This window comes from Aotus nancymaae, unplaced genomic scaffold (genome assembly GCF_030222135.1).
Source record: "Aotus nancymaae isolate 86718 unplaced genomic scaffold, 86718_ANA_hifiasm-v0.15.2.pri h1tg000046l, whole genome shotgun sequence".
In the NCBI taxonomy this organism is placed as follows: domain Eukaryota; kingdom Metazoa; phylum Chordata; class Mammalia; order Primates; family Aotidae; genus Aotus; species Aotus nancymaae.
Window position 1 is genome coordinate 6,336,859 of NW_026988460.1, and position 144,179 is coordinate 6,481,037.

The 144,179-nt window shown below is 41.7% G+C and overlaps 1 protein-coding gene across 2 annotated transcripts; it reads right to left on the reverse strand.

Moving 5' to 3' along the window:
• Positions 1 to 9,374: 9,374 nt before the first annotated feature.
• On the reverse strand, positions 9,375 to 86,657 carry RYBP (RING1 and YY1 binding protein). 2 transcript variants are annotated; one of them, XM_021666763.2, is made up of 5 exons: positions 86,436 to 86,657; positions 85,559 to 85,684; positions 14,002 to 14,178; positions 13,801 to 13,899; positions 9,375 to 13,400 (listed from the first exon to the last, which is right to left on the reverse strand). In XM_021666763.2, exons 1-5 carry the CDS (start codon positions 86,465 to 86,467, stop codon positions 13,148 to 13,150), a joined length of 687 nt encoding a protein of 228 aa, XP_021522438.1. In that variant the 5' UTR covers positions 86,468 to 86,657; the 3' UTR covers positions 9,375 to 13,147. The 2 variants fall into 2 exon arrangements, with proteins under 2 accessions (XP_021522438.1, XP_064217982.1); XM_064361912.1 differs by lacking the exons at positions 85,559 to 85,684; positions 86,436 to 86,657 and adding an exon at positions 16,817 to 16,915.
• Positions 86,658 to 144,179: the final 57,522 nt, after the last annotated feature.

Here is a 144,179-nt window from a genome sequence, read left to right on the forward strand (position 1 = left end):
CTGATGCATGTCACCTCTAAACAGAGGCTGAAGAGCCAGTGCATCGTTTGCTATCTCTGCTTCCTCAAGGTTGACAATAATATCCCAAAGAGAGGCTGCTCCATCAACTTGGGTTCCAGAGTAATACACAGAGACACTGATATGGGTGAGAAACAAGCCTTTGTTGCTGTTAGACTTGAAGAATTGAGGTCATTTGTTACAGTAGCAAAACAGTCTCAGATGATGGATTCAGGTGGGCATATCTTCCATTTGAAGCAGCCCAACAGTGCCCCATTAACTTATGTGGCCATCACATTCTCTGCATTATACCGATTCTTTTTCAAGGAGGAAGTCATTTAGAGGAAGAGAAGTGAGAGCCATACCAAGATTATCTGGATTCTTTTAGCTTGCAGTAGCACTTCCATTTAAGAGCACGGAACCATTCTGAACTCTAATAAAAATTCAAAACCTAACCAGGTGCGGTGGCTTACGTCTGTAATCTCAGCACTTTGGGAGACCAAGGTAGGCAGATCACTTGAAGTCAGGAGTTTGAGACAGCCTAGCCAACATGGTGAAACCCAGCCTCTACTAAAAATACAAAAATTAGCCAGGCGTGGTGGCAGGCGCCTGTAGTCCCAGCTATGTGGGAGGCTGAGGCAGGAGAATCTCTTGAACCCAGGAGGCAGAGGTTGCAGTAAGCCAAGATCATGTCATTGCACTCCAGCCTGGGCAATGGAGAGACTCCGTCTCAAAAAAAAAAAAATATGAACCCTGCCTCCAGTAAAAATGCAGATTTGCTAACACACACACACACACACACACACACAATTTTTGTAAAAATTTTCAAGAAGGAACTCATGTTACAGACCCTCTGAAGCCATCCAAGAATCCCTCATTTAAGATCTAACTTCAGTCTCATCTTCAAAACCTCCCAGCAGCAGAGACCAAGTCGGCTAGCTGAAACCTAACATAGCACTTAAGGCAATTTCCGCTAGAAAACAGGGACTGTATTATTCATCTCTGGATCAATATGGTAATTAGTACAAAGCAGGCAGTCAAGAAATATATATTGGATTAATTAAACACAGCAGCCCTATGACAAAACGTATTACTATGACCTGGTTGTATAGAAAAAAATCCTCAAGGTCATCTAGTTATTAAGTGATAGGTGGATTTGGACCCCAAATCCACTGACCTTAAACCCTTGCATTGTCCATAGTTCCAAGCGACTCAAACCCAGGGCTACAGGAGGCTTTAGAAGGAATATGGCCCATTTTTTTGGTGGGAGGGGAGCATCGGGTTTACTAGAAATGTTTTAAATCAGTTAATATTAACTTCATCTTCATATAACAAAAATAAAACTCAAAAGTAATAGTGGCTTAGATAAAAGAGAAGTTTACTTACGTCATCTCTAAGAGGTCAAACATTAGACAGGGCCGACCTGAACAGCAACTCCATGGGTTCATCTTGGACACGGGCTTCTGTCGTTCAGCTCTTGCCATACTTAAAATGTGGCTTCCGTCCTTAATGTTCCCCTCCTGGTCTAAGATGACTGGTAGAGTTCCAGGCATCACATTCAAGTTCCACACCGGAAAGCTAGAGGATGCTTTTCTCTCCACTTCCACCTCCGTTACTCAAGAACACTTCCTAGAAGAGACACGTGGCACTTCAGCTGGCTTCCCATTGGCTAGAATATGGCCACATGGCCGTGCTTAGCTACAAGAGAGGCTGGGAAATGTTGTCTTCAGCCCAGAAGGCAATCAGCCCAGCTAAATCATTGGGATTCTATTATGAGAAAGAAAGGGAAGAATGAAGATTGAGAAGCAATTCAGATTTTCTACCATGTAGTAATTGAGGGATGTCATTGTTTTTATATTCAAATATAGCCCTTCTCGTCAGACGAATCTGGTTTTCTGCCTGGCTGTGCACTAAGAGAAAAGCAGCCAAGCGGAGGCATACAAAACTCAGGGAATAAAATGTTGTACCTTTCAAAGCGACAGTAGAAGGCTGACCACCATCTCGGCTCCTCCAGAAGGGCCTGCTGTTGCTTGGGATGCGAACTTCCAGCAGGTGGCCCTGGAATGGGAGCACCTATTCTCCAAGAGGACTGTGAGGTAGGGCAGGGAGGAGCTGGAGAAGGGGTTGAGGGTATTGACCAGGTGACCAGGTCACTATCTTGCAACTATGTCCTTTGATGCAAACAGCAGCAGAGGCCAGGCATGATGGCTCACGCCTATAATCCCAGCACTTTGGGAGGCCAAGGCGGGTGGATCACCTGAGGTCACGGGTTCGAGACCAGCCTGGCCGACATGGTGAAACCCTGTCTCTACTAAAAATAAAAAAAATTAGCGGGGCACAGCGGCTCACGCCTGTAATCCCAGCTACTCAGGAGCCTGAGGCAGGAGAATCCTTTGAAGCCGGGAGGTGGAGGTTGCGGTGAGCCGAGATCGTGCCGTTGCACTCCAGTCTGGGCAACAAGAGTGCCTAAAAAACAAACAAAAAACAGCAGCAGAGTCGATGCTGGTCTTCCATTGGCTTCTTGGGGTGCTGGGGTGATTGATTCTCATACTTTTTAGAGGCCTTCAGGAGTATGTGTGAGAGACAGCCGCTGGCTCCATCTGCCAACTGCCAGAGACTGCAAATGCACATGGAATCTGAAACAAACAAACAAACAAAAACCCTGCACATGGGAACTCATACTTTGTCAAATACGTACCTCTCGCTCCTCCCGACCCTCCCCAAACTGGGCACCTGTAGGGGTGGGAGGTAGGAAGGTAGCGGGCTTTTTCAAACTTTCCTGCCAAAGCACCATCGGGGCAGAAGAGTATGCTAAGAACAGGAAATTTCTAAGGTCTTCCCTTTTGTTCTTACAATACACGTTGAATTTGCATTTCACCAAACTCCATACTTTGGCTAGTGATATCGTCTACTGAGCTCCTGCTGTGTGCCAGGTGGTGTGGTACCTTTCCTTTCTTCCCCCTGGGAGGGCCAGCCTTTTCCAGGAAGGCAAGGGTAGGCACTGATGAGGGAATTACCCTGGCTCAGGCAGAGCAAGTCCCAAGGCTGGATTCGCCAAGTCCCAGCACTCCACAAATCTGCGGAGTCTATTAAGCAAAATCTTCAGATGTCTGGGTCGCGGGGCAGCCGGGGATTTTCGAAAGCACTGAAGTGAATGGTCACGTCAAGAGGCTGCCAGCCTCTCACCTGCTGTCAGGAAGAAAGGCTGCTGGTGTCCAGGGAGTCAAGAACGACTCACTTAAGCAGGAGTGTGACTAAGATGAGAGCAGATTCAAGAGTGCTACTGACAGCCAGAGTACACTGTTAGATCTCTCCCAGAAAACGATGGACGAGAAACCCACAAGGCGGGGAGTGCGGCTCCCTGCCACGGTGTGCTGGGCCAGGCCATGCTGTTGGCATGCAGATGCTCTGGGAGCATTTTCTGGTCTGCAATTAGGATGCCAGAACCCTCCCTCTTCTGCAGTTGGGATTGTATTTGATGGCTCTGAGTGGTCCTATCTGTAACCATTAGGCATGTGAACGTGAATGAGCTGTCACATTGTAAAGCTACAGTGCTTCCCAATGTGGCCCCTACGGTGGGAAATAGCAGGTTGCAGGACACCTGAGTTAGTACCCAGGTGGAGCAGGGAACTGTCATTTTCTCGGCATCTACCAGGAGCCAGGACCTCATCAGCTCACTCAATCCTTACAGCTGCCTTACTATTCTACAGAAAAAGAAACAGAGGTTCAGAGAGGGTTAATGATGCACTCAAGGTCACAGATGCAATCTGTACCTAATATGTCTTACCTGTAAGTCCCCTGCTCTATTCACTTAAGCTTTCACCCAAGCTATGTAAGTTGATGGAAGATAGGCCAAATTTTTTTAAGTTTTTGAAACACCATAGTAGAGAAAGTTAAATGGGTCTCTTTCCTACAGCACTTCTCAGAGCCTTTGATATGCTAATGATCGCTGTGAAACTTCAAGAAGGCGTCTATGTTAAACAGTCATTGCCAACCACATTTGGCCAAAGCTAGGCATCTGGCCAGCTTGATGTTTCAAGGAACATGCTTTGGGGCAAGCTACGCATTCAAGTCTCTCGAAAACTAAAAGGCAGGGCTCTGCCTTAGACAGCTTTTATCCAAACCTTGACCCCCACACTTACACGAGCTAAGTAACCTTCCTGTGCCCAAGCTTCCTCATTTGTAAAGCAGGGAGTCAGGATTCCTGCATTCCACAACTATTTATTGAGTTCTTACTGAGTCCCCAGACACGGAGGGCTATATCAGTGCTTGCCTCACAGAACGTGACTAAGATGGGAGTATATTGCATGGGTTAGCAAACTTTTTCTAGAAAGGGCCAGAGGGTAAATAGTATAGGCTCTGGGCCATACAGTCCCCGTTGTGATGACTCCACTCTGCTATTGTAGTGGGGAAAACAGCCAGCCGTAGACAATACATAAATGAATACGTGTGCTGTGTTCCAATAAAACTTTATTTACAGCCACTAAAATTTGAATTTCATGTAATTTTCACATCACAATTATTCTTCAAAAATCATTTAATAATCATTAAGATTATTATATATATGTGTTTTTTTTTGAAATGGAGTCTTGCTCTGTTGCCCAGGCTGGATTGCAGTGGTGTGATCTCAGCTCACTGCAACTTCTGCCTCTCAGGTTCAAGTGATTCTCCTGCCCCAGCCTCCCAAGTAGTTGAGATTACAGGCGTGTGCCACCACACCCAGCTAATTTTTTGTATTTTTAGTAGAGATGGGGATTCACTATGTTGGCCAGGCTGGTCTTGAACTTCTGACCTGAAGACATCTGCCCGCCTCGGCCTCCCAAAGTGTTGGTATTACAGGTGTGAGCCACTGCGCCCGGCCTAAATTATTATTATTTAAATTTTTTTCAACCATTAAAAAAAGTCAAAGTAATTCTTAGCTTGAGGGCTGTGCAAAGATAGGCATTGAGATGGATTAGGCCCATGGGCTGTAGTTACCGACACCTGCTATATGCAATAGAGTCACTGTGAAGATTAAATGAGTTAACATACATATGGCATTAAAACAATACCAATAAAATGTGCCATTCTTTCTACTTCAATACATTTTGCTATTATGATACCAATCCATGTTGCAAAGAACTAATGAATAACTACCCAGTCACGGTGGCGCACGCCTGTAATCCCAGCACTTTGGGAAGCTGAGGTGGGAGGATCACTTGAGGTCAGGAGTTCAATACCAGCCTGGCCAACATGGTAAAACCCCATCTCTACTAAATCCAAAAAATTAGCTGGGCGTGGTGGCACATGCCCATAATCCCAGCTACTTGAGAGGCTGAGGCAGAAGAATCACTTGTACCCAGGAGGTGGAGGTTGCAGTGAGCTGAGATCGCACCACTGGATTCCAGCTTGGGCAACAAGAGCAAAACTCTGTCTTAAAAAAAAAAAAGTGGCTTACACCTGTAATCCCAGCACTTTGGGAGGCCCAGCACTTTGGGAGGCCAAGGCAGGTGGATCACTTGATGTCAGGAGTCCGAGACCAGCCTGTCCAACATGGAGAAATCCTGTCTCTACTAAAAATACAAAATTAGCCAGGCGTGGTGGTCCATGCCTGTAGTCCCAGCTACTAGGGAGGCTGAGGCAGTAGAATTACTTGAACCCAGGAGGTGGAGGTTGCAGTGAGCTGAGATTGCGCCATCGTACTTTAGCCTGGCAACAGGAGCAAAGCTCCGTCTCAAAAAAAAAAAAAAAAAGAACTAATGAGTGAGTAACTGTCAGTGGGCTGGGAACATAAACAAAGGTTGTAGAGTGGACTGTCATTCCCATCACTTCCACGCACATGTGTCTCCATTTCCAGTTCACTCAGTCTCATCTGGGCCTAAGCTCCCACTTGGGATTTATCAACCTCTGCAGAAGAGGGGCGAGCCCTGCCTCTGCTCGGCAGCCCACCAAAGTGGTCCCCAACTTGCTGGCCAGCACAGGCCACAGGCGACACCACGACACAGTTAACGCATTAACAGCACTGGAGGCTGCTGACTGTTCCAAGATGAATGGAAGACGCCTGCAATTCTCTCTCTTATTCCCTATTTGATTGCTGTCTTCCCATGCATTGTCAGGATGATTTCTACAAGCAGGAGTTCCTTGTAACTTCACAGTATAATTTATTAGAGATCCTTGCCTCTTGGGAATGCCTTGAATTCACACATTTTCTAGATTGCTATAATTCCAACCAATAAGATAACTGGAGACTTCTCCAAACGGGTACAAATCCCTTTTAATGCGAAGAGGCAATGAATACAATTTATAAATCTGCCTGGCTCCCAGACACGGAGCTCTCCTCATTCTGGAGCTGCTGTGATGGCTGAATTACTCAGCTGAAAAAATGATTCTCATCTAGAATTCACTCCATGAGTGTGTTTGTGTGAGATCTAGGGGTTTGTAGCTCAAACTTCTCTGTGCAAGAAGGCTGTTGCATTTATGTACAAATAAAAAAAAAGCCATTCTCAAGAAGATATACGTGTGTGTACGCATATGTATATTTATGCGCAACCCAGCAACTAACGCTTAGTAAGCTTCTACTGTGTGATTACGGCAGGTACAGTGCATATCCCTACTTCTCCCACCAACTTTCACCCTTTACCTTTTCAATAATAACAGGACAGTAAACTCATTTTTAAAAAATCAAATGTTTAATGATGAAAAGCCATATTCATTATAACACTGTAGATAGAGAAACATCAAGCAGGTGTCAAAAATCCCACTGGACTTTATTTACATGCAGGCTTTAACCAACTTCACTCTTTGCTTTAGGACAGGAAAATTCATTAATTAAAACTTGAAAACACAATAAAACAATCACAAAACAAACTCTCTTCGTTTCTGGTGTTATCAGTGAAGCATCAGAATGAAAGTTCAGAAAAAAGCTTTGGCTCCCCATTACTAAAAACATGGTAACACACAACCCACCTCTGGGGGCACTGCGCCATGACTCCTTGGAGCAGAGAACACAGCAGGAGCACATACATTTCTAATCCCTATTTGAGAATTGAAGGCAATAGCCTGGTCAGTTGACTTGCCCAAGGTTACCCAGGTAGTCAGAGGTAAGAGTCTGGCCTAGTTCTGCTGTTTCTAGGAATCATATCCGTGTGGTGTTCTACTCTGTTGTTTGAGAGTCAGGGGTTGACGGAACCAGTGGCACAGCTTGGGCAGGTATGTTCCGGTCTGGTCTGTAGGATAAGATACCAGCTGGCCTTCAGGTCTGGGGTTCAGGGCTGCATTTAAAGTTACAGTGCTCAACACTGATCTCCCTAAGAATCCTCTGGTCTGGCCCTATTTTGAACAGGAAGTTGAACTCTTTGAAGAGTTCGATGTTGGATATTTAATTTTCTTCCTTCCGGACTCCTCCAAGCCTCTCAGCTGACATTCTTGGATTCACATGATTCCACAATTGAAGCGTTGATTCAAAACTGCCTGTAGGGTTTCCTAGTTGTTTGAGGTGCGTTTTCGTTCGGGAAGGAATGGCACATGGGTTGCACCTCAGGAAGACATGCTAATGATGAGCTCTGATGAGAATTCTGAGTCTAGATTCAGCTGGAAAGAAGCGCTGTGACTGATTAGTGATGTCTGGCACAAGCTGGAGGTGGGTAGGGGAACAGCTGGGATCAGTGTCACTTACTCTAGGTCTAGGTCAAGAGCACCTGCAGGAATGGGCCAATTTCAGCCTGTGCCCTTCCCTCCACAAATTCTTCCCTGTTATTATAACCAGCACTGCACTGATGCACATTTGGGACTGTATCAATGCTTAAGGACTGGAGGACTTATAGGGAGCCCCCACCCGGCCTTGTGGTTAATCGCTGGAGGGAGGCAGTCAGGCAGAACGTAACACCTGCATATCTCCCTTCATTCCCCAGGCTTCCAGCCATGTCCTAGGATCCCGTCTTGGAAAATCAGAGCCCTCCCTGCAGTATCTAGTTTTCTATTTCCATTGTACGTTCCTGACAGAAGCTCTAAAGACAGGCCGTGGGCTTCTTTCGGTGGTTAGCAAACAGAACCTTCTCAGGAGTTTTGAACCTAACACAAAGATGGCTCTAACCTTCCTTGTTACGGTTTGAAGGGTTAGGAGTGGCCTTCCAGAATCGCTGGGAGGTCAGGGGCATGATAGACCAAGGGCCTCCGGGACATCTCTCCCATTCTTTCACTCCTCCAAGTGGAGTCTGGCTGGTTTCCATTTCCATGCTGCATGGCTATGAAATCAGAGAGCAAAAGCCTGGGCACTTGCTGGCTGAAGTCACCACTTTACCCTTGATCAAGAATAATTCAGCAAGAGCTGCTTCCAGGATCCTGTCACACTCTAGCCATGGGATTCTGGACAGTCAGTGTAATGTAACACTAGAATTTGGCTGAGGACTAGAGAAAAGCCTTTTGCCTCCCTTTCCTCGCAACTGGAAAAGACACGACTCTTCCTTGTGCTTCCCCTGTAAAGGCCAGGCACTTGCTTTGGCCCACACCTCATATGGGAGGCAGCTCCCATCCTCCTGCAAAGGATGGTACCAGTGCCACCAGCAGTGGTGGCCCCTCACGGCGAACTCCTCAGGCAGAAAAGCAGGGGCATGAGGTTAACAGATTGCATGTCTGTATTCAAAATGGCCTGTGGAAAACGTCAGAGGCCTCATCCAATCCCTGTCCTTCAACCCTTCCGGATAGTTTCCAAGCCTTCTGAGGGGCCAAACTTGGGTCACGTTCAGTAGTAAAAAAGGACAAAGCAGAATGGAACTTGCTGTTTTCTTTTACCAGAACAGACCCATGTTCAAGTCAACATCCTGTACTATTTACACTCTTCCTTCCAGCGCTAGTTCAGGTGCAGACCCAGGAAAAAATAATCGGGGATAGATCTTGTGTTTTAAGTGGTTTCTTAATTCTTTGGAATAGATTGTTACACCTCAGCAGCAGGCAGGAATCTCCCTAGCATGGGGCAGTAAGTGAGCTTCGCTTGTGTGGCTTTTAGGTTTAATAACATTTTGTTTACATCTCTGAGACAGGGCTGACCTAACTGCAGCTGGCCAGAAGCATGGGTTGTCTTCTTTTTTGTCCTCAATTAGCATTTGTAGCATCATCTCCATTTTCTTTCTTTAATCCTATTTCCTTCCTTGAGGTCACTGCAACCTATCTCAAAGGTTACACTTAGGAGACAGTTCATTTTTTTCCAAATTTTGGTGATTCTTTTGCTCAATTATGTCTCCTTTTGCATCTTTGAGGCATGTACTTAGAGCTACTTCAGCTTCTCATAAACAAGTTCTAAAATACAAAGTAAGCTTCCTACTCACATTGGAAATATTCCACAGGTTAAACATTATTCTAAAGGCTAAAACCTACACACACAAAAATAAAGATTTCCAATGTAAATTTTACTATTTTATTTGTGAAAAAACTACAAGCAGAATTCATAAATAGACATTTCTATTTAAAGCAGGAAAATGATAAAGTGGCTTCTAATAACATAGTCGTGCACATGCCAGTAACAGGAATATATTAACATCTTTTATTTGCTAGACAAAGAGCAGTGTCCAATATAAATTTCCCCCAAAACATTTAAGACCTGTGAATTTTTGACCAGTTCACAAAACCACCAACTGACACTTTAGCATGAAGAAAAAAACAAACCTAACAGACTGTCAGCTCTAAAGACATTACAGAGCAGAAACTTCCAAAAGCGTTATACAAGCTGTCTTTCTGGGCAAATGAAAAATATAGCTCGTATAATACATTAACAAAAATTCACAAGATTGTTTTGACATACTTAACAAGCATTCTCTATTTGTCTCCAACAAACAAAGCTAAGGAAATAATGTAACCATCTTTACACAGTAAATTAAGGTTACAAGTCATACACAAGAACAGAACTGCTTGCGCATTAAAAACTGTTCAGCTCCATTGTCATACTCTAAATGTTGGCTCTTAAAACCATTTTCGGTTACATACAAGCAAAGGTTATTATATATTCAGCAATTAATAAATTTTCAATAATTTAAGATACGGCAGCTTAAAAAAGACTGAGAATGGTCTTGATAAGGCAGGTGAAACATCTTAGTGGAACTAAACTCACAGAAGCTTCTGCCAATGTTTTTAAATATCCAGATTGAAACTGAAAGGTTTTGATTAGAATATTTTGTGGGTGTCAAGATGTCTTTAACTGCATGACTCAAGCAGAGCAAGTCAGGTAAGCTCTGTGCGCGCACACACGCACGAGTGTGAGATTGCATGGTATTAAAACAAATGGAAACTTGCAAGCATAACACTGTGCTTTTTGTTTGTTTAACCTGCTTTCTGTGCCACTGAATACCAAGTATTTCTGGTCCTCTTTTAGTATATATCTTTATAATCTACACTAGTGTTTTTACACGCTGCCTACTAATTGTAGGGCAAACTGCAGATGCGTAAGTTACAGGAATTCCATTTCCAGAATACATGCCTGAGGGATGTCATCCATTTCCAAAATTAAAAGTCTAAAGTACCTACTACCTCACTACCCCAACAGAATACCCCACAGCAGCTAAAGGGCTGGCCCTGTAATATGTGATTGCTTAGATAACTCCCACTGTTAGCTGCGGTTTCTACAAAGATGGCAATTTCATACCACTCATTCTAAAGCAATCTTCCCCTTCCTTCACCCCTCCCTATTCTTTATCACGGAGGCAAAACTGAAAAACCAAAACATTGGCATGAATGAATTAGCAGCCTATGAGTAGCTGGTTAATCAGCTTTTTCCACTAATCTATGGGGTCCAATCACTTTACATGAAACTAGTTTTTGAAAAAGTACACAGTGTGTCTGAAGAAAGTGCATACCAACACTTATTGGTTCAAAAAGCAGTGCAACCTACATGAGTTTGGTGGCATTTAAGTGTTTTCTAAAAAGTTAATTTAAAAACAGCAATTCCTTAAACCTCTGGAAAATAAATATGGCTGACTAATTTACCCTCCCTGAGACCCTTAATAAAAGGAATATTAAAACTTTAGAAGGAATGTCTTTGCAATATCCCACTAATATTAAAATGTGGATTTAAAATTCATAGTCAAATCACTATGTATTATATATTCTGATGCTTACAGAAAGCATCTGATTTCCTTTGGTTCATTAATAAATACTTTAAAAATGTATTTAAAAAGATAAGCGTAGCTTGCATCTCAGACACAAGCATTATTTTAAAAAGGGGGGAACATTGTCCATGCACTTGAGAATAGGACCACAGCAACAAATGGCACTGCTTTATCATCTAGACCTTTGAGAAAACAATTTAAATTATGGTACATTAGTGGCTACAGAATAGTTTTAATGTAAATGTGAAAGGAACCTTTCCTGTTGGCTACTCAATTCAAGCTGTTAATTTTTTTATTTGTTGCCTCCACAGACAGAAATTACTTCTATTATTAAGCAAACCAGGTTTTTAACACCAAAATGTGGTGCTTCATTACAAATTGGGCTGCCCTCCTGTGAGTCCCTAAAGGAAGGTCAAATAAAGAGAGGTAACCTCAAATTCTCATGCTTGAAATGTCTCTGAAGTACTACAAACTCTGTATCTAAAATGTAAAAGTCAAATAGAAGAGAGACCCCACATCCAAACAAAAGCAAAACAAATTTTTTAAAAAATTATTTTAATAAGGACAAGAAGGTGGAATCGTATTAGTGGTCTTTTTTTTTTTTTTTTTTTTTTTTTGCAAGACAGTAAAAAGAGTGAAGAGAATGAAATAGAACAGTTTGTTCAAGTTATCATTATGTCCAGGAAGAAAAAAAGATTACATGCTGCTGGCAGCAAGTACGAGCTTTCCCTGCAATTCTGGCTGCAGGCGCGCAAGGCCTTCACCACTGGAGTTCCTACCACAGCAGGGGAATCGAGAAATGTCTCCCAACACTGAAAAGCTCCATGTCAGGACTGGACGTGTGGTTGGTAACCTTTGTTCAGTAAAACAAATCATAGAAGGTTTTGAGAAGGAAAAACAAAGAATGCTCACGACTCAATCGGTAGAGTGAAGGTTTATGAGATGAGGGGAGATGAGGCAAACAAATTTTAATGACAAACACCACCACTGCAACATCATGTGGAAAGCAGAAACAAGGGATTGCTTCCTGTATAGACCAAAAATACAGTTTATAGACTGTTTCAATCCTAAAACTAAGACAATTTCTAGATTTACCTCAGACATGAGTAGAGGTCTGGAAAATGGATGGAATTCGAGTTACAGAATACCATATTTTCATGAGTGCTTATGTAAGAAGAGCAAATGATAGATAACATGTAACCGTAATTTACACGAATACTTGGCATTCTGGAGCTAGTTTAGTTAGTTACTTTTGAATGATCAAAGCCCTCCCCAACTAACCACTTGTGATTTGTCAGTTATTCCATTGCAAATGCAGGCTATCTGGAGCAGTCTTTAAATTTGAGATCACATTGTTTAAAAAATATATATTTTTATATCATCCAGTACTCTTTAGACAGATGAGAGAGTCAAGTTCCCACATGGATTGGAACATACTTTATGTAAGACTGATTTTAATTAAATTTCAGCACTTTCATAGAAGGGACTGTCCCAGATCTGTAACTGTTCAATGTTGTATTCACTTCACAGTGTATCAAGCACCAGCGTTGCCATGGATTGGTTTCAAATAACCCTTTATATATAATTTTATATTTATATATATATAGTTATATCAAAACTGATAGTACATAGTATAACTGGAAGAAAGAACTAAACTTAAAAGGATATGCTGAAAGGATGGAGTCTGTGAACACAATAAATAAAAGTTCCCTCCCCCTCCCAACCCTCCCCCCCAACAAAACAAAAACAAAAAACCAGTTGTAATGTACATGGAAAATTGTGCACAGCAGATTTTTTTTTTTTTTTATAAAAAGTAGATTCAGGAGCACATCCAATTATAAATGATTGTTAGGAAAATCATATAAAACAATGGAATACATAAAAGTGTCAAGAGTAATCGTCAGGGTGCGAAATTCCTTGGTGGCCAGATGCCCATGGCAAGCAGAAATTATCCTGGCAGCATCACTAAGAGTCGATGTCCACAGAAGATTCTCCAGGGATGCAAGCAGCATGGGCAGGTGGAGGATTTGAATTTCATACCCTGATTCATAGTTTTCACAATTCCATGTGCAATTTCAGAAAGATTCATCATTGACTGCTGACATGTCGCCCTTTGGCGTGGAGGAACGGGAGGAGCCCTTGTCTGTGCTCTCTGACCCCGAGCTGCTCTGGTTCTGCTGTTCTGACCCTGCACTGGAGGTCACTGTGGATGAGGATGTCGATGAGGAGCGAGTCTTTTCCTTAAAGTCTGTGATAATGACGGTGACGTTGCCCACAGTTACTGCCAACTGCTGTGCAGTGCTCCTGTCCACGTTTTTCAGCCGGGGCCTAGAAGCAACACCACAGAGGAAGAGCCAATTAAATAAGTTATGGATCAAAAACAGCTTCTGGCAGAATGTCATTACGCAAAAGACTTCATGACACTGTGGCAACGAATCTGAACTGCCTACTGCACATGCCAAAGCCGACTACAAAGTGTGCTGCTCAGCTTTAGCAATAATCAAACAAGCACAGGTAGCAAAGCCTGGGACCACTGTAAAATTACTATTAATTTATCTGTCTCCTGTTCTGGCCACAGTATTTAAAAAGGAGAAAAAGCCACCAACCCCACACCTAGCTCTTCACCTTCTTAGCCTACAAATCCAAGGCACAAAACCATCCTGGGTTCACGATTATGATTAAATAAATCAGAGCAGTAATTCAGTATGTCATTCTAGTTTCCGAGTACCTTGAGGTGTGATTCGTTTCGCTGGTCTTTGTTGTAGCATTTGCAGACTGTATGCTGTTTGCTTCACTAGGAGGATCTTTAAGAATGTCAGACTTTGGTCTACATGATGAGATACAAAACAAACAAACAAATAGGCAGTTAGAAGATATCTGGAATTCACTTGCAAAGTAATATCCTGTACTTAGTTAACCAGAAACTTACTTTGTTTTCTTGTTGGTATTTTTCTTGGTAACACTAGGACTAATTTCCTTGTCTTTCTCAGGTTTCTCTTTGTCCTGCTTTTCAACTTTCTCCTTCTTCTCCTTTTTAGGAGGTGGTGGGGTGGCATACTGTTGTGCCACTTGTTGTGCCACCAGCTGAGAATTGATCCGAGGTTTTCTAAAATGTTCAAAAATATATAAATATCACTATTTGCTTTATACATTTTTTTAAAACATTTTTATCTGGTCTCAGTTCCTTAGGTATTTTATTACTGATATCTGCCAACTCAAAACGCAATTATATGGTACATGTTATGTCTACATTATTTTGTATGGATTATTTAGTATGGATACTAAACTTTTCCTTTTTCAAAGGAAATGATACATTCCCATGTGAGAACACTAACATGCACATCCCTGTGGTGTAAAATAGTCTTTGAGCCAATAAAACATGACAAGTGTTTCTAAGAGTGCTGAGAACACTACTTCTTTCAAGCCATCAAGATTATACTGACTGACAGCTTTCAAATACTCCTGCTGCAGAGGGTTAATCTCATTTTATTAAATGGACACTGGTAATCCCTTGAAAAGAGAATGAAATTAGAAGTGTGACATTCACTCCTCAATCTAATTATTCCAACTTGTTCTGCTCCCCTGCAGCTCTGTGATTGGCACAGACAACACATATAGAGCAATAAACGTAACTGTGGTTCGTATTAGCTCCCAAGGGAGTGAAGACTGAAAGTCACCGTAAAAAAAATCTTATACAAGTGATACATTCATTGTGCCATAAACCATTATGTCTGTGCCAATCTCCAACTGACACTGGCTCTTAGCACTATTGTTCACAAATTCTAAGTGGTGCCAAACACTTTCACAATGTATGACCATTCACAGCCCTAACAGAGAAAGGGAGAAAGGAATGCCTATGCTCTATTTCTATATAATATTAATTCTCCAAGACATTTCTCCTCTAGATAGACATTTACAATATAATAAACTCTCCAAGTTTAAGATGGAAAACAAATATACAAATGGTTCATTAACGAAGTAAAACAACTGGCTGCCACAATGTAAGAGACCCCTCTTTAGATCCGACAGCTCCCTCTCCAATTCCCCAGGATGGAGAAACAGACTGGAGAAAAATAACTGGACAGACCAAGTATGACTCATCAATGGGAGTGTCAGTGGTGGAGAATTAGAAAACAAAAATTGAAAAACAAAAACCAAAACAAAGCTGCTGCATTCTTACCTAATGCTATTTTTTTTTTTTTTTTGAGATGGAGTCTCACTGTGTTGCCCAGGCTGGAGTGCAGTGGCACAATCTCGGCTCACTACAACCTCCACACCTTCCAGGTTTGAGCAATTCTTCTGACTCAGTCTCCCCAGCAGCTTGGCTGGATTACAGGCGCCCGTCACCATGCCTGGCTAATTTTTCTATTTTTAGTAAAGACGGAGTTTCACCATGTTGGCCAGGCAGGTCTCGAACGCCCGATCCACCTGCCTAGGCCTCCCAAAGTGCTAATACAGGCGTGAGCCACCACACCCGGCAAATGTTGCTATTCTTTACCAGGAAACAAAATGAGAGCCACTAGGTGCATGACATGCTGGCTCCCTAAGCTAAGTGTGGTTACTGGAGCACCTCTTGGGCAGTGGATGTGATATAGCTGACAGGGGATGCAGGAGAGGTGGGGACAGATCCTTATGCCATGACAGTATCACAGTTAACCTGGGCATTGAAGGAACTGGGTATATTCTGAGTGTTTCAGTACTGGTCCTGGCTTTGCAAGAAAACCTTGCAAAAAACATGCGAGCTCAGAGCAAGTCAGCCATTGGCCTCTAGTAATACAAGCTTTGTCATGGGATGATATATCACAAAACTTTATATTACCTGAGTCTGGATCACAAGTAACAAGGGATTCAAACACATGTGAAAGCACCCTGGAGCAGGGGCAATAAGCCCCTCTCCCCTAAGAAACACACAGGACCCCTTAGGTGAAAGGTGACTTTCCCTTTTACACAGATTCTAATAGCAGCAGCAGCTATTCTAACACATTTTACTCCTTTTAAAGAGGAAGTATGACTGTGTTAATACTTGAAAAGATAAGGACCGCTACGAAACACTGCACATGCACTCACTGAGGACACAGATCAGCTTTCTACAGGGATTACCAAACAGTTTCAATTAGAGCTAAAATAAACCACCATACATTAACAAATATTCAGATGTTAAAAAAAAAAAGCCAGAGTTAATAATATGAATAAACTATTCAAAATTTTATGAGAACCTACACCCTAATGAAAAATTTCAATTCAGCCAATATGGTACTTTACGCCAAAGAAATTTGAAAAAACAAGAGAGGATACCTGAATGCCAATTAAGAGTATCCTAAACACAGAGAGAATCAAAGGTAAACCAGGTGCTTGGCCCCAGAGAAATCTCAGCCTAATCACCAGGTCCACCCAATCTGAGATGGAGGAGTCTGTCTTACTCCAGGACAACCTATAAAGTTGTCACTTTCCATGTTACACCATAACTGCCAATCAACTGTGTACTACTCCATGGCAAAGACCACATCTTAATCATCGTTGTCAGTATGGCATTAAGCAGTTAGGTACTCAATAAAATTATCTACTAGATGAATAAATGAACACTGCAGAGAAACACAAAGTAGGTTTCAAACTGAAAAGAGGGCCCAAGCTTTGGAGATGGAGGTCGCTGGTGACTTTTAGGAAAGCAAGCTATATGCCATCAGGGTGGCAAGAATTAAGAGCCTGAAGGTTGTCAGAGGAAGAACACAGGAACTCTTCCTTACCTCAGAACTGTGGTGCTGAGGGAAGGGATTGCTCCGCTCATTACTCGAAGGGGTTAGCAAACTGAGGAGGATTTCTAGAGGAAACAGGGTCTTGGATGATGCTGTACAATCAAAGAGAGAGAAAGACAGAGGGCAGGCAAGAGAGAGGGGTTAAAAATCACTGGTCAAGGAGAGAGAGAGAAAACAACCAATCAAAAGCCCTGGGGAAAGGAATGGGGATACTTTCTACTGAGACATGAGAGGGATGCTAGGTAACGATAAAGTGATATTTTTACTAGAAAGATGACAATCTGAGGAAGTTCTCTCAGTTGGCCTCTGCATTACTGAGGAAGTAGGCAATATGGCAGAGGTAGTGTAGGTAGGGGTTGTGAGCAGAATTTGGAAATGAGAAATCAAAAAAGTTTAAATGAACCATGGAGATCGAAAGCAGTGCCTGGTTTGGTGAGTAGCAGGCACTAACAGTATAGGAGAACAGAGAGAAAAGGAAATTTACTTGCATCTGACAAATTACTCTTGATTTGGCATGAATACAGTATGCCTAAAAGAAGCAGGTCTCCAGTACCCAGAGATCATGCTTATCCAAAATGGCTTTTTCACTAAAACACGGCCCACCTGCCACAACTATTTATTGGCATAGTGTAGACAACAGGTAAGGTGCCCTCCGGATGGTTCTGCCAGTGGCATCATTCAACAGTTCAGCAAATGCACCATCAGAATTCTTCAGTGCATCCAACACAATACAGAATCTACAGGATAAAGTCTGTATGTATAAAAGGTAAAATTTCAGCCATAAGTCCTCCTAAAATACAACATATAAGCACAACTGGGTGAATGTGTCACTTGCTCCTAAGAAAATGTTTGATTAGTATGGGGAAGTGTTTCTCCCTCTGTTGGTCAACAAACCAAAATTTTACAAATGAAAAGGACACAAGACGATTTGGAATCTGATTATTACCAAGAAAAATGGGGCATCTGCTAAAACCACTTGTGTTGTTTGAAAAGTACTGCTGTGTTCTGAATATCCTGTATGTGTCCTTAAATGACAACCCACTCTTAAACCATCACTTGCCCCTCTTCCCCACCCAAACCCCTCTACAACAGGTGAGCATTTACCACCTTAATTAGTATAATTGCTTTTTCAAACTAGTTCTCCCAACAAATGCCACGGTACTCCTAGAGTTGGGGAGCAGGGGATGAGGTAGGGAAATTCACCTTTTGGAAGGCCTAAGGAAAAGAAAAACCTGAGGGCCAGCAGGCTGAGCCCTCCCACATAAAGATTCTGCCCTGTCAGAACTGTTCTGGCAACTCTGGTAATCTGTTCCCTCTCCACTTCTAGGCTAATACTCTCTTTGCTGCATGGCAAGTGGAAAAATGAGAAAGTCCAATTACCACTGAGAGTTACGCACACTCCCACACTCCACTCCTGGGGTGCTGTGCCAGACTCTCCAGGTTAGATATTACAAATGTACCTAAAGCAGGAGATAGGCAGAACCCTTTCATAGCTGGACAGGCACATCATGAAATCAGATTCAGGACAACATCCCCTCAAGGAGGAACTGTGATCTCCATTTAACCCATTAGGAAGACTGAGGAGCAGAAAGAGTAAGAAGAAATTCATCCAAGGTTCAGCTCCATCTGGACTCTTCATGGACTCCTTTTATCTCGAGGTATCCTTAAATTAGTCTCCCAGCCTTTGAAGAGTGCAGCCTGGCGTGTATGTGTGTGTCAGGGGTGGCAATGTGAGATGAAAAGGGTGATGAGGGTACTAGGGATTGAAAAACTCAGGTCCCCTAGTTACAGTTTAGTTAGACACCTCCTTGAGAACACCACTGCTGCCTCTGTTAGCCTCACTATGCCTTACTCTGGCAAGAAGGGAACTCTTGGTTTTCTTTAAGAACAGAGAAAGGGGCTGGGGGAACAGGGTTTTCCTTGCTTTCCACTGCCTTTAGAACATTCTCTGTAAGGAATGAATTCATATTATGGTATTTAACACTGCTGATCAGTAAGAAAGTGACTTCCCACAAATTTACATTGCTTAATGAAGTCTTCTAAGTGTCATACAACACACTACAAATAGCACTCAATAGGCAAAACTTTCAACATGTTGTGGCAGGTCATTTCTTCAGTACGAGCTGACAGTCTGAGTCCCTGAGATTATTCAAGTTTCTCCAACTGACAAACCTTAAATAAGCAGTTAAATGCCTCCACAATAAAGTGGTAAATATTAGATCAGAACCCATGGCCTACAACTTTTGGTGTCTAAGTCTCAAATTAAAACCAATCAACCACCATCATCACCACCACCACCAATCTCCAAAAAATGACCAGAGACACAAGATAGTAAACACAGAGCCCAGTTCCCCTCATAAATTTAGCAAACAAGCTTTCTGTATCTTCTTTAAGACTACATTTTCTTATGAAAGAGGTGTCTCCTTGAAATATTATTTTACAGATTTATTGTTGCCATTTTAGTAGCATATAAATTAAAATGTGCTATGAAACTTCAATAATAGACATCATCAGGAAAACATTTACTTGTATTTAAGCAGCTAACATTTAAGAAAAGAGTCCATTCTATAAAAAGTGAAGCAGACTTCTATCTGGGGCATCCTGAGTGTCCAGAAAGGAAAAACCTCAGAGAATTCAAATGTACACGAGCACAAATGAGAAAACATGACACCTTTTGCTGGATTGATGGCTTTGGTATGTGTACTCATACCATTTTCAGGGAGCAGGCAAAACAGTATTTTTTAAAGAGGCATGTCCCTCCATCTACTCTTTCTTCTCTTCCTTTTCCTCTTGTGCAACCTGAGATCTTACTGCTCATTTCTCACATACTTCTCGGGATCTCAGCTACCACAACAAGCAACGAGATGACAAGCCTATCTTCTTCTGATTCAGGCAATAAAGGGCAAGAAGAGTCTCTAAAAAATTGTATCTTTTCCTTGATTCAGCTTTTCATAAACTATCAATCATGTGTCCATTTTGCTCACTTTTGGAATTCCACCTGGTGTTTTGCCTTTCAATTAAAATACCCAGAGGTTGTGGAATTAAGACAATAAACCCATCCATCTCAAGCAAAAGGTACTTTACAATTAACATAGTTCCTTACAACTTAAAAAATGTCTTCATCGAATCAGCTTATATTGAGCCCTTGAGTTCTTCGTATGCTGCTTTTATGATCCTCCTAACCCTTCCTTGCCTTGGCAATTTATTAGTCTAAGAATTAACAACTTCAAGAATTTAACAACTCTGAGTAGGTCTCTCCATTGAGTGCACTCTTTTATCAGGATTCTTTATGACAGGTCACATTATGATACTGTAATTAAAAGGAGCCGTCTCATACGATCTGTTTTCATGTCTCTACATCCAGAAGGTTACATACATGTACGCTGTACAGACATAGAGATGTGCACTGGGTTGGCTAGGATAGATTTTACCCCATCCAATAATGACTGAAGTTTTATACTACTGATGTCCCAAAATGCATATATCCCATCTTGGAACCTACCAAAGTATACAACTCAGCTGTTATTCTGTAACACATGCTGACTAAAACATTCAAAAAACAAAATAGGAATGGTAGTAAAATCCAACTGCAGGAAACTAGGTGGGCCAAATGTGAAAACACTTTATAAACTGCACAAAACTTTTTTTCTTTGCAAGAGTACCCTGTTAAAGCCACACTGCGGTTAAATCTTTGTTTGTAAACAACAAAGTTGTAAATTACCAAATGCAAATATGTTTGTGGAATACAATCCATTTGTAAGTTGGGCAACATATATATTGAGCATCACAGTTGTTTTATCCCAATAACACTGTCCAGTAAACACTACTGATCTCTGGCTTTGATGATTAATAAAATTTGTTTTCTGTTCACTTAACCCATACACTCTATTCCACTGTATTTTTTATATACCAAGGAACCTATATGACCTCATGACTTGACTGAAACCAATCATCATTATAATATGGATAATTAAAAACTCAATTGTCACTTTACCAGGATCATACACTGCAGGACATTTTTAATTTCCCTCTGCTTCCCAAACAGTATCGCTTTTTGTAATTATTTTGTCTCTTAAATAGTACTTTCCTCTTTCGTGTAAATATTTGTCTTCAATTTCTCAAATCCTCTGGCCCATCTACAAGGAGCTACTAAATGACTTGAAGGGGGTCTTGGTCCCATTCTAGGTTACTCATTAGAAAACTAAAAATGTCCCTCAAATTTGATCCTACCAAAATTTCAAAACTCAAGTCATCCCTTTCTCCCTCATCTTTCCTTCGTCATCTTCACAGGTAATAGGGAAACAGTGTAGTATAAAGGAAGAGTAGAGACTTTGGAGTTAAGACAGAGTTTGGATTTTATCCAGACCTGTTCCTGAGCTTAGATAAATTACATGAAATGAGAATGAGGCCACACCTAATTTCACAGGGCTGAGGTCAGGATGAAATGAGGATGAAATTAGGTATCATTCACTTAACTCTTGCAACAGGACATGTAGATAGATATTCCACAAAAGTAATTCCCTGTAAAAATAATACATTCCAAAGCACTACTTTTCCAGCCGTAGATGTGTCTGCCACCCGTCTTCAGATACTGGAAGGCAAGTGGAAAGATTTACAAGTAAAAGAAGCTGGTAAGTCTGCCCTGGGAAATGGTTCTAGAGACATAAATCCTTCGCATATGTTAGCATCCTAAAGTTAATTATGCTGTCTAACAGCAACAGCAGCACGAAGGAGCCTCACCAACATGCTGCCAGTTTTTCTGCGTATTTCAGAGAGAATTTTGGTTTTGCAGAAATCCCTTTTAAGAGGACGCTTTTAGGGAAGGCCGCTGAACTTCAATTGTACAGTATCTACACATGGGTGTGACACAATCTCTCACCAGATACAGCTTGGTTAGGAACAACTGGCTCAGACACAACTAACAAGTATCTTTACCTTCATAAAACAGCAGATTCTAAAATGTTCCACTTCACCTTAAATTCTCACTTTGGATATTCAAATGTCTCTCATGCCCTGAAAACAGACTTAACTACTTGATCACCAGTAAGTGAAAGCACTATTAACTTTTCTGCAACTCAGGAACATAGATTCAATAAGTAAGAAGAGCTACAAGTGGTTCTGATTCTGAAAACAAAAGACCCATTTTATAAACCAATCTGGCAGTAACAGTTAAGTTATCTCAGCCCAGTGGGTCTCAAAGTGTTGATCCAGAGACTCTTGGGTGTCCCCAGGACCTTTTCAGGAGGTTCTGCAAGTCAAAACTATTCCCATAGTAATTTTAAAACATTACTTGCCTTTTCACTCTCTTTCTTCAAGAGTTTACAATGGAGCTTTCCAAACTAATGACATCTGACATCATTGGTCTGAGAGCTTGTGAATTTTCACATTTTAAACATTTCTAAGTTTTAATTTCTGATATGGAAGGTATCTATACATATCTAAGATGAACAAAAGCTCCTTGGGGTCATTAATACTCTTACGAAATCTAAGAGATCCTCTGACCAAAACGCTTGCGAACAGCCACCACAGCATCATGACAAATATTGGCCTATGCAAGTCTGCTGCATCATGGGCAAAGAAAGAGACAATCTTGAGAAGGCAACTTCTCAAGCTTAAATTTTTCCTAAACAAAACAAAAAGGGAGAAAGAGAGAGAAAAGCAACACTGCCACCAATTGCAGGTCAAGAAAACATTTTGAGAATAAAGAAAAATCTTAAACTTATTTAACACTAGAACAACTTTCCAAAAGTGGGCTTCAAGTATTTATGCCATAGACTATAAAGCTGGTTTCCTTACATTTTCTCTCTCCTGTGGTGCCCATAACAGAATTTTATTTGTGGTTACTCAAATATTTTAAGTAAACATCCCATAATAAATAGGCCCTTTAGCTCTCCCTCAGCCCTTCTCCAAAGAACACGCCCACTGACAATGTGTTAAGTTTAATGTATCACGTAAAGAAAAACATTTCCTAAATTGTTTTGAAAATGGACTTTTGTTTGACGATGGCTACATTTTCTTTTTGATATCTTCATTCCATATTTGCAACATAAACTTTCTCCTATGGTAAAAGACTTTTTTTTGCTGGTTGATGATCTGGTCTGAGTAGTGCTACAGGATCACTGTCCCATTGGAGGCAGTGTAAGCACCATGGCAGCTGCTGGTACTGTAACTCCAGGCAAGGCAGGTAGAGGCAAACCTCTTCTCACCTGCCTCCCTGGAAGGAGCAAAGCCTACGTAGACATCCAACCCTACTCTCTGGGTCAGAGATGTAACATTTCTTGTGCTATTTCCTCTCTCATCTCAACTCTATCTGGCGTTTTAGCTTATGCCATCCCCTCTACCATTCCTTGTACCATCTCCTCTCCATCTCAGTTTCACCTTTAGCATTCTGTTTTCAAACTCAGGCAACAGACTTCTCCCAGTGCCTACTACACGTAGAGGCACGGTGCTGTGCATTCTGGATGTGTGTTGATACACGCTCATTTTCCAAGGGGCCAATTAGATATAAAACAAGAGATTCCAATGGCCTAGACCTCTGGTGAGGTCTTACATTGTCTTACATGGGGTCTTGCCCTGTCACACAAGCTAGGACATAGGCTTTTAGTGGAAGAGATGTCTAATCCGCGCCCCCACCTTTTTGCTTTTATATTATCTTGGAACCCTAAGTCTGTGATTTTGGATGAGTTAGATAATCTCTCCAAACTTCAATTTCTTTGTTGATAAAAAGATTAGAGTAAGTGATCTCTAAGGCTCCTTTAGCTCAGACACTTATATTGAATATTTAATAAAGACAACTAAATAAAGTATTTGTTCTTGAGGTGCAGGCAAGTTTGCAGTTTATGTTCTCAGTAAATCAAGTCAGAAATAAACATCATACTTTTACAAACATTCTATAAACTATATACTGTTGGTTTAGTGACTCAGACATGACTGCTCCTTCTCCCCACCAAAAAAGATGCAAAAGTCCTTCTAAACCATGTCAATGATTAAGATGAATCCCAGAAACTAAGAATCTCTAACCAAATGCTACTTTCAGATGCAAACACATTTGACAAATCAAGTCTTTCTCCAAGAAACATTACACTAAAGCAATCCAATCTGCTCTGCAAATTACTTTAAAGCTGTCAAAGATCCTATTTAAAATGCATTTAACAATTTTGAAATTACAGTTCATGTCACAAATGTCGGTACTTGCAAAACACAAAATAATTAGTAATTCATGAAAGAAAAGCTATTAGATAAGTCACAGTCTAACAAATATTTAACTAGTTGCCCTCCTCAGGTGTTAGTTTCCTCACCTATCAAATTAAGATTCTGACTAAACTAAGGTAAACTTTACAGTCTCCCTCAAACCTAACCTTTAAAACAAAAACTTAAGTAGTATAAAATAACGGCTCTGACAAATTCATTCATGGTCAAGTGATCTAATTACTGGTTATTAAAACGTCATTGGTTTCAATACTTTAAAACTTTATTACTGGTTATTAAAAATTACATTACTCATTGTTAAAAACGTTCTTGAAGCCCATTATCACTTCAGAAGATTCTCAACACTTCACTGTCTTAATTGCAGTGTTCACAATCTCAGCATTATTGATTATTTTGGGCCCCATAATTCTTTGTTGTGGGGGTGTGTGCTATGCATTGTCAAATGTTTAGTGGCCCACTAGATGCCAGCAGTACCACACTCTCTCAAGTTGTGATACCCAAATTTGCTTCTAGACATTGCCAAATGTTCCCTGGAAGAAAAAAAAATCACTCCCAGGTGAAAATCACTGGTCTACTGTCTAGCCTTAACTATAGGAATACAATTATAAGGGAGCAGAAATATTTGCAAATATGGTAGGGCAATCTAGAACAAAGAGAACTTCTCTCATAAGTTTTATCAGAAGATGTCTGCCCAAGACATCTGCAGTGTATTCACTGTTCTGATCAGCAGGGGCTATAAGAGGGTAATGGGGAGAGGAATCTCAAGAATGCTGAGTACACCGATACTATGTTATCTCTGTACTGAGATGTGCGATCACTCTTCTCCTATCAAATGGAAAGACAATTTGAAGGTCTCTACAATTACAACTCTGACGATACCATCTATAACCTCAAACATTTCTGGTAATCATGGTCTTTTATTTCCAGGAAGGGTAGAAAATGGCTTTTGAGTAAGGCAAGAAAAGTTTAAGGGTATCTTTATTTACTTGGTCAAAAAATCAGATGTGAATGAAGTTGAAGACAACTCTGCAATTACCAGTATCTATCACTTAGAGACACCAGCACAGAGTCTGATAATTCCTTCAACTCCATAAATACGGTTTTGTTTTTCTAGGGGTTAGCAGGGACAGAGTGGCACAGGTAGATGATGAGAATTCATACGCCAATTTAAGTAATGATCTTTGAATTTTAAATGCTGGCCACATTTTTTACATATGGATGAAATATTTCTCAGAATAACCAGAAAACAATTATTTGTATAAGAACAGAAACCTGAATAAAGAAGAGAATCTTTGACTATTTATAATAATAGTCATGTATTACATCCTAACACGCCCAAGCACGCACATCTTAGTGCCTAAGGAACTAATCAGGCAAGTATCAAAATCTAACTAAAAAAAACCATTTCTCAGAAAATCTTAACCAATTCTTTCATTCTGAACTCTGTTCATTTTGAAGGACCAGAGTGGTGTCTACGACATTACTAAGTATTTCTACATAAAAATTTAATTCTGCACAGCTCCCAATGATGGTAAGTTTTCTTACCTAAGCAAAATTCTCCAAAGAACTTTCCAAGCAAGTGCAGTGAAATTATGTTTTAAAAACGGATCATAATGGGTGTTATCTAATGTCTTCAACATCAATTAGTTAAGATGATTATGTTCAGAACACACTGCTGAGGAGACTCTGGTATGTCAACTCTCCCCAAACCCTCATTCTTCACATGCCAAAGAAACCTCAGACAGGACTTAGTAATCTGCTATCCTCACTTTTCATCTTCATTGTCTTCCTCCATGCTAGTTCAGGACCTAAATACCTTCCTCCATAAGGTCCTATCTGGTCTTTTTTGTCTTCCCTTTACCTAACTTACATGATATGCTAAGGGACCAAAGAGCCTAAAGAGAAAGGTTAATTGCTTGTTCCTCTGCTTAAAACTCTGCCACAGCCTGCTGTGAATAAAATGAAATCCTAACTTTCTAGCATGACATACAGGCTCTTCACAAGTTTCTTCAGACATTTCTCGCAGCTTGCTTTTTCTCCACATTCACTGTCCCAGGCTTCTCATGCAAAGGAGCTCAAGCCACACTAAACTTTATATTATCTTTTTCAAAAGATATCTTTTACCACTTGTTTTATTTGCTTATCTGCTGTTCCTTGGCTTTTGCAATGCCCTTTTGCTCCATACTATGTCTGTAAAACCCGTAACTGCTGTAAGACCCAGCTCAAATGCTGCTTCTTTCCCAACTTCTCCTTCCTAGTAAGTTTGTGGCCAGCTTTTCAGTGTTCCCAAACCACCCTGACTACCTCCGCCACCTAAGGTTCTACGTTATAATTTATCACCGTTTGTCTATGTCTCCCTACTAGATGATGAACATCTCCGAGACAGTACTGACCTGTTCCATGTTATGTATACTCCCCAAACTTGCTTCAAAATAATCATTTCCTGCCAGTAGCTCAGTTAATGCTGGCTGCAAGAATGTATGTCCTCTGTATAATGCGGTGCAGATAGCATATGCTGTATCAGCATGTAGCATAACATTGTATTATGATGCTGTAGTTAACTGTCTCTCTCTGGGCCTCAGAAATGAGCTCTTTAGGGATATTACATATAGAATGCGAGGGGGGAGGGGTGGGGTATCTCAATGTATATGATACATGTGAGAGAGAGAGAGAGATTTCAATGAATACAAAGATCTAACCAGAGACAACAGTTGAAAGAGAAGTAAGAAAATTAGCAGGTAATGAGTGTTTCCTATAAGTAAGCACTGTGTTGAGCATTCTTTTTTTTTTTTTTTTTTTTTTTTTTGAGACGGAGTTTCGCTCTTGATACCCAGGCTGGAGCGCAATGGCACGATCTCGGCTCACCGCAATCTCCGCCTCCTGGGTTCAGGCAATTCTCCTGCCTCAGCCTCCTGAGTAGCTGGGATTACAGGCACGCGCCACCGTGCCCAGCTAATTTTTTTGTATTAGTAGAGACGGGGTTTCACCATGTTGACCAAGATGGTCTCGATCTCTTGACCTCGTGATCCACCCGCCTCGGCCTCCCAAAGTGCTGGGATTACAGGCTTGAGCCACCGCGCCCGGCCTTGTGTTGAGCATTCTATATACACTACCTCTCACTAACCTCACTACTGCTTGAAGTTATTAAATAAACCAAACACCCAACAGTAAAAACAAAACTACCCAAGTAGAGTTTAATCCAAGTTTCTGCTCTTTCCACTAAACCTTGAGAAGGGAGATGGACAGAAACCAGTAAAAGAGGGGAAAACGAAGAGAATGAGATGCCATTTTAAAAGGGAAAGAAGGATTCCAGGAAAGAATGGTCCGTAGTATTAAAAATAATCTTAAAAGCTATAGCAAATATGGCCTGAGGACAAGCCGCTGAGCCTGGCAATCAGGAAGGTATCCTTCCAAAAAAAGCACTTCTTTTCCAATTCCTTCACCAGATTACATACATGCCCTTTAACCCTCCACCTTTCCTCCTACCTCAAATAGTCCAACTACCAAAACATATCCCACCTATACTGGTATGAAAAAAGCTACTTTTGCAATCTGTTCTACAATGTCTATGATTTTTAAAACTCTCAGAACAAGGAACTAGGACAAACTTCTTAGTTTGAATCTACTCCTTTAGGAACGCTCTTTGTCTTTTTCTGTTTCTCTATCAAAACAGAAAAGTCTATTGGTAATAAAAACTGAGTCCCCAAAGCATGGCATAATATGCCTGCTTATTTATGCCATGCTTTGGGGACTTATTAATGCTCAAAGAAACTATATTATCACAAGCTCAAGTATTGCAGCATCAAATGAGATTCTCACACTACTAGCAAGATCTCCAATTACAGACTTATGTAAAATCTTAGCTTTAAAAAAGGGGTATTTTGCTGGGTACAGTGGCTCACGCCTGTAATCCCTGTAACTTTGGGAGGCTGAGACAGGCAGATCACAAGGTCAAGAGATTGAGAGCATCCTGGCCAACATGGTGAAACCCCATCTCTACCAAAAATACAAAAATTAGCTGGGTGTGGTGGTGCACGCCTGTAGTCCTAGCTACTCAGAAGGCTGAGGCAGAAGAATCATTTGAACCCGGGAGGCAGAGATTGCAGTGAGCCAAGATGGTGCTACTGCACTCTGGCATGGTGACAGAGTAAGACTTCGTCTCAAAAAAAAAAAAAAAAAAAAAGATATTTTATATTTTGAAAACTGGGATGATTGTATGCTGCATACATGAAAGTACCTGCTTGGGTGTAATCAGTCTGACACAAGAACTTTTCAATTTAGTATTCCACTTCAAATTAAATATCTGCCTTTGGCGTCAGCATAATCCAATTTTTATCCCTTGTAAAAAGTTTCCAAAAAGGTGAGGATTCTGTATATTCCACAAATGACTCTGAAATGTCTTTATTTGAGGGGGGTGGAAGAGAAGCCAGATGTGGCTAACACCTGTTAATACCAGTGCTTTGAGAGGCCAAGGTGGGTCAACTGCTTGGGCCCAGAAGTTCAAGACCAGTCTGAGCAACATGGGAAGACCCTATCTCTACCAAAATACAAAAAAATTAGCTGGGTGGGGTGACACGCACTTGCAATCCCAGTTACTCAGGAGGTTGAGGTGGGCAAATTGCTTGAGCCCAGAAGGTCAAGGATGTAATGAGCTGTGATGATGCACCACTGCACTCTAGCCTGTGTGACAGAGGAAGACCCTGTTGAAATAAACGGGAGGGGTCACCTCCCTCCCCACCAAACTAAACTGCTACAAGTATACTTTCTGCAAAGACTTGCTCAAAATAATTTACTAATTTGCAAAGACAAAACAGATTTTTCAAATGCCTTTTTAGAAGTAGAAATTTTAGATGCTTTATTATTTTTAACTAATTTTTGACTTACAGAGAAGCTGCAAAAGTAGTAGAGTTCTCTCATATACCCTCACCCAGTTCCCGCTAATGTTACCATCTTATATAAACACAGTAGAATGATCAAAACTGAAACACTAACATCTGTACAATTCCATTAAGTAAACCACAGACCTTTCCTGAATCTCACCAGTTTCCCATTAATGTTCTTTTTCTGTTTCAGGATCCTATCTAGGTCTCACATCACATTCTGTTATTTCTCATTTGGTCAGTTATTTCAAAGAAATGCTCTTTAATTTGGGTCTGTCTGATGTTTTCTCATCATCAGAATGAAGGATATGCCTTTTTACAATACCATGGTAATGACATGCCCTCCTCAGTGTATCACATTAAAGGGTTCATGATGTTGCTGTTTCTCCACCCTGAAGTTACTGTCTTTCAAATAAATATCTTGGCAGAGATACTGAGACTATGTAAATAACCTGTTTCTCCTGAAACTAATTTTAGCATTCAAACATGAATTCGGCATAAATGTCTACGTTTTTGTTGGTAGTGGGGGTATTTTTGTCCTAACGGTGATTTTCCAGTTCTTTCTCTACTTTTATAATTATTAAGTGGAATTTTTCTTAAAGAGCTGTCTCTACTCTCCCATATATTTATTCAATTATTTATATCAATATGAATTCATGGATACTTATTTTATCCTATGGGTTAAAACAGAAAACTGTCATTATGGGTTTTTTTGTTTTTGTTTTTGGTTTTTTGTTGTTGTTGTTGTTGTTGTTTGGTCAAATTGTTCCAGCTTTGGCCACCAGGAGCTTCTCCTTCGAGCTGTCTTCTGTTTTCTTTATTAAAAAAAAGAAGGGGGTCTCACTCTATTGAGTAGGCTGAAATGCAGCAGTGCGATCATAGCTCACTGCAGCCTCAAATATCTGGGCTCAAGTGATCCTCCTGCCTCAGCCTTCTAAGTAGCGGGGACTACATATAGGCACATGACACCATCCCCTGCTTATTAATTAATTAATTAATTAATTGTAGGCATGAAGTCTTACTGTGTTGCCCAGGCTGGTTTTGAACTATTGGGTTCAAGTGATCTGCCCACCTCAGTCTCCCAAAGTGCTGGGATAACAGGTGTGAGCCACTGTACCGAGTCCCTATTAAAAATCCTTTTGACAAGCCTCCATCCTTTTGTGAACCCTTAAAAGTCTAGAAGATATTTAGGAACAGTTCCTTGGACTACTTCACATTCCTAAGCACTGCACTCAAAACCATTACAGGTCACCTAGAGAAGCATTACAATATTCTAACTAGAAAGCTATGCAAAGTGGTAGATCATAACATCCTGTCCCAATCAGCCTTATATTCCAGACAGCATAACCAACACCAAAAGTAAGGTGGCGGGGGGGTCTCTGAATATCATTATGAATATATTTTCTCTGAGTTTTAAACTAATTTATATCAATAATCTAATACCTCTGCTAATGAGAAACTGCTGTGTTCTAAATACATACTTGAGCATCAAACAACTTGTGGCCAAAAATAGAAAATATCAGGAGAAATAACAATAGATTCATTAGTTGGACAAAGTGTTCTCTAAAGCATTACATGTTTTTCTGGAATTGTGGGGAGGGAAGGGGAAAGTACTTCAGTGTCTGAAAGAAACTGGAGCTATCTTCCCAGGGAATAACGGTATAAGAGACAAAGCTTCATCTTCCAAAGAAGACCAAACAGCCTGCAGTAGAGGAAAGCAGCAAAGAATTCCACTACTTCTGACCCTACCCAGCCCTCCCCATAGCTGGAACAGAACTAAAGACTAGTGGTACCTCCAAAATTACACCCTGTTTGCTTACAGATGAATGATTACCTGCCATCCAAACAAAAATAAAAAAGAGGTGAAGAAGAACAGGTGCTGCAGTTTTACTAACATGGCCAATGTTTGCCTGGGGTAAATTTTAATGAGGTACAATCTACATACAATTTAAGACCTTTTGACAAAAGCGTATAGCCATGTAATCATCACTCCTAGTCCTCTTCAGGGATCCTTCTCGAGGATCCTCACTCCCAGCTCCAGGAGGCCACTGATCTGTTTTTCTGTCACTATAGATTAGATTTGTCTTTCCTGGAATTTCATATAAATGGAATTATACAGTATATACTCTTCTTTATGTGTAAGGCTACTTTCACTGCATAGTATTTGAGGATCATCCATGTTGTTATGTGCTTTGTTTATTCAGGCTCCTGTTGATGGATATTTGGGCTTTTTCCAGCTTGCCACTATTATGAATAAAGCTGAGACAAACATTCATTAACAAGTCTTTGTGTAGAACATATGTTTTCATTTCTCTTGGCTAAAATGCCTATGGCAAGTGTATGTTTAACTTTATGGCAAGTATATATTCAACTTTATAATAAACTGCCTTTCTCAAAAGGACTGTATGTACTATTTTACATTCCCTCCAGCAAAGTATGAGCATTCCAATTGCTCCACATCCTCAACAACACTTGGTTCTGTCAGTCTTTTTAATCTGAGCCATTAAAGTGGGTGTATACTAGCATCCCAATGTGATTTCAATTTGTAATTCCTCAATGACTAATGGTGTTGAGCCAATTTTTTTGCCTAGAATGCACTTTTATACAAAAGCAGCTAATGGCTTAACAGAAACAATAAGCCTGTACAATATTTTTAACGATCAAGAGGCCTGCCAATATAAAAACTGTTGATGCTGGGTGATGAGCAGGGAGATATTTCTATTCTTGTGTTTCAGTTATCCATTTTTAAAAGTTAAAAATAAACTAGAAGTCCGCTGAGTTTCCTGCCCAAAGAATGTCTTAAGGTACAAGGACTCAGAAGAGAATGAAAGATAGCTACTTGCCTAATTTTGGCTCAGAGAAACAGAATAAAGCATTTTTTACTCTAAGCTAAAGAGCTTTATAAGAAGCTACTATCAACCATCTCTTAAAAATTAACCACTGACCTAGATAAGAGTGTATATACTGCCTAAAGGTTTGTAGAATGGGTGAATTGGAAGTAGGCGCAGTAGACAAGCGACAGGACTGGAAGGAGAGCTGGGTGGATATACAGCACTTTGGATGAGACAACCAAAATCTGAAGGGTGAGGTCAGCGAACTGGAATAATAGATTTGAGATCAGACAACAAGATTTCACAGCACTGTAATATTTACAGAGCTCATCTACTTGCTGTCTTTTTCTTTTTAAAGACAGGCTCTTAATCTGTCACCCAGATTGAAATGCAGTGCCGTGATCATGGCTCACTGCATGAGCCTTGAATTCCTGGGCTCAAGCAATCCTCCTCCCTCAGTCTCCCGAGTAGCTGAGAGTTCAGGTGTGCATCACTGTGTCCAGCCTTTTTTTTTTTTTTTTTTTTTGAGAGTCAGAGTCTTGCTTTGTTGTCCCGGCTGTTCTCAAACTCCTGGCTTTAAGCAATCCTCCAGCCTTGGCCTGCCAATGTGCTGGGACCCCAGGATAACCCACATGATCAGCCCTTGCATTTCTTAATCTGAGTGTAACTCTAGTGAAAAGAGTAACAGATGTTAAGAAAATGAAATTTCAGCCCTGGTTCTTCCATCAATTTGCAGATGACTTCTAAGAATGAACCACAGCCGTCAGCCTGTATTCCCAACTGCTAAAACCTGTCCTACATTCCCATCGATATGGTTGAGAAAAAAAGGTTGGAATCGGTAAAATAAACACTTGAGAAAAAAAGTATACCAGTGCTATATTTTGTTTCTCTCACACACTTGTATATGTGTATTACTAAAGCAAATTCAAGTTTTAAAAACTTTGGTCTTAGTGAAATCAGAAGAGTATTTTCCCCCAAATTTCAGACACATACATGCCTCAGAATGTGGACGCCATATAAAAAATATTCCAAAAGAAAAAAGAAAGTCTTAATTGCCATACATTTATTGAGCACCACCACTGATTCTAGTTTTCAAAAACTGTATTCTATAGACTCTGTATCATTTAATACTACATGGAAAATAATTTTTTCTTTTGATTACTTTAGGTTGCTATTATGATGAGATTCCCTGGCTACGTATTCAGAGCTGCCCTACCCAATACAGCTCCTGCCACTGTTCTCATGGTTTACAGCAATGACAGTGTCCCACCTGTTACCCTAGCAGCTGTCCATGGTTCCTGCTGCTATTTTGTCTTCCACACCAGCACCCAGCCCTCATTATGGGTATGGGAGGCAAACGCATTCAAAGCAACATACTAGAATTGAGAATACAATTGTTTCAGAAGCAGACCACAATTCTGAGTTCCATCCATGACCAATAATAAAGCATCTTCTCCAAGTGTCCTTTAAAGAGACTTAATCCTCTTAAATAAGGTATTCCTGCATTAAATTTATCAGTCAAAAAAATTCCTTTAAAACTTTCTCCTATGGCTGGGCTCAGTGGCTCACGCCTGTAATCCCAGCACTTTGGGAGGCTGAGGCAGGTGAATCACCTGAGGTCAGGGGTTTGAGACCAGCCCGCCCAACATAGTGAAATCCCATCTCTACTAAAAATACAAAACTCAGCTGGGCATGGTGGTGCGTACCTGCAATCCCAGCTACTCCAGAGGCTGAGGCAAGAGAATCGCTTTAACCCGGTAGGCGGAGGCTGCAGTCTAGCCTGGGCAACAGAGCAAGACTGTCTCAAAAAACAAAACAAACCAAACCAAACAAAAAAATCTTCCTTTTATGCTTAACTATGTTTAATAAACAACCCACAACACCATGTTATTTCTGTATGTTTCCACACCCCAAACATAACATTTAGTAAGAAAAACTTCAAGATTCACATCAATAGTCTCTCATATGAAGTATTATCTCATGGGAACAACAAATACAGTCAACAGGGGCTAAAACTGTTCCCTTTAAACAAGAGCTAGGAACTATATTTGTGACTGGTAGGGATATGTGTGAGGACATATCAGGACTAACCACTGAAATCTTAATCATAAAAGAGGTGATGCCATCCAACAAATGACCAATCTTCAGTGAAAGAATTAGCGAATTCAACTAAGAATATTTCCAAAAGCACAAAATTCAAAATAAGCCTTTGCACAGAAAAAAATACTCATTAATTATCAAGTTAACTGATCTGTTTGCATAACAGAATTAACTTTATTCAGTCTTCTCAATTATTTAAGAACATGATACCCCCTGCTGACAAAGTTTTGGCAGAACTGAACAAACTGTCCCACAGATTAACTATGAACACGTTTAAAACAGAAGTGTTAAGTGTTTGACTGTGGGGGAAGGTACAGCATATGGTGATTTCCCCCTCTAAATTTTTGAGTTCTGAGTAGCTATCCACACTCACACCAACAGCTGCAATGACTAGACTGGACAGTGGTGCTGACAACTAAAATCTTCCTTGTGCGGACTGGTTCCAGGACCCCCACGGATACCAAAATCTGTGGGTGCTCAAGTCCTTTATGTAAAATGGCATATTTGCATTGAACCTATGCACATCCTCCTATATACTTTAAATAATGCTCAATACAGTGAAAATGCTATGGAAATAGTTGTCCAGCTGTATTACTGTCAAGTAATACAATTGCTATATTGCTATTTTTATCGGTTTTATTCCCTTGAATATATTTTCACCAAGTGGTTGGTTGAATCCTAGGAGTGAAACCTAGGATACAAAGGATTGTATGTTGAAATTTAACCTACTCAGAAGTAAGTACACACACAAATGTCCGCATGCAATTTCCTGTGGATCTCAAATAATGAAATTCTGGTCCAGCCGACCCCAGTTTACAAAAACAAACAACAGGGATGACTGGCTAAGATTCCATCTGGGACCTGTAGAATCTTAGGTGGTACATTTAATCTGTCTGATTTTTTATTTTTCTCAAGTTATCAACTATGAGAACTAAAAAACACAGCATTTACATTGGATTATACCTTGAAGAGTATTCAAAAACGTAGCTAAAGTGACTGAAAATGACCACACACAAATGCCATCTACCTCTTTTCTACAGATATTTTCATCTATACAGTGCCACAATTATAGAGCAATTTAATATCTACATCCAAGAACTTTCCCTCTCCACCCCGGTCTCATCACTGCTTCTTATTGCAGAGGAATTAACAGACTCTAATTTTTAACTTGCTTGTATATTCTTAAATTGAGTTTTTGCTTACGTATTTAATTCCCTAACTAAACCTTAAGTACTTCATGATCAAGAACTACAGTTTTTACTCTTTCTTTTAAAACCCAAGCCTCTGGAAAATAATATTTTGAAGAGTAAGGAAGAGTGTCAACAGCTGGTACTGTAGGATCAATTGCCACTGTGTTTCTTTCCTTCCCCTGGTGACACCTGACCAACAGCCTGATTTTAAAATCCACTCTTTAAAGTCTTCTCAGAATAGAGATGGTCTGGTTATGTTCCAAAAGGAGGGAATAAGTCTTTGTATATTAATCAATCTCCTTCATAAATTCACTGGGCCAATTTGGAAACATGAAAATTGAGTCCAGAGATACCTCAAGCAAATCCTTGAGTTAATGGGGTGGCTTGGATGACATGCAATCCACAGGCTTGTGCAGCGAAGTCATTCATATAAAATTCACATGGGTATGATGCATGTACATACATATGTGTGTTTGTATTGAAATAATCCCGGTTCAGGACAAAAGCAGCCCCCAAAAGAAGAGATATGGCCTCTCCCATGGGCCTCCAAATGAAATCCTAACCCACCTGAATGACAGTGGGGAGTCTATTATTTCCCATCAATCAACTTTCCTTCCAGATAACACAGCATCCCAGCGTTACCCTACCCAACCTCATCTCAGACACACCAGCACACACTCACCCTTGAGACAGGTACGTATATACACACAAACTCACATACCTCTGCCCATGCCCCTCAAGCAATCTATCCCCACACAAGTGCACACACCCCTCAAATGCACATGCCTTTTAAACACATACACACACCAAGATACCAACAAAAAATACACACACCATCCAAATAAACACTTCTAATTTCACCCAAAATATACATGGTCATGTGCCTACCTTCTGCTGCTTGCCTAGAAAAGTCACCAAGACTTACTATATGTAATGCGACCATATCCCTAAAAAAATACAGTCCGTTAATACCTTTTAATGCATATACTACATCCCACTGCCACTGCCACTACCACTACCACCACTACCATTGAAATAGATTGCGGTGGTTCTAAAAATTGTCCATAAATTTTTTTATACTCCTCCCTTAAAAAAAGAAAATAGGGAGCCTAATTCTTTTCTCCTTCACTGTAGGGCTAGACTTAGAGAACCACGGCTAACAAACAGTATGAGGTAAGTAACTTCTCAGATCAGAATATAAAAGAAATCCTGGCTTCCACCTTGCTCTCCCTCAGGTCATTGGTGGAGGCTAGCAGTCCCATCATAAGAACACTCATAAAACCTTATGGAGAGGTTCATACAGTAAACAATTAAGACCTGCCTGCTAATAGCCAACAAGGAACTGAGGTATTCAACAAAGTCATGTAAGTGACTCATCTTAAAGAGCAAATCCACCAGTCCCAGTCAAGCCTTCAGGTGACTGCAGCCCCAGCCAACATTTTGTTATAGCTTCATTAGGAAATCTGAGCCAGAACCATCCAGCTAAGCCACTCTTAGATTCCTGACTCTCAACGATTTGTGTGAGATGGGACTAAAGTGGCTAATTTAAGGGTAATTTGTTACACAGCAATAGACAATACACAGACATGCACTTTCTACACCCCAAAACATTCAATAATTTTTTTAAATAAAGTAAATCCCAAGCAAAGAGGATGCATGTTCTAGATTACGATGTATCTACTATTTTCTCCAAGACCTTTATTTAAAGCTATAAATTCTGATCAGATACACACTAGAGGGAATAATGGTTAATTTGAGGAAGCCAGAAGTGAATCTTAATAAACGTAAGTAACCCAAATTTGACCTTAGTAGTCAAATTTTGTCAATAGGCTCACACCTGTAATCCCAGCACTTTGGGAGGCTGAGGCCAGCAGATCTCCTGAGCCCAGGAGCTTGAGACCAGCCTGGACAACATGGCGAAACACTCTATTGGTTATTTTGGTCTCTACCAAAAATAACCAAGCAGTCAGGTGTGATGGTGGCATGCCTGCAGTCCCAGCTACTCAGGAGGCTGAGGTGGGAAGACTGCTTGCCCAGGAGGTGGAGACTGCAGTGAGCCAAGATCACACCACCACACTCCAGCCTGGTTGACAGAGACTCTGTCTCAAAAAACAAAAACAAAACAAAAAAACTTTAACTTTTTAAAAACAATTATGTATTGTATTCCTTTGTGTGTGTGTGTGTGCGCGTGCGCACACCTGCACTCATGTGTGTGTGTTTTTTTTTTTTTTGAGACGGAGTTTCGCTCTTGTTAGCCAGGCTGGAGTGCAATGGCACGATCTCGGCTCACCGCAATCTCCGCCTCCTGGGTTCAGGCAATTCTCCTGCCTCGGCCTCCTGAGTAGCTGGGATTACAAGCACACGCCACCATGCCCAGCTAATTTTTTGTATTTCGGGTTTCACCATGTTGACCAGGATGGTCTCAATCTCTTGACCTTGTGATCCACCCGCCTCGGCCTCCCAAAGTGCTGTGATTACAGGTATGAGCCACCGCGCCCGGCCGTGTGTGTTTTTGAGATTGAGTTTCACACTTGTTGCCTAGGCTGGCATGACCCTAGCTTACTGCAACCTCTGCCTCCCAGGTTCTAGCAATTCTCCTGCCTCAGCCTCCAGAGTAGCTGCAATTACAGGTGCCTGCCACCACATCTGGATAATTTTTTGTATTTTTTAGTAGAGACAGGGTTTTACCATGTTGGCCAGGCTAGTCTCGAATTCCTGCCCTCAAGTGATCCATCCACCCTGGCCTCCCAAAGTGCTGGGATTACAAGCATGAGGCCCTGTGCCTGACCATGTATTGTACTTAGACCAGGGATCATCCGTTTTTTTCTGTAAAGGGTCTGATAATAACTATTTTAGGCCTTGTAGGCAAAGAAACAAAATCAAGACTATTACGGAGACATACATACACAACAACCATTTAAAACTATAAAAACCATCCTGAGCTCCCAGGCCCTAAAAATATAGAGGGTAAGGCAACCAGAGTCTAAATGACGGGAGGCTACGTGGAATGGCAAACTTTGCTTTTTCATGAGAACAAGGTTCGCTCTTCCCAAGTTAGCAGTATTTGGTATCCACTCAACTACGTAGCCCTAAAGAATGATAACATGCAATCCTGTCAAACTGGAAAAAATGCACATCTGTTTCAGTTAGGATATTGGGGAAAAGGGACTTACTGAGATCTGAACATTTGTGTCTTCCCCGTGCCCACAACTTATACGCTGAAATCCTAATCCCCAAGGTGATGATATTAGGTGGTGGGGCCTTTGGAAGGTAGTTAAGCCACAGGTCTCATGAATAGGATTAGTGCTCTTATAGAAAGGCCCCTTTCTCCTTACAGCACGTTAAGAACTGCCAAAAAGCTGCGATGAACCAGGTACTGAATCAATCTGCCAGCACCTTGATCTTGGACTTCCCAGCCTTCAGAACTGTGAAAAATAAATTTCTATTGCGTATAAACTAACTATCCAGTCCATGATATTTTGTTATAGCAGCCTGAATGGCCTAAGACAGGGGTGGTGGTGGTAGTGTTCCTAGCAAATCTATCATCAAGCAAGTAAGGGGTTTGAGTAGCAAAGCTGACATATTGGTTACCCATGTAAGCAAACAAGTATACAATTTACCTTTGACTACTGCCATTATCACATCCTTTGGTTTTAAAATTCCTCAAGTTACAGGCTTTATAACTTTTTTTTTTTTTAATGGAGCACGTAGCTCTATAAACTCAATTATTTGAACCAATGGATGCTTGGAATGAAGTTAATCTGATTAAATTAACCCTCATAGCAATACAGTGGTGAAGTGACAAACGTCTAGCCCTCACGCACTGTAACTTAGCTGTGTGATCCTGGCCCCATCATTTGTTTTCTCTGGCATTCAGACTCTTCATGATGGGGTTATAATTTATTATATCTGAAACCTTTGAACGACAAGAAGAAATTTTGGTCTGGAAAATGTTCCACTGCTTAGGTTCTCATATTAGGAAAATTTTTCTTTCCAAGAACCCAGTGAAATGTTTTCTGAAGTGAATGCCAGTCCCCCTGTTTAATTTGCCTTAAAACAGTGTTTTGTCTCTGTCTCTAAAATTATAGACCCATTAATCTTGCCGGTAAAATTCTTTTTCCACCAATAAAAGCTTCCCATTAAATGTCCTTTCTCAAGTGAAAATATCACTGAAAGCACTTGAAATCAGTCTAGTGGGCCAATCTATGACCCTGAATACTCCCACAGGAAAAATAACAGGATTAAGCTGTATCTGCCTCAAATGGAGAGCTGGGTGCTCATTGTGAAATTATACATAGTCTTGAATTTGCCTGGCTATACTTGGTAGCTGAAAACATTATCCTATATTTGGCACCTGATAACAGATCCAGCTTGAGTCTAACTACAATATGCATTGATAAATTGTTTAAAGTCTTCAAAATTTCAGACATACTTAGCCTAAAGATGTGCATGTACTTTACATAGGATCCATACTAAAGTAAGATTCTTCAAAAACTGAAAAATATTAAGTACCTTAGGAAAACTCATTGTTTTAAGAAATCTTACTTTTTAAAAAGTTTAGTTTTTAGTAAACTTAGCACTGTACCATGGCTAATCAACTCCCTTCCAATAAACCTATTCTATATATTACTTTAATGTGGGTTGAAGACAGGGATAGGAAACACCTAAATGTTTTAGGATAGGAAACACAGTAAAGAGTGGAAACGAAACAAATTTTTAAATGTGCTTATTAGTAGAAAATTAGGACTAGGAAAAAGAACAAATATACAACATGTTTGCTATGGCTGCCTGAACTCCAGGTAGCTCTGATGAAAAAGGACAGGAGGGGGATGAACTAAGGATGGGGGCACAGGATAAGCCAGCAAAGCAAATGAGTTTCTTAAAGTAAGAAAAGACAGGGTCCCTGACACTCTCCTCGTTTTAACAGCCTAGCTCCATTTGATCCCTTAGGAAAGAGAGCCTTGGGGAAAGGGGACTAAATTACCTCTAATCTTCCTTACATGCAAATTTTTTTGCCACTTTTGGGAAGAAGCTGAATAGAAAGGAGTAGAGGACGCATTTCCTAAGGGGTCTAGATATTAGAAACCAGGTATAGAGACAGGTGCTGAAGGATGGCAAAAATTAAGGAACTTGAATCAGGTCAGGCCATCCTGCCCCACTGTGGGGTAAATAGTAGAGACAGCTGTAGGCAAAGTCATTAGATATTTGGAGGGTTTACCTCCGCAAATGTACCAATGCTAAACTGACTCACCAAAGTTGTACATCACAGGTCATTTAAGGTAACCTTTGCATGGAAAATTTTCAGACCAGGTGCCCATCAGATCACAGCCTTCAAGATACTGCCACAGATATTCTGGCTTTGACATTGCTCTCGGATAAGCTTAGCCACCAAATAGGCTTAGGCTTCCTACAAGGTTAGTCATTAGCAAAGAACACTGATAAATCCTCATGCATCTTACTCCCAGCACAATTAAAAACAGGAACAATTAACAAAAAAAATTTAAAAACACCTATCATGCTTACCATTTTTCCTTTATTAGGATATGCTTTCTTTTAAGCTGTGGGGTAAGTCCAGATAATAGTGGGCAAGCATGTTGTTGCCTCTTCCCACTTAGAATATGTTTAGTCCAATTTCATTTACAAGTAAGTTCACCTTATCTGTGAAGGGTATGTTACAAGTCCCCCAGAGGATGCCTGAAACTTCAGATAGTACTGAACCCTACACACTATGCTTTTTCCTACACCTACATACTTATGATAAAGTTTAACTTACAAATCAGACACAGCAAAACTAACAATATTAAAACAGAACAACTGTAACAATACACTGTAATAAAAATTACGTTAACATGGTATATGTCGCCCTCTCTTCTTAACCTCAAAATATCTTATTGTACTCACCTATTTTTGGTTAGAAGTTGACAGTGGGTAACAAACTGTGGTAAGTGAAATTGCAGATATGGGGGACTACTGTATTTTACAAATGAAATGTAAATAGTAAGTGATTTGCCAAAAGTTTTACTGCTATTATAGTGTCTGCTAACTTCTGGGTACAGTAGTCTTGCTTTCTTTTAAAATCTTGTAACACTGCATTCCTTATAAAATTCATATAAATATCCTGGAATTAATGTTCATAAATACATGAAAATACATTTCTAAAATACTAAAAATTTGTCCTGGGATTCATCTGCTATTAATGAACAATCAAAAGAATGAAAAAGTAGTCTGTCTGCCAATTTAGAACTTTAAAAAGGTTTGGATTATCCTTTTAATGGTTTTGTTTTGTTTTTTGTTTTTTTTTTAAAAGATTAACCCAAAGATATCCAAACTACTCTGTCAATAAATTTTGCTACAATAAGCATTAATTATCATTTGATAACAATTCCTCTAAAAAACCACTACCCTTTATAAACACTGGCTATTTCTTCTCCACAAGGTTTCCCACATCGACCTTACCATTCATCCTCAGTCATTTCTCAAAAGCCCAGAGATGACAAATACCCAAGCACAAATGCTCTCCCTCCTAAACCCATAGGAAGCATGGCAGAGTCCAAATGGGGCTCCAGGTTCCTCAAAACTACACTCCAGGAAGCCAAGATAAAACCCACATTCTACTCATTTCTCACACATGGTACTTCCAGTTCCTTCCTTACCGTTCCCACTTTAGCTTCTACCCTAAATGTTAAATTCATCTTTTAACAATACTGCTTTGATCCTTCCTCTAAGACCCTCAATCTCTTTCAACTAATGCCTAAACCCCTAAATTTGATACCAATTTAATGTTTGCCTTTCCCCAGCAAGATCCCTATACTCTAAACAAATAGATCTGGTTACTTTATCCATTTTCCCACTATTTCTCACCCCCAAACTGACAGCCATTACCCTCTTCCCTACACTTCTACCTCCAATTTACAGCCTTCCCTGACTATTCCTGTCCATTACAATTTCTCCAGCCCCAGAAGCTTTTACATTATTATTGCATTGCTCTCCTATTTGGTTCTACAGACATATACAACTAACTGAATTTCTGTCTAGTTTTATCTTGCACTTTCATTTATTCATCCATTCAACATCTGCTGTACTTCAGGCACTGAGAAGATGCTAGAAATACAATGGTGGATAAGAATAGGCAGATCTAAAAAGCTTGGTCTAATAAGGGACCCAAACAAGCAAATAATCACACACATGGATAGAAAATTGCAAGTAAGGGAAGCCTTCCAAAGGAACATCAAGAGCTTTTTCAAAAAATGTGGCCACGTCTGAGCCAGAGGTGGGGTAGGGGACAGCCAAGGATGGGTGGTCTCAGTCAGGAAAAACATGGAAAATGGCTCTGTGGAAGAAAAGTCATACACTGTTAGTTAACACTAAAAGATGACTAGGGTGGCTAAGGTGAAGAGACTGGGTCCTACAAGATGAGACAGGAACTGAAGACAAGGAGCCAGATCAGCACTGTTACTTAGGGATCATGTATGTAACTCAGCTACTACAAACCCCTATACTGCACTATTGTACACTCTAATTAGAATTTAAAATTTACTTGAAGATTGAACAAAATATGCACACACTGCTCAAGAAATAAGCAACTTGGGAGACAAAGCCACCAGGTCACATCAGTGATTCTCAACCATGCTTGTCCTAGAGATCAGTGGACCAAAATTCTGACTGCACATTAGATCAGCTGGGGAGCTTTTAAAAGAACAATGATACTCTGGTCCAGCCTAAACCACGTCACAAACGGAGATCTGTCACCCTGATACAAGTGTCATATGGAGTCTTTGAATGAATTAATTAAAAGCAAATCAACGACTGCTTAGTAAATGCCTTCAGCCTCTAAAACTCCTAAGTTCAAACGGGAGAAATGTTGTTTCCTTAACAGGGACACAAACTTAATGGGTGAGAGATAGGGCCCACCTAAACAAAGGTATTTTAAATAGCTACCCGCAAGGAGATTCTAGAAATGTAAAATCCCAGTAGACAACTACTTGGCTTAGGGACAGCTCTCCTAACAAGCTTCTCAGAAAATAGCATTTTGTTTCGCACAGCCTCTCCTCAAAACACTAGACATTTCCCCAAGGTCATTTTGCCTAGATTTAACCCAGCTCCTGTTGTCTCCAAACACATCTGAGTAGCTAAATCTCAGGAACCACACATTCATTCTTTTGACACCCTTTCAAACAAGCAAGTTTGTATCATAAATGCAGGAGAGAGTGCAGTATTAGGCTGGAATAATAAAGGTACCCTCAAAGTAAACAATTTGGTCTTGAATAGTCAAAACTCTATTCTGTAGGAGGGGGGTAAAATCCATAAAATGGCAGAAAAAAATGAGATAAGTGACTTCTGTCTAACAAAGTAGCTTCTCCGCACCCTCAAGAAAGGAAAAAGGGAAAGGGAAACTACTGAACTCAGGCTTGCTTGTATCCTAGGTAAAGTTTTTGAGAATCTGACAAACAAGGACAGATGCAGGGTCCCAAGAGGCTCGAAGAGAGGAGCTGCATCCAAAACTACTCCCAAAGTTACTGGCATACTTCAGTTATAAGAATTCAAATGCAAGTCAAATAAATAGGTCAACTTTTAAGCTATTAAAATTGCCTAAATATGAGTAGAGGTACCATGGCTAAAAAGCCTGTACTTTGTTATATAAGAAAATTGGTAGCCAATGTTATCTGTACCAATAGGACTCTGCCCCTAATACTGGTTATATACACAGGTTAATGTACACAATAATTCAAAACTAAATGCACCTTATGAATAGTTTCAGATCTCACTGGTATCTTGGGATTATCTGTGCATCTGTTTTTACTATCAGGCTGTTGCACAAATTTGATAACAAATGTTTACATTAAAGCATAAGGAGACTTTAACCATTAAGCAGGCAGTTTTACACATGAAAAGAACAAAGACTTGTTTACCAAAACGTATCTCAAAAGTAAAAAAATGCAATCCAATGTTCACTTCTCTGTTTTAAAAACAGATCCATTCTGAAGGCCAATTACAATTGCCAGTGAGAAAAATTAGTACTCCCAAAGAACTAAGGTGAACCTGGGCCAAATGTAAATCACACCATTCTGGCACTACTGTTTAAAGTTACTTTCGACTTAAACAGTCTCCCATCAATGCCAGAAGTGTCTTTCAATACCTATCCCACTTACTGTCCACAAACTTTCCACACCTACACTTGAACAGTCTCCACTGACCACACAATACAGAAACAGATGTGAGAACAGATTATTGCACTTCTTAATGCTTACACCTCCTGTTAGCTAACGGTTGTACACCTGGCCTCATGACTGAACTCTGTAACACATGTGAATTTGTCAGCCTGACACAGATGTCATACGGATCCTTAAATGAACGAAAAGAAAAACAATGTCTGCCTAGCAAATGCCTTCAGCCTCCAAAACTTCTAAGTTCAAATACACACAAAATGTTTCTTTAAATCTGTGAACAAGAACATTACATCCCACCTTTTGATGACATAATCTAAAACACATTTTATTCATATTTTTATTTCCTTTCCAAACACAATTACACTTTGAAAAGAAAATGACTTAAATATGTCTTCCAATAGAAATCTTTGTTTTAACAATAGGTAAATTCCTAGAAATGTCTTCTGCTTCACCATCACTATTAAAGCAGTGGTATGCCTTTAAAGTATTAACCTATAAATCAATCTCAGGGCTGACTGAAATAATGCTAAATTGCTTTATCGTACATCAGGCATCTTTTTCAAATATATTCCTTTTCATGCAGTACATAAGTTATTTCTATAAACTCAGCAATTTAATACTTCTAAACCATTTCCTCCACTTTATTTCATTCAATTGATACAGCTTAAAATACTAAACTACCAATTCTTACTAAAACTTTTTTTTAAAAGTAATAAGCCTGTTTATACTTGGTTTGAGTTCAATTACAAGTTATAAGTTATTACAATTTCCCTTTTGGAGATTATGCGATAAACCTATGAACACCACAAACTATTCAGAGCATACAAAGTAAAAATATTTGATGCATGCTCCTATAGTTTGGATGTGGTCTGTTTCCACCAAAACTCATGTTGAAATCTGATTTCCAATGTGGTGGTGTTAGTGGGTGGGGCCTAGTCAGAGGTGTTTGGGTCATGGGAGGGATACTCAATAAATAAACTATGCCATCTTAGCCGGACGCGGTGGCTCACACTTGTAATCCCAGTACTTTGGGAGGCCAATGCGGGTGGATCACAAGGTCAAGTGATCAAGACCATACTGGCCAACATAGAGAAACCCCATCTCTACTAAAATACAAAAATTAGCTGGGTGTGGTGGTGCATGTCTGTAGTCCCAGCTACTCGGGAGGCTGAGACAGGAGAAATACTTGAACCCGGGAGGCGAAGGCTGCAGTGAGCCAAGATTGCGCCACTGCACTTCAGCCCAGTGCCTGGTAACAGAGACTCTGTCTCCAAACAAACAAACAAACAAACAAACAAACAAACAAACAAGCAAACAAACTATGCCATCTTGCAGGAGTGAGTTCTTGCTCTCAAGGGATTGGATTCATTACTCAAAGAGTGGGTTGTTCCTTGTCTTTGCACATGCTGGCTTCCTTCCATTTTCTGCCTTGAGTTAATGGAGCACGAGACCCTCAACCAATGGGGGCTACATGATGTTGGACTCTGCAACCTCAGAATCACGAGCCAAGTAAAATTATTTTCTTTATATTACCCACTCTCAGGTATTCTGTTATATCAACACAAAATGTAGATAGATGCACACTAGAGAGTACAGTCAGTGGACTCACAGTGAACTGGCAAAGCAGTTATAGCAATATGTTGTAATAAATCTCACTTTCTATAGAAGAAGCTGAACACTTCTTGATATAAGCATCTACCTGATTTAAATCTCTGGGATTGAGCGGAGGAAGATGACAAGATGCTATAAGGCATTTCAGAAGCAAATGTAATTATGAAGAAGGTTAGCAGGTAGTAATTAAAAACTTAAGTGAAGTGACTCGCTCTATCTGTTCTATATAGAAGGTAAAGAAGTATGAGAGAAAAAAAATGTCTATTCAAGAAAGGTAGCTTTGAAATGTAAAACAACAGATATAATGTGTACAGCCAATATTTGAATGATGAAAGTTTATTTTCATTATTTCTTTGGGTGGTTAATATGGTTAAATTACTCATCGACATGGGAAGTTAAATTACTGCAGCACTCTCAGTTTTATTTCAAGAGAATGTAATTGTTATTTTTCTCCACAAATTCAGAACTTTCACAATACATTGCCACCACTCATTCATCAGTTGATCTTTTAAAAATAGGTAACATGCATTATCAAGTGTGATCCTTCCTCACAGTATGACCAATGTTCAATGTAACAGAACAAAACTTAAAAGTCTAACTAAAACCTTCAGTAAATAGTTAAAACAAAAACAAGTAACTGTTTCCAAAAGAAAGAAAACCAGCTTCACCTTTGTTTCCCACCAAATCTGTAAAGGCAAAGTCTGAGAGATCCAGTGTGAAGGGCAACACTGACAACAACACAACTAGCATCCCTCCCTCTTTCCTCCCTCCACCCCCACCCGCCACCTGCCACTTCCATGTAACTCCTTCCTCTGCAACGTAAGTTACTGCACATACTACTTTCTATGTATTTTCTGGATGGCTTTTTTCTATCCTCATCTTTTAAATGGGGGTAAAAATAGGTGTCTTCAGCTGCTGTAAAGATAAACATTATCTATAAGGTACTTTGTAGTTGGTCTGGCATATAATGGTCATTCAGTAAATGGTAGGTATCCCCCCTTCTGCAACAGATCAAAGTACAGCATCCTTGCAAGTATCAGCTTGGGTTCCCACAATGCACTACAGGTCATATCTAAGGTTTTAATTAGCTTCACAATCCATTCCTATAGTACTGGCACTTCTAGGCAGTCTCCTGAGGCACCTTTTGCCTAGACTACTCTTTTTGAGCCCCAATTCAACCTAGCCCCAATTCAACCCAATCAATAATCTTGTTAATTGTATCTTGGAATTTCACTTCTTTCATTGGTTCAACAAACATTTACTGAATATCCACTATATGGCAGACTTTATGTATTAGTCTCTCTGACTGACAAGAGAAATGATAGAATACCTCTCAACAATCCAAACTGAGAATTTGTTAGGTTTCACTACAGTTCACACGTCTACTTTGTTGCCTTCTCACTTTCAATACACTTGCTCATATATTCAAGAAATTATCTCGAAACAACAATTTCACAAATAAGAAAACGATATGAGAAGCCTAGAGATGGTGGTGACCTTTCAAGATATTAGGTAGTCACAACGCAGGCAATCTCATCTAGGTCTTCTGGGTACATTCCTCCTTTGAAGCCCTGTCTGTCTGTCTAATCTATCAAATACCATGCTGCCTCATTCTCTGCAATTAATTACATACCTGTATTTGAAGTATTATGGTTTTACATCACTCAGAATGTGCTTTAATGTTCTTATGCCCCAGTCAGGCTATGGTTATGGGTTCAGCTGGGCTGAGTGTGGTATTTTAATAAAGTCATGATTGTATTTGTCTCCACATAGGCCAATGTGTTCCGTCTGGTGTCCAGATATATACTGCCATTGAATGTTTTGTTCTGAATTTTTTTATTTTTGAGATGAAGTGTTGCTCTGTCACCCAGGCTGGAGAGCAGTGGTGTGATCTTGGCTTACTGCAACCACTGCCTCCCAGGTTCAAGTGATTCTCCTGCCTCAGGCTCTCAAGTAGCTGGAACTACAGGCGCCGGCCACGACATGTTGGCCAGGCTTCAACTCCTGATCTCAGGTGATCTGCCTGCTTTGTTCTCCCAAAGTGCTAGGCGTGAGCCACTGTGCCCGGCCAGTACCATTGTTAATACTGCAAAACTTTACTGTAAAATGCCTATCTTCTATAGCAAAAGGGTATTAACAACTCATTCAACATTCAACCAACACACATTAGGTGTTGACAAACCTAACAGTCCCTGCCTATAGGGATGCGTAGAGATAGGAACAGTGAGACAATTCTGTAAAATATTATTTTTAAATGTGAAAGATAATGATATTAAGTATAGGTACTGCAGCACAAAAGAGGGAATACCAACCTTGTGCTGGCAGATGACTAAGGGCTTCACTAAGGAAGTGACTCAAGTTCAGTGAATTAGATGAACAAAAGGAACATCCCTAACAGAGAAGAAAATCTATGTAAGATGAGAGAAAAATTAAAAAATACAGGAATTCCAAATAATTTGGGCAGCCAAAGCATATTACCATCTGTGAAAGAAAGGATTACAGGTGGTTCACTAAGTATTTGGGTTACTGAAAGCCAAAAATATATACCAGGTGATGTCTCAAAGTACTAAGAACAACTCTGCGCCAGTTTTGTTTGGCATTTGTAAATTTGAATGAGAATTAATTTTATCAGAGTGTACTCTCTAGGTCCATACCTTTCTCAGTCTGAACCACAAAACACCCCAAAAAATGATCTGAGTGATTATTTCCTCAATTCTCCCAAGTATCTATTATAACTAGTACTATTCTGAATGCACAGGGGAAAAGGTAACTGTCTACAACAGAAGTCTTGGAGCAAGAGGGCTTAATTCTCTCAGAGCTGGTTAAGAAAGGCTGAGGGGTATAAGAACTCTTTGCAGTTACCTAAATACTGAACACATAGAACACACAGAACTCTACCTGAGGTCTGTGCTCTTACCTGAAAGCTAGTCAACAGTAAGGAACTTTCACTGTGGTTACATTTTCCTCTCAGAGGTAAGAGGGGAAAAGCAATAAGGTACATTATTTTCCACAATCTATACAAATATGCAAATAATTGAACTGTTATGCCTTATCAGATAATTACTTATCTTTTACTGTAAGCTATTTAGAAATTTTAAAGTATATTATAAACCATATAGACATTTCAAAACACAAAGGACATTTTACATACAAGGAGAATGAGAAATCAGCTTTAGCCCAGAGGACAAATTCTAAACCAACAAATAGCAAAGATTAAGGAAGATTCAGCCAATTTATAAATCTGTTATAAGAAGCCATCTCAATGTTTAACTAATGTTTAAAAAAACAAGGATCCACCATATCCCACGAAGCCATTTCATGGGTGACAAATAACTACTGATGCAACTTAGATGTGCTAACAGCTAAATTGGTTTATTCTTATCAGTCCCGAAAGATTCAGAAGGGTTCCAAACAATTCTCTTTTGCAGCTAGACTAATGATGAAAATAAGAGACAAGAGATACTACATTTATACTGCACCAAAGGAGAGTCCATTATTTGTTAGCAGGTTTACCTTTTTACGCACATTATGCCCACGTGAAGTAGAGCAGCCTAGAGCTGAGGTAGTAGCACATGTCTCCCAGTCATATCAGCATTCCTTCCCCAAATGCCCTCCCTCCCCAGTCCCAAAGACACTAATGTGTCAGAGAATGCTCTTCAAAAACAGAAAAGTAAAATGCATCATTAGTGCTGAATCTTGTAAGGAAAACCTAATTAAACCATACAGTGAAAGTGTAGCTAATGGGGGCAAGACCTGTTGTGCCTGGGAAAAAAAAACTAAAGAATGAAGTCAAATCCAGTCACCTGTTATCCACGTCTTCAACAGCCTGCAAAACATGCTTCCTGGTTTGTAACTGAGGGAAAACATCCCATTCAGCTTAAACAATCCATTTAGTTTATTAGACTACGCTTGGTAAGAAGACAAAATCAGACTACCTATATAGTAGTCTGCTCACTAACTGGAGACTAACCAAAAGCCTGTGGTTAACTCAGTAGGACCCATTATCACCAGAGAAGACTTGAAAACACGCGAAATCCATTTCAGGCAAGCTCCAAGATAATGTATGTTTAAAAGATTATGACATGCTTATTAAAACACTGTCCTTATTTTCCAGATTAGCACTTCTGTGCATCAACTATGCTGGAAAAAATACCGTGTTAAGTTTAATGTCTGCATGATGCAGGTGCTTCATCTGTTAGATGAATCTCTACATAACTGTGTGAAATACAAAATAAGAGATACCTTCCAAAAAGGCACAGCTAATTTTCTGATGGGAATAATCTTGCACTAGGGCTTACATGTTACTCCACCAACATTCCAAGTCACTCACTCACTCCCTCACAGAGTTCTCATTTAAGAAGCTTCTCAATAAAGCACCAATGAAATCCCTATTAACTTTTTCCCATCTTACCACTGGTTCAGGGAGGTCAATTTTACTTTTTCATCAAGAAAAATCTATCTTTTGCAGGAAAAAATACGTATGAATTGGAAAATGTATACTCCTACTGTGGTGTGAATGTTTGTGTCCCCTCCATAATTCACATTGAAAATCCCAACGCAACACCATCTTGAGGTGATAGCATTAAGCGGTAGGACCTTTAAGAGGCTATTTGGCCATTCTGGCTGTGCCCTATGGATGGGATCAGCGCCTTACAAAAAGACTAGGGGGCTGGACACACTGTAATCCCAGCACTCTGGAAAAGGCCAGAGGTGGGAGGATCACCTGAGGCCATGAATTCAAGAGTAGCCTGGGTAACATAGGGAGATGATAACTCCACAAAAAATAAAATAAAAAGAGGGGCTAGAGGGAACTAGCAAGGCCTTTCTGCCCTTCTGCCATGTGAGGATACAGCAACAAGGCTGACAGCAGAGAGCAGCCTTCACCAGACACAATATGCTGGCACTGGACTTCTCAGTCTTCACAACTGTGAGAAATAAATTTCTATGTTTTGTAAACTAATTACTTAGTATCTGGCTTAATTACTTGTTCTTTGAGAAAACGACCTGAGTAGGCCTAGGCTGAGAATATTTATTGCTTTTTACTACAAAGTAATACAATGAAAACTTTTCACTGATTTATAGTACAGTAATCTCCTTTTATCTGAGACTTTCCTTTAACTGTGGTCCTAAAATATTAAAATGGAAAATACCAGAAATAAACAATTCTTAAGTTTTGAGTTGCATGCTGTTCTCAACAGCATGATAAAATCCTTCACTGTTCCACTCTGTCCCACAAGGGACATGAATCACCCCTTTAAGGTAGCCATGTTGTAGACACCATCTGCCTTTCAACAGCCACCTCAGTTCGACTGAGGTAGTATCAGTCTTGTGTTCAAGTCACCTCGTTCGACTTAATCATGACCCAAAATGCAAGAGTAACGACCTTATTTTTGTTAATCTCTTAGCTCTACTTAATGTATAATTAAACTTTATCATAGGAATGTACGCATAGGAAAAAACATGGTTTATCTAGGATTGGGTTCTATCCAGTTTCAGGCATCCACTGGGAGGTCTTGAAATGTATCTCCCACTAATGGGGCAGGGGCAGGGGTGGGGAGAGACTAGTAAACTAACAGATCCAGAAGGTTCAGAATAGAAATACAGATATAGTAAATCGTTTTTTCGTTTTGAGATAAGAAAACTACAAACCAAGAATCAAGGCAGTATCCCAACACGGTTTTAGAAACCAGCTAAAAACAGCCTCGTGAAGTATACCTTATTGTTTCACTGATAAAATTACCTTATTGAAAAATACACGTCTATAAAAATAAACTATAAACTGAACTCTTAGTCCATTCAGGATGCTGTAACAAAATGCCTGATACTGGGTAATTTATAAATAATAGAAATTTACTGCTCACAGTTTGGAGCCTTGGAAGTCCAAATCAAGGCACCAGCATATTTGGTATCTGGTGAAGCTCATTCCTCAACTGTTTACAACTCAGTAAATAAGACAGACAACCCAATGTTTAAAATTGGTAAAACATGAATAGATGACACTTGGCCAATGACAAGAAATGGTGCTAAAATCATTAGTCATTTGAAAGATGCAAATTAAAAAAAAAATCACAATGAGGTTTCACAATACACCAACTCAAAAGGCTATAATTAAAAAAATACAAAGTGTTGGTGAGAACATGGAGACAGTGGAACCCTCATATGTTGGTGGTAATATAAAATTACCACTTTGGAAAACAGCATGGCAGTTTCTTTAAAAGTTAAAACATCTCATTACTATACGACTCTGCAATCTACTCCTACATATCCACTCAAGAAAAAAAATATGTATGTGCACACAAAGACTGCTACAGAGATGCTTATAGCACCATTATTCACAACAGCACCAAATGGCAAGCACATTTAATGTTCTACCAACTAGCTTATAGAGTTCACTAGTTACGTTTCCAGCTACATGTGGTTTATCCATGCAATGGAATACTACACAGCAATAAAAAGGATTTAAGTACTGATGATGCAACAAACAAGGCAAATCTCAAATCATTATACTAAACGAAAGAAGCCAGACATAAACAAAAGACTATATATTGTATAATTCCGCTAACATAACATTTCTATGAAGTTTTTATAAAAAGTAGATAAATGGTTGCCTAAGGAGAGAGGACTAACTGCAAACAGGCATGAGGTTAACTTTTTGGGAATGACATATATGTCTTAAAATGCAACTGTGGTAATGGTTGGACAACTATAAATTCACTGAAAGTCACTCAACTGTTTGATGGACAATGTATATGGTATGTAAATTATACGGCAATAAAACCTATAATCCATTCTTCTAATCTTTTCAATATAGAGGCTAATACAACTTTCAAAATATTCTTACATCTTATTATTTGCCAGCAGATAATGGGTTGTTTTTAAATATAAACTGCATGTAGGACAAAAAGAAGATAGCAGTGTCCCATTTAAGACATGTTTAGAATCAAATTTCTAACATAGTACACACACATTGTATGTCAACATGCTTGTATCTCTAACAATGCTGAGTGAAACAAACAAGATCCAAAAGGATATGTACATCATTTAAGTGAATAGTCCAAATGAAAAAGGTATAGATTGATGATGGACTGATACAAATATAAACTAAAAACAGGAAAATATGCATAGGAATGCTTTATACCTACCTCAGTGACAGTGGTTAGAAAAGGCACTAAGGGAGATGAAGAGAAGAGGCATTTGCTCTTTTAAAGCAATGCTAAATGTTCGTTGTTTTTAAAATTCTAGTTAAAACTAAAGCAATTATTAGGTGGTGAGCATATATGGGTATATCATTCTGAACGCTTTTCTATTCATTTGAAGTATTATGGTTTTTTCTTAGGTTTTAAAAGGGGTAGCATATCAAACCAAAAAAAAAAAAATAGATACTCTGTATTGGGAATAAAAGAGGAAACACCATGTGAAGTCTAACAGAAATTAAAAGGATAATAAAGGAGAAATACAAACAATTCTATTCATATTAAGGTTGACAGCTTAAATGCAATGTGATCTCTAATTTTTCCAAATTGCCAAAGTTCACTGAAGAATAAGTATTTGAGAGGCTGCAGCAGGAGGATTGCCTGAACCCAGGAGTCTGAGACCAGAGTGGGCAATAGTGAGATCTCATCTACACTAAAAAATAAAACAAAATAAAAATTAGGCTGGGTGTGGTGGCTCATGCCTGTAATCCTAGCACTTTGGGAGGCCAAAGCAGGTGGACTGCTTGAGCCCAGGAGTTCAAGACCAGTCTGGGAAACATGCATGGCAAAACCCCATCTCTACAAAAAATACAAAAATTAACTAGATGTGACAGACTGTGTCTTTGGTCCTAGCTACTCAGGAGGCCAAGATGGGAGGAGCGCTTGAGCCTGGTAGTTGGAGGTCACACTGGAGGTATGATCACACCACTGCTCTCCAGCCTGGGCGACAGAGCAAGACTCTGTCTCAAGAAGGAATAACCAGATAACATAAAGGAATAAAGAGATAGATTTATATCTATTAAACTAGGCTGGGCACAGTGGCTCACAATTGTAATCCCAGCTCTTTGGAAGGCCTATGAGGGAGGATCTTTTAAGCCCAAACCAGCCTAGACAGCACAGGGAGACTCCGCCTCTAGAAGAAATTTTTCTTAAAAATATGCTGGGCACAGTAGCACATACCTATGGTCCCAGCTACTTGGGAGGCTAAGGTGAGAGGATCACCTGAGCCTTGGAGGTCAGGCTGCAGTGAGCCATGATCACACCACTGTACTCCAGCCTAGGAGACAGAGTGAGATTCTGTCTCAAAAAATAAAAATAAAAATAAAAAAGTAACTAGTATGTGCTTCAAAACTTTCAACAATTAAACCAAACAAAACACCTCTCCCTCTTCCCACCAACGTAAACTTTCCTTTTAAGAAAGAATTCTACACAATGTGTGTATGTGTTTGGGGCTGAGCAGGTGGAAAAGACCCATTTCTCACCTCAATGTTACAAGCATTACCAGAACATCAGAACTAGACAAAGATAATACAGGTAACACAGATCATAACGATCAATCTCTCTCAAAATGTGGATCCAATTTACTAGTAAATTGAACCCAGCAATATATAAAAAAAAAATATGAGGACCAAGTGGGTCTTACATCATGAATGCAAAGATGGTTCAATACTTGAAAAATTAGTAATTGGCCATGTCAACAAATTAAAGAAAACCCATATGATCATCTCAATAGATGCAATCAAGGCATTAAAATTCAGTATCATTCATAGTAATTTTGAAAACTCAACGAACTAAGACTTGGTCAAAACTAGCTGGTGATCCTAACCTATGCACTAAAAGAAATAAATACATAAAACACATATACACTGAAAAGAAAAAATAAAAACTGTCTTTACTGACAGTTTACATGACTGTCTATGCAGAAAATCCCAAAGAACTTACAAAAAAATTACTAGAATAAAATAAGTGAAGCTAAGCAAGGCAGAGGATGCAAAGTCAATATAAAAAAATCATTTTTATTTCTGCATACTAGCAATTAACAATGAAACGATTAAAGAAGAAAAAATATCACTTACAGTAACATTCAAAAAACATGAAATACTCCAGGATAAATTTAACAAATATGTACTATAAGATGTTACATATGCTGCAATCTCAAATTTCTGGACTCAATAGGGAGATATACCACATTTGTGGGCTTTAAGACTTGATATTGACTTTAAGAAGTCAAAATAATCTATAATTGTGCCCAAAATAATCTATGTTATGCTATCTGTTATACAGTAGCCACTAGTGACCTGTGACTATATTTGAATTTAAATAAATTAAAATGAAAAAAACCTTAAATTCAATTCTCCAATTTTATAAGCAACATTTTATGTAGTCAACAGTCATATATGGCTAATGACTACCACACACTGGACAGTGTAAATACAGAACATTTCCATCATTACAGATAATTCTATTGAACAGTATTGATCTACACATTCAATACAATCTTGTCAAAATTCCACCAAGTTTCGAAGAAACTGACAAGCTGACTCTAAAATTTACATGGAAAAAGAAAACACCTAGAACAGTCCAAACAATTTCAGAAAAACGTACCAAACTGAAGGGCTGATGCTACCTGATTTCATGATTTACCTACTTAGAATTTTTAAGACAGCATAATATTGGTAAAAGGTCAGACAGAGTCAGTGGAACAAAACATAGAGTCCAGAAATAAACTCACACATATATATTAATAGTAATCAGGTTTTTTACAAATATGCCAATCTAATTCAACGGCTAAGAGAGTCTTTCAACAAATGATGCAGAAAAAAATGGGATACCATTCATCAAAATTAAGAACCTCAGTCCATATCTGTCTCCATATAGAAGAACTCAAACGAAAAGCACAAGCCATAAAGGAGAAAAATTGATATACCGGATTTCATAAAAATTAAACATTTCTGCTCTTCAAAAGACACCATTAAGAAAATGGAAAGTCAAAATCAAAAGAAAATGGAACAGAAAGTCACAGACTGCGTAAAAATATTTACAAAACAAATACCTAAATAAAAACTATTATTCAAAATATACAGAAAACTCTAGAAACTCAGTAATAAGAAAGCAACACAATCTAGACATTGTGGCAAGAAATCTGAATTCACATCATCAAAGAAATATATAGATGACTCACATAAGCACATGAAAAGATGGTTATTACTAGTCATCAGGGAAATGAAAATTACAACTACAATGAGTTACCACTACATACCTACAATAATAGCTGTTTTAAAAACAAAAACAACAATCTGGAAATACCAAAGTACTGAGGAGGATGCATAGTAATTAGAATTCAGACAATGCTAAATGGTGCTTTCTGAGATTAGAGAAATATATTCTTTTTTCTTGATTGTCATCATACGACTTAAATTCCTCAAAATTCACAGAACCTATACACCAAAAAGGGTTACTCTTACTATATTATCATATCTCAACACATTTGACTTTAAAAAAGATTTCTCACAATTATAACATTTTAGTTTTCCATTAGCAAATTCCTCCCGAACTCTGGAAGATACTTGAGGAACACAGACGTACTTCCTGAATCCTGCGAGACAAGGTGGCTAGATGTTCCATATTACTAGACAATCTGTTTCTAATGCATGGGAATGTACAGCCAATCAGATAAGCTTCAAAAAGGATAAAGACATGTAAAGCATTCCACTTCAGCCAAAATCCTCCAGGTACTCCACAATTATCTACAAAGAACATCGAATAACCAATATGAGAGGATTCTAAAAACAAAGGAAATCTTACAAAAGGAAAGGAAGTGCTATGGATGTGATACAGATGGTAACTTAAAATCACCAACCCACACTCACATATACTTCCTGCTAGGAGGAAATTAGGTGGGCAGAAGAACAGAAACATATGTCAAGAGAAAGCAAGTTCCCCCAAAGCCCATCGTACCAAATAAATAAGTTGGTCAAGCTAACTGCTGTTTGAGAATAGTGAGCCAACCCAAATCATAGACTTCCTAAAGTAACATAACTGGAAGTCTAAGATAGTTATCATTGTTTATGAACTATAACAAAAAATAGTTTCACAGAAGTGTTTGTATGGAGAAATCAAAGAGCTGGAAATTGAGATAGTTTTATTTCATTATGAAATACACATGTGTCTGCCATAGTTTTGAAAGACAGGGAAGATGGATAGGGAGAGAAAGTAAGAGGAATAAGGCATATCATTTCTTTCTCTTTCTTAGAGGTATAAAGGAATCTAAAATACAGAGCACAGCAACAGTCACACTCACAGGGTCCAGAGTTGTATCCCTGGTCATATTCCTAGTACTTGGTTTGTCAGAGAGGTGGTACAATTTGATGGGAAGACCCAAGGCTTGGCCAGGAGTCAGTGCAGGCTGTATTACTATTAACCTGCTCCATAATCTTGTGCCAATCACTGGATTTTAGTTAATGGTTGGACAATATCTCTAAGGCCTTTCTTAAAGAAATTTTTCCAAAGAGAAAGGTATAGTAGCAACCAAGGGCAATCTAAAGGATTCTAGCTCTTCTTGGCCAGACAGGCAATGGCATATTTCTTAGTATGAATGAGGATTTAACAATCTCATTTTATAAAATTCTATGTATTTACCAACAGGATATAAGCTTTAAACAAGAAGGCAAAATGCTGCTCAGCAAACCTCAAGCCCAAGAAACATGAAGAAAACTATACCAAGGCCCATTATAATCAAAATCCTTAAAAAAAAAAAAAAAAAAAACAGTGATTAAGTGAAATCTTAAGTCAGAGAAATCAAGACACATTTTAAAGAACAAAGATTAGAGTGATAATCAAACATTGGCCAGGGACTGTGGCTCACGCCTGTAATCCCAGCACTTTAGGAGGCAGGCAGATCACTTGAGGTCAGGGGTTCAAGACCAGCCTGGCCAACATGGTGAAACATCGTTTCTACTAAAAATACAAAAATCAGCCGGATGTGGTGGTGCATGCCTGTAGTCCCAGCTACTCACTGAGGCACAAGAATCACTTGATCCCAGGAAGTGGAGGTTGCAGTAAGCCAAGATTGCCCCTCTGAACTCCAGCCTAGGTGACAGAGTGAGACTCTGTCTTAAAAAAAAAAAAAAAAAAAGATAAACTGAACCTAGAAATTTTATACACATTGAAAATATGTTTTGAAACAAGGGCAAGAAATGGGAAACCACTTTTGGTGGGAATGTAAAATGCTATAGCCACTTTGGAATATAGCAGCAGTTCCTCAAAAGGTTAAAGGTAGTTCTTATTTGACTTAGCAATTTCACTGCTAGGTATATATCCAAGAGGACATATAACCACACAAATATGCATACAAATGTTCACAATAACATTATTAATAACAATCAAAAGGTAGAACACAAATGTCCATCAACTGATGAGTGGATAAGAAAATGTGGCATGTCTATACAATGGAATATTATTCAACCATAAACAAGAATGAAGTACTGAACATAAATAAACCTTGAAAACTATGCTACTGAAAGAAGAGTCATGAAAGACCAAATACTGTATGATTCCATTTATATAAAATTCTATGATAAAGGAAACCTTTAGAGACAGGAACTATTTTAAAGGCTAACCTAGGGCTGGGAGTTGGGGAAGGCTAGAGTGTGATGGCTTAAAAGGTACAGGATTCCTTGATTGGGGCGGCAGGGTAACAAAATATGTCAAAGGTTCATACTTTGTGAATGTACTAACCGCCAATGAACTGCACACTTTAAATGGATGAACTGTATAATTATACCTTAATAAAGCTGTAACCAGAAAAGTGGCAAAATAAAAACTTTGTAATATTTTTTAAAAAGTAATCAGCACAGACTTACACTATAAGAAATATTAAACAAAGTCCCTTAGGTAGAAAAAAAAATTACCAAATGAAAATGTGGATCTATTCAAAGAATGAAGAGCACCAGAAAGAGTAAATAGGTGGGAAATTTTCCTTTGTTGTATTTTTTAAATGTCTAAACACTAAGTAAAAATTACAACAACACTGTGGGGAGGGTTACAACATATGCACAAGTAAATGTATTACAATAGCAGCAAGAAGGCCAGAAGGAAAAAAGGAGCTCTGACAATGTGTTAGACTATATGTGAAGATGTGTATCACTTAAAGGCAAACTGATTGAGTTAAAGAAGTATGCTAAAGCAACTAAAATAACTGACCAGGAGCAGTGGCACATCCCTGTAATCCCAGTACTTTGGGAGGCTGAGGTGGATGGATCACGAGGTCAAGAGATCGAGACCATCCTGGTCAACAAGGTGAAACCCCATCTCTACTAAAAACACAAAAATTAGCTGGGCATAGTGGTGTACGCCTGTAGTCCCAGCTACTCAGGAGGCTGAGGCAGGAGAATTGCCTGAACCCAGGAAGCAGAGGTTGCAGTGAGCCGTGATCATGCCATTGCACTCCTGCCTGGGTAACAAGAGCAAAACTCCGTCTCCAAAAAAAAAAAAAAAAAAAAAAAAAAAAAAAAAAACTAGCCTGAAACATGGCAAAATCCCTTCTCTACAAAAAAAATTAAAAATAAAAACATTTGGCCGGGCGCGGTGGCTCAAGCCTGTAATCCCAGCACTTTGGGAGGCCGAGGCGGGTGGATCACGAGGTCAAGAGATCAAGACCATCCTGGTCAACATGGTGAAACCCCGTCTCTACTAAAAATACAAAAATTAGCTGGGCACGGTGGCGCGTGCCTGTAATCCCAGCTACTCAGGAGGCTGAGGCAGGAGAATTGCCTGAACCCAGGAGGCGGAGGTTGCGGTGAGCCGAGATCGCGCCATTGCACTCCAGCCTGGGTAACAAGAGCGAAACTCCGTCTCAAAAAAAAAAAAATAAAAAAAAAAAAAAAAAATAAAAACATTTACCAGGCATAGTGGCAGGTGCCTGTAGTCCCTGCTACTCAGGAAGCTGAGGTGGGCTGCAGTGAACCGAGATTGTCCTATTTCACTTCAGCCTGGGAAACACAGCAAAAGCTTGTCTCAAAATAAATAAACAAATAAATAAAATAACTAGAATTAAAGCTATTAAGTTAATAAAAGACATAAATTATATTTTTAAAGATAACTAAATCCAACAACAAAACTAAACAAAAATAAAAAGTAAAGTGGAAAGTAAAAGTAAAAGTGGAAAACAAAAGTAAAGTGGAAACAAAGAATGGGTGGGAAAACAGAAAAAGTGCAAGATGGTGGATTTAAAACTGATCATGTCGATAATCACATTAAATATAAATGGTCTACTAATCACAATTAAAAGGCAGAGATTCTGATATCTGATTAGAAAAACAAAACCCAACTACATACTGCCTGTAAGGAACTCATTTCAAATACAGAAACACAAATACAGTAAAAGGATGCCATGCTAACACAGTCAAAACAAAGCTGGAGTGGTTATATCAATAATGGGCAAATCCATTTCAGAGCCAATACTATTATCAAGGACAAAGTGGGTTTATTTCATAATGAAAAAGGGGTCAATTCAAAACAAAATTTTAAATATGTATGCACCAAAGTAACAAAGCTGAACATCACTTAATTAGAAAGCAAAAACAGAAGGGTATTTGGAAAATCCTCACAGATCTAGTAACTGACAGTTCTAAATAACTCGTGAGATAAAAAAAAATTAAAAGAAAAATTAAAGAGCATCTGAAACTGAATGCAAATGAAAATAAAAAGGTATCAGAATTTGTGGGTTACAACTAAAGTAGAACTTGACAGAAAAAATTTTAGCGCCAAACATCCATTGTTGAAAAAATGACAAGTTTCAAATCAAGGAGTAAAGTGTGCACCTTAAGAAATTACAAACAGAAGAGCAAATGAAACTCAACATAAACAGAAGAAAGAAAATAATAAAGATCAGATGAGAAATCAATGAAATACAAAACCAAAACAAAAAGAAAGGCAGTGAAATCATAGCTTGTTGAGATCAATAAAATCTTGATAACTCAAGACTCATCAAAAAACAAAGACAAATTACCAATGAAAACTGAGAAGTGGCATCTCTACAGATTCTACGATAAGGAAATCTCAGGAACGTTATTTCAATAAAACGAACAAATTCCTAAGTTCCTTGGAAGGTACAAACTGCCAAAGGTCACTCAACAATAAATAATCTCAACACTCTTATGCATTTTAAATAAATTGAATCTGTCATTAAAACCTCCCCATAAAGAAAATCCTAGCCCAGATGGCTTCACCAGTAAATTCTACCAAGCATTTAAGAAAAAAGTAATTTCAATTCTACACACTCTTCCAAAAAAGTAGAGGGCAGAACATTTTCCAACTTATTCTATGAGAACCACATTAGTGGGAATCTAAAACCAAATATCCTAGAAGGCAAAAATAAGTACAGAACAATGTCCTTCATAACCACAGATGCAAATTTTCTTAATAAAATAATCCAACATGGATTACTCATCATAAGAATACATCATGACAAAGAGATTTAATCCAGGAATGCCAAATTGCTCTAGGATTCCTAAAATTAAAAATCAACCAATGTAATCCAGCATTATGAAAACTGTGTGACTGTCTTACTAAATGCAGGAGGAAAAGATATTTGACAAAATCCAACTTCTATTCCTTAATAAAAAAGCTCAGTGGGCTGGGCACGATGGCTCCCACCTGTAATCCCAACATGTTGGAAGGCCAAGGCAAGGTGGGACGATGGCCTAAGGCCAGTCCCAGGCCAGCCTGGTCAATAGTGAGATCCCATCTCTACTCACCACCCACCGCCCCCCGCCCCAACAAAAAAAATTAGCCAGGCATAGTAGTGCATTGGTCCCAGCCCTCAAGAGGCTGAGGTAGGAGGACAGGCTGAACCCAGAGTTTGAGGCCACAGTGACCTGTGATTGCACCACTATACTCCAGCCTGGGCCACAGAGCAAGATGCAGACTAAGAAAAACCTCTCAACAAATTAAAACAGAAAAAAATTCCCTAAACCTATTTAAATGTTTACTACAGCTGACATCACACTTACTAATATAAGAACATCCATGCTCAAAACTTCTATTCAACACTGTATTGGAGGTTGTAGCCAGCACAACAGGCAAGTGAAAGAAATAAAAGGCTTCCACATTGGAAGGAAAGTAAAAACTGTCTCAATTGACAGACAAAATTGTCTATGTAGAAAACTCTACAGAATCTACAAAAAAGTTCCTAGAACCTATTAAGTTTAGCAAAGTTACAGGAAACAAGATATACAAATGTAATATGTATATAAACTACCTGCAAACAACCAGAAATTGGTATTCTAATAGTAACATTTACACAGCATCGAAAATATGAAATACTCAGTGATAAATCTAACAAATGAGACTGAAAACCAGAAAACACTGCTGAAGGAAGACCTAAATAAATGCAGAGATACTTGTGTTCACGGACTGGAATACTGAGTCCAACGTTTTGGATTGGTAATTTTTCCCAAATGTAACTATATATGCAATGCATCCTAATAAAAATTCCAGGATCCCTTTTATGTCAAAATTGACAAGGTGATTCTAACATTTTAAAGGAGATGCAAATGATGTAGAACATCCAAAAGAACTCTAAAAAGAACTGAAGGTCTTATACTTCCTAATTTTCAAGACTTATAAAGCTACGTTATTTAACTAACAATATTGGTGTAAAGAAAGATCAATGAAACAAAATAAAGAGACACACACATCTACAGCCCATTGATTTTCAAAGATACCAAGGCAATTAAGTAATGAAAGGATAATCTTTTCAATAAATAGTGCCAGGACAATCAGTCATATTTTTTAAAAAAAATGAACTGACCTTACCGTTACAAATATATATTCAAATATTACCTCAAAATGGATCCAAGTACTTAATATTAGAGTTAACATTATATACCTTCTAAAGGTAAAGCTATGAGAAAATCTTAGTGTTCTTGAGTTTGGTAATGACTATGACACAAAACACAAAAGTTAAGTCTGCTCTTCAAAAGACACCCTTAAAATATATACATGAATCTCGGATAAAGGACAACTCAGTAATGTCAAACAACCAAATGAAAAAATGAGTCAACAATATGAAGATATTTAAAAAAATATACAGAAGGCACCAGGCGCAGTGGCTCACACCTACAATCCCAGCACTTTGGGAGGCAAAGGCAGACGGATCACTTGAGGCCAGGAGTTCAAGAGCAGCCTGGCCAACATGGTGAAACTCCATCTCTACTAAAAATACAAAAATTAGCCAGGCATGGTGGCACATGCCTGTAGTCCCAGCTACACAGGAGGTTGAGGTGGAAAAATAGCTTAAACCCAGGAGGCAAGGGTTGCAGTAAGCCAAGGCTGGGCCACAGCACTCCAGCCTGGGCAACAGAGCGAGACTTCATCTCAAAATAAGTCAGTATATAAATATAAAAATCCAGGTGGCAAATAAGCACACGAGAACAGGCTCAACATCATTAGTTATTAGGGAAACACAAGTTAAAACCACAATGAGCTATCTTACCACTAAACACCTGCCACCAGCCTAAAATTAAACAGACTGACCATATCAAGGCTGGCAAGGATATGAAGAAACTGGAGTTCATACAGTGCTGGTGGGATTTCAAGTGATACACACTTTGAAAATCAGCTTGTTAGTTTCTTAAAAAGTTAAAAATATCCAGTAATTCCACTCCTAGGTATTTATTCAAGAGAAGTGAAAGCGTTGTCCACACGAAGACTTGTTCAGGGATGTACACAACATCTTTATCTATAAGAGCTAGAAACTGAAAACAACTCAAATGTCCCTCAAACAGGTGAAGGGACAAATTGCAGACTGTTCACCCAATGGAATATTATTCAGCAATAACAAAATAAACATGGATTAATCTCAAATAACCATGACTGAAAGAAGTCAAATCAAAAAAAAATTTAAAATGCATACAGTATTTTTACATTTATATAAAATTCAAGAAAATGCAAATTAATCTATAGTGACAGAAAGCAGATTTGTGGCTGCCTGTGACAAAGGAGCAGGAAGGAGGAATTACCAAAAGGCAGGAGAAATCTTTTAGGGGTGACAGATGTGATCATTATCTTCACGGTGGTGGTTTCCCAGATATTTTAAAAGTGAAGTTTCTTACATGCCAATTATACTTTAGTAAAGCTGAAAATATTTTAATGAGGATGGCAAATGCTGTTTTTATACTGGTTGCAGTATAATACTTGTTGGATTTTCTTAAATACAGAGACTAAATAATTCAAAATTGCACATTAGTCTATAGCATTTACTTCAGAGAAGTTTTATCAGGAGATAAAATCTAATTATTTCATATTATTTGATGATGTGGTATAGAAATGCGACAAATAAATTCTGTTTTTGTGCAGCAAAGTATTTTCTCACTAACTTGTATTTTCAAAATGCTCTATCTTCATTCCTGGGTAATTTTAACTGGCAATAGATTATAACATTTTAGCAGTAAATTCAGTATGAATACCATCATTACCATTACACACACACAATCACACACACACACACACACACACACAGAGCACACCCCATAAATTATAACATGCATCTCTTCAGAAACAACCCACATTGTCAGTTTCACCAAGGCATAAAGTGGTTTTCATGACTGGAAGAGATCATCAACCTAGCATATTTACAGTGGAATACAGCTTCATATATTTTGAATATATTTCCCATATTCCCAACAATAATCCTACTCTTACCTTCACGCCAGTATCTAGTCCAACGTTATTCTTATCTACCACAAGCTGGGAAAGAAACAAAGCCTGAGTTTACTCAAAAGTCAACTCTCTAGTTAGTTCTTTCTTGCTTCATGTCATCTCAAAGTTTTTGTGGGCAGGATACAGGGAAAAGTGTGACTTGTTTCACTACTTTTCAGTCTCTGAATCTTGAAAGGCCAGAGGTAAAGAAAGAAAAGTAAATCAACTTTATTTGCCAGAAGCCCTTTTTTGGTTTAATTATAGGGCTTGGGCGGGTTTTGTTTTTGTTTTATAGGGGTGGTGCACGTCTTTGAGGGAGAAAATAAGGAAAAGGTTAATGATTTAAATAAATTATTGTGCTTAAATGAGGAACTTTCCAATCATATAAGACAACTGAAAACTGGCTGCTACACTAACTGCTCTGCATTCATCACTCTCAAACTGCTTTAGCAGTAAAGCAGCAGAGACCCAACAAGCCTTGCTTCCTCTGATTCCAAAAAGCCTGTGACAAGAATAAAAAATGTGTTCATTCATATACAATAAAGTAGTATTGCACAACTTAATGCAAATATTCGCTAACCTGAAGGTCAAATTAGGTCCTCCATCACAGAACTAGAGAAGAATTTTGGTTTATCTACACACTAAAGATATTCTGACTCTAAAGAACAAGCCGTCAGTCAAAAAGCCTACTTTCTTAGAGGAAAAAATATATAAACACAAGAACAACACAAATATCACTCTCTTAAAAATGAAATCTACAGACGGACACAGTGGCTCATGCCTGCAATCCCAGCACTTTGGGAGGCTGAGGCAGGCAGATCACTTAAGATCAGGAGTTCGAAACCAGCCTGACCAACACGGAGAAACCCTGTCTCTATCAGACATACAAAAATTAGCCAGGCATGGTGGCACATGCCTGTAATCCCAGCGATTTGGAGGCTGAGGCAGAAGAATTGCTTGAACCATGGAGGAGGAGGTTGCGGTGAGCCGAGATTGTGCCACTGCACTCCAGCCTGAACAACAAGAGTAAAACTGTCTCAAAAAACAAGGAAAAAAAAATGAAATCTACAATCCAGACAGATTTACTCAGTTATATGGAGGAAGTCAGAAGGTCAGCTCTTACCTCTTTCCTCTAAAGTCTGATTCATCAACAGATTACAAAAGCTAAAATGGCAAGAGAACGACACAAAAAAATCCAAGGTGTATTTGTCATTGTGTTAGTTTGCAGGGTTTTTCCAACTCACCATACTGCCTATTAACTGAGAAGCTGGAGAATAAAAACTACTCTAAGTATGAATTTTGCTTTATAGACAAGATAGCTGAACAGAAATTACAAATAAATCTTTCATTCCTAAAACACTATTTAACATAAAACTCTAGGCCAGGTGCAGTGGTTCACACCTGTAATCCCAGCACTTTGGGAGGCCAAGGTGGGAAGATCACAAGGTCAACAGATCGAGAGCATCCTCACCAACATTGTGAAACTCCGTCTCTACTAAAAATACAAAAATTAGCTAGGTGTGGTGGCATGCGCCAGTAGTCCCAGCTACTTGGGAGGCTGAAGCAGGAGAATTGCTTGAACCCGGGAGACGGAGGTTGCAGTGAGCTGAGATTGTGCTACTGCACTCCAGCCTGGCAACAGAGAGAGACTCTGTCTCCAAAAAAGAAAGAAAGAAAGAAAGAAAACCTCTACTGCCTGGATAAATGACAGGGGAATAGGAATAGATAATTAGGTGGTACTTACTTGACAAGATCATTAAACTGAGAACAAAAACTTCCAGGGACACCTAAACTAAAAAGTACCTTTAAAAGATTATACTGGCCACCAAGAAAAATAACAAATTATCTTTACACCAATGTTCTCTGAGCATGTTATGAGGGTAATAAAGTTAATTCTGAAAATACATCTTTCAAAACCACAAAAGGATCAAATTTATTCATGGCATTACCATCAGTTGATTTAACTATTAGAAGTAAATCTAATACTACATTAGCAAAAATCCCCCCATCTAGGGATCAATCTGGTCACTCTGTACTTAATTTATTCACTTCTGTATAGATCATTTTCTAATTCTAAATTTTTTTAAACTAGGTACTGAGATTACAGAAGTTTCTATGTAACATCTATTAAGAAACCAACTTTGTAGTTCAAAATTAGTCTCCACACTTACTGTGCCTCAAAAATTAAGTGCTTACAAATGTCTAATAAATTAACTTAAAACATAAAAAATCATTTTAATCAAAACACTCCAATTCATCAGGAAAAATGTCTTCTCTCATAAAACGTATTAGATCAAAGAGTTCTGAAAATACTAATGAACAATTCAGAGGCTTCATTTATAAAACAGTACTAGCTGAAGAGGAAGATTATCTAGGAAGTGGCTCCTGAAAAAGAAGAGAGAAAATTCTGGTATGTGAATTATTTAACAGTTCAAAAAATTCTCTAGCCCAAGAGAACTATAACTATTCTGAGTCCCGTTCAGCTGCAAAATCTCTTGAAGAATAGACTTCACAATTTTCTCAATTTTTAACCTCTGTGCTTTCTTACACTGTATTCTGAATCTAGACCACTCTAGTCACTCTGTTTCTAAAACTTTCAGCCAGTGAGCACAGAGCAGAAGAGAACTTCAGAAGGCATTCTATGGGAGCCCTCCTAAGAGGGATCACCGTTTTAAAAGAGACACTGCTTCAGAAGAATCCTATTTAGCAATCAACTGTTTTATCAGCTATAAGCAGAAAAGCAGGCATGAACTTGAAAGAGAGACAGATAATCAAGGGAATCATCTTAAGAGCAACAAGAGATGATGCAAAGAGTAAAACTAGAAACTGAAGTGGAAAAAGAAAGTAGTCTAGCAGCATTTCCAAGGCATTTCCCAAAGGTTTTAAGTGAATAAACCCATTTGCAGAGGGGGTTAACCAATATACCACACAATTATTTTAAAAAGAAAACATTTTAAATAAGAGATCAGAAGAATAGACTGAACTCTAAAAACATTTGAAGTATACGAAAGACCTTGCCTCTGAAGATTCAACAACAGGTTAGTCTCTACCCCTGAGGGCCTCACACGGGCAGATACGGGGCAGTAAATATAAACAAGAAATTCTAGTTCAAAATGATTGTGTGGTATATACATAGCACAAAGTGCTTCAATGATCACAAAAGACAAAAATCAAGGCCCAGCAATGGCTCATGCCTGTAATCGCAGCACTTTGGGAAGTCAAGGTGGGAGGATCATTTGAGCCTAGGAGTTCAAGACCAACCTGGACAACATGTGGAGACCCCATCTCTCAAGAAGAGAAAAAATTAGCTGGGTATGATGCCACATGCCTGTAGTCCCACCTCCTTGAGAGGCTGAGGTGGGAGGATTGCCTAAGCCCAGGAGTTCTGAGGCTGCAGTGGGCTTTGATCATGCCACTGCACTCCAGTCTGGGCAAAGGAACAAGACCCTGTCACAAAAACAAAAGAATCAAGGGAGGTTTCTCCAAAGAGTTAACATGAGCTGGGTCTTGAAGCAGAAGCTGGCATTTACCAGGTAGCAAAGAGGTAAGTCTTGAAGAGGGCAGGACAGTGGCATAAAAGAACATGTTCAGGGAACACTGAACAGTTTGATAAGAAAGTGCATGCTAAGAAGGGCAAGACCTCAAAAAAAAAAAAATCTAAATAAGCGCAATATCTCTTTGAACAATGAGGCAGTACCCAAGGTTTTTAAGCACACTACATGATCTATGTGCTTTCTAGAGATATTTCTAGAAAGCACAAAAGACTATACTTGACAGAACAGTTTCAAGGCTACTGCAATGGTACAGGTCTGAGCAATACAGGCTTGTAATTAAAAATTGAAATAACAAATGAAACATAAGAACCTAAATTAAGGTAGTAACAGCAGGGATACTGGACAAATAAAGTCAGCAGAATTTGGTATCAGACTGAATGCTAGGGATGGGTATCAATAAATGTTAAGCAGGAAAAACACCCAATGTACGCCTGATCTATTAGAACCAAGCTTTGCCTTGGGGCTTGATTTAGTATTCACTATTTCAGTAATAAAAACACTTCTCAAGAAAAAGATCTATCAGTGTCATTCTTTTAATTAATATAACCAAGGTCTAAGTAAGAACAGCCCTAGGCTGCAGCACACCTGTTTATACTTAAAAACACTCGCCTTCCACACCAGGTGTTCTGTCCTGAAGCCCTAATCTCAGAGATCCTGAAAAGGAGATTGACTGAATCTGGTCTTTAGTCAGTGTGCTCTGAGTTTCTTAGAATGTGGCAAGGATTTGTTAAGCCCTACATGAAGATTTCAAAATTAAAACATTAATTATAACAAATAAGAAAATGGTTCAGCTACACATAAATAACACTACCAAAAAACTTTTACGATAACACTTTCCTCTTCAGAAGTCACAAAATGTGCCCGGGCACAGTGGCTCATGCCTATAATCCCAGCACTTTGGGAAGTCGAGGCAGTTGGATTACCTGAGGTCAGGAATTTGAGACCAGCCTGGCCAACATGGCGAAACCCCCTCTCTATCAAAAATACAAAAATTAGCCAGGTGTGGTGGCGGGCACCTGTAGTCCCAGCTACTCAGGAGGCTGAGGCAGGAGAATGGCTTAAACCTAGGAGGTGGAGGTTGCAATGAGCCGATATTGCACCATTGCACTCCAGCCTGGGCAACAAAGTGAAACTCTGTCCAAAAAAAAAAAAAAAAAGTCACAAAATGCATGAATATTTATACAACACACTGGGGAAGAGTATATGACAAATTATTTTCTCTGTATATTTTTAGACAAGTAATTTGGCATTGTAAAATTTAAGACTCCTCTTACTGTATTATAAATTGCCCAAACTGACATAGCATAGTATTTCAGAACTGGAAAAGACACAAACATAATCTAGTTCTGGCCGGGGTTGGTGGCTCATTCCTGTAATCTTAATACTTTTGGAGGCCAAGATGGAAGGACCTATTGAGGCTAGGAGTTCAAGATCAGCCGGTGGAACATAGCAAGACTTCATGTTTACCAAAAAAAAATTTTTTTTAATTAACCAAACTAAATTATGCTTGGTGGCACAAGCCTGTAGTCCTAGCTATTTGGGATGCTGACGTGGAAAGATTAGCTAAGCCCAGAAATTCAAGGCTGTCATAGCCTATGAGCATGCCCCTGCACTCCAACCTGGGCAACAGAGCAAGACCCTGTCTTTAAAAAACATAAAGAAGGAAAGAAAAGACATTGTCTAGTTCCATGAATTTCAGGGAATCTTTTATTTTAATTGCAACCCATGGTTTTAAATCTCAACCTAGCAAATACTTCTTTACATATATAAAGTTTTATCTTATAATTAAAGCACTCATTCATAATGTAATTGCAGTAGCAGAAACTGTGTACAGTGAAATTTTTCAGAAATCCTAGGCACTGAGATCCCTCTTCCAAAATAGAAATCTTTGAAACTATCATCACTCCCATCTTGAGCACCAAAATATAATTCCCTTCTTACAAACGCGCTTCAGTGGTCCACACCAAAAGTATTTGCCAAGATGAACTGATAGTTTACTGTCATAGATTTTTGTCCCATAGTACCTAAAAACAACTGGATATCCTGTGACTTCCTCCATATTTTAACTGGAGAAGAAACTGGAAATAAAGCCAGAAATGCATACTGTAAAAACAAAATCTACATATTACAACACAGAGCATGACTGCCTAATGAAATATGCTCCATCTAACTCTGCCCAGGTAACACGTGCCTTCCACTGCACCACTGCCTTGGGAAAGTCAATTATTCACAAACTCTGCCTTTCACTAGTGACTTTAATGGTAGCACACTGTTCCTTAAAAGAATTGTGTAATTTTCTGAATAAGCAACAAACTACACTTTAAACAATCCGATTTTAAGGCAGTCAGCCACAGAATGCATATTCGTGGCCTGTTTTTATAGGTATATTTATCCAAAAGACAGGATGAAGAACACTCAACTTTATAAAGAGAAACCCTGCAACAAGCAAAATAAATCATGTAATCTATATAGGCTTATGCTAACTTTTTACATTATAGGTGATCTGAATATGCTAATAACCTCAGGATAATTGTGAGCAAAGTAACTCCTCAAGTGACATCATATTGTCCTCCTCTAATTTAAATGATCCTGGAAAAGATGGCAAAGGTGAAAGGGAAAGAAACAAAGGAGTGTAGCTGAAACACTTTAGTATCACATTAAATTGTCCATTTAATTAAATCACCTGTCTTCTAACTGGGTATGACATCAAGTAAGTTATTTTTCTGAAACTCAACTTCTTCAACTGTGAAAGTTGGAATAACAACTATCTCTCAGGATTGCATTATTACATTGAAAAAAAAAAAAGATACAAAAGTGGCATGCAAATGTAAAATACTATGTAAATATACGACATTTGAGGATATCATCTTAAGACCTATCTTCTAAATGTTCAAGTGTCTGGTGCAATATTTTGCACATGAGTTGTCAAATATTTGTCTATTCAATCAGTCATAACTTAAAAGTACCCAAAACTTTAATTGTAAAAAGTAAAAATTATTTCATGTACTGCTTTTATATTTACTCACTACTATTATTAAGAAATCAGTCACGCTTTTAGAATAATTAGTCATTCAACTCAGTAAACAATATATTGGAATAAAAAATTACCACTGTATAACACACACTATTTATAGTACGTATTCCGTGCCCAGTCCTGTGCCATGCATACTACCTACATTGTCTCATTTAATCCTTACAATACCACCGTGGAGTATTATCATATCTTATAAATGGAAAACTAATGCATAGGTTCATATAACATACCCAAGGTCACAAAAGGTTAGCAAATGGCTGAGCTGCTGTTACTCAAACTTTGGTCTGACATCAAAGGCCTCACTCCCAGCTACTCCTCCTCTTGTTCAAGATGGTACTCACTAGCCACAGGTGGCTACGGAGCACTTGAAACGTAGCTAGTCCGAACTAAACTTTTCTGTAACCCTAAAATGTATACCAGATTTTAAGACTTCGCTTGAAAAAAAGAATGTAAAATATCTATAATTTTACACTGGTTATATGTTAAAATGCTAATATTCTGGATATAATCAGTTAGATAAAAACATTCTTAAAATTACTTTCACCTGCTTAATTTACTTCCTGTGACTACTAGAAAGTTTTAAATTACATGTGCCTTATGATATATTTTTGGACAGCACTGATTAAAACATCATACAAAATATCTTACAATACATAAGAGTACAAAATAATTTTAAATTTACAAATACAATAGCTTTTAAAGAATACATTCAGATACTTTCCAATCTTAATACAAAGTTAGTGTTTTAATACAAAGTTAGTGTGTATTAAAAATTTAATAAAAATTTTAATCCCTTAGTGTAAAAACCTAGTGTCACTTAAATTTTTCATATTCCAAACCAGATTAATTCTAAAAATTTCCTATTAGGAAAATTGCTTTCTTCCAACTATAAAAGTGATACAGACTCATCCACACATACACTACAGAAATACAAAAAAGAATTCATCATCTCAGATTTAAAGTTTTAATTAGTCATTCCTTTCAGGTATATGTACTAGGTTGAATGGTATGAAATATTAAAGTAGTTTCATACATTTTTATCATTTTGTAACTTGTTTTTCTGATTATGAACCTTTTCCTTTATCATCACATATTCTCAACATTTTTAAACTATTTTGAATTATACATTCACAGGAAGTTGCAAAAATAGTACAGAGGTCGCATGTGATCTCCACCCAGTTTCCCGACATGGGCATCTTTCTTGATTATAGCAATGTCAAAACCAGGAAACTGACACCGTTATGTATGAATATAGTTCTATGCCATTTTATCACACATTTAGATTCATGTAGCTACCACCACAATCAAGATACAGACCTACTTCATCACCACAAAGATCTTCCTCTTGCTACCCCTTTACAGTCATACCCATCTCCCTCTCTCCCTCCCTCTACCAGTCCTAACTCCTGGCAACTACTAACATGTTCTCTTATCTCTGTACTTTTGTCATCTCAAGAATGTTAACGGCATCCTACAGTATGAGATCTTTTAAGATTGGCTTTTTTCACTCAGCATAAATCCCCAGGAGTCCACTCAAGTTATTGTTATGTATCTGTAGTTTGTTCCTTTTTGTTGCTGGAAAGTATTCCATGGTATGAAGGTACCATTCATCTGCTGAAGAACATGTGGAGTTTTTTTTTAGTTTTGGACTATTACAAACAAAGCTGTAGGCAGGTTTTTGTGTGAACATGCATTTTCATTTCTCTGGGATAAATGCCCAGGAGGCAACTGTTAGGTCATATGGTAAGTATATGTTTCATTTTGTAAGAAACTGCCAAACTATTTTCCATAGTGGAATGTACCATTTTATATTCTCACCAGCAACATGTGGCAGATCTGCAAACTTTTTTTTTTAATGACAGGCATGAAAACCTACAACGTTTTTAATAGCTGCAAAACATTCCATCATGGCTGTTCTATAATTTTGGCAATTCCCTAATGATCCCTATTTAGGTCATTTTCCATTTTTTGTTGTAAAAATGGTATAATTCGTAACAGAAATTTTCATGTGCAGGTCAAGCAAATTCCTAGAAGTTATATTATTGGATCAGAGGATACAAATATTTTAAAGGCATTTGATACCAACTGCTGTACTGGCATCTAGAAAATGTAAATCAACTCCCATGCTCACAAAGAGTCTATGAGAATGTCTCTCTCTCTGTCTCACTAAAATTATTTCTTTTAATCTTTAAAACTTGATTCGCCAAAAAAATGTTATTTTGTATTTCTTTGAGTAATGGGAAGGCTATAAATTTCTCATATTTACTGACTTAATTTGTAGTTCTTTTATTACTTATTTGCATTCTTTGCAGGCTTTTTACTGGAATTTTGGTGTACTGATTATGAGACCTGGTTCTCTCTCTCTACCATGCAGTGCAAAAAAAGTAGGATTTTTTTTTTTTGCGACCAGGTCTCACTCTGTCGCCCAGGCTGGAGTGTAGTAGTGCAATCACAGATCATTGTAGCCTCAAACTCCTGAGATCAAGGGATCCTCCTGACTCAGCCTCCCAAGTAGCTGGGGTTACAGGTGTAATCTACCACCATGACTGGCTAATTTAATTTTATTTTTGTAAAGACGGGTTCTCACCTTGTTGCCCAGGCTGGTCTCAAACTCCTGAATGCAAGCAAGCCTCCTGCCTTACGTTTCCAAAGTGCTGGGATAACAGGCATGAGCCACCACACCTCAACCAGAAATGAGATTTAAAAGTATATATATATGTATCTGAAATCCAATCCTAAGTTTTTTGTTTTTTGGTTTTTTTTGAGAGAGAGTCTCGCTCTGTCGCCAGGCTGGAGTGTAGTGGTGCGATCTCAGCTCACTGCAACCTCCGCCTCCCAGGTTCAAGTGATTCTCCTGCCTCAGCCTCCCCAGTAGCTGGGATTACAGGCACTCACCACCACGCTCAGCTAATTTTTGTATTTTTAGTAGAGATGGAGTTTCACCATGTTGGCCATGGTCTCAATCTCTTGACCTTGTGATCCACCCACCTCAACTTCTCAAAGTGCTGGGATTACGGGCGTGAGCTACCACATCCAGATTTTTACTTGTTTTGAGACGGAGTCTCGCTGCAGTGCCCAGGCTGGAGTACAATGGCGTGATCTTGGCTCACTGCAACCTCCACCTCCCAGGTTCAAGCGATTCTCCTGCCTCAGCCTCCCGAGTAGCTGGGATTACAGGCACACACCACCACATCCAGTTGATTTTAGTATTTTTAGTAGAGACAGGGTTTCACCATGTTGGCCAGGCTAGTCTCAAACTCCTGACCTCAAGTGATCCACCTGCCTTGGCCTCTCGAAGTACTGGGATTACAGGTGTGAGCCACAGAGCCTGGCCAATCCTAAATATTAATAATGCAAGATAGATAATTTTAGAATGCAAAAAGATGAATTTAGCATAAACTAACCTATGCTTTGCACAGTTTTCGTCAATTAAGGAATAACCTCAAATGCCAAAAACATGGTTCATGTAAATGCTGACTGCTTACTTAAGTTCACTTTGAAAATGCCAACATCTGATTTTTTGAACCTCTGGGAATGGGACCCAGTAATGTGTTGAAGAAGTCTTCCAGGTGATTCTGATAACATGCTAAAGTTTGAGAACCAGTATTCTAAACAAATTTAGAACAAAAACACTGAATCTTGGTTCCCTTGTATACTTAATTATTCTTTAATGGAAGAACAGGACAAAGTTAATTATGCTATAGATATTAAGAATCCAGTGTTTTGGTTCTTCCCAAAATGAAAATAATCCTGCAAGAAATCTGGATTTTATCTTTATTTTCTACAAACAGAACTCTAAAACCATTAAGTGTTCATCAAACTTCTCCCTAAGAAAAAATCAAAATGAACTCTATCAACCAAGAGGCCAGAATACATGCCTTTAAAATCAAACTCAATTTGTTTCATGTAACACACAGCATAACTCTCCCACTCCCACAAGGAACTACCATCATTTTGAAAATTCAATGAAATATCATTCTTGAAGCAAAGCAACTGGAAAACTGTACTCAAATATGTGAGGTCCAATAAACAAACTGCTCGATAAATAATTCTGAATGGCAGGATGATGGGTGATCTTTGTTTTTCTGTTTTCATCTAGAGACTAGTCAAGTGACAGGAGTCCTGATTCTTGCTGTTCTTCCCATTTCCATGAGTTCAAACAGCATCCTTCTCTCATTGGCTACATGGGTCAGTAATTTTTTTTTTTTTCCACTTAAGGTAGTTTGAGCTGGGTTCCTAATTATTCCAATCTAGACTATGTTTGTAGCACTTATGATATTAAACATGTTTAGTTTTGTAAAAGGAGGACAAGAACAGTTAAACCACATAAGCTACATAAGAAATCTGATTTGTTCTTAGAAAGCAGTCACCAGGTTTGTTTTCTCCCTATAACTATTATTCATTGTATGTATTATAAGATTCAGTACACCGATGATACTGGCATCATGTATCACCCTTAATCTCATTTCTTGTCCCTCTCAAAGGCTATTAAAGTTTCATCCTAAATTCTATTTGCTAATGCTCTTACACTGTAGCGAAAAATATTCTGAATACATTTTAAGAAAGATGCTTTTTTAACATATTTCTTCCACTAGTTTCTTTTCCCAACCACGGGATAATTTAAGCAGATTTTCTAAATTGACAGAGGGAAGAAAGGAGGGGAAAAAGTCATAACTAATCCTATTTAAAAACAAAATCTTCACCATTTACCTTGTGATTTCAACTATTCATGATTTCTGAGTAACAGTAGTACTGATTTCAGCTATTCATAATTTCTGAGTAACAGTAGTTTACGTGCATTGCCCTTACTGAGAATTCCTTTTTGGCAACATAGTCTGTCACTCACTGCATGGAACTGAAAATACACCTAAATAAATGAGTGAAGTGAATGAGTCAAGACTTCAATCTAACCAAAGTAATTAATCCAAATTACTCAATAGAATAGTGGTACACACAAAGTATGTAAGACGATTATCAAGGATACAAGATACAACTATCAACTTACAGGTATATTAACATGGCAGAACAACAGACAGCATAACGTTTCCAACAATGCTCAAAATGGTTTTGCCACCATTTTTAAACTACCATAGATGCCAGTTTACAAACAGGAATATAGTTGCTTATCACATCTTATTTTTCACTCCCTACAACTGGTTTGGTACCACATGACTGATTCACTGCTTTACTATCAGACTTTCCAATATGACTACTGGCCACTGAAATCACCAATGGGCAACAACAAATACAAAGAACTGCCACAATTAGTTATTTAGGCAAGTGTGTCAATGCTCTGAAGTGCAAAACCATTCCCAAAGTACTTTAAATGCATTGCCTACAGCCTCCAAGACTATAGTTCTGTGTTTAACTTCCAGTACTTGTTTACCGGAGGGGGGAAAAAAACAAAACAGAAAAACATAAATACTAGTTTTAAGGGCACACTTCATAAACAACTTAACCCTAATCCAGTAACATTCAACACACGAGATGAAAGCCCCAATATTTTGAAAGAACAGTTATTTATTACAACTTCTTTTTTTTTTTTTTTTCTTTTTTTTTCTTTTTTCACAGAGTCTCGCTCTGTCCCCCAGGCTGGAGTACAGTGTCGTCATCTCGGCTCACTGCAACCTCTGCCTCCCTGGGTTCAAGCAATTCTCCTGCCTCAGCCTCCTGAGTAGTTGGGACTACAGAAGCATGCCACCACACCTGGATAATTTTTTGTATTTTTAGTAGAGATGGAGTTTCACTGTGTTAGCCAGGATGGTCTCGATCTCCTGACCTCGTGATCTGCCCGCCTCGGCCTCCCAAAGTGCTGGGATTACAAGCGTGAGCCGCTGCGCCTGGCCATTTATTACAACTCTTAACTGGAACTCTTTCTCCCAGTCTTCATTTATTCTGTATACATTTACTCAACCCCTACCAAATGCCAGGCACTGTAATAGACACAGGAAAATAAATCTATGAAACAAAAAGTCTTGCCCTCAAAAAAGGTGACAACCTAACAGAGGCAGATTGGAAATCAAATTAAAAATACAGTCTATGTGTTATGACAGAGGTATGAACTACTGGAGGGGAACAGAAAGGCTTCATGAGACACATGGAAGGGCAAACAGGAGTCAGCCTGGACACAAAAGGAAGGAGAAACATTTCAGAAGAAAACACAGAGGAAAAACATGTGAAGGTAAAGTGAGACATCACGGTCCATGGTTGGAAAACACCAAGCAATTTGGCATAACACACACAAACACTGTGTATGGAGGGGAGATGGAGCGATGGCAGGCTGCTTCCAGAAATTCTACAGAAAGACACACAAAAGGACCAAATCACAAGCCCCTTATGATACTCAGGATTGGATTTTATCCAAAAGGCAATGAGAATCAGGAGATCATTTTAAGCAGGAATGGGACACAATCTACTTGTGATTTTAGAAAACACTCTGATAGATGAATTCAGTTTTTCCACCTGTGAGATCTGAATTGCCTTTAAGTTGTTCAAGCAGAGATGTCAGGAAGCAGCTGGGTTTGTCTGTCCTGTGTTCGCATGCATGGGAGTGGTAATGCTGGTTAACGAATACTATCTGAGAATCACCAGCTCCGGGGGAGTCGTGGAAAGGTGTGGACATCATCACCTGAAAATAGTGAATAGGGAAGGGGGCAAACAACTAACTATTAATAAATAACTTGTACCAACCTATACAACAAACCCTACATGCAAGAATCATAAGGCCCAGTTTAGATCTCAGATTCAGTGAGAATTTTCCTGATGAAGCCCCAGAGCATGACCATCTCTAACTTCCAAAAAGCACTTAACAGTCTCTATTACCCACTAGCTCATTCTATGCCTACCATGGCATTCACATCACTGAGTGCTTCACTGACTTTCTTCTTATGCTCTTATCTGTCAACAAATCTGCTAAGTTCCTTGAAAGCAACAATTTTCCCATTTAACCAACCAATGCCTAGAAAGAGAAATGACCGATAAACAATATAATTGATGAGAGGCAAAAGCTGACTCCTTTTATGTCCTCTAGAAAGTTTCACGCCCCAAGTTTCATTCCTTTTGCCTAACGATGCCTGGAGGAGACAGCTGTTCAAGTATGTGGTTAATAAATACAGAGTGAAGACAGGTCCTCTCTCTAGAATGTGTAAGGAAGGTCTGCATGCAGAGTTGAATGCCTAAATATTCTTAGGATAAAACAGCCTGGTAAAATAAGCAAGAACTGCAAACAACATCATAGATGAATCCTGAAAACCTAACCATGAGTGAAACAAGCCAGATTCAGAAGTATACATACCGTATGTACCACAGTTATACACAGTGGCTACTGAGCAAATTGGTACATACAGTATGTACACTTTTGAGTCTGGCTTGTTGCACTCACTGTGGAGTATGCTGTATATACACAGCAGTACTGTGTACTGTATACATAGTATACTCCACACACATAAAGTTCAAAAACAAGCACAACTAATCTCTAGTATTAAAAGACAGGATGGGGTGGGGAGGTGGCCCACAGGGGACAGTGTACAAGGGGTTTTCAGTAATGTTCTATTTAAGAATCTGATTAAGAATCTAGGTGCAAGGCAACACAGTGGCTCATGCCTCTAATACCAGCACTTAGGGAGGCTGAGACAGAAAGATCACTTGAGCCCAGAAGTCCAAGACTAGCCTAGGCAACATAGGCAGACTCTGCCTCACTCACACACAAAAATGTTCTTAAAAATGTGCCAGGCGTGGTGGCACATGTCTATGGTCCCAACTACTCAGGAGGCTCAGATGAGAGGATCACTTGGGCCCTAAAGTAAGGGCTACAGTGAGCTGTGATCACACCACCACACTCTAGCCCGGGTCAAAAAAAAAAAAAAAAATCAATCTAGGTGCTAGTTGCAAAGGTGTCCTCATTTTGCAAAAGTTTACCAAATCTTTACACTTATGATTTGTGCACTTCTATGTAGGCTACAGTTCAAAAAGCTTATATCTATAGGTAAAAAGGGGAATGGGAGTACTAGTTATGAAAAATAACACGGAAGATACCACAAAGAGAAAAAGCATGGGTGAGGAGGCAAAAGAGAAAACAAGAGCTAGAAAGACTGTAGAATGTATTAGTTCAAGTCATTTATGACATAGGAGAGACCTACTATTCCTGAACTACTAATGAACTGAATTAGTTCTGATAACTATTTTGGTAAACTACAACTACTTGAGAAAGTTTTTCCTAATCGTGGAATTTTCTTCAGCACCAACTTAAATACACAAATATATGTCACATGAATAAACAATATGTAAGTGAATTCATTCATAATCTACCATCCTAATGATTAATAGAAATACTAGTAAATTAGCTGGCCTGGGTTTAAGTGTACAACATGCAACTATGTCTAGTAACCTATGCACAAAGGCTCCAAATTTAAAAGCTGTCCGTCCGTCCCCCAACTGAGCTAAATGGCACAGGTAAACCTACATAAGAATTATTCCTGGTTCCAAAAGAAAGTAGCATTACTTTTTCCTAAAAAAGTAAATGCATTAATCTCAACATTGTCTATAAAGCAGTCACTCCGCCCAGTTCTCATCACTCTCTAGTTCCTCATCTGGCTCTAATTTCTTCATAGCACTTGTCGCTAGCTGAAATTTTTATTTTTCTGTTCACTTGTTTATTTTCTCTTCCTGTCCATAATACTTTAAGCTCCATAAGAACAGGAACCTGGTCTGTCTTTAAACCACTGTACACCCAGAGTGCAAATGGCGGCATGCTCAATAAAAACTTGTCAAATGACCGCAACTACCCAGGTAATTTACTTTAAGGTCACCAAGTACACATAAGATCAAGTCACTACCAATAAATCAGTAAGTCCAATGCAACAGCAAACACAAAATAAATTATTACTCTGTTCCTGGGCAAGAATGATCTTGAAATTGTACCAGCTTTCAGGTTGAAAGGTTTGATAAAGTTTGATTTGGAAGACAGGTAATTTTTATGTATTTTTATGGAGAATTTTTATGAAAGACAAACACTACAACAAAAGCAAAGTGACCAAAGGAGCAAAACCACTGCTGTGGATTAATAGAAAACATGGGTAAGAGGTACGGCTCTGCCCAGTGTAGGTACCGTATCTTATTTCTGGGAGTTTTTCTACTTAAAAAGCATCACAGGATGATGCCTTTTTGAAGCTTCCAGCAAAGATCTTAACGACATAAAATCCTTCATGACTACTCAAGAGATTTTGGGTTGTCAGGGTATCTAAATTTAAGAGGGGATAGTCCAAAGTTACAAATGCAAAAAATTGCCAAGTTCTCAAACAAGGGAAACATATTACAAACAAAAACAGCTGCTTCTGCAACACTTCCAACATCCTCAATTCCAACTGCCTTCAAAAATAATTATTTCTACACAATTTTATTCTACATCTAAAGTAACTTCCTCACTCATACTTGTTTATAAAAGGTCAACTTTTCAGAGGGGCAGTACTCAAATAAACAACATGATCTCAACTCAACCCAGTGATCAATTTCTGGAGTTGAAGACTAGAAAGTTCTAAACATATGGTAATTAGCCAAAGTAAAAATTTTCCAATTTTGCAAGTGTGATTATGGAGTAGTTCAAGGTAAAAATGCAGGACTACTACCAAGGGAACACTAAGCAACAACGATATTCGGCAACGTCTTGGTCATTTTTATTTTTCAATTAAGGTAACACTGAATGCAGAGAAATAACAAGACCACAAAAGTAAAATTAAATCACCAAGTCTAAGAAGTTACTCTGCCCAAGCCTGAGAAATGCAACTTAACAAAACAACAGTTAGGAGCTGGGCAAATCCCAGCACTTTGAGAGGCCAAGGCAGGAGGATCACTTGAGATCAGGAATTCAAGACCAACCTGAGAAACACAGCAAGACCCCGTCTCTACAAAAAGAGTAAAAAACATCAGCTGGAAGTGTAGGAAGGTGGAAAATAGAAAAACACGAAACAAAAACATAGTTGGGTACATTTATGCATTTGTAGTTTCTTTCTTCTACTTTTAAAAGCTGGTATCCTCTTTCTTGAGACTGACAAAGCAGGATGGGAAATACTACTTTAGCTACCACTTAGGGATAATAGTGTTTCTCCCAGAGCCACCTGCCACCTTACACACACATTCTACCATACACTCTTTTACTTTCTACCCTGAAAGGTTCAGAGGACATCAGCATGGTAGGGAGGCAACACCTGTTGCCCATGACGTCTCCATTCTGTTGTGTATGAGGAAACCATTTGAGACGATGGTGATGGCTGTACAAATCTTTAAAATGACCAGAAATCATTGATTCGCACACTTACAATGTGTGTTATATGTAAATTATCACTCACACCTGCAAGGCAGGAGGATGACTTGAGCCCAGGAGTTCAAGACCCCACCTGGGCAACAGGATGAAACCCTCTCTCTACAAGAAATACAAAACTTTGCCAGATGTGGTGGTGCACACCTGTAGACCCAGCTACTCAGGAGGCTGAAGCAGAAGAACTGCTTGAGCCAGGGAGGCTGAGGCTGTAGTGAGCCATGATCATGCCACTGCACTCTAGCTTGGATGACAGTAAGACCCTGTCTCCAAAAAAAAATATATATATATATAACCAGAAAGGCATAAAGAAGTAGATAGTCTAGTTAGAAAAACAAGTGTATCTCAAAACTACATTGAGATACCATCTCACGCCAGTTAGAACGGCAATCATTAAAAAATCTGGAGACAACAAATGCTGGAGAGGATGTGGAGAAATAGGAACACTTTTACACTGTTGGTGGGAGTGTAAATTAGTTCAACCATTGTGGAAGACAGTGTGGCAATTCCTCAAGGACCTAGATATAGAAATTCCATTTAACCCAGCAATCCCATTACTGGGTATATATCCAAAGGATTATAAATCGTTCTATTATAAGGACACATGCACACGAATGTTCACTGCAGCACTGTTTACAATAGCAAAGACCTGGAACCAACCCAAATGCCCATCGATGATAGACTGGACAGGGAAAATGTGGCCCATATACACCATGGAATATTATGCAGCCATCAAAAACAATGAGTTCGTGTCCTTTGCAGGGACATAGATGAACCTGGAAACCATCATTCTCAGCAAACTGACACAAGAACAGAAAATCAAACACCACATGTTCTCACTCATAGGCGGGTGTTGAACAATGAGAACACATGGACACAGGGAGGGTAGCACTACACACTGGGGTTTGTCAGGAGGAAACAGGGGAGGGACAGCAGGGAGTGGGGAGGTGGGGAGAGATAGCATGGGGAGAAATGACAGTAGGTGAAGGGGAGGAAGGCAGCAAATCACACTGCCACGTGTGTACCTATGCAACAATTTTGCATGTTCTCCACATATACCCCAAAATCTAAAATACAATTAAAAAAAAAAAAAGAAAAAGAAAAACAAGTCTATCAAAGAACTAGAGAAACCCTACACACATTGATAATACATCTAAAATACAGCTCTCTCCTGCTGCCCCTGCCTAGGCCACCGTATTCCTTTAACAGATTCCTTAAGACCATCTCATCCTCCATTCTGCTCTATTGCTGCTCCAAAAAGGAAAAAAGACCTCATTCCCAATCACCTTCACAATTCCACCTGCGGAATTAAAAATATCTGACACATACGGTAATAGTTAAAAGAGGACAGGTGATTTTGTAAAAATTAATTCTCCTTGTCCAAAAGAAATGAGGAAGAAGGAATCCTTCTAACGGATTCCCTAAGCCAGACAGCTCTGGCCTCCTAAAATACTTTACACCTTCCATAGCGCCTTATGTTTCATTCCCATACATGGCTTATCAACCTTTTAACACTTCCCTCTCCTCTCTCCAATCACTTCTGCAGCATCTTTCACATCCTACGAATTGAGTAAGTGTTCTTTGGAGGAATGGCAGTATTTTCCCAATCAAATTAGATACATATTTGATCTGATTGGGAATACATATTCTACCCTCCAAGGGCAAATATAGTTCTCTATCACACTAGCCTACCACTAAGTCATAGGTGGTTTCTATGGTTGACTGGTAGATGATAATGACCGTGACAAGAATGATCAAAAACTGCAAAATAACCACCGGCTAGCCAACTAGCTGGAATTGTTAAAATAACGTGATACCAGCTTATAGTAATAAAACACAATTTCTGGGCCAGGAAACAAATTATTCTAAAAATCACGAATATTTGCCTATTACCCAGCACCCAAAACCCAGGTTTTCTACTGCCATCAACACCAAGTCTGATTAAAACTACGCAAGACAGAAAATGTCAAGTTCATATCAAACCTCTAAGGTACCAAAAAATATGTATCTACAAGAGGCCCAAGAAAAAAAATGACAGTAACCAGTATCACAAAGAGATTAACCAACAATTTAATACACAAGATAGGACAGGATGAAAACCTGTCAAACTCATTTCTCCACATAAAACCTGTTCATAATGTAGGAAAACCAAAACGTCATTTACATTCCAACCAATGATGACTTCTGAATAGATCAAAAACACCAAAATATTGACAATAACCAAAATGAAACAAACTGTGGCCTAGCTAAGACGGTCATGAATGGACACAGTTTTCAGTCCTCAGACCTGTTAAATCTGTATTCAAATCCTATTCAATGACATCAGAAAATTACTCAAACACCCTTAAAGTAAACGTGTTTCTTGTTCCTGAACAGACTCTAAAATATTTTCATTGTTAATAATTCAATATTTTTAAACTAAGTTTCAACTGTCATCTGCGGCTGTCAAAAAAACTTTAAACATATATGTTGTCTTTAAAAGTCAAAACCTTCCATGTGCTTCCAAAAAACTGAAATGCATTTCATTATGAGATAATGATTCCCAGCAATAAATCAGACATAAACTTTTGAATTTGGTTTATGTTTCTCTTCACCAGTAAGATTCTCAAGTTCTTAGGAGCTTCCTAGTCGTTTACTTGAACACCATCTACGGTAACACTCAAAGCAAAACCACAATAAAGAGGTTTGGCCTCTGAGGGATTCTACATGTAAAAAAACATTACTCATAAATAATATACAATCGCTATTGCTTTAAATAACAAATACGTTTCTGAAAACTTTCACGAGATTTTATGGAATTCCCTATTTTAGACAGCAAAACAAAATCTATGAAACTACTGATGTTTTTTACTTTAAATACCTTCCATGATAATACACAGACAAAAATGTACTTAAAACAACCTATGGGGTAGTATTTTTAGTTCTTGAGTATTTTTATTCAAAGGTCTCTATGCAAACAGGTAGTGGAATTCACGGAACCAGTAAGTAGGCCAATTAATCCCAAAGTTGCTCTTTTAGGTTGCCCAATAATCCTATTTAATCCCAGGTATAAATAAACCAATGAAACCTTAACCTGACACATTCATCTAATCAAAGAACAATATCCAGTTGGAACTGTGAAGTACTACTACACAGTCATACTGGAACGTCACCAATTCAAAAACAAGTACCTGATGAAATGAGACTTTTGGCAACCAACTGTAATGTTCTAAAGGATCCACCGAAAACTCAACCGTCTCTCACACACACCCCCAATGTGTGTTCATTAAATGACACCAAGAACAGTTTAACTTCAAACTCTAACACCACTGAAACAAATTCCAGACACAAGTTAAAAGATGACCGGAAGACTACAAAATCACTCTTGACATTTTATCCAAGTATATATGAATGTTAAATCTAAAGTAGCTCAACTTGGTTTAGTATCACATGCAGTTTACTACCTTAGTAAAAATGAAAGGTAATTCTTCCAACATTTCTTTCAACATAATAAAGCTTTAAACACAAACTTCCATACAGTCACTGCTCATTTCACCCTTTTACAAAATCGTCCCCCATCACCACCCTACATAAACCAGTCAAAGAAAAAAAAACTGACAGCTCAGCCTCCCACAAAATGCACTTACTTTATCAAATACCGACATTTATTTTCAAGTGCAAGAAAATAACAGACATTTGCAGCTCAAGACAGGAAAAGCACAGCCAGTCTTACTTACTACCCCCCCCACTCAAATTTCTCAGACAAGAGAAAAATAACTCGGGACAGGCAAATTAAAACCATTCTGCACATGGCAAAAATAAAAAGGTTTATGTCCTACAATCCATAGCGATAGCACTACCGCTTCCTCTCTTCCCTAGCCAATGCCAATAAGCCAATAGACACAAGTGTCAAATAAATCCAGTGTCTGTTTGAAATAAGATGAAAACCTGGAAAAATTCCCTCCCATAAATCATTTACTGAACACAAGGCTTTTCACCCAACACTTAATACACTCAACTCAAAAACACACACAACCCACCCCCAAACGCAAAAAACAAAAGCAAAAAAAAGCCGTAATCAACAAGTTGGAAAGAGGGCAGAAAGTAAGGCTCACTACCCTCTCCCTTACTTAAAAAAAAAAAAAAAAAAAAAAAAGTCCTTTAACAAAAGGTAACATAGATCTTCAAGTACCTGGTGGAGGTGCCTTTCCTCACATCGCAGATGCTGCATTTAAAGGCTTCGGCACTGTTTCTGAAGGTGCAGACACTACAATCCCAAAAGCCTTCGTCTGCGGCAGGTTTCGCTTGTCTTTTTGGCCTTGGGAGGAGTGGGGAGTGGGGGAAAGGGGAGGAAAGAGGCAGGGAGCAGGAAAACGGGGAAAAGACAGCAAAACACAGGCGCGGGTGAGCCGTCTAATTTCGCAGGAATCCAGCGCTGGAAACTTCGCTCGGGCGACCACCCACCCATCCTTTCCGGGAACTGGATGAGGAAGCAAGGAAGGGAACGGGGCGCCCCCACCGGCACCCTGCAAGCCCCAGGCCCGGGCCGGATAGCCTCGCACACCAGGCGGTGGCGGCGGCGCCCCGGGAAGGGCCGCGGCGGGCGCAGGAAGCGGGCGGACTTGTGGACTTGAGCGTGGGGCTGGGGGGGCCGGGAGGGGAGCCGCGGGCCGGATCTGGAGGGGGCGCGCAGGGGCAGCCCGAGGCCGGCGGCGGGGAGTGGGCCGGCTCCTTCCCTATCCCCTCCCAAGCTCGCGCCCTCCCTCCCTCCCCACCTGGTTAAATCTCCCTTTGTCTGGGAGGAGTGGCGGCGGCGGCGGCGGCGGAGGGCGGCTGAGGAGGAGCCGCCATGGCTGCGGCGCGCACGGCCGCCGGCCCCGAGCGGGAGCGACACCGCCTCCCGCCGCCGCCGCCGCCGCCGCCACCGCCCGCCGCCTCCCCCCGCCCCCGGATCTCCATCTTAGCAGCGCCTCCCCCCGCCCCGGGTGGCTCCGGGGCCTAGTCGTCGCCGGCCCCCGCCCGCCCCCAGCCCTCCCTCCCCTTCCGCCCCCTCTGCTCGGAGCAGGTACCTGGTCGGGCTCTTCTTGTCGCCCATGGTCATGGATGGGCTGTACCCCCGCCCCCCCCAAGCCGAAACCGGCGCCGCTCGGAGGAAAAACGTCGTCCGGGGAGTCGTCGCGGACCGGCCCCCCTCCCTCCCCCGCGCCCGCCCGCCCGCCCTCAGCCGCTGGGGCTCGAGCTCCGGCCGCCGCCGCCGCCGCCGCCGCCGCTGCCAGTCTCCGGACGAGACTAGTCCCCGCCAGCGCCGCCTCCGCCGAGTGACTGACGAGGGGCGGGGCCGGGCGCCGCGCGTCACGCTCCGTGCGACCAATGGGAGGGCGGCGGCCGGCGCCGAGAGGGCGGAGGCGGGGCGCGGGGGAAGGCGGGGCGTGGCGGACGTGGGCCGGGCCGTCGGTGTGCGTGCCCGGGAGTGTGTGTGCGCGCTGGGGGCGCGCGTGCCTGCTGGTGGCCCCGCGGCCCGGCGCGGCGGAGCGTGCAAGCCCGGCGGGGCGCACGTGGCCGCGCCCGGGAGCTGGCAACTGGCTCCGGGCCCCGCACGGCAGCCCCATGGGGCTGTTGCCGGGACCCCGACTCCGAAGCCGCCCGGGGGAAGTAGTTCCACGCAGTTTGCGCGCGCCGCGGGAGCTTGCAACAGCCTCGCCGTTCGCAGTGCCTCGAGGCTTGCAGTGCCCTGGGGGCCGACAAGGGCCTCCTTTGGACCGCGTTTCCCCACACCGTTCTGTTCCTCTGCCACGCGGAGCTTTGTATCTGCCTCTTCTGAAGTCCCTGCCTTCAGCCGAGACGCTGGCCCGAAGCCCCCTCCCTGTCAGGCCCCTGACGCGGGAGAGAACTGTGCAGAAAGGGTGTGGCATAACTAAATGCCCCAGGCCAGACTCTGAGCTTCTGCTAGCGGACTCCTCTTGGGATCCTCCTCGTCCCCAAAGTCTAAATACGGGGTTTCCTTAGGGAAGTTGCTATTCAAATTCTGGCGACCACTTGCCGGCATTAAAACCTCGTGCCTCAGTTCCTTCATCTCCAAAATGGGGCTAATCCGCCTCCCGGGGTTGTTTTGAAAATTCAGAGAAATCATGCATGGAAAGCTCGCTAATGGATGCTTGGCATTTACGAAGGAGCAAGACAAGATATTGGGTATCAAGAGCTTTTATAACTGGGCCTGAATTGTGCACCATTTCCCCTGCGTTAGATTTTTGAAAGCGAGGAACAAGTAATGCCCTTCACTTTCTGCCCTGTTCTAAAAACGCTTGCCAAATTGACTTGAAAGTGTCAGGACCCTCTGTCCTCAGGAGGGGAGGTCTGGTAGGAGGAGAACCCCAGATGATAAGATAAAAGACACATAACTGGGCTGAAGCCCCAGGTTGGGGGAGGGACGGAGTCTTATAATGATGGTTAGAGTTGGGGCCAGGGGTGGGAGGGGTAGGAGATAAGACAGAGCCTCAACCTGGTTTATATGCAAATTCAAAATAGGTTGTTATCAGGACTGTTCCAGGGAAGGGAAGCACACCAGGGCTAGCGACTGGGAAGCTCCCTGAGACTGAACACCCAGGGAGCAAGAAGTCCTAGGATCAGTCCAGGGATCAGAAGGGAGAGAATAAAAGAGGGAAGGAATGTGTCAACAATAAACTTGATCAGCACGCAGTGTCCTCTCCAGGCTGGCACACCCTGGAGGGCCAGGAGGAGCAACACTGTTTAGCTAGGATCAGCAACCTCTCAGGCCTCAATTCCACAGCTGCCTCCTTAGGGGAGGGATGAGAGAAGGAAGAGAGAGGGATGGGGTTCTAGGGGTAAAAGGGCCATAGAAAGCCAAAGGGCATGTACACAAGCCGTGGCCCAGTGCAGCAGGCCATGGAGCAGCCTTGGCCTCTGGTGTCTCCCTGGCATGCTCCCAGGACTCTGCCCCTGGCAAGAAGGTCGTGAAAGAAATGGGGCACTAAGAAACCCCCACTAGAAGAGTGGCCTCCGGGGAGGTAGCTGGAAGCCATACGTAGTGGAAAGGAGACTTTGTTATTATTCTATACATAAAATATACACAAATCTTCACACTGCAGCTTAGTGCATACATCTACACCCTTGTTTCCACCATTAGAACAATATATAAAACATTTTATCCTTTCAGTGAGTCATCCCTCACTTAGGTAACCACAATTCCAACTTCTGTCACCAAAGATTTGTTTTGCCTATTTTTTTTTTTTTTTTTTTTTTGAGACAGACTCTTGTTCCATCGCCCAGGCTAGAGTGCAGTGGCGAAATCTCAGCTCACTGCAACCTCTGCCTCCCGGGTTCAAGCGATTCTCCTGCCTCAGCCTCCCAAGTAGCTGGGATTACAGGCGCCCACTACCACCACGCCTGGCTAATTTTTGTATTTTTAGTAAAGACAGCATTTTACCAGCCGGGTGCGGTAGCTCACGCCTGTAATCCCAGCACTTTGGGAGGCCGAGGCGGGTGGATCACGAGGTCAAGAGATCAAGACCATCCTGGTCAACATGGTGAAACCCCGTCTCTACTAAAAATACAAAAAATTAGCTGGGCATGGTGGCGCATGCCTGTAATCCCAGGTACTCAGGAGGCTGAGGCAGGAGAATTGCTTCAACCCAGGAGGCGGAGGTTGCAGTGAGCCGAGATAACGCCATTGCACTCCAGACTGGGTAACAAGAGCAAAACTCCGTCTCAAAAGAAAAAAAAAGACAGCATTTTACCATCTTGGCCAGGCTGATCTCGAGCTCCTGCCCTCATGATCCAGCCCCTTTCACGGCCTCCCAAAGTACTGGGATTACAGGTATGAGCCACCACACCCGGCCAGTTTTACCTATTCTTTAAGGTCATATGCAGAGGTCATATGGTCTGTACTCTTGTGTCAGACTGTTGCCTTTAGCTCAACATATTTGTGATATCCATCCACTTTGTTGCCTACATCACTAGTTCATTTTTGTTTGTTTGCTTAAGTGTGTTGAATTCCATTGCAAATAAACTGTAATTTATCCATAGGAGAGTGACTGTTTTAGTATATCTTTGTGTATCTTTGTCTTGTGTTATATTTTCAAAAAAGAAAGTTTTTAAAAATATGTTTAAGAAAAAATAATTTCAGAGTAGAGAACTAATCTCTAGGAACTTATCAGACCCAAGGGTCACCATGTGGATGTAACTTTAGAGGCTCTAATTTCATTCAGATGTTGGAGGCAAATTTCTATTGAAAGTCTCCTCGTAGTTATAAGAGCCAAATGGGACTACTTCTGGTACAGTGTGCTCCAGAGTGCTGTGGCGGTAGGCAGAGCGTACTGTCATTCTGGAGTGGGGGTTTGCAGGCTGAGCTGGGTGGGGAACTAATCTTCCTCTAAGGTGTTGTCTTGGACCAGTGTGGAGTGAGAGTACCAGTGAGAGTTCACAGCCCACCCCTGCTCCTCTGTTTCCTCCCTTGAACCTCCATTTCATATTTCATTTGATGAAAGGATTCTACTGCTTTAAAAATTATTTGATTGGGAGGCCGAGGCGAGTGTATCACTTGAGCCCAGGAGTTCAAAACCAGCCTGGCCAACATGGCAAAACCCTGTCTCTACTAAAAATACAAAAGTTAGCCAAACGTAGTGGTGCATGCCCATAGTCCCAGCTAATTGGAAGGCTGAGGTGGGAGGATCACTTGAGCACGGGAGGCAGAGGTTATAGTGAGCCAAGATCATGCCACTGCACTCCCGCCTGGGCAACAGAGTGAGATTCTGTTTCAAAGAGGAAAAAAATTATTTGAAACCTATGGTTTTAGTGTAGATGCTGGTTAGAAGCACTGGCCAAGAAATGTTCGGTATAAATGTTTCTACGGATGCGTAAGACAGATTCAAAGTCTATTTTGACTTCCTTCCCCTCATTGGCTTCACTTACACCGGCTTCTTGGCTGTTCCTAAAACAGTTCCCTACCTTCAGGGCCTCGGGGCCTTCGCACTCACTGCTTCCTTGGCTTGGAATGCTCTTTGCGCAGGTACCCACATTCAGTGTCAGCTGCCTCAATTCCTTCAGGTCTTAACTCAAAAGTCACATCCTTAGTAAGGTTTTCCCTGCTCACCCAGTCTACATGTTTTGTGTGTGTTGGGTTTTTGTTTTTGTTTGGAGACAGTCTTGCTCTGTCATCTAGGCTGGAGTGCAGTGGCATGATCACAGCTCACTATAGCCTCAACCTCCTGAACTCAGGCAGTTCTCCCACCTCAGCCTCCCCGGTAGCTGAGACTACAGGCATGTAACACCACACCCAGCTAATTATTGTATTTTTTTTTTTAAGTAGAGAGATGGTTTTGCTGTGTTGCCTGGGCTGGTCTCAAGCTCCTGGGCTCAAGCCATCCTCCAGCCTCAGCCTCCCAATTTGTTGAGATTATAGGCATGAGCCACCGCACCTGGCCCAATCTAAAGATTTCATATACCAACCCACAACTTGATGTCTCATGTCCCTCTGTCGTGCTCTACTTTCCTCGCCTTACCATACTCTACTTTTGGCTCTTATGATGAGGAGACTTTCTAACATACCCCACAGTTCAGTTACCTTGTTTAAGCGGATCCTTGCCCCAGTAGAATATATGCTTCATGATGGCAGGGATTTTGTTTTTCTGTTGTGTTTCCCCCCACCACTAGTATATATCAAGTGCCTAGAACAGTGACTAGTGTACATTCGTTGAAAAGAATCTCTTTCATTTAATGATATATTGAGCAGGAACTAGCGATCACGCTAGTGCCAGGGAAAGAGAGATCAGATAAACAAAATAGACTTCATTCCCAATCTTTTGGATTTTACCTCCTAGTTGAGGAGCCAGACAGTATACAAGTAATTACAATTGTGACAATTGCTACAAAGACAAAATACAAGATGAGAGGTGAGAGGGTGGTAAGAGAGGGAGGGTGTTGATGTAGCCAATGTCGGGGGAGGGGGGAGCTCCCCTGAAAAAGTGTAAGTTGCCAACAAGAAAACAAGGCAAAAGCAGTCAGGGGTCTGGTGCTCTGGAGGAGCTAAAGGCAAGCAGCTGTGGCCAGGGTCCCGTGAGAGAGGAGAAATGAGGCTGGAGAGGCAGGCGCTGGATAGATCCATATGGCAGAGCAGGGAGTGAGTTGGGAGTGAGGTCATTATCCTGAATGGGATGGAAGCCATTGATGGGTTTACCTAGAATATGTCTTCCTGGGACTGTCAGTGTCTGCCTTAATGAATTAGATGCTGGGAGAAGCAGACTCCTTGGGGGAGGGGAAGTAGTGGAAGGACCTTTAAAATGGCCCAGATTCAGACCACGAAGGGCAGCTTGGGTGGGCTTCCCTCCTTTCTTAAGCTCAAGAAGGAAGAGAAAGCCACTGAGGTTTGCCAATGGGAAGGTCTGGAAAGTTATTAATTCGGCTTCCTCCAGCCTTTAAATTTTCAAGTGCTACTCCCCAGAGGGAAACCTGAATACTCACTAAGCCCAGGACTTTGAACCTTAGGAATCCCTAATGAAGGTATTATAAACAAGTGAGGAAAAAAGGCTCCTCCAAACACATCAGTGCTTACCCCGGCCCCACCCATAATACACCTTTTTATGGTCTGAGTTCCACACAGTGGTCTGGGGTAAGATTTTCAACAATCTGCAGTGAAATGAGAAAAATAAGGGGTAAATATATGAGTACTTTCTATGACCAGATAAATTACCAATGGTCGATTCTTGGGAAAGACTATTTTTTATTCTGAGATTATGCTCTTTCACTTTTTTTCTTTTCTCAGAGGTTTGGGTAATTTAAGCATCCCTTCTTTAATGGAATGCTGGCAATAGTATGTGGTAGTTGCCGTTCCTAAAATGTCCTCAATTGGCCAAATTACCAGTTGGCAATTTGGTGTTGATTTCTCAATTCTCTCCCCTTGCTGATTTTATCCTTGATGTTTTAAGGGCACCAAGACCTAAATGACCTTAATGAAGCTTTCGGAGTTATATGTGATTGACGGGAAGAGGAAGGAGAAAACAGTATCACAATGTGACTGAAAAAACCACCTGAGAAGCAGTGAAGCCAGAAAGGTTAAGATGTCAATCCTAATCGCTAGGAATTAATGCCCTACTTTGCACAGAATGTTCTTTCAGTGGCTTAAGAAAGAAAACTATTGCTTGGAGCAACTACCTACCTGGAGCTGGAGGGTCTTAGGAACTGGGGAGAACCCAGTTCTTTTCACTTAAAGTCTCAGGCTTGTGCTGGTATCACTGGGGACATCTGGAGACTAATGCTGAAGATAGGATTAACTTCTAAAGAAGCACGCTGGAGTCAGAGCGAGGTGGAACTTCCCTGACCATCTGCTTTTAACCTTTACCAGATTTTGTAACATGGTGACATTTTACAATGTCATCTGTGCACGTGCTTATCAGAGATGTGAAGTTTCATTAATCTGCCTCTTCCACAGTAGGAAATATCACAAGTCAAAATTGTCCTCGTTTATACATCACACTATGGACAAAAAGTAACTCAAACTCTACCATATACCAACATGTAAAACCTAAACCTATAAAACATCTGGAAGAAAACATGGGAGAAAATCTTTGTGGCCTTGGGTAGGCAAAGGTTTCCTAGATATGAAGCAAAAAGCATGATCCATAAAAGAAAAAGTTGATAGCTTCTACACCATCAAAGTTAAAAACTTCTGCTCTCTCAAAGACACTGTTAAGGATGTGAAAGGACAAATCAAAGATAGAGAAAATATTTGCAAAACACATATCTGGACTTATATCTAGAATATATGAAGAGCTTTTATTGTGTGATAAGAAGACAAGCCACCTAATGAAAACATGAGCAAGAGATGTGAGCGGACATTCCACCAAAAGATGTACAAATGCACAAAAAGTACATGAAAAGATGCTCAGCATCATTATTCATTAGGGAAATGCAAATTAAAACCACAGAGACACCACTGCACGTCAGAATGACAAAAAAAAAAAAAACACCTGACAATCCCAAGTGCTGGGGAGGATGTGGTGACCCTCACACATTGCCAGTGGGTGTGCAATATGGTACAGTTCCTCTGGAAAAACAGTTTGGCTTGGCAGTTTCTTATAAAGTTAAACATACACTTACCATATGAGCCAGCAATCCCACTCCTAGGGATTTACCAAAAGAAATGAAGACATATGTTCACATAAAAACTTGTTCTCAGATATTTATAGCATCTTTATTCATAATCACCAAAACTTGGAAACAATCCAAATGCCCTTTAGCTGGCGATACGATAAACAAATTGTGGCACATTTATTCCATGGAATACTACTCATCAATTAAAAGGAACACACTACTGACCTATGCAACGTGGATGAATCTCAAATACATTATCCTAAGTGAAAGAACCCAGTCTCAAAAGGTCACATACTGTGTGGTTCCATTTACATAACTTTCTGGAAAAGGCAAAATTAAACGGATAGAGGACAGATCAGTGGTTGCCAGGGGTTGGGGTGGAGGGAGGATTTGACTACAAAGTAGTGGCAGCAAAAAAGAATGTGGAGAGTGGAAATTGTCTACATCTTAACTATGGAGGGGCTTACAAGATAGAATGCATATGTCAAAACTCAAACCTGTACACCAAAAAGAATAAATTTTGCTGCTCAGGAGGCTGAGGCAGGGAGATTGCTTGAGCCTAGAAGTTCGAGGCTGCAGTGAACTATGATCATGCCACTGCACTCCAACCTGAGAGACGGAACAAGAACCTGTCTCTGAAAAAAGGTAAGCAAATTTTACTGTATGTAAGTTACATCTCAATAACTCTGGATTGAAAAGTTCCCCAAGCATCTACATTCCATATTCCTTCCCCTCTTAAAGTAATAACCATAAGAACGAGCATTTTGTAGCTTTGCTGTGTGCCTGGCACTGCAAATAATCCTATCCTTTCCAGAGTATTCTTCTTCTCAGTAATTTACCCAATTATTCAGCCATAATCCTTGGAGTTATTTTTGACTTCTCTCTTTTTCTTATACCCTACATCAGTCCAGCCTTTGCACGTGACCTTCAGTATATATCCTGAATCTGACCACTTTCCATTATCTCTATTGCTGTCACTCCAATCCAACCTAGGATTACTTCTCAGCCTTCTAACTGAAAAGAGGAGAACTTCTAGGCTTCCCTTCTTGCACTCTGTACTGTCAGGATATTCTTGATTATGCTGTGGTAACACTCCCAAATCCTCGTGATTTATCCCATCAAAGTGATTAAAGGGACTTCTTGCTGAAGCCATATGTCTGCAGGTCAACACTTTCACCCTGTCTCTCCTCACTCTTTGGACCTAGGCTGTGATAGTCTGAATGTGTCCCCCACAATTCATGTGTTGGAAATTTAATTTCCAATGCAACAATGTTGGGAAGTAGGGCCTTTGCAGAGGTGTTTAGGTCGTGAGGGCTCTAATTTCATGCATGGATTAATGCTGCTACGAAAGGGCACGGCGGAGGAAGTTCATCCTCTTTGCCCTTCTGCCTTCTGCCATGTGAAGACACAGCAGTCCTCCCTCTGGAGGATGCAGTGTTCAAGGTGCCACTCTGGAAGCAGAGAGCAGCCCTCAATAAATGCTAGCACCTTGATCTTGGACTTCCCCACCTCCAGAACTGTAAGACAATGAATTTCCATTCTTTATAAATTCCCCAGTCTTGGGTATTTTGTGATAGCAGCACAGAGACCCAGGCTTTCTAAGCTGCATCCAGTTTGAACATCCTCGGTGGCTGTAAAGGAGCTCTGGAGGCACTCATTCTGGCAACGAGCTGCCTGACCTGGAAGTGACACAGTGACCCGTGCTCACAACTCATCGGTCAGAGTCTCATGGCCACTCTGCACAACAGGAAGCATAAACAGGAAGCCACCATGTGCCCAGCAGGTAGAGAGCAAGAAATATTTGGCCATCAGCTTTATGATTACCGTGATTCTTTAAAGTCTTCTCTCAAAACCACAGTCAAGAGATCCTCTTAAGATGTTGATGGCCGGGCGCGGTGGCTCACGCCTGTAATCCCAGCACTTTGGGAGGCCGAGGCGGGTGGATCACGAGGTCAAGAGATCGAGACTATCCTGGTCAACATGGTGAAACCCCGTCTCTACTGAAAATACAAAAAAAGATTAGCTGGGCATGGTGGTGCGTGCCTGTAATCCCAGCTACTCAGGAGGCTGAGGCAGGAAATTGCCTGAACCCAGGAGGCGGAGGTTGCGGTGAACCAAGATCACGCCATTGTACTCCAGACTGGGTAACAAGAGCGAAACTCCGTCTCAAAAAAAAAAAAAAAGATATTGATGATCCACTTGCTCAAACTCCTCTGACCTTCATGACATTTAGATGAAAATCCAGGATCTTGACCCTGGCCTTCAAGGCCTGCTAACTTCAGACACCCCTGGCTTCTTCACCCCCAGCTCAGCTCTAGGCCACCGGGTCTCTTGCTGTTCCCTCCCAAACCTGGCCCCTCCTCAGGGCCTTTCTTTCTGCTCTCCCCCAGATATTCCCACGGTTCCATTGCTCTCATGGTACAGGTGGTTGCTAAATGCCCCTTCTTCAGGGAAGACGTCCCTGACTAGGACATCTTACATAGCATAACCGCCAGTCACTGCCACCGTCAGCCTGCTTTATCTTTCTTTACACCCTTAGCATAACCTGGCATTGTCTGATGGAGACTGTGTGTGTGTGTGTGTGTGTGTGTGTGTGTGTGTGTGTGTGTGTTGGCCTGGTTCATCCAGTAGAATGTAATATTTGTTGGGACAGGGACTTTCCTTTATTCAATCCTAGTTTGCGGGCCTGTCTTCCTGTGAGTTTTTGCCAAAGCAGTCCAGCCACACGTGCCAGAGCCCAGGGAATGAATGATGAACTTTGGCCCTGTTCTAGTTTGGGCCTTGTGAATATGCAGGTGAGTGGTTCCTTGTGATATGATTTCCTTCATTTGTTCCATAATTTTTTTTTCTGTTTTTTGTTGTTATTGTGATTATTGTTGTTTGCTTTTTGAGGCAGGGTCTCACTCTGTTGCGAGGGCTGGAGTGCAGGGGTGCGATGTCAGCTCACTGCAGTCATGACCTCCCAGGCACAAGTGATCCTCCCACCCCAGTCTCCTGAGTAGCTGGGACTGCAGGTACATACCACCATGGACGGCTAATTTTTGTATTTTTTTATAAAGACAGGGTTTCATCCTTTTGCCCAGGATGGTCTTGAACTCCTGGGTTCAAGCAATTCACCTGCCTCATCTCTCAAAGCACTGGGACTACAGGCATGAGTCACTGTACCTAGACAGTTCTGCAATGTTTATTAAAGTCCTGGGCCCAGAAATTGCTTCCCCAGCAGCTTTTTCTTTTATTATTGTTATTATTATTTTATATTTGAGGCAGGAGTCTATTTTTCCCAGGCTGGTCTCGAACTCAAGCTTAAGAGATCCTCTTGCTTTGGCCTCCCTAGTATCTGGGACTACAGGCACACACCACTCTATTCAGCTACTAGCAGCTTGTCCTTGATACTTGTATTTCCACCCTTAGAGTCAGAGTCATAGAATGTTGAAGATGGAATGAAGAGTTAAGACCGTCCATCTGGTACTGTCTTAGTTCAGAGGCAAAAAACCCGGGGGCAGGGAGAAACACAGGGCTTTCGCATACATTGTTGCCTCTCACAGCTGCCTCTGTGTGAATTACCACGGACACTGGGCGGGTATGTAACTCGCCCAAGTTCATTCCTGCAACTGACCAGTTTTTTTACCTGGACTTCAAAACCTGCTTTTCTGATTGCAGATTCTCTCTATTATGCCACAAATGGAATCCCTAGAACTTAAATATTCTGACATTCATTAAGAGTGAGGTTAAGAAAGAGACTTACCCACAGGAACATCTAATAATGTTAGGGTCTATGTATACATTGTTATGAGCTGAACTGTGTCCCCACCCCCACTCCCAAATCAATATATGGAAGCCCTAATCCTGGCTACCTCAGAATGTGACTGTATCGGAAGATAGGGTCTTTAAAAAGGTGATTAAGTTAAAATAATGCCATTTAGGTAAGCTCAATCTGACTGGTATCCCTATAAGAAAAGGAAATTTAGCCTGACCAACATGACGAAACCCTGACTCTAGAGATGATACAAAAATTCTCCAGGCATGGTGGTGTTACCTGTAGTCTTAGCTACTCAGGAGGCTGAGGTGGGAGGATCGCTTGAGCCAGGGAGGTCAAGGCTGCAGTGAGCTGAGATCATGCTACTGCACTCCAGCCTGGGCAACAGGGTGAGACCCTGTCTCAAAAACAAAAACAAGAGAGAGGCTACGTATGACATAATAATAACCAACATATATGGAGTGCTTACCCAGGCAAGGTGCTAAGCACTTTAGGTGTTAACTAATGAACTAATAACTCAATGAATATTAACAATAACCATATGAGGTAGATTATATTACAGTGCCCCTTTTATAAGTTAGGAAGCTAAGAAGCAGAAAAGGCAAGTCATTTACCCTGAGTCACACATCTGGAAAGTGACTGGGCTGCAACTTGAATCGAGGCAGCTTGGGCTCCAGAGCCCAGGCTCTGAAGGAACTAGTGAGTCAGTTATCATCGTTCCTATCTTCCAGATGAGGAAACTAAGACTTAGACACTGATCCAACCCCACAGCCAGGGTGTGGCACAACCAGAATTTCCAGTTCCTTGTACTTCATCACAAACCGAATCCCTGGAACTCAAGAATCCTGAAAGTTGTTAACTGAAGGAAGGACAGGGGCCCATCTGGAGGAGGAAGGGCAAAAATCTATTTATACACAAAATAGCTTTGCAAGGGGGAGAGGCATCTGATATAAAAGTTTGGGGCCACTTGAAGCATGAAGGGAAGATGGTAAAATGGAGCCAGAATCTGAAAAGGCTGAGGAAAGGGGGAAGTTCAGGAGCGCACCACATCCCTCACCTCCTCTTCAGAGCCTGCAGAGCTTTGAAGAGCACCACATCCCTCACCTCCTCTTCAGAGCCTCTCCTCCCTGCTGCTCCTGCCAACAGAAGAGAGGTAGGGTATCTTGCCCAAGGTCACACAACTAGGAAGACAGTTGTCGGGATGCATTCAGGAGTCAGCAGACTTCTTCCTACTTTTATTTTTAGTCTTGACAGCTATTTATGAAGTACCTACTATGAGCCAGATACCACGTGCTGACAATATAAGGATCTTGGACACTGCAGGCCTCACAGTCTGGGAGAAAGAGGCACATGAGCAGGTGATGGAACAGGGAGGTGGCCAGGCGATCGGTCACTGTCACCCTATATTCTTTTGTCTGGTAGGATTTTCCCCTTTCTCAAGCAGACTGTTGATGCTCCCTGTCTTAGGGAATGTGGCAGAGGAGAAGCAAAAAAGGCCCGTCAATCTCTTCTCTCACGTTCCCTGGTCCATGATTCTAAACTCCCGAAGTCCCTGGTAGGGGAACTGAGACGACGTGGGTGGACAAATGTTTGGAAGAAGGAAGGGCAGGGGAGTGCTTCCTCCAGGCACCGGGGAAGGAGAGAAGAGGAAAAGTTCATAAAGCAGAGGGGGCTGTGGGCCGGAGAGCAGGGGGAGCCTGCCCACGAACGGGGATCTGGGAAGGCGGCCGGACCCCGGAGCAGGAGTAGCAGTGGTTGTGTTTGTGCAGATGCCACTGTGCAGAGCTTCCAGGAACTCTAGCCTGGAGTGGGCATCGTCAAGACGATTCCTGGACTTGAAGAAGCCATGAAGAGGAAACTAGGGATATCTCTATGGCAACCTGTGATTAACTCATGCCCTGAGACCAGATAGACACCCCCGTTAGCACTGAAATTGAGTCGGGATGTGGGTTCAAAATAAAAATTAAGGAGAGAGAGAGAGAACAATAAGGAAAGATATTTCTGGCATGCCTGAAACTCCTACCTGCTATGTTATAAGAGAGGCAAACCACAAGTGCATAGGAACATACTGGCCAACCAGTATGGTTCAGGGAAACAAGTCAGGGAGGGCATCCCAGGTCAGGGCACAGCACATGCGGTGACACCAAGGAGAAGAGCCTGTGGACTGCAAGGCAACCTGTGTGCTGGAACTTGGAGTGCATGTGGATTGGGGGATGTGAGCATCCAGAGAGGTAAGCTCTGCCTTGAAGCATCTTAGGAACCATGCTGATTGGTTGGATTTTATCTTGGAAGACAATGGTGGGCTATTCACAGACTATGGTTGAATTTTGTCTTAAAGACAATAATGGCCTATTCACAGACTATAATCGGGAAATTTATAGAATTTACATTGAATTTTAAAAATGTCTTTAGGAACAATGCAGATAGTAGCAGCTTAGGTCAGAGTGAGAAAGGGAACAGAACACCAGTAAAAAATGGCAAATAACTGAAAAAGACAGGGAAAGGGTTACTGGAGCAAACGAAAAGATTTCCAGCAGTAAAATCTGCTGGACTTAATTCATGATTGGACACTATGGGTAAGGCAGAGGAGGGGGAGTCAAGGATAATACCCAGGTTTCTGACTTGGGTGACTGAGTAAGTCGTAGTGCCGTTAAGAGAGATAGAGTCACAGGAGGAGAGGCTGTTTAGAGGAAGAGAGATTGACTTAAGTTATAGATATGATGAATTTGGTGTGTTATTTGGGATGCTTGTGACTGTAAGTAACAACCACCACCACCATCACAACAAACCTGCACAAACCGTGAGGAAATGTCTTACTAATATTCAACATAGTCCCAGATAAGCTACAATCAGCTTGTTTGTAAGCACACAAATTCCATCCTTCTCTTACTAGCTTCGACCTGACATCAGTTCTCCTCATGGCTGCAGACAGTTGTCACCACTCCAGTATTACAAGGAGCAGCACTGAAAGCAAGAAGAGGAACCATTTTTTCATGTGTCTTCTTAGGAGGGAGAAAAACCTTTCCCAGACATCCCCAGCAATCTTCCCCGTCACGTCTTACTGGCAGAATTAGGTCACAAGCCCACTCCTAAAATAATCCCTGGTTTTAGCCAACCATCAGGAATGAAACGGCAGTTGGGGAGTCCACGATCCCCACCTCTACAAGGAGGCTTTGTCACATGCAAATTGAGATAGCGTGAAGACAGTTGGAAACAAGCATCAGAGGACAGATTTTGGCTGAAGATATCATAGAAGAGTTAACTGCAGGAGCTGAGCAGGAGCCCCAGCAGAGATGGAGGCAGAGAGGAGAAAAAGGAGTAAACACAGAACTCCGGAGAACGCCTCTGTTTAAGGGAGGCTACTCTACTTGAGAAGGTGTCATTAGAGTTTAAAAGCTGAGAACTTGACTCCGGATTCAAACGGATCTAGGCTGGGATTCCATTTCTGCTACTTATTAGCTGTGCGACCTTGGGTGAGGGTACCTTAATCACTCAGCCTTAGTTTTCTTATCTTCTTGCTGTTGTTGTTGTTTGTTTGTTTGTTTGTTTTCTGAGATGGAATCTCACTCTGTCGCCCAGGCTGGAGTGCAGTGGCGCAATCGCAAATCACTGCAACCTCCATCTCCCAGGTTCAGGTGATTCTTGGGCCTCAGCCTCCCAAGTAGCTGGGATCACAGGTGTGTGCCACCATGCCCGGGTAGTTTTTGTATTTTTAGTAGAAACAGGGTGTCACCATGTTGGCCAGGCTGGTCTCAAACTGCTGACCTCAAGTGATCTGCCCGCCTCGGCCTCCCAAAGGGCTGGGATTATAGGCATGAGCCATCACTGCCTGAAGTTTTCTTGTCTTTAAAATTGAACCAAGAAGCCCAGGAATGCTATGAATTGTTGATAAGAAGATGCATACAAAGCCTTACCACAACTTCAGTCTGCAATTGCTTCCCCATACCTGTTGAGGAAAAAGAGAACAGCCTAGGAGAGGGTCTTAGAAGGAGTGATGGAGAAAGCTGGAAGATAGCCAGGGTGGGATGGTGTCATTGAAGCCACAGGGTAAGAAAACTTCAAGGGGGAAAGAGTGGGCAATTATGTCATCTAGCTGAAGAGAGGTCAGGTCAGAAGAGGGCTGAAAAACGCCCTTTGGATTTAGCAATTAGAAGGTCACTGGTACCCTTGACAAGAACACTTTGAGTGGAGTGCTGGGGCTGGAAGCCAGGAAGCAGGGGTCAGCGGTCAAGCCCGGAATCCAAGCCGCCTGGCTGCCAACGTCAGTGTTCTCTTTGCTATGCCAGGAGCTGCTTCGTTTTGAGAATTCCCATTGAAGTCATGCCTCAAAAACATTCATTTGCAGAGCAATAAACAGTAGGATTCCACAATCTGTGAATGAAAATGGCTCCTCTTCATCTTTTAAAAATTTTTTGTGGGTCCGGGCACGGTGGCTCATGCCTGTAATCCCAGCACTTTTGGAGGCCGAGGCGGGTGGATCACGAGGTCAAGAGATCAAGACCATCCTGGTCAACATGGTGAAACCCCGTCTCTACTAAAAATACAAAAAATTAGCTGGGCATGGTAGCGCGCGCCTGTAATCCCAGCTACTCAGGAGGCTAAGGCAAGAGAATTGCCTGAACCCAGGAGGCGGAGGTTGCGGTGAGCTGAGATCGCGCCATTGCACTCCATCCTGGGTAACAAGAACGAAACTCCGTCTCAAAAAAAAAAAAAAAAAAAAAAAAATTTGTGGATAAAGCAAAGCTGGTTGTTTCCTTTCATATGTTACATACTTTTGGAGGGTTTGTGTTTACCATTTTATTGATATATGCTTCTTTTTATGTAACATATTTTGCAAAAACACAAAACAAAACAAAAGCCAAACAATGTATGTGCTTTGCATGAATGTCAGAAAGTTCAAACTCCTTGCTCTGTGCACATGTTCGAGGCAAAGTGTGGGACTAGAAAAACTCTAGGAGAACCGTGCAACTTGGCAAATCCTCCCTTAATAAATGATAGCAGTTGCTTTTGAGATTGATTTGGTCATACGGATCGTGTTTGTCAGGGCTGTCATTAAAAGCCTAATATTTTCCCCATTGCAGACTGTCTCCAAGTAATCCAAATGTGGGCAGCAGCTAAGCACGGTCAATTTCATGACCTCCTTCCTGCTACCCACCTCCCCCTCCCAGCTATCTCAACTCCCAAGTGGATGATCCCTCATCCCTAGCAACAACTGCAGCTGCTACTGTTTCTTGACTCTGGGGAAGAAAGTGGGCTTGTGGCCAGGCCTACTGTCCAGGGCTCCCTGTGGAAGATGCTAGAAGAGAGCAGCACATACTCTCTCACCGTCAGTGACCCGAGTTCATCACCTTGACCAAACATCTGGATTGCTACACACAGAGTTCGAAGGTCCAGAGTGTGTGTCTGCACCTGGGCGGGCTGTCTAAGCAGAGCTAACCTTAAACCAAACATCAGACTTCTGTGCTGTTATTTATGTGGAAGATTGGATGCCAAATATAAGTATTAACTATAGGATCTTCTCTCCACAGGCTTTGTGACTAAAGGATGCATGTAAAGGGTGCGTATTCAGCATCTACTGTGCATGAAGAGCTACCCAACTCTAATCTGAGTACTGAACTCTTCTCCCTAGCAGGCGGATTTTCTTTCCACCAGCCGTTTTTAATGTTTGCTTGCTTGAATTGTATCGCGACTGCCTTCATGGAGCCCTCACTGGCCTCTTCATTTCAGGTCATCAGGTGGAGGGCACACTGCAGAGAGGACTGTTCCCATGCCCAGGAGAGCCTTGTGAGTGAGCTCTGTGTACTCACCCCCTGGCTGAACACAGTGCAGGGGGCTGGGTTACAGTCAGCAAGGAGCGAGGCATGATCATGCTTTGGAGTGGAAGTGAGCCTTCAAATCTCAGCAGCCCTGAGTGATTCCTCCGCTTAGGGTGAATTTGTGTGTGGCAGGTGTGGTTGACAGCTGCCAGGGGCACAGCAGGCGTGGCAGTAGAGGGACAAGTTAGACCATGAGGTTGCTGGACACAGCACTGGACTTGGTTTTTGTTTGTAGAAAGAGGCCTCAAGATAGAGCATCATTTTTTTTCCCACAAACATGATTTCGCCTATTATCTTGATTGTCATTGTTATCCAGTGTACTAAGTGCTGGGGAACAGGGCCATGTGTGATCTATTATGGGGGAAGAGAAGACAAGACACAGAGCCCTGACTAGGATACTTCTGTTAGAGAGAGAGAAGTGTTTGAATGGGAGCATTCAATCATTCCTTCATTCAACACATACTTACTGAGCACCGCTTATGTGCCAGCACCACCCTGGTCCCTAGAGATACAATGATGAAGATGACAGATGAAGTTGCTCCCATAACAGAGCCCACTCTTCTGTGAAGCTAGAACGCATGCCTAGTGGGTGCCATGTCCTGGGAGATGCCCTCCTAGATACCAGCCTGTGGGAGCAGATGAGACAATCAGACAAGTCACTTCAAAAACATGCCACGAGCTGGGTGTGGTGGCTTATGCATGTAATCCCAGCACTTTGGGAGGCCGAGGCGGGCAGATGGCTTGAGATCAGAAGTTCAATATCAGCCTGGCCAACATGATGAAACAACGTCTCTACTAAAAACACAAAAATTAGTGAAGCATGGTGGTGGGTACCTGTAATCCCAGCTACTCGGGAGGCTGAGGCAGGAGAATCACTTGAACCCAGGAGGCAGAGGTTGCAATGAGCTGAGGTCATACCACTGCAGTCCAGCCTGGTGACAGAGCAAGACTCTCTCTGAAAAAATAAAATAAAAATGTGCCATAAATGTTGTGATCAAGGAAGACCAGGAAGTTATGGATGATAAGAAGGACATCTGGTCTAGTTCTATAGTTCTCTACTGGGGGAAGTTACCTGCCACAGGTGACATTTACAGGGTCTGAAGACATTTTTGGTTGTCACACGGGTGGGCAGGGTTGCTACTGGCATCCAGTAAGTAGAAGCCAGAGATGTTGCTAGACATCTACAAGGCACAATTAGCCCCCCACAAAAAGAATTATCCAACCTTAAAGGCCAATAGTGCTGAGGTTGAGAAACTCAGGTCTGGTCCAAGGGACGGGTAATGCTTTGGGGAAGAAGTGCAGTTTGACTTGAGAACTGAATGACGCCAGGAGTTCAGAGTGCTGGAAATTGATGTCTACCATCTAACCAGAGGAAATAGTGAAAGGAAAGAGGAATTCACAGACGCTTGAGCTCAGGAGACAGGGACGGTGAGAGGAGGTCACAGGAGATGAAATACAAAAATCAGTGTGTGCTCAGAGAGACCAGAGGGCCTTCGATGCTGTGCTATGAAATGTGGACTTTATTTGGAGGGCATGATGGCTAATACGGTCTCCACACCATACCCCCCTCACACACACACATACCCTCTTGGACATTTTTTAAGCCAGTGAGATGATTCAATTTGTTTTTAGAAAACCATCTACCAGCAATGCAGATGATTGGAGAGGGGAGAGATTGGAGGCAGGTGAAGCCTTGTGCACTATAGAAATGATAAATGGAGGCTGCTGCAGTGAACATGGGGAAGCTGCAATAGACTCCTGAGAATAGAGAAATTTTTATACTTGGTGATTAATTGGATGTTGGAAGAGAAGGAATTGCTTAGGATGACTCTGGGATTTCTAGCTGTGGGCTAGTATGAGTGGTGCAGTGTGTTATAGAGAGTAATTTGTAAAGGAACACAGTTCAGTTTAGGAAATGCGGTGTTGACAGTCCTATGAGGACATCCAATTGGGCATGTTCTGCTCACATCTGGTGCTGCAAAAAGATCTGCCTGGGAAATATGAATGAGACCGTCGCTAGCGCCCACAGTTGGTAACCAGAGTCTTAGAAGAGAAGGCAACACGCCGAGAAAGCACTGAGTGAGAGAAGGGAAGGCAAAGGGCAGAATGTCAGGGTTCATAGGTAGGTGAGGAGGCAGAAAGAAGGGACCACAGAAGGGGCCAGAGAATTAGAAAGAAAGAGCAGTGAGGCCGGCCAAGGGAAGGATTCACTTTAGGAATGAGAACATGGTCAAGCTGTCCAATGGAACAGAGATTCAGCAGAATGCGAAATCAGATGGAGCTGCTGGACATGTCAATCAAGAGGTCATTGATGACCTTTTCAACAACAGTTTCACTTTAATGGTGAGGGTGGACTTTATCTGAAGACACTTGACTACCCAAATGCAGAGGAAGAAAATAAGAACAGAATATCTTTATATCTCAGCAGAATTTGAATAGCAGTCATTTTCCAGGCTTGGCAAAAAGAAAGGACTATATTGGTTAATTAGCAGAAAACCAGATTAACAGTAGCCCAAATCATAAGAACGTTATTGTATACTAAGAAAGAGGTCTGGAGACCAGCAGCCTCCAAGTTGATTTGGCAGCTTAGCAATGTTGTTAAGAATCTAGACTCTTCCTATTTTTCTGCTCTGCCATCTTAACAGTGTGGGCTTTTGTCCTCATGCTTGTATCTCCCTCATGGTCCCGAAATAGCAGCTTGCAGCTCCAAGCATCCCATGACAATTGCTAAAGCAGGGAGGAAGAGGGCAGGGACCAAAATGAGACTCACCTCACACTCCTCTCTCCTTTTATGATGATAGTTTCCCTATGTCTCATTGGCCAGAATGCATTCACATGTCCTCGCCTAGACCAACTAAGGTAAAGCCAAATGAGGATACCATAAATGGCTTGCATTAATCAGGCTTTTTTACCCTGGGGCTAGGCACGTGGCTGCCTAAGCAAAATTCATGTTCTGTTTACAAGGAACAAGGGGGTCTTGCAGTGGGGGTGGCCACCAGTGGTGTCTGCTGCAGGAAATCATCCTTTCATAGGGTGAGGACAAGCTGTAGAGAGCAAACCAGAGGCCTTACAGAATGTGGCAAGCCCTTGGAGAGCTTTGAGAAGAGTAATTCGCTGCTGTAGTTGATATTCACAGCAGAAAACATTCTAATCTCCACCATTAATAGCATTCCAATGTTGGGCAGAAGGCTGATTGCTTTGCAGAGCTTATATTCTACACTCAGCAATACCACGAGCTAGGTAGTAATTATGAAGATGGTGCTGATGATAAGTGTACTTACTAATTGCTTACTATGTGCCAGGCACTTTATAGTTTTTATCTCTCTCTCTCTCTTTTTTTTTTTTTAAATAGAGACGGAATTTCACCATGTTGGCCAGGCTAGTCTTGAACTCCTGACCTCAGGTGATCCTCCCACCTTGAACTCCCAAAGAGCTAGGATTACCGGCGTGAGCCACCACACCCAGCCTATAGTCTTTATCTCAATTAATCCTCAAAACACAAGTGAGATGGATGCTATTAATATTTCCATTTTACAGAGGAGAAAACTGAGGTGTACGGAGGTCCAGTAATTTGTCCAGTTTCTCAGCTAGCAGCATCCAACCCGGGGCTGTCTCAGCCCCACCTCAGCACATATACTGACTACATTCTACTACCTCCTTACGTAAAAAGAAGTCTCTAGAAGGTTTTGTTATACCCTCGAGGTGGAAGAAATTGCATATGAAAATGGAAAATCTGCTGCCATGAGCATTCTCTAGGAGTGTCCTGAGTTTTCAGTAATTTCATTTTCCCACACAACTTTGTAACTAAAGCAAATACATGGGGCAGCCCATTCTTACCAGCTTGGCACTCTTGTTAACAAGCTGACTAGTCTTACATTGTACTTCAGGGACCCGGAGAACGAGATCATTAAGCATGCTCACAGGATAAATGCATGCCATGGAAACCAGGGGTTCTCTTTGGTTCGAGCAGCCACACAGATGAGATTTCGGGGACAGTGAACAAGTTCTGAGGGGATTCACGCTGTGGAAACAGGGGGCCTCCAACAAGAGTATAAATACTGTCTCAGATGTTCAACATGTTTCCAACCAGAATTTAGGTTTGTATCTGGATTCCTGAGAAGAAGAGCTGGCATTTCTGGGTGTTACGTTCTTGGCTCTATGCTAAGCGTTCTATTCTTCATGCATCAGCTCACTGAACCTCACAAGGAAGTTATCAAAAAGAAGCTTTTACCATCTTCGTTGAGGAAAATGAGGCTTAGAGTGTTTAATGAATTTGTTTAAGGTAGCACAGCTAGTGAGTGGCAGAGATGAGATCTGAATCCACCCAGATCTGTCCCTCCAGTCTGATTTTTTTTTTTTTTTTTTGAGAGAGTCACTCTTTCGCCAGGCTGAAGTGCAGTGGCATGATCTCAGTTCACTGCAACTTCCACCTGCCGGGTTCAAGTGATTCTTCTGCCTCAGTCTCCCGAGTAGCTGGGACTATAGGAGCACGACACTACACCCAGCTAATTTTTGTATTTTTAGTAAAGATGGGGTTTCACCACGTTGGCCAGGATGGTGTCCATCTCTTGACCTTGTGATCCACCTGCCTCGGCCTCCCAAAGTGCTGGGATTACAGGCGTGAGCCACCGCGCCCAGCCCAGACTGATCATTTTTAACTCCTCCATTTTACTGCCTAGGTACTCTCTAGATACTGCCATCCATAAATATGTCTAGGTATCAAATGAACACCTGGGGCAGGAGGAAGGAGATCTTAAAATTCATAGTCTTTCTGTCTCTTTAAAATATGAATTCCATTCCACATATATTCCAAAATGTATATATTTCAGGATGAACACATATACATAATTAAAATCATGGCAGCATGTTGGAAGGGCATTTTAACAGTACCTAGAAACAAAACACTGTGTAACACCTTAGCTGTGCCCATAGTGTCTTTTGGGTTGGACAGAGGATTTTCACCTTCCTTGGAAAGAAATCGAACACAGCCAGGCATGGGGTCTTACGCCTGTAATCCCAGCACTTTGGGAGGCTGAGGTGGGTGCATCACTGAGGTCAGGATATTGACCACCCTGGCCAATGTGGTGAAACCCCGTCTCTAATAAAAATACACAAATTAGCCAGGCATGGTGACACACACCTGTAGTCTCAGCTACTTGGGAGGCTAAGGCAGGAAAGAAAATTGCTTGAACCCAGGAGTCAGAGGTTGCAATGAGCCAAGATGGCGCCACTGCACTCCAGCCTGGGCTACAAAGCAAGGCTCCGTCTCAAAAAAAAAATAAAAACAAAGGCCAGGTGTGGTGGCTCACCCCTGTAATTCCAGCAATTTGGGAGGCAGGCTTGTGGATCACAAGGTCAAGAGTTTGAGACCAGGCTGGCCAATATAGTGAAACCCCGTCTCTACTAAAAATATAAAAATTAGCTGGGCGTGGTGGCGCCCCTGTAGTCGCAGCTACTCAGGAGGCTGAGGCAGAAGAATTGCTTGAACCCGGGAGGCAGAGGTTGCAGTGCGCCAGATCATGCCACTGCACTTCCAGCCTGGGCAGCAGAGTTAGACTCTGTCTCAAAAAATAAAAAAAAACAAACCCAACTCTAAGACAAGCCAGGCTTTTTCGGGAATAACGTTGGCTTTCCTTAGTAGGTGTCTTCACTGAGTTGTTTTACTAAACCAAGTTCCAGTTTCTTTCCCCACCATTCCCAAGGCTGCTCAGATTGCCCTCTGTGGATGGGGCTAGGAGTGTGTGGGAGACAAGCCAGGAATGACAAGAAGAAAACCCTCCCACGAACATGCAGAAACCCAGTTCTAGGTACCAATGTCAGCCCCTCTTTCCCCCAAGAATGACTTCCAGAATTTGGATTCCTCTCGCTAAAATAGAGATTAGATATATTATCCAGAAATAGAATGATCACAAGTCATAATCAAAATCTAAAGCAGGGGATATCTGAAACAATGTTATATCCATCCAAGGCTGCCCCTAGCCCACAAGGCACCCACAGGGTGGCTTAGGATGTGAATTAAAACACAGTATCTCTTCCTCTGGGCGGTACAGCCTTGTGCCAGAGTACATGACTTGGTGAGTGGAGGCCAGGCTGGATTCGGCCCTCACTGTGCAAGGTACAGTAAAAAATGGCAGGTTTGACCCAGGTCTTGACTCATTCCAGATTGTTTTTCAGTGGTTAAGAGCACAGAGATGGGGGACACATTCTCTCTCAGCTAAAAGGAAAACGAGGGAAATTCTGAGAATTTTGTTGTTGTTGAATTACTTAAATCCTGCAGCTCAGCCTAGAAAGACTCAATTAAGAGGAGTTGTAGGAAATCCTCAGAACAATGGAAGGACAAAGGCCATGTTCAAAATGCTTTCAAAAACTGTTAGAACGGAACAATTTTGTTTAGTTCCACAAAATTGGCATTGACCTAGCCAGCACCTCTCCTCTTAGCCTCATCTCTCAGCCTCATTCGCAACTCATAGCACTGGAGGAAAGAAAATATAGCGCTTAAGAGGACTGAGCTATGATTTAGGTTTACAGTTGGCCATAGTACATTGGAACTGTGTGTAGTTAAGTGAGTTAAGCTCACTTCTTGGAGCTCCAGTTTCCTCATAGGATTATGGTAGTGGATAAATGGGATAATAATGTATAAAGCACTTTATGCAATGCTTGCCCCTGGAAAATGAACAGTAAATAATAGCCATTATTAACCCAAGCAGAGTTTGAAGAAAGAACTAAGGAGTGATCAGAATATATGACTCCCCTTCTATCTTTTTGGCGTCACTACCAAGTTGGATTATGATTAGCACTATTAGAAGCATGTGTGATTGGGCTGGGTGTTGTGGTTCACACCTGTAATCCCAGCACTTTGGGAGGCTGAGGTGGGCAGATCACTGTAGTCCAGGAGTTTGAGACCAGCCTGTACAACATGGTGAAACCCTGTCTCTATGAAAAAATAAAAAAATAGCCAGGTGTGATGGCATGCACCTGTAGTCCAAGCTACTAGGGAGGCTGAAGCAGGAGGATCACTTGAGCCCTGCAGGTTGAGGCTGTAGTGAGCTGAGATCACACCATGGCACTCCAGCCTGGGTGACAGAGCGAGACTGTGTCTCAAAAAAAAGAAAAATATGTATGATTGGAAAAAGGCATTATCGCTTATATATATATATATATATATATATTTTTTTTTAAATTTATTGAGCATCTTCTCTGGCTGAGGCACTGAGCTAAGTATGGTAGTGAAGATAAAGATGAAAAAAATGTCCTTTAACAGGTTTGCAGATAGGTAAAAAAAGAAGTAGCAAAGAGGCATCTGCTATTATCAGTCAAGAAAATATTCTGGAGGTGTCCTGTCATCTCCTCCCTGCCTCATGTCACTTGGAAGAGCCAGCTCCCACCATGTTGTATGACCCCTGACTCATCCTGTGTATGACTCATTGGACACCAGATCACACTAAGCCAGTCAGATTCTCTCCTGGGAATTTAAAATTGGGTGAATTTGAATTCAGACTTCGGCCAGCATGGTGGAGTTACTTGGGAGGCTGAGGCAGGAGAATTGCCTGAACCTGGGAGGTAGAGGTTGCAGTGAGCCAAGATCGCACAGCACTCCAGCCTGGGCAGCAGAGCAAGACTCCATCAAATAAATAAATAAATAAATAAATAAATAAATAAATAAATAAATAAATAAGACTCAGAATGAGGTTAGTCTGTGGAATCAGTTCCACAGAGTTGAAAGTGATCTAAAATCAGACCTGATGGATTTTTCAGCCCTGGGCATTAAGAAGCAGCGAATTCCAGGGGAAAGCAATGATGAGAGACTAATTAGCCACAAAGAGAGAGAGAGAGAGATGGAAGCAATAGCCTTCTTTGGTTCCTAATGGCTTTTCAGCGCCTATGAGGCTCGGCTATCCTTTCTGTAATGGGACTCCATGCATCTACTCTTCTGATAAACCCTTTTTGACTTGAACAGTCCACAACCACTGGTTTCATACAAGGGTTGAAGTGTGTGGACCTCACTGATTAGACATAAGAAACTGCCAAAGGCCATTCATATATGGTCCCTTTAATCAACATAACTGCCTCTTGAAAGCCTGCTTAAATTAACCATTTGGTTTTAATCCAAACAGCTGTTTGGCAATTGCTTCCATTTGAAGAGATCAAGGAAAACAGAAGTATCAACACCTTTTACTGGGAACACCACAGTGTTGTATGATGATAGACCATTATGAAGAGTTCCCTGAAACATACATACTTTTGGGGAAATAAAATCCTCAAAGTTGTAGATAAAGGAGAAGTGCAATTAAGTTTCTTTGAGGCCTGCTTTCTGATTTCAGGGTTGGTGGGGTATAGCCTGCTTGCTTTCAGGTCTTGGACCTATAGGCGTGTGCTTGTTTTCAAGGCCGGCTTACGGGACACTTGATGCCAACATCACCCAGTTATGCCGAAGACAGGGACATCTCATCAGCATTCCAAATGCAGCATCCATCCAAAAGATCTTTTTAAAAATCATCAACGCAGTTACTGTAATCCAAGCATTCTTTCTAAATATCCTGAGCTTGCTGGTACATTCGCAACATTATTTTGCCATTGCCAGCACCTCTAAAATTTAATTCAGGAAAGTCTATGAAAGGGGTATTGTGTTCATGGAATATGTATATTGCCCATACATCAATTGGCATCTTGGGACTGCTCCGGGGCACAAAGGTCAAAGTTTAGTGATGCATAGAGTTGTCATTCTAATGGTAAGTATTGATTAGTAGCCTCTGAAACAACCAGCAGGCATTCTGTCTTTCTCCAGCCAGACTCCAGTCTCCCAAAGAAGGAGTGTCTTTCCAAGAGAGCCTTAAAAACAATGCGTGGAACACTCAAGCCTGCAACACACAGAGACGTGAAGAAAGTGAATGATTGCTTCAGCAGAATAAGTGGAAAATGATAAACAGCATTGTGCAACATCTGCATAGCAATGATACTTGGTAGGAAAGTACTGAAAAGCAACAAATATCATATATATAGATATGTTTTCTATTGCTGCCATAACAAATTACCCCAAACTTAGTGAACTGAAAATAACACATATTTATTTATCTTAGACCTCTGTAGGTCTGAAGTCCTGGTTGGCGCTACTGATTTTTCTTCCCTGGCTTTCACAGGACCAAAATCAAGGTGTTAGCAGGGCTGCCTTCCTTTCTGGAGACTCCAGCACTGAATTGCTTTCAACCTTTTTCAGGTTGTTGTTTCAGTTCCTGAGAGTCGCAGAGCCCAGGTCCCCACCTTCCTGCTGGCTGTCAGCTGGGGTCAGGTCTTGGCTCCTAGAGGCTCCCCATCTTCATTTTCATGCTTCACATGTTGACTTTTCTAGCATCAGTGAGGTCCTCTCACACTTCGAATCTCTCCATCTTTCACTTCTAGCAAATCTCTTCTGCCTCCAGCCAAAGTTCTGTTTTTAAGGGCTCAGGTAATTAGATTGGACCCACTCAGCTCATCTAAGATAATGTATTTTAAAGCTTGTAACTTTAATTACATCTGCAAAGTCCCTTTTGTCTTGTGGTGTAACACACCCACAATATGTTCCGGGAAATTAGGAATGTGGACATTTTGGGAGGCTCATTATTTGGCCTACCACAATACATATACATTTATATCCTGAAAAACATGGTTGCAGCTAAAACCCAGGTAGGGTCTGCCTTGCAATCTTAGAAAATGCATTTGATAGTGTATTAGTCCCCCATTGCTGCATAACAAATTACTCCAAAACTTAGTGGCTTAAAACAGTGAATCTTCATTATTCTACAGCTTCCCTGTGTTGAGACTCTACCACAGCTCAGCTGGGTGCCTGTACTCCAAGACAGGGTTTCCCAATCCCCGGGTCATAGACTGGTATGGATCTATGGCCTGTTAGGATCAGGCCACACAGCAGGAGGTGAGCGGTGGGCGAGTGAGCATTACTGCCTGAGCTTCACCTGTCAGATCAGCAGCAGCATTAGATTCTCATAGGAGCATCAAGAGGGTTGTGTGTTCCTTATGAGATTCTAATGCCTAACGACCCAAGGTGGAACAGTTTCATCCCAAAACCATCTCCATCCCGCAATCCCGGTTCATGGAAAATTGCCTTCCACAAAACCGGTCCCTGGTGCCAAAAAGGTTGGGAACCTCTGCTCTGAGGTATCTCATGAGGTTGCATCAGGCTGTTCTCAGGGCTGCAGTTTCATCGGAGGGCTCAACATAGGGGTCAAAGATCTACTTGCCAGCGTATTCACATGTTGGCAGGCCTGGGAAGATGCATGTCCAAGTTCACCCTTCTGATTGTTGGCAGACTCTTCACCATGTGAGTTCCTCCACAGGCTGCCCTAGTGTCCCCCCAACATGACAGCTGGTGATCTGAAAGAGCCAGTGAACAACAGAGTAAGCACAGCAAGACAGAGTGAGGGAGCTCGAGATGGAAGCCACAGTTTTGTTTTGTTTTGTTTTGTTTTTTTCCTTTTTTCCCCGAGTCATGTGATACTAGCCACAGTCTTTTAAAAAAAAAAACTGTCCTTTTTTGGGCCTGGTGTGGTGGCTCGCACCTGTAATCCCAGCACTTTGGGAGGCCAAGGCAGGCAGATCACCCAAGGTCAGGAGTTTGAGACCAGCCTGACCAACACAGTGAAACCCTGTTTCTACTAAAAATACAAAAATTAGCCAGGCGTGGTGGCACACACCTGTAATCGTAGCTATTCAGGAGGCTAAGGCAGGAGAATTGCTTGACCTGTCAGGGAGGGGCTGCAGTGAGCCGAGACCTCACCACTGCACTCCAGCCTGTATGACAGAATAAGATTCCATCTCAAAAATAAATAAAACTATCTTTACCATTTTTAAGTGTGCACTTTTGTAGTGTTAAATATATTCACACTGTTGTGCAACTGACTCCCAGAATTTTCATCTTAAAAAACTGCAACTGTACTCATTAAACAACCACCCTCATTTCTGCTTCCATCCAGCCTCTGGAAACCACCATTCTACTCTCTTTGACTACACTAGGTACCTCATATACATAAAAGCATACAGTCTTTGTCTTTTTGTGTCTGGGTTTTTCATTCAGCATAATGTCCTCAACGTTCATCCATGTGGTAGCATGCGTCCAAATTTCCTTCCTCTTTAAGACCGAATAATAGCTCATTGTATGTTGCTGTGGTTTGGATGTCTGTCCCCTCCAAAAATCACATTGAAATGTAATTGCCGTTTAACAGTATGAAGAAGTAGGACCCTGAAGAGGTGATTATACCATGAGGCCTCCACCCTTATGGGTGGGTTTAGTATCTTTTAAAAAGGGTTTTGGGGAGTGGGTTCTCTGTGCTCTCCTGCTTTTCTGCCATGTGAGGAACAGTGTTCCTTTCTTCCAGAGGGTGCAGCGTTCAAGGTGTCATCTTGGAAGTGGAGACAGAGCTCTTACCAGACACCAAGCCTGTTGGCACCTTGATCTTAAACTCCCCAGCTTCCACAACTGTGAGAAATAAATGTCTTTGTACATTACCCAGTCTGTGACATTCTGTTATAGCAGCACAAAATGGACTAAGACATGTGTATATATCACATTTTTAAAATCCATTTATCCATCAGTGGGCACTGGCGGGACTGAAGGGTTCATGCAGAAAGATGGCTCAGGCCTTCAGTGTACCACACTTCCCTTTTGATTCACTGTTGGCGGGGTGGATATTAAAAAACAGATTTTTGTATTCCTCCACTGGAAGTGGTAAATCAGTGGGCTTCAGTGGGCCCTGGGAGCCTGTTTTTCTAAACAATTGCCCAGGGCATTCTTTTTTTTCCCCTTTTTAAAAAATTAAAGTAAAAAAAAAAAAAAAATTAAAGTATAATTCACATACCATATAATTCACTCTTTTATACAATTCAGTGGCTTTTAGTATATTCACAAAGTTGTGCAACTATCACCACAATCTGAGAATATTTTCATCACCCCATAAAGAAATCCATATCCATTAGCCGTCATCCCCCACTCCTCTCTCCCTCCAAGCCCTTGACAACCACTGCTCTAATTTCTGTCTCTATCGATTTGCCTACTCAGGATATTTCATGTAAATGGAATCATTTGATATGTGGCCTCTTGTGTCTGGCTTATTGTACTTAGCATAATGTTTTCGAGGTTCATCTACCATTGTCCTGTATATCAATACTTCATTCCTTTTCATGACTGAATAATATTCCATTGTATGGATATACCATGTTTTATTTACTCGTCTATTTGTAGAAGGATTCATGGGATTCTTACCATAAAGAAAACTTGGGAAACGCTGCAAGCTAAACTGTACAGGGAGATCAAAAGCAAGTAGAATACCTAGGATGCTTGTAAAAAATGCAGGTCTCTGGACCAAACTCCAAAACTTTTGAATTAGAATCACAGGAAAGCCCAGCAGTCTGTTTTTGTTTTTTGTTTTTTTTAGATAGGGTCTGGCTGTGTCTCCCAGGTTGGAAGCAGTGGTGTGATCTTAGCTCACTGCAACCTCCACCTCCCAGGCTCAAGTAATCCTCCCACCTCAGCCTCCAGAGTAACTGAGACCCCAGGCACATACCACCACGTCTAGCTAATTTTTTGTATTTTTAGTAGAGATGGGATTTTGCCATGTCGTCTATGCTGGTCTCGAACTCCTGAGCTCAAGTGATCTGCCTGCCTCAGCCTCTCAAAGTACTCGGATTACAGGCATGAGCCACCGCGCATGAAAACAATCTGTATTTTAAACAATCTTCCCAGGGAGATTCTTTTGCCTACTGAAACTCAGTCTTGGAGCAGAAGTGAAGTGAAGTGGGTAGCAGGAAAAGTGATTATTCCCTCCAAGAACATTATTTCCAACAGTTTTTAAAGGTAATATGATGAAATGACAGTTCAACATTTAGCAATATGACTATGATGAAAAGATACGTACAGAAACCACATGAACACAAAACCTTGAGACATACAGAGAAGGGAGCCAAAGATGAGGCCTTTTAATGTTTTTTCTGTTTTCTGTTCTCTCTCTCTGTAGGCCATACCCACTGGCCAGGCCTGCTTTCAGATCAGCTTCTTCTTATATAAGAATTTAACTAAGTAGGTCTAATGTTATAGATTCTTAGAGCAGAAAAGGACTTGGAAGCTTATCTTGTCCACTGGCTCTGAAACACAGCTGATCTTTCACAGATTCTTTTGAAAATTTAGATTTCCAACCTTTCCCCCTTCCCCCTGAAAGTCTGGGACCTTGAAATCTGCAGCTTTGAAAAGCTCTCCAGGTGAATGTGATGGTCAGCTGGATTTGAGCTCCACTGGGTCAACACTGTCATTTTTCAGAGCAGGAAACTGACCCAATGTTAGCCAACTCAGGGAAAAAGCACTGCCTAGAACTTAGGGCTTTTAGGTCCTCATGAATGTTCCCAAGCCTGTGTTGTCAAAATGTTCTAATCATTAGTGTAAATACTGTAAAGAATCTAAGATTTCAGTTGTTGACACCAGGGTGTAAGCCTGTACACAAATGTACTGTCAGATGTAGGTCAGTCTTTGATATCATGGATATTATCTGGGCAACGTCAAATTTTGAAAGAGTGAATGATTAACAAAATTGTCATTGCCATATCAATACTATTTAGAATCAGCAACCATTGGTATTTCAATTCAGGTGATACCTCCCAGGGGTCTGATTATTGTTAAGATTTAGAAACTAGAAACTTTGGACATCAGATATATCATAAATATGGATAAAATTCTCACCCAGATATATTTACTGTAAACCTGGAAAATAACAGCTTTCCAGTTCAGTGGCTCTCCAATCTCACTCTGTATTAGAATCACCTGGGAGTGTTTAAAACTAAACCCTTGACCAATTCTGACCTGCAGGACCTCAAGAAATAAAATCTAGGGCCAGAGCTCAGGCACATGTATTTTTAAACCAAGCTCCCCCAAGTTATTCTCATGCATAACCAGGGTTGATAACCACTATTCTAGCTCCTTTGATGTCTAATAAAATGAGAATAATTAGAACACCGTAAATTTCACATCATATTCCTGAGAAACATTTTCCCCCAGAATGGGCTTATGAAGGATATCATTCTGTGATCATACATCCTAGAAATTATAAGTAACATCTGTGCACCGCTTTAAAATTAACCACACACTTTCATGTACATTTCACCACCCAGTTCTGATTGTTTATTAAGTTTACATGATACCTTTTCTGCTAGAAGTTCAAAGTACTGGATTCTCCTGCCCATTCTAAAAATGACTCCATTAATGAGGCTTTTCTTTTTAGAATTTTAAATTTAAAAAAAGGAAAAAAAAATGTCAAAAAGCAGGGCAAAAATCTTTTCTCCTAGAAAACTGCACTGTATTTAATGACACCAGGACTCCTTGAACATTATATGTTGAGATTGATTAATTTCAGCCCAGGAGGTTCACAGACCCTTGGGGCTGAAGTAATGTTAAGAAACGAAACAAGAGGGAAAAAATTGTAATTTCTAGATTAGTGGTTTTCAAATTCTGAAGTGCATGTGAATCAACTGGGGATCTTATATTAAAATGCAGATTTTGTTTCAGTCGGGCTGGGGTTGGATTTTACCATCAGCATTTTTAACAAGCTCCTAGATGACATCGATTCTTCTGGTCTATAGATCACATTTGGAGATGGAAAGTTCTGGAATGAGGGACAGGCAGTAAGAAAGAAGTCAAGAGATCTGTGGTTTTCTTTCCCACAGGTTCTGCCTCAAAGACACCAAGAGACTTTGGAGAAGTTACTTCACCCCTCAGAACCTTAGATTTCTCACCCCAAAATAGGGCTGTGAGATTAGTCTAGATCAGAGACGACAAATACCGAATCCTTGTCACTGCTCTCCTAGATGCTGTGGAAAGACAGAACATCCTGGAGGCAGGATGGGAGTAATGTCTGGTCCTCCAGCTCAAAAAATGCAGGCTATATCTTCAGAAAGCACCCCAGTTAATTGTAAATTGTCACATACTGCAAACTGTGACCCTGGATCTGATTGTCAAAGCAATTAGGTTTCAAGAGAGTTGGACATTCTCAAAGTGCTAGTGGATGCATTTTGATGGGGAAAGAAGTTGCCACAATAAGAGAGCCTGAAGCACCATGAGCCCCTTTGATGAGAAAGATGCCAAAAGGAAAGTAAGGGGTCTAGCAGGAGATTGGCAGGGGAGCCACAGGGGACAGATTGAACCCACTTGACAATGTCCGAGTCCTCGGATCGTCATCTGAAACCTTGGTCTTCCTGTGATGTCAGCTTCAGACCCAAAACCTGGATTCCTATTAGACAAGGACCAACCCCTGTCACCACCCAAGCAGGAGAAGAAAGGAGACCCTGCTATGGGCTGAGTCTGGAGCTGCCTCCTACCCACATTCTCCCTTCAGGACCCAGGTATCCTTTCCAGGCCTGACTAATGCTGGGAGTGTGCTCCTGGGAATTTCCAGTGGGCCCCTCTGCCCCACTGCCTGAAACCATGCTCCACCATCTCCTAATTCCACGGGAGGCTGTTCATGGGTAGAAACCTTAGGAGTCATGTGGCTGGCACTGCTTTCAGATTTTTGAGGTTAAGGGAGATATTCCCAGAGAAAAAAAATACATATTCTTAGGCACACTGTGTCAAGGCATCATGCTGGTGACTCTTGCTTTTATCTTATTCAAGCACTAAAATGCTGCAAATTTAGTGTTATTATTCCTGTTTTACAGATGAGGAAACTGAGGCTCAGAGAGATAAACTTCCCTAGCTCACACAGTTCAAATGTAGATGACCTGGCATTTGACTCCAAATCTGATGCTCGTAATACAACATTACCTCACTGCCTCCAGACCCAGCACTTGGAAAGAATCCACAGAAGCTGAAATTGAGTGAAATTGATGAAACAGAGTGAATTTCGTTTCATCTCTCAAGTTCAGGACAAAACAGATGCCCAACACTTTGGAATAGTCCTTGCAGTTCCTGTAATAACAAAAAAAAGTGTGGACCTAGCTCTTCTGTCTCCAGGTGGTGGCAACCTGACCTTGGGGTTCTTGAGTTACAAATCGATGACACAGAGAAGGTGCCTGGGAGGACCCTGACTGTTCCCCTTGAGCAGGGTCTAGTTCCTTCTAGATATAAATTGTGGATGTCCCTAGCAATTATCTTGTGGACAATCCCCCAAACCATGCAGTCAATTCAATCAAACACATTGTGAGAAATACAGCGGGTACTGAGAGGCAGATACAGGTGAACAAGATAGATGAGGCCCCTTCTCTGGGGTTGATCCTCTGGTTGGGGCATGGTGGAGACAGGAGAGCTGGTCACAAACAAGACATTTTATGTGTAAAGCATATGATGAAAGGGGTCCTCGTAGTGCCCTGGGAACACACAAGGACCCATCCTCAGCAGGCAGCTCAGACAACCAAATGGATTAAATTAAACTTAACGTGCCCCTGCCTAGAGGAACTTAAACCAAACCAGAGGGCAAACCATTTCTGCCATGTGGAGCCAGAGCTGCCCTGCCTCTCATTTGAAGAAACACTCTACTGAGGCTGCAATAAATTCCTCTTCAACTTGGCTAACTGCTGATGTGCAGAGCTTCTCTCCATCTGGGCAGAGAAGCACCAGGCATGTACACATGTGCACACACCTGCACATGCACACAGATGCACAGCCCACTGCATGCTCGAGGTTGTATTTCACATCCTTCCTCCCCGTGGGCAAAGCTGAGTGAATGGGGTTTCCTTCAGAGCTTGCCCTGGAGATGCTGTTAATGTAACATATTTTAAAAGTTTTTAGGGGAACATGCTAAAGTATTAACTGTGGTAGATCTGGGTGGGAGAAGTATAGGGGAATGGCTTTTCTTCATTTTTTTTTCCTCAATTATTTCTGTTTTATAGCTTTTCCATAATGAGTATGGGTCACCTTTCTGAAATACAAAAATTTAAAGAAAAATAATATTTATCTTGCTCACTACAGCTGCTTTTTAATTCCCATTTGCCATGGAAGATAAACAGGCATGGGGTGTCTTTGTGGCTTCATAGCAGCTATGAGGTATGATGTAAAGGATGCTAAACTAGAAATCACAACACACTTCCTAGCCCTGCAGACCTTTGTAACTTTGGGACTTCAGGGACGTCACTTAACTTCTTCAAGCCTTCATTTTCTCATCTGCAGCATGGGAAAGTAATTGCTCTGAAGAGATGAAATTGGTGCACAAATGTCAAGTGGGAATATCATAATTATTTATGTAACTAAAAATTGGTCAATTTTATACTCATATAGAAATAAGAAAAATCAATGTTTCTAAGAATTGTAACATGGAGGAGGTGGCCCTTGTCAGATGGCCCCAAATGATTCTCACCTCCTATTCATGCTCTTGAGAGTGTCCTCCCATGGTGAGGAGGGCTGACCCGTGTAACCAGTAAGATGCAGAAATGAGGGCAAGTGACTTCGGAGGCTGAGTCATCAAATACTGACATGGTGTGGCTCTGTGTCTCCACCTAAATCTCATCTCGAATTGTAATGTTGAGAGAAGGATCTGGTGGGAGGGGACTGGATGGTAGGGGTGATTTCTCCCGTGCTGTTCTCGTGATGGTGAGTGAATTCTCATGAGAGCTGTTGGTTTAAAAGTGTTTGGCAGTTCCCCGCTCTCTCTTTCTCCTGCCTCCATGTAAGACTTGCCTTCCTTCCCCTTTGCCTTCTGCCATGATTATTTTCCCGAGGCCTCCCCAGCCATGTGGAACTGAGAGTCAATTAAACCTCTTTTTTTTTTTTTTTAAAATAAATTACCCAGTCTCAGAGAGTTCTTTATAGCAGTGTGAAAACTGACTAATACAAATACATTTCGACTCTGCCTTATTCTCTCTCAGGTTACTTATTCTGGAGGAAGCCAGCTGCCATGTCATGAGGACACTCAAGTGGCCCTATGGAGGGGTCTTGCAAGTAAGGAAGAGAGGGCTCCCTGTCAACCTGCCAGCATGTGTGAGCCACCTTAGAAGCAGATTCTCCAGCCCAGACCTTCAGATGACCACAGCCCCAGGTGACCTCCTGACTGCAACCCCAAGCCACAACCACACAATTCAGCCATTCCCTCTTTCCTGCCTACTATAAACTGTGCGAGAGAATAAACTGTGAGTGTATTGTTACTTTGGGCTAGTTAATTGGGCAGAAATCTGTTATGTTGCAATAGATAATCAACCCTTCAGCTTTGCAGCCATCTAGGAAGGTTTAGGGACCAGCATGGCTTTGGGAGGAACAATTCATTCCAAGCCAATTTAATTTCCTCTCATGATGAAGTGACCTGGCATGTGGATAAGGGAGCAATAAGTGTATCTCCTCGCCTCTGGAGGGCTTTTAATTCAATACCACATGCCACTCTCATCAACATGCAGGGAGGCAGGATCTGAGCAGTGGTTCATTGATTTGGCCCTAGGAAAATACATGTGGGAACTCATCCACAACTTGCGGGAGGGGAAGGAATATGGATATTGCTGTGATCTGAATGTGTCGCCCAAAATTCATGTGTTGGAAACTTGATCCTCAATGCAATAGTGTTGAGAGGTGGAATCTTTGGGGAGGTGTTTAGATCAGAAGGACTCTGCCTTCGTGAATGGATCAATGCCATCATAAAAGGGCCCGATGGAGGAAGTTTGGTCTTTTTTGCCTTTCCTTCTGCCTTCTGTGTAGGAGGACACAGCATTCAGGACACCATCTTAGAAGCAGAGACTGGGCCCTCACCAGACACCAAAGCTGCCAGTGCCTTGATGTTGGACTTCCCAGAATCCAGAACTGTGAGAAATAAATTGATAAGTTACCCAGTTTGTGGTATTTTATTATAGCAGCACAAATAGACTAAGACAGATACTAACACAATACCAATATCAATTCAATACTGCCAGCAGGCTGGGCTCAGGGTTCACACCTGTAATCTCAGTACTTTGGGAGGCAGAGGCAGACAGATCTCTTGAGCCCATGGGTTCAAGACCAGCCTGGCCAATGTGGTGAAACCCCATCTCTACTGAAAATATAACCGAGCATGATGGCATGTGCCTGTAATCCCAGCTATTACTCGGAAGGCTGAGGCACAAGAATCACTTGAACCCGGGAGGCAGAGGTTGTAGTGAGCTGAGATTGTGCCACTGCCCTCCAGCCTGGGTGACAGAGCAAGACTCTGTCTCAAAAAAAAAAAAAAAAATACCACTAGCAGTGCTCTTCACTAATACTCATTTTAACACTGTGAATACTTGTCACCTAGATACCTCCCTCCTGGAGAGCCCCAGGTTCTTCAGAACTCAGTAATCATTCTTTAACAAACAAGGAAAATGGTTTCAGCCCCAGTGCAGCACTCTGACACATCTTCAAAAACTCCACAGATTTCCAGAAAGACACACAGATTTCCTGGTCAGTGGGATTACAGCCTTGGTCTCCACTGTCATCTGGCCCTTAGCTATCATCCTCTTCCTGAAGCTGCCATCCTCTCTCCCCCTCTCTGTTACCTCTGGACCACCTTACATCCACTGTGCCTCATAGCATCATGAACACGAAGCTGGTTCCCAAAAGTGTTTGTGGATAATGGAAGGAGTATTGCAGTCCTGCATATCTGATCAATTATAGCAACATAGCATCCTGGTTCTTGGCTGGGTGCAGTGGCTCATGCCTGTAATCCCAGCACTCTGGGAGGTGGGTGGATCATTTTAGGTCAGGAGTTTGAGATCAGCCTGGCTAACATGGTGAAACCCCAACTCTACTAAAAATACAAAAAAATTATCTGGGCATGATGGTGCGTGCCTATAATCCCAGCTACTTGGGAGGCTAAGGCAGGAGGATCACTTGAACCTGGGAGGCAGAGGGAACAGTGAGCCAGAAGGTGCCACTGCACTCCTACCAGGGTGACAAGAGCAAGGCTCCAGCGCAAATACTTTAAAAAGTAAAAAAAGAAAAACAAAAAATAAAAAAAGCAATATAGCATCCTGGTTCTTGAGTTTTTTGGCCTGTCCCTACACCTGGGGCCTCTCTTGCTCTAGAGATGTCCTTGCTAATCACTGTTCTCCTGAGTGGCCTCTGTTTTTCTCTGGACCTTCTCCTCTCAATCCCTTCCTGCTTCCCATCCCCGTGGCCCTGGCTTCCTTCTCACAGGCTTGCCACCCCCGACTCCAAATTCCTGTCAATTTGTTGTAAACAAGCTACCTCTGTTGGTGTCATGCCTTTCCCAACAGGGAGGTACAGACACGGTTAAAGAAACGGCCTCTAGCCCTGGACAGCCTCCTTTTCACTCCCAGCTAGGCATTCTTCACATCCTTCCTATCCCTATTTTACAGCTGACAGACCTGACTTCCGGGGGATTTGGTTTTGCTCAAGGACCCAGGGTCCTTCAGGGGTGGGGTAGGAAAGATCTGGGACAACTCCCAGGCCTCTTCCAGGCAGAAGGAGAACTAGGTTGGAGAATGCTAGTTGAGGGCACCTGCAAAAGCTAAATCAAGCCTGCCCGAAGCTTAGGAGGAAGGAAATGTGTGTAGATTTAGTTCCTAGAGGGCTTATAAATAGGACCATTGCTCATTTGTCCTGAAAAGTCGCTGGGCAACCTTCTGGAGGTGAGGGGTGGGGGCGGGGCCACATGTCCTCCTGAGGTCATTTCTAGCTTGATGATTCACACGGCAAAATCCCAGCGTGGGCTCAGCGCCCCTCCCCACCCGCCCCGAGCACTTTCATTTTGCATTATGATTTTTCACTCAAGCTGATGTGAACCCAAATTGATGTCATTTCTCTCCCAATAAGCTCTTGACCAGAAAACAGCTAATTCTCCATCTAGCTGGGATTTTTTTTTCACTCAGTTTCTATATAATCATGTTGCAGTTTGCCTCAATATTTTCTTCTTTTTTAAAGATAGCATTTGTCAAGGCTTATCTTCTGGTCATAAAACTAATATATATGCTCACTGCAAAAGAATCTGGAACACAAGAGAGCTAAAAGAAGAAAAAAATTATACATAACGCCACACCCATAGACAAACAGGAAAGATCATAGTATGTTTTCTTTCTGTCTTCCTCTTGTATATATATTTTTATCATAATTAGATCAAATGCTTTTTAAAAATCTATTTAAGAGCGAGAGGGAGGAATCATAGATTCTGGCTTCAGTAGAACATGCATTTTAATAGGTATTAAAATCATCTTGTCTCCACAGGCTGGGCTATTAAACTTTTTGTTTGCTTATTTATTTATTTATTTATTTACTTTTTAATAGAGACAAGGTCTTACTGCGTTGCTCAGGCTGGTCTTGAACTCCTGGGCTTAAGCAATCCCCCAACCTTGGCCTCCAAAAGTGCTGGTATTACAGGCATGAGCCAGCATGCCTGGCCAGCTATTAACCTTTATAGAATGAATAGAGTTTGTCACTCCTTAGGGATAAGTGCTTCAATTCAGAATACCATGAAGGAAATACTGGCCTGCTTCTCATGTAACTGAGAATTTTTTTTTTATTTTTGAGACAGGGTTTCACTCTGTCATCCAGGCTGAAGTGCAGTGGCACAATTTCAGTTCACTGCAATCTCCACCTCCCAAGTTCAAGTGATTCTCATGTCTCAGCTTCCTAAGTAGCTGGGACTACAGGTGTGTGCCAACATGCCTGTCTAATTTTTGTATTTTTTGGTAGAGACGGGGTTTCACATGTTGGCTAGGCTGGTCTCAATCTCTTGACCTCAAGTGATCTATCCACCTCGGTCTCCCAAAGTGCTGGGATTACAGGCGTGACCTACCACACCCAGCCTGTAACTGGGAATATTTTAATCAAAGCACAACATACTTGTGGAACAAAGATCATGCTCCATTCTGACTTTCTGCAACGTTTTGCTTTAAAGATTATATAGGAAGAGGACGGGTGTGGTGGCTCACACCTGTAATCCCAGAACTTTGGGAGGCTGAGGTGGGTAGATCATGAGGTCAGTAGTTCAAGACAAGCCTGGCCAAGATGGTAAAACCCTGTCTCTACTAAAAATACAAAAAATTAGCTGGGCGTGGTGGCAGGTGCCTACAATTCCAGCTACTCGGAGGCTGAAGCAGAGAATTGCTTGAACTAGGGAGGTGGAGATTGCAGTGAGCCGAGATCGCACCACTGCACTCCAGCCTGGGCAACAGAGTAAGACTCAGTCTCAAAAAAAAAAAAAGAAGAAGAAGAAGAATATATAGGGAGAAAGGAAGCTGGCAGAAAAGGTCAAAAGTGTACTCCCCAGTGCTACTACAAGTTTGCCCATGCTTCCCTATAGGTGTTGCTATTTTAGTTCTTGATATTCACTATCATAAGAACAGTATGGGGGAACCACCCCAATTATCTCTACCTGCCCCCACCCTTGACACATGGGTATATGGGGACACAGCCAAACCATATCACATAACTCACACACACACATGCATACGCATACACCACACGTGCACACACACACACACATAGTGTATCTGGAAATAAAACATTATTTCAAAATAGCTCAAAATATTATACTAGCTATATCTGTCAGGGTGCTTTGATTATAAGCAACAGAAACCGCCTCTGCTGATCTAGACAAAACGGGAATTTCTTGGAAGGATATTAGAAAGCACGCTAGAGCACAGGAATGGCTAAAGAGTCAGGCTTGGAGCCATTATGTTCTTCTGGGTTCCAAGAACCTAGAAGGTTCTTGGCAGCAAAAAATGCTCAACAACCTCACTCAGCTGCTGTGGCTGGAATGAGAACACTCCAAGTGTTCTCTGCTTTGGGCTTGAATCCATGATTGAGATTTCAGGGAGGGAGCCCCCATTTCCCTTGCTGGCAGTCACGTACTGTGGAGGGAGGGCTGGCCCGGCTAACCATTGCACTAGATAGTTTGAAGAGCCATTAGCAGAAGCTGGACCAGCAGCTGGGCAGATGACAAACGAAGGTCTTTGCATTTCTTGAGAATGACGACAGCCAACTACTGAGGCTGTGACAACACTTAAAAAAAAAAAATCCCCTTTCTCTTCTATCCATTTCTCTCACGCGCTGAAGCTGTTCCACAGAATTTCTACAGTTATATGCAAACCTCCCCAACATCTACTCTTTTGCACCCTGGCTGTGCAAAATGTGTTCTGCAGACCAGCAGCATTTGTAATCTCCAAATGCAATCTGTACAAAACCAGCATGCCCATGGGTTCAGCTTCAAAGAGGTGAAGTGATATAATGTATAGTCCATTCCTTACACTGCTAATAAAGACCTACCTGAGACTGGGTAACTTATAAAGGAAAGAGGTTTAATTGACTCCATCTAGCAAGTTGGGAGCTTACTAGAAATGTAGACTCTCAAACCTCACCCCAGACCTATCAAATCGCAATCTGCATTTTAACAATATCCCAGGTGGCTCTGATTAACACCTGGAATATTAATCTCTGGTATTAATCTGCTGGCACTTGAAGTTTAAGAATCACTCATTGATACACTCTCCTCTCCTCCTCTCTCCATTTCTTTTTTTTTAATTTTTATTTGAGGCAAGGTCTCACTCCATTGTCCAGGCTGTAGTGCAGTCATGCAATTATGGCTCACTATGGCCTCGACCTCCCTGGGCTCAGGTTATCCTCCCACCTCAGCCTCCTGAGCAGCTGGGACCAGAGGCACACGCCACCATACCTAGCTAATTTTTGTATTTCTTGTAGAGATGGGGTTTTGCCATGTTGGCCAGGCTGGTCTCAAACTCCTGGGCTCAAGTGATTTGCCTACTTCGGCCTCCCAAAGTGCTGGGACTACAGGCATGAGCCACTGCGCGGCCTTCCGTTCCTTTATTATACAGATCAATTTAGTCTCTTACCTGTCTAAATAAATCCCTCCTCTTGAGCAAGAGGAAAGAGATGGACTGTCAATGATAAGGTTGCCTCTGGTGGGGTGATAGAAGAAATGTGAACATTTGCAGGCTCATTATTGTCTTGCATTATACAAGAGATTATAGATGGGATGAAGCGGTTCTCGGAGGAGAGCTGGCTGGCCAGTCCAAATGGATATTGAGGTCTTCCAAGGCAACATGGCATAGTTCTCAGGGCTAAAGCTGGCTCTAGAGCAGTTTGCTCTAGGGGAGTATCCCAGGGACAGAGGGACAGAATGGGAAATTAAGTTTTTTTGGGCTGCACAGATCAGTTTGGAGGTCCCGTGGTCCTTGGAGTGCTCTCCGAAATGCCATGCTAGGCAACAGTGCCAGGGTACTCAGGGCTGGTCTGTCTCCTCCTCCAAGAGACCAAAGAGGGGGCCAGGCCCAGGGACTCACACAGAGGGGGCCTAGGAGCGGGTAAAAGGTAAAATGTTGAATGTAGAGTTCTGAACGATCCGGAATCCAGGTATTAATCTGTTGGTCCGTCATCATATTGGTCTTTGCAACATACAAACAAAGCAAACATGAGATTTTCCCCAAAGTTAGCAATCTCCTGTGAGTCATTTCTCAGGAACTTGGTGGCAGCCACTTGGCTGAAGGCAGCTGTGAGGAGGAATGTCCATGGGGGGGGGTTCGGGGGTGGTAGTGACCACAGCCATGGGAGTGGCTGTGTGGGCATGACCGTAGCTGGGACTGATGGGCCATGAAGCTGTGGCTGTGTCTGTAACCGGGAGTGGGGCTGTGGCCATGGCCATGGCCCCCAGGCAGTAGCTGTAACAAAAGGAGGAGCTACTAACTGACCTCATCTCAGTGACCACATAGCATCACCCAAAGGTGGTCCCTGCTCCTGGTCCCTCAGCGCAGATAGAATTTTCAGCAGAATCAGGGGAAACTGAGAGAAAGGTGGTGACAGATTGTACCTACTTGAGCCATGGACCCTGAAGAGCCTGAAAAAAGATCAGGGAAGAGGTCCCCATCTCACACACCCTGGTGTTTTGTTGCTGCTGGTGGCAGTGGGGTCTGGCATGAAGGTGGCTTGAAACCACGCGCACCCAGCTCTCAGGTCCCCAGAGCTGACAGTGTCTGCGGCAGAGGGGCTTGACGCGCAGATGCCCTCCCCAACTCCTCTGGTCCTACCCAGCATTTTCCTTCAAGGTGGCCCTAAACAACCCTCCCACATCATCCAAATCCCTGCTTGAAGGGATGGCATCATCTCACCCTCTTTCTCATTTTCCATCTTTCTCAGCCCTTGCTGTCCACAGAAGAGTCTCCTCTCTTCATCAGCCAGAAACAAGCAAAACACCTGTGCGAACCAACACTGTGGTCTCACCAGCTTGGTCCTTCCACAAACAGAAAAACTCAGAGTTCAGTTTAGGTGCCTCCCCCCACCCCCATAGAACACTTTGTGTCAGTAGCCACTGAGTTCACAGTTGTGAAAGCTTTTAGAAAAAGATGCATTCCTGTGTTCTCGAAAGAGTATGATTTACATTTCTTTGACATTCTCCAGTTTCAAAAGCCACTTGTAAATGCCAGTACTTCAGAGCCTTATTTCTGTACCTACAAAGAAAGGCACCTCTCATAAAAGAGCTTTTTAAACCATGGCACTCAGGAAGGGAGAACCTAAGATGCACAAAACCATAATGATAAAGTAAAAAAACAAATCGGTTTGTGAAGTAGCCCCCGGCCACAGTCCCCACCGTTCTAGGACCTCTTCATCTACACTGATGGCTGAGGTTTACTGAGCATTTATTTGGTGTCAGATACTCTTCTGAGCACCTTACCTGAATCATCTCGTGTGATACTTACAGGAACTCTAGACCAGTGATTTTCTTTCTTTCTTCTTTCTTTCTTTCTCCTTCCTTCCTTCCATCCTTCTTTCTTTCTTTCTTTCGAGGTGAAGTTTTGCTCTGTCTCGCTCTGCTAGGGTGCAGTGAGCGATCTCAGCTCACTGAAACCTCTGCCTCCCGGGTTCAAGCGATTCTCCTGGCTCAGTCTCCCGAGTAGCTGAGACTACAGGCACATGCCACCAAGACCAGCTAATTTTTTATATTTTTAGTAGAGACACGGTTTCACAGTGTTAGCCAGGATGGTCTCAATCTCCTGACCTCGTAATCCTTCCACCTCGGCCTCCTAAAGTGCTGGGATTACAGATGTGAGCCACCGTACCCAGCCTTCCTTCCTTTTTTTTTTTTAAGAGACTGGGTTGCTCGCTCTGTTACACAGGCTGGAATCCAGTGGCATGATCATGACTCACTGTAACCTCGAACTCTTGGACTCAAGTGATTCTCTTGCCTCAGCCTCCCATGTAGCTAGGACTACAAATGTGAGCCACCGTGCCTGGCTAATTTTTAATTTTCACGTAGAGACAAGATCTCCCTGTGTTGCCCAGGCTGGCCTCCAACGACTGGCCTCAAGTGATCCTCCCACCTCGGCCTCCCAAGTCATTGGGATTATAGGCTTGAGTCACTGTCCTAGACTAGAGATACTCAATTAGGGGTTATTTTGCCCCTTACCCAGGGGATATTTCGCAATGCCTGGAGACATTTTTGTGTGTTACAACTAGGGGGGATGCTACTGGCATGTGTAAAGGCCAGGGATGCTGCTAAACATCCTATGGTGCTTGGGGCAGCCCCACAGCAAAGAATTATTCAGGCCCAACTGTCAATAGTGCCCAGGTTGAGAAGTCCTGCTCTCAGAGACAGGAATTATTATCCACCCCATTTTCTGGATGAAGAAACAGAACTACAGAGAGGTACTTCAAGATACTTAGGTTTATGAGCAAATATAATGAGCAAAAATGAGCGTTAGCAAAAGATGGAGAAAAGTTAGCCAATATATATTTTTTTAATTTTTTTATTGTTTTGAGACAGAGTCTCCCTCTGTCACCCAGACTGGCGTGTAGTGGTCCAATCTCAACTCACTGCAACCTCCACCTCCCGGGTTCAGATTCTCTGCCTCAGCCTCCCAGGTAGCTGAGATTACAGGTGTGCACCACCTACCCAGCTAATTTTTGTATTTTTAGTAGAGACAGGGTTTCACTATACTGGCCAAGCTGGTCTTGAACGCCTGACCTTAAGGGATCTGCCCACTTCAGCTTCCCAAAGTGCTAGGATTACAGGCATGAACCACCAGGCCTGGCCACATTTGCCAATATTTGGAATGATCTCAGAGTAGGAGGAAAAGAGAAGCCATTTGTTTTATCTCTGTCCTGTAATTTTCTGTTTTGGGATAACATGAATCTGTGGATCCTACTGAACTGACACATTGCAACAGCTCATGCACAGGGGGAGCTGTCCGAGGCATTGCAGTGCCTGTAATGACACAGCTTTCTAAACTCACTGCTTGCTTCCTGTTGACTATCACTCTGTTTTCCAATTTCACTGCTGCACTCCTCATTCTCTTCTCAATTTGCAGCCTGTCCTTCCACTCTGTTAGGTCCATTTGTGATAGTTCAGTGTGTGATGGAGGGAGGCCCCTGCCCTCTTGACCCAGCACTTTCTCTCACTAGACACAGCCCGCATCTGTCTGGGAGGTTGTGGCCAATGGGGTAGGTGACCAGCTGTCTCCAGGTCCCTCCTGAGTAAAACCTCAGAATCACTGCAAATATTAGCTGACAGCCTCTACAAGGAATGGGGCCAAAAGGGATTAAAAAGAGGATAAGACTCCTTCTATATGAGCTAGGATGAAAAACGGCTCGTGATATTTTCAGTAAAAAAGCCAAGTACAAAACTGAATGTTTTGATAACTTGTTAAAAGCTTTGCACTTTTGGATGGTCCATTTCTAAATGAACATGAATTACTTTTATGAGAAACAATACTTATTTTAACAAGAATGTTTTCTTTAAAAATAATAATAACGGTCGGGTGCAGTGACTCACACCTGTAATCCCAGCACTTTGGGAGGCCAAGGTGGGCAGATTATTTGAGGTCAGGAGTTTGAGACCAACCTAGTCAACATGGCAAAACCCTGTCTCTACTAAAAAATACAAAACATCACCGGGCGTGGTGGCACGTGCCTGTAATCCCAGCTACTTAGGAGGCTGAGCCAGGAGAATTGCTTGAACTGGGAGGTGGAGGTTGCAGTGAGCTGAGACGGCGCCATTGCACTCCAGGCTGGGCAACAAAGGGAAACTTCACCTCAAAAAAAAAAAAGAGCAGGGAAAATGAATCTGGTGATGAGGATTGACTGGGAAAAGGCACCAAGGAGCCCTCTGGGGTGACTGAGAAGGAGTGCCTGTTCCCTCTGGACTTCATCACCCTGCGGGCCACCCAGAGGCTCCACATTTGCATAAACCACTAAGCAAAACAAAAGCTCTTGGAAGTAACAGGAACCTGCATTTCTAGAAGAGAGTTAAGCCACAATTTATTGGCGCTCAAGTGTCCTGCTGCCTTGGGGTCACAACCCAACCCCAAAACCATACTTACCTCCACTCCCAGAGGAGTTTTCATCGTTACAGTTGTACGGGGATCCCATTTCACCAGCTTTATGCCTACAGTAATTTTGCTTCCCACTTTAAACCGTACTTCTTTGCCACGTCCCAGCTCCAGGGCTGAGCCAGGAGGCTTATTGCCTTAGGGAAGGAGAATGAGCAGAGAATAAAGAGGCCATTGATCAGCATTAGCGGCTCCAGGCTGACATTCTTGACCTCTTCGGAGGGACAAGGGCCTTGAAAGCAAGGCTTTATGAGGAGAAAAGGTATTTCTCAACTACCCAGATCCCTTCTAGCAAAGTCAAGTTGAAAGCTCTAAGGAGATCTTCCCAATCTGAGTGACTCAGCACTCCTTGAGAGATTTGATACCCTCTGCCCTTGGAGCAGCTGGCAGGATCTGGGCATCTGGGGATCTCATTAGTCTAATGGTGTAGCCTCCACTGACGTTCCAGATCCCCTCTAGGCCACGCAGTGCATCATGCCCTTATTATTTTCTATGTGTGCGACTCCATGAAAAAGGTGTTGGCCAGGCGCAGTGGCTCACACCTGTAATCCCAGCACTTTGGGATGCCAGAGCCGGCGGATCACCTGAGGTCACGAGTTTGAGGCCAGTCTGGCCAACATGGCAAAACCCCATCTCTACTAAAAATACAAAAATTATCCAGGCATGGTGGCACACGCGTGTAATCCCAGCTACTCGGGAGACTGAGGTAGAAGAATCGCTTGAACCCAGGAGGTGGAAGTTTCAGTGAGCTGAGATCGCGCCACTGCACTCCAGCCTGGGTGACAGAGTGAGTCTCTGTCTCAAAAAAAAAGAAAGAAAGAAAGAAAGAAAAAGGTATCAAAGAACTGACCTAGATCCTTGAGTTTTGCCATTTGCAGCAATGCCCCAAACATGCTCTGCTGCCCTGGGAGGATGATGGAAATAAGAAAAATCTCAAGGCCACTCATAAGGTCAGATGTCTCTAGGGATGAGGGGAGATTTAGAATTGTCCAAGAAGTGATGGGGAAAATTTGAGAACATCAAGGTAAGTGAATCACATACATCGCAGGGCACGGCGTAAAGAAGTCTGCCAGTCCTGGGGGACATCACCTCTGGCTAAGCACCATGTCTCTCTGGGCCCAGAGCAATGGCACGCAGGTGGTGGAAAGAATGTGAGTAGAGGAATCTGAGAAAGACGCCTTGGCTCTCCATGGCCTGTCCACGGACTGTGGGGGACACCAAATTTCCCATGGGCCTGGGCTGGGTCCAGGGAGATGCCAAAAGAATGCTCGCCTGTGATCGGGATTAACAGGCTGACACAGGCAGGGAATGCAAGGCCAGAAGCAAATGACCTGGAATCTGGTTGCTGGCCAGGGCCTGCCCCAGCCCATGGGATGCCTTTGTGCAAGTTAGAAAAAGGCTTGCTCTTCTGACACACAGCCGCATAGGCTCGTGGCTTGGCTAGCAAAGCACTGGCTAGATTTCAGCTACTCAGTGGGCACCATCATGGAGGGCTTAACTCCCGCACCACTTAGACAGGACCCTCGTTCCAGGCCATCACTACAAAAACCTGGGTGGAATGATAGTCCCCAGCCAGTCCAGGGAACCCCTCAGCTCAGGACAGCCATGGCTCAGTGCCTGGTGGATTCTGTTTCCCCTTCCACTTCCCAGTTTTACTGCAACTTCATTCATGAATAGGTACCATAATAAAAGGATGGAGGGGGTTTGGGAGGAGATGAGAATTGAGAGGTGGGATTCAGAGCTTTGACTGCACTTCTTCCCCTACTCAGCCACCTAACGACTGACCAGTCTCAGAGATTGGATAAGATTAGCCAGGTGTGGTGGTGTGCACTGGCTACTTGGGAGGCTGAGGCAGGAGTATTGCTTGAGTCTAGGAGATTGAGGCTGGAGAGCCTGGGTGACAGAGTGAGGCCCTGTCTCAAAAAAAAAAAAGAAAAGAAATAAGCTACATTTTCTTTCTTTCTTTTTCTCTTTCCCTCTTTTTCTTTCTTTCTCCCTTCCTCCCTCCCTCCTTTCCTTCCTTCCTTCCTTCTTTCCTTCCTTTCTGACAGAGTCTCACTCTGTTGCCCAGGCTGGAGTGTTGTGGCAAGATTTCAGTTCACTGCAACCTGCATCTCCCAGGTTCAAGTGATTCTCCTACCTTAGCCTCCCAAATGGCTGGGATTACAGGCACGCGCCCATACCTGGCTAGTTTTCGTATTTTTAGTAGAAACAGGGTCTCACCATGTTGGCCAGGCTGATTTCGAACTCCTGACCTCAAATGATCCAACTACCTTGGCCTCCCAAAGTGCTGGGATTGCAGGTGTGAGCCACCGTTCCGTCAGAAGTTATATTTTCTTTGCATATACAAGCATTGAGCAAATAAAGTCACACTCCTGCTAAACAATTTTCTCCCTCTTAAATTTTTTGGGAGGTGTAGGTATCTCTTACAGATAGATAGGGGATAGACAGGGTGACTGAATGTTGTCATTCGTCCTCGAACTATCCTAGATTTTGCCGATTTCCAGGATTATTATTAATAGCACCCCCCCTTTCAGAAATGCCTCAGTATGGGTAATAAATTACATGGTCACCTATTAATAATGATACAACAGATGTCAGGTCTGCCTGCACAGCCCTTCCTTCTAGCTTTGGTTAATAGCAATCAAAAAGGACAATTGCCGGGCACTGTGGCACACACCTGTAATCCTAGCACTATGGGAGGCCAAGGTGAGTGGATGATTTGAGGTCGGGAGTCTGACACCAGCCTGGCCAACATAGTGAAACCACATCTCTACTAAAAATACAAAAATTAGCCAGGCACTTGTAATCCCAACTACTCGGGAGGCTGAGGCAAGAGAATCACTTGAACCCAGGAGGTGGAGGTTGCAGTGAGAAAAGACCGCACCACTACACTCCAGCCTTGGTGACAGAGAGACTCCATCTCAAAAAAAAAAAAAAAAAAAGAAGCACAGTCATGGAGACGAAGCTTAGAGGAAAGAGAGATTCCTCTGGGTTGGAGAATCCAAGCCAAAGGAGGAATCTGATGTGAACTTTGAGGGAGAGTGATTTGGAGAAAAAAAAGAGTAAGCTTTTTAAGACAGGAGAGTGTATGTATTAATTTCCAATTGCTGCGTAACAAATTACTGCCAAACTTAGGAGCTTAAAACAAACATAAATATGACCTCCCACAGTTTCTATGGATAGCGAATTTGGAAGTGGCTTGGCTGGGTGGCTCTGGCTCAGGGTGGCTCAGGAGATTGTGGTCACACTGTTGGCTGGAGCTGTCCTGAGCTAAGGCTTGTCTGGGCCTAGATCTGCTTCCGCAATGGCTCACTGGGGTGGCTGGTGGCAGAGCCTCTTGTCTGCAGGCTGCTTGAGCGTCCTCACAACATGGCAGCTGGCCTCCCCCAGAGCAAGGGATCCAAGGGAGAGCAGGGTGGAAGCTACAGTGACTTTCATGACTTAGCTTTGGAAGACACCCTCCATTGTTTCTGTAACATCCCATTTATTACACAAGTCAGCCCTATACAAACTGTGAACAGATAGAGGTGGGGCTTGTTAGGGACCATCATGGAGGCTGGCTCCCAGGCTGAGTGTCACTAAGGCACAGAGGCAGAAATAGGGAGCATGTGCTCAGAGAGCCAAGGATTGAGCAGTTCGCCTGGAATGTTATATTGACTTCCCTCTGTCCTCAGCCCCAGGCAGTCCTCTCTAGCCTAAGTCTAGACATCCAGTCTTGGAGAATAGTGATCCACTGAGCACATTTGGCAAAATGAGTATTTGCAAGTCCTTTCCATTGCTGAACTCCAGAGCTAAGTCTGAGGATACATTTTGTTTTTGCCAGCATGAGAAATGGACTGTATAAGAAGCATGTTGTTGCCTTATCTAAGAGTTTAAGATTACCAATTTTTAAAAGTCAAGTCCAGAAAAAAAATGCCATTAAAAAACAATCATTTTAAATTCATTTTCTCTTTCGATTTGAAGGCATTTTTCTCATTTTCAAAAATGATGTATGGGTTATGTAATTTTTATAGGATGAAAAAGCATTAAGGAAAAATACACCCTGCACCGAGTTGCCGTCATTCTAATACCTGACTCTTCTGAAACAAAAGAAGATGAGGCTGAGTTTCTGGAAGTCTGCAGTCCTGCTGAGGAATGAAATGCAGCTAAGGTTGGGCCAACAGCATCCGCTGCAGTTTCTGGCTGCCTCGCTCCTGGTGAGGTCAGCATTTTAAGCAGGTTCAGGTAAGATCTGGGACACTTGGGTTTTGGAGTCACGACTGATCTTTGTTTTACTCTGTGATCCTGGGAATATTGGCCCTTTTCTGGATTTTTCTCCACCCTTAGCTAATGTGTTAACAATGCTTTATATCCTTGTCTTTTTTTTCTTTTTTTTTTTTTTTTAAGACAGAATCTCACTCTGTCACCAGGCTGGAGTGCAGTGGTGCAATCTCAGCTCACTGCAATCTCCACCTCCTGGGTTCAAGTGATTCTCCTGCCTCAGCCTCCTGAGTAGCTGGGACTACAGGCGCACATCACCATACCCAGCTAATTTTTGTATATTTTTGTAGTTTTAGTAGAGATGGGGTTTTACCATGTTGGCTAGGATGGGCTCAATCTCCTGACCTCATGATCTGCCCAACTTGGCCTCCCAAAGTGCTGGGATTACAGGCATGAGCCACCATGCCAGGCCTATATCTTGGTCTTAAGTGTTGTAGTGTTATCACTTAAAACTGGCTCGAATGTCCTTTTAGAGAGCAGTTCCTCCATGCGTGACATTTTGTTTAACAATTATTCCTTGGTAGATTCCAAGGGATACTGAGAGACACATGGCAGATACAGCCCTGCCCACGGAGACCTTCCATTCTGGTGGGCAAGGAAAGGAATACTGAAATCACCTCTAGAGAATCCCCCCTGGGGAGAGCCTGCGATCTCTAAGTCTTTCAGGTGGCGCTAGAGTGAACCAACTAGAAGGAAGACTGGATGGAGATACGAGATAAACACCAAATAAATGCAACAAACAGCCAAAATGTCCAGAACCATTTACATCTTAGGTATCTCCAAGATTTACTTCTCTTTCCCCATGTGTATAACAAATAAATGAAATCAACTATTTGAGCTATTAGGAATGCATCCTTTCCACATTTACAAAGCTCAGAGAGCAAACGCTTTCCATGTGCCAGGCCTAGGGCCTGATGGCCTCACTTATTTCATCTCAATTAAATCTCCCAACACATCTAGGGTAGGTCTTCTTTTTAATCCCCATTTCACAGATGAGGAAACTGCAGCTCCAAGTCAGTGTGGTGTGTTCAACATCACCCCAGTGAGTCAGCAACAGAACGGATTGAAATCCTGTGGATCTGAAACTCTCAACTACCACTGTGTTAGTGCCAGTTACAACTTTTGGCTTTTAGTTGCCTCTGGAGTCTATTTTGACATTAGCCAGAACTGAAATTTAGTTGTAGCTCCTGTGAACTGCAACAGCAAACTGAAAAAGAGGAAAGAAAACAGCTTGAAACCTGTTTCAGACCCTGCGTGAGGCACAGAACGAAGTCAGCGGAAATGAGAAGCCAGCTGGAATTCTGCAAGTACTCAAGCGAGGGGGGCAATGGGAACCAACTTAATTGGATGATTATTTCAATTATCTAATTAAGAAAGATTACAGCTGAACAAAGACAGAAAGGGCCTCCAAGGTGATTTAAAAAAATAAAGTATCATAAAAAGTTGATTAGCTGGGTTGGCCCTTGGAGGAATTGGGAGGTTAAAGGGACTTCCCATTGGAGGCCCTGGCCCTTGGGACAATTAGTCACCAAGGGCCCCTCCTCTCTCTTCTCTTTCCTCCCCAGTTGAAAGCTATCTGTCTGCCACCTTAGTTTCTACTTAAGACTCAAATGGTCAGTAACCTCCTCCCTCCTTCCCTCCCTCCCTCCCTCCCTTCCTTCCTTTCTTCTTCCTGTTTCTGTATTCACTTAGCAAACATGCAAAATGCAAAAAGAAAGATTTCCCTTCACAGTTTAGTACAGAAGTTATAATCTAGTTACTGCCTCCTCCCCACGTCCATGCCTGGCTAATATCTCTTTTAAAAATATATAAATTATTTGCCAGTGTTTAAAAATCAAGGGTTTCATACAAAAGTCTAGATCTCTGGTTTTATTGGAAAAATCAGATCTGACAACACTGGGTCAACCTTCCCATGGGGTCGGATTCCCAATCTTTAACACTGTGTATGGTCTGGCGTTGTCCAATCAGAACAGATGCCAGGCAGGAACCCCCGGGGTGGGTGTGTCCATGTATCCCGGCTGGAGTGTGGGACCTCTGCCCCTTCAGATGGGCCATGTGCTCTCCAGCTCCCAAGGTCTCCATCTGTCCTTCTTTCTTCTTGACACTGAGGTGAAGGTCAGCTGCCATTTATCATCATACTTACTTGACCAATTTACATTAAGGAGGGAGGAGATTGTTTCCTCAGCTTGGCCGTTGACCCTCAGTTACATCATCTGCCTGACCGGAGTTGGCTTGGAGCTTATGATCCTTGGTTCAAGAAGCCAAAAGCTTTTATTTCTTATACAAATTTAACAAATATTGGTTGAGGGACTTCACTGTGCAGTGTGCTCTAGCAGAGCTATTAAAAACCAAGCTGTAAGGCTGGGTGTGGTGGTCCACACTGTAATCCCAGCATTTTGGGAGGCCAAGGCGGGCGGATCACTGAGGTCAGTAGTTTGAGACCAGCCTGGTCAACATGGAGTAACCTCATATCTACTAAAAATACAAAAATTAGTGGGGCATGGTGGCACACGCCTGTAATCCCAGCTACTCGGGAGGTTGAGGCAGGAGAACTGCTTGAATTGGGGAGTTGGAGGTTGTGGTGAGCTGAGATCATGCCATTGCACTCCAGCTTGGGCAACAAGAGCAAAACTCCATATCAAAAAACAACAACAACAAAAAAAAAACAGGCTGTAGAGTCAACAGTTCTGGACTCAAATCCTGACTCTATCACTTACTAACTATGTGACATTACCCGATTTCCTGATTTCTAAATGAGGGAGAATACCTATTTTCTTTTTCTTTTTTTTTTTAGACAGAGTCTTGCTCTGTTGCCAGGCTGGAGTACAGTGGCAGGATCACCACGCCCAGCTAATTTTTGTAGTTTTAGTAGTGACAGGGTTTCACCATGTTGGCCAGGATGGTCTCGATCTTGACCTCGTGATCTGCCCGCCTTGGCCTCCCAAAGTGTTGGGATTATAGGCATGAGCCACCGTGCCCGGCTATTTTCTTTATAATATGGTTGAAAGGATTCCATGAGAAAGTGTAATAAAGGGCTTTGCGTACCTGGTGCATAGTAAACATTCAATAAATGTCCATCAGCTTTGGGAATGAGGACTAGCTAACCATGATTGTCTAGGTACAGTATGATAGGCGCTGTGCTATGCACTCATGTGTATTATTCTACCCAATTCTCATGAAATCTCTAGAAGGTGTCTTTGTTTTGTTCTGCTATAACAAAACACCTGTGACTAGGTAACCTATGAAAAACAGAAATTTATTTCTTACAGTTCTGGAGGCTGGGAAGTCCAAGGTCAAGGTACTGGCAGGATTAGTGTCTGGTGAGGGCCTGGTCTTCACTTCCAAGAAGGCACCTTGAACACTGCATCCTCCAGAAGGGAGAAGCACTGTGTCCTCACATGGCAGAAGACTGAAATAGAGAGAACCCATTCCTGTCAGCTTTTTACGGTTCATGAAGGAAATTAATTAGCAGCATTAATCCATTCATGAAGGCAGAGCCCTCATGATCTAAGCATCTATTAGGCCCCACCTTCCATTATTGTTGCATTGGGAATTAATCTTCCAACACATACATTTTGAGGGAATAGAAATGTTCAAATCACAGGAAAAGGTAAATAGTATTATCCCCATTTTACAGAAGAGAACACTGTTCTTCAGACATTGGATTTTGTCTTTAAGGATCCAAGCATGATAGGAGAGATAAGATATGCAGATGGAAGATAAACAGGGTTAAAAGAAAAAAGTACTCTACCAAACAAGAAGAGAGGCGCTAACTGACATGAGATGAGAAGAGATTGCTTCTTGCTGGAAATAAATTATAGCATAATAAATGCTTCTCAAATTTTAATGTGCATACAAAATCATCTGGGGAACTTGTTAGAATACAAATTCTGATTTAGAGTTTGAGGAGAAGCCTAACATTGGACATTTTAAACAAGCCCTGAGGAGCCACTGGTCCAGGGACCACACTTTGAAAAACAAGCTAGTAGTGGCCAAGGAACTGATAGCCAATCACAATGCTCCATTTCCCTAGCCACAGTGGTTGGTTCAGGCACAGGCGCAAGAACCAATTGGTCAATTAGAGTCTTCTCTGGGATTATATGTAAATGTCAAGGGAGAGAAAACCTGTGTATCCTTCAAAGCCATTACGTAGGGCTAAAGAAATTCTGGGTTGCTTCTAGCCAACCCATACTGTATCAAGAAAGTATCTCTGTAGTAGGAAATAATGAAGCCACCAGGAAGGAGAAAAGCCACTACAGGGCCAACAGAGAGGTGAAGAGAGAGAGAAAGTATCTTGAGGACATCATTTAAATACTTGGAATCCCTGAGGCTAACTCCATCTCTGGTCTCCCCAAGTATAAGAGCAATATATCTTTTTTTTTTTTTTCCCACTGGTTGAATTGGATTTTTATCACTTCCAACTCAGAGTCCTGAATAAATCAGGTATTAGTTATCTTAGTGTAGTCGTTATCGATCACTGCTTAACAATTACCCCAAAACTTAGCGGCTTAGCATGGTAACAATAAGCAGGTATTATCTCCCACAATTACTGTGATCAGAGATTTGATAGCAACTTAGGTAGTTCTGGCCCATATTCTCTCATGAGATTGCAGTCAAGGTGTCAGCTCGGGCTACAGTTATCTGAAGACTTGACTGGGACTAGAAAATCAGCTTCCAAAGTGGCTCACTCATATAGCTAGCAACTTGGTATTGATTGATTGTGAGAGGCCTCAGTTCCTCCCACACTGACCTCCCCAGAAGGCCTCTTGAATATCCTCAAAACATGGCAGCTAGATTCAGAGAGCAAGAGAGAGAATAAGGGAGAAAGAATACCAGGTAAAAGTTGTATTCTTTTTATAATCCAACCTCAGAAATAACATAACATCATTTTTTCACATTCTATTTATGAGAAGTAAGTCACTAAGAATAGCCTATATCGAAGTGAAGGGGAATTACACTCTGCTTTTGAAGGGAGAAATGTCAAGAAATTTGTGGACATATTTGCAAACATATTTTTAAACCACCACACTTAGCATATGTCACACGGCTGGTTAACTGCAGAACCAGGATCTGGATTCTTGTCCTGGCTTTGCCACCAATGGTCTGCATGGCCCCTGACATATCAGTCCATATCTTTGAGTCTTGGTTTTCTCATCTGCCAAATGAGGAGTTTGGATCGGATCCATTCAGCCTTAAACTCCTACAGGTACCAAAGATACTTAAGGCCATTGGTGTCCTTGTAGGAGTCTAATTATCTTTGTCTTTCCTGTCTTCTGAAAAATGACTCTTGTTCACGAGGAGCAAAGATGTTTTTCATCTGTAAATATAACTTGTCCTATATTGTCCCAACTCCCCAGTTTCATCAAGTGGGACTTGATTCAATCTGCCACTTCATTAAACAAATTCTGACTACCTATGAATGCAGAGGAACATGTGTGTTTTAACCAGGGCTATTTGAGCAATTACCCCGACACAGTTGCTTAATGCAGTCAAGCTTCAGATGTTGAAGATTTCAGGATGAGATGGAAGATGAACAGGCACGTGACAACACAGTTGGTGAAACATCTGGGGGGAAGGCGGACTTTAATAATATCCATATAATAATATCCATGATAACAGTGGTCATGATAATGCCTTTGAGAGCTTGTTGTTTGCAAGCACTGTGCTAAGTATGCCTTTTTTCTCTTCAGTCCCCATAACAACCTCATGAAAGAGGTAATATTAGCACCATTTTATGGATAAGAAAATTGAGGTTAAGATGAGTAGAATGAGTTGTACAAGTTCATGCAGTTAACAGAGAGCAGAAATGGGATAGAACCTGGACCCACTGAATTTATAAGATTGTACCTTCTACTACTATGCTCAACTGACTACTTCCTGTAGGTGACCAAATAGTCTTTTCAACTTTTGTTTTTAATCATAAACTTTGGTTTTCCTCTACATTTTAAAGAATGACTTAAAACCTAAGAGGTGGCCAGGCACAGTGGCTCATGCCTGTAATCTCCGCATTTCGGGAGGCCAAGGCAAGTGGATAACTTGAGGCCGGGAGTTTGAGACCACCTGGCCCACATGGCAAAACCCTGTCTCTACGAGAAATACAAAAATTAGCCGGGCGTGGTGGCAGGCTCCTGTCATCCCAGCTACTTGGGAGGCTGAGGCAGGAGAATTGCTTGAAGCCAGTAGATGAAGGTTGCAGTGACCAAGATCGCACCACCGCATTCCAGCCTGGGTGACAGAGCAAGTCTCTGTCTCAAAATAAATAAATAAATAAAATCTAAGAGTTGCTCATCATTATAAAACATTCATGAGGTTCCCCACAGTGTGATCCTATATTTGGTAAAGACAGCTAAATAGACTCCTCCTCAAACCCATCTACTTAAAACACTCAGTCAAGGGCAGCCCAAGGTGGTGCTGTGAACTAGGTAGGGGGTGCCAAGGCAGTTAGTGGAAGAGGAAGGAGAATTCATCAGAAGAGTCAAGGCCAGATGGGGAGCCAGGAGGCTTGTAGGTGGGAGAGGCAGAGGAGGGGACGATGTTGGCAAATATCATAAGGTCCTGGACTGAGGCTCAGCTGGGGACTCAAGAGGGTGAGCAGCTGGCACCCTGTTACACCCAAGTCAGTCAGCACAGGCGACCCAGTAGAAGTCACAGGGTTAGCAAGTGCCAGGCAAGTGGAGATCAGGTTGACGGCTTGAAATCAGGAGGGCAGCAAAATCAGGAGTCAGAAGGCACAGGCAAGTGGGCTGCAGACCCATGGACAAGAAAAACCAGGCCAGACACAGTGGCTCAGGCCTGTAATCCCAGCAGTTTGGGAGGCCAAGGCAGGCAGGTAACTTGAGGTCAGGAGTTCAAGACCAGCCTGGCCAACATGGTGAAACCCTGTCTCCACTAAAAACACAAAAAAATTAGCCAGGCATGGTGGTACATGCTTGTAATACCAGCTACTGGGGAAGCTGAGGCAGGAGGATCCCTTGAACCTGGGATGGGGAGGTTACAATGAGCCAAGATCATGCCACTGCACTCCAGGTTGGGCAACAGAGCGAGACTGTCTCAAAAAAAAAAAAAAAAAAGAAAGAAAGAAAAAAGAAAAGAAAAAGAAAAAGCAAGTGTGAGGACCCTGGAGACAAGGTTTAGGCAGTAGCAGAGAACTTCAGGATGAGACAAAGAAAAATGTCCACTTCCGCTAGTGGTGGGTTAGGTTTGGACCAACCTTCAAGAAACAACGAAACATGCAGGATGAATTGAACATCTTAAAAGCACCTAAGAGTTAATCATACTGTAGGATACTACCAGGCCAAAACTGAAAGGAAAACAGGAACCCAAAGAGATAAGCCGAGCTGGGAAGTCACTTTGGAACCAAGGGCATTAGCTGAATCCAGTAATTTGAACTTCTGTTTTGATGGCCTTGTGGGATAAGAGAGGCAGAAATCAAAAGTGCAGTCTAATTGGAGACCCTCCCCATAATAACAAAGACCCCAGAGCCCTACACTCTCAGGAAAAAGGTGAACCAAAAATAAACTAGACCTAGCCAGGCTCAGCAACTCACCTATAATCCAGCTACTCCTGAGGCTGAGGTGGAAAAATTTTTGAGGCCAGGAGTTCAAGACCAGTCTGGGACAACATAGAGAGACTCCTGTCTCTAAAAAAAGACCCAGCTGTTCTGGAGGCTAAGGCAGGAGAATTGCTTCAACTCACAATCCAAGACCAGCCTGGGCAATGTAGCAAGACCCCATCTCAAAACCAAAAAAAAGTAAACTAGGTATATCAGATTTGTGGCCCAGAGTCAGTGTTTGGTTGTCCAGGCAACCTCAAACTTTGAACCTGGTTTAAGGTGGTCCCCAGACATCTGGCAAATGCAGACACAGATCATCTCTGGAGGAAGGTACCTTTTCCCTAGACCTCAGCTGACTCTTGCAAGTTACTTTTTCAAGTACAGTGAGCAGCATACAATCTAAGATAACCAGGGATTAAAAGAAATAAGGTACCATGAATAAGAACAAGCAAGAAATAGCAGCCGGCGGAAATAGTCCTACTAAGACTTTAGTAGGCAGAGATTAGAAACTAAGTGTTGTTAATATGCCTACAGAAATAAAAGACAAGGTCAGGAATATCTACATGGAACAGCAAACGATCAAAAGCCACCCTGCAGATCTGAAAAAGAATCAAGTAGAATTTCCAGAAACAATACAAAATAAAAGAAAACTTTATTCTAAGATTAAATTCCATCAAGGAAATTTCTTGGAAATAAGTACAAGGCATACTATTAAGATGATTTTTGGCTGCAAGAAAACAAGCACCCCACTACATGTGGCTTAAATGATGAAGATGATTTACTATCTTATATAACAAGAATCTAGTCTTTAGGCTGCTCCAGGATTATTTCTGTGGTAAAATCTAGGTTTCTGTGGTGTCATCTAGGGTCCTTTGTCTCTTTCCATGCCACAGTCCTCCGTGTGGTGGCTTTTAGCTTAGATTTGTCCCCTCATGGTGGGGACAAATTAAGATGGCTGCAGCAGCTCCAGCCATAACATCATTATAGTACCTCATTCAAAGGCAGACATAAAGGAGACTTTTCCCTATGTGTCTTGCTTTTATCAAGGAGTAAAGCCTTTCCCAGA

Coding starts and splice junctions, on each gene's coding strand:
- RYBP (XM_021666763.2), bottom strand. CDS start 86,467: ATGACCATGGGCGACAAGAAGAGCCCGACCAG. Junction 85,685..86,435: donor GACAAGAAGAGCCCGACCAG/GTACCTGCTCCG, acceptor ACTCCTCCCAAG/GCCAAAAAGACAAGCGAAAC. Junction 14,179..85,558: donor AGGAAAGGCACCTCCACCAG/GTACTTGAAGAT, acceptor TGAACATTTTAG/AAAACCTCGGATCAATTCTC.